A 123,789-nucleotide genomic window follows, 5' to 3' on the forward strand; every position below is an offset into this window, starting at 1 on the left:
TGAACTCATCTGCAGCAGAGGTAACTCTGGGTCTTCCTGTGACGTCCTCATGAGAGCCAGTTCCATCAAAACGCTGGATGTCTTTTGCAACTGCACTTGAAACTTTCAAAGTTCTTGACATTTTCCGAATTGACTGACCTTCATGTCTTAAAGTAATGATGGACTGTTGACTCTCTTTGCTTATTTGAGTTGTTCTTGCCATAATATGGACTTGGTCTTTTACCAAATAGGGCCTTCTTCTGTATACCACCCTTACCTTGTCACAACACAACTGATTGGCTCAAACGCATTAAGGAAAGAAATTCCCCAAATGAACTTTTAACAAGGCACACCTGCATACAATAGTAAATAGTAATTATGATAGTAATCATAATACATCTCAATGTTACAAAATAAACTAAATGCATAATGATATCCCTTGGCCGAGACGTTCTAATCACTGAAGTCATGAACCAGACAATGACCTGCCCTCTAGTCAATAAGAAAACAAAGAAGGCAGCATGTTTAAAGGGGGAAGCATGTTTCACGATTGCCATCCATGTTACAGAGAGGCACAGATGGTGAAACATATATATCTGCCAGGCTATAGTTGTTAATACCCAACAGTATTTACAGTACCGCCATACTTTGACCATTTCCATCATGTGGAGGTGTTATACTCTTTTCCATCAATAGGTGTCAGCAGTGAGTCACCCACACAGGGGCAGAGGAGAGGCTGATCAATCACATTTGTTTTGTGGGTGGCTGAGCTGAACTGAATAGCACAGTAGCACAGCAGCCACCTGCTCAGACTGCAGCCCTGGCTTAGGAAGTGGCTGCAGTGTGTTGCCCCCCTGCAAGATGAGATCACCTGAGTCCCACAGGTCCCAGCACTGCAGAGAGGCCTGTCCCACACAGAGGGAGCTACGCTAGGGTCAAGGGCAGGGCCCTGCCACTGCACTCCCCAACCTACTTCCTGAATGCGGAGCCCCCTTCCACCACCCCCCACACTACCCCTGCATAACCTCTGCGCAGCCACAGTTCCTCTTGCTATCGTCCTCTGGATGACGCAATACACAGATAATGTCAAAGTCCTGTTCAGAATATTTATAGGAAAGAGCTACAAAGAGTCATTGAGGCATTACATGGCAAACAACACTACTGACACCTGAATGAAGAAACATCAAGTTCTAGTAAAGAAATACCAGGAAAAACTCGTATTTGTAATAAAGGAATTAAGCGTTGAAGATGAAAATAGTACCTTGATCGCCTACTTTTATCCGGCACAGTATAATCTGGTACTGAACTGAAGGCTGCAGTGTTTGAACAGGGAATACTACTCAGACTGCAGCAGACACCTGGAGCCACGCCAGAAAGAGGGCGAGGGGGGAGAGAGAAAGTGAGAACGAGAGATCAAGAGAACGAGAGAGCTGAGCGCCAAGATCAACAGCAGGAATTCAGATGGACAGTTTCTAAGTGGTGTTGTCCTTCTGATCACCTCAAATAAGAAGGCCAGCAGGTGACTTGAGCTACAAAGACACTCACAGATCAAGAAAAGTCCAGAGTAGACAGAATTAGAAGGATTCAAAGGATTCAACACTGAGCATGTACTGTGTGACCATATCCATTTCATCAGAGCATGATTGAAATAGCTTGGGAAAACCAGCAATGCTAAATCCTCTTATCAGATTTGAAAGCATTAATCATATTTGGCTCATGATTATGTAATTGTGAATGCAACAAGTCATTGCTCTGTAACATGTAGCTATTTAGGCCTGTGTTGGTCGGTTGGTTTCTGCCATAAGCCTGTTGTGTTGAACCTTAGTTACATGGATAATGCTGTTATCACACATCCATAAAACCATAAAGAGCTGCATCTCTGAAGTAACCATTCATACTCACTGGGAGTATACTTCTCCTCCACATCACCTTTGACCAGTGGAGGCCTTCTGGCACGATCACCAATTGCAATTAGGAACTCTCCAAGGAGACGTCTCTCTTAGACACAGCCAAATTGCCTTCAGTCATAAAAAATGCATGCATTTTACATTCATACAACACACATGCACACTCACACACACACCACAAATTATAATACCTATTCACACCCATATTACGCACACTACAACTATTCCCCATCATGAAAGGTGACCCTCCCTCCTGGCATGGAGCCAACAGGTGCATTACAAAGCCCTCATACATGAGTGATGACAACGTCTTCTAGTTACACAGGTAAACATGCTCTCATATCTGTCACCTGCTTTTACCTCTGGAACTCCTCACATGCCACTTGTGCCAGTGAAACTGTACAGCTTGTGTAGAAGAACAATACCAACTCGTATCTAGGCACGATGTCACAGCGGCGCTAATGAAGATGGAGTGGAGGACACAGTACCAGAGTCCCTGACGACGGCCCTGCCTCCCCTACACATGACCCTTGGCCTGATGGTGTGAGACCAAGAGCAGCTATCTGAAGGAGTGTGTCCTGGGATGGGTTGCCTGTTGCAGATAAGGTCTGACTCTCGCACCAAACATTCATACCATGCAGAGGAGAGGTAACATGACATAAATGTGGAGATTACTAGGCTAGCGCATAGGGATACATGTGCACGTGTGCACACAAAAGGAGTAAACTAGTCCATGTAAATGTAATGAAACCAAAAACATAAACCCATACATATTCTGTATTCTGTGTACACACATCCCCTCACAAACCCCTCACAACTTACATTACAGAGATTACTTTCACGTTTTTATAGACATGAACCAGGGTTATTTATTTGACCCTAACCAAGTCCCCCAGGGACCCAGGGAGAATGAGAGGGCATGTCATCAACCATCCAGCTCATTCTGCAAATGTATGGGAAGCATCATAATAGATCGATATGTAATGGTGTGCCCATATTGTGGCCGTTTTATGACATATCAAATATCTTTAATCTACAATGACATAATTGCAGGATTATGAATGAAACTATACATTATCAGAATCAGAAAACCCTTTCAGTCACACCAAGTGTATTTAAATACAGGGACACGCGAAGTTGGTTCTTACATAAACATTGTAAAACACGGGGCACGCTTCACATATGGTGCTTTTTGACATGGAAACACACACACACACACAGATCCCAGTTTATCTGGTCCCTGTGACAAATTTAGGCATTTGTGCCATCTCCTTCAGACTAACATAATCTGCACTGGGAGTAAAATCCTGTTGCAGAAAAACAGATTTCACTGAATAGACTCCATTGTGTTCCATATTAGGTCGAGAAAAACCTGGGAGGTGACATTGGAACTGCTTACAAAGATCACAGTTCATCTCTGAACAGAACAGAATGTAGTGAATATAGTGAAACCATATTTTCTGATGCTTCTGATTTCATTTACAGTATGTCACCAACACAAAGTGTCTGACAGAACAATATTAGAAACAACAGGCAGCATTCGCATGATCTCATGATCTCATGCTCTCTGCGGGAAGAGGACATTTCACTAGACCGTTGACCGTCAGTCAAAGAGACCGAGCGAGGTGACTTGGGCTAGAGAGATAGAGATGCTGTTACATCTTCACTGGTTCTTCAAATCCTCCTCAGCCTAAGTTTCCATCCTCCCCTTGCCCTGTGGTTCAAGTGGGACAGGGACAGAGACAGGGACAGGGACAGGGACAGAGACAGGTAGCAAGTAGGAGAAAGGAGAGCAGCCAAACATAAGAAATCAGGCTATCAGATACGACCATCCTCACTACCAACTCAATTAGACCTGAGAATCTAGTAAGCTGCATAAGTGACATAAGCGGTCGCTTAGGGACCCAGATCGCCAGGGGGCCTCAATTTACTAGTCAGTGTCTCAACTTACTGTTGAGAGTTAGAATAGTAGAATACACAATGTGCAAGTTCGAAATTTGGTTGTGCATCAGTCATTTTTCTCTTGTTATGTCAATCACTGACAGTCACTTAATAAGCCATGTCAGCTAACAATAATCATGGCCGAATACCGACTAGGCACGCAGGGCACATGCCCAGGTGTCCTGACCACTACGGGTCTCCCATTGATTTTGTTAGTCACTCTCACTCAGATACTGTATCATGGCATAAGTCATGGCAAAATGTGCAGAGGGCCAACCAAATCTCACTTAGGGCCCCCAAAATGCTAAAGCTGGCCCTGCTCATGATATTAACCCCCAATGAGCAAGTGAGGTGAGATAAGGGAGTTAAAGGCAAAAAAAGGCCATGGTGGCGAAGTAAATACAATATAGCAAGTAAAACACTGGAATGGTTGATTTGCAGTGGAAGAATGTGCAAAGTAGAGATAGAAATAATGGGGTGCAAAGGAGCAAAATAAATAAATACAGTTGGCATAAAATAACATCGAAAAAAAAAATATATATATATATATTTTTTTTTTTAAGTAATAGAGCTTGGTGTGGCATATGTGCCTCAACATGGAGATTGAAGAGCATAGAAATATAAGACAATGTGTTGAAGGCTGGCACTCCCTTTTTTATAAAACCGTCCCCACCAGGAAAAGTGGACCATGGAGTCTGTGCTATGTATACTTTGAGCTCTCTGAAACGGAATGCATGTCATTTCCATCTGCTATGTATGATATTCCATCTACGAAATTATTCCTACACAGGTACAATTATGTGCTTATTGCAAATGCGATGTATGTGTGGACTACAATGCAGCGGCAATGCAAGACCAAGGGAGTGACGCATTGCAGGTACAAACACACCAATCAGAGATCGCTATTTCATCCATCTACGTCTTGTGCCGCGCAAGACATATCACTGACTAGCAGAAAGTATACATGCGCAGCTGGCCAGTCCATCTTCTAAAGCCACTTTTTACGTTTATATATGGCATATAAATTCATGTCGGTGAAATATTAACAGAGTTTAGGTAATTTTACAAATAATTTTACAATTAATCTCAATAAATGTGTGTTTGTGCTAATTTAGTAAATGAGGAGAAAGGAGGTTGGCGGAGGGATCGCAAATGGGGGAGGAGTTAAAGTACAACGGTTAAAGGCGCGTCAAACTGTCTGCTAGTGCATTCCGTGAGGTTGTAACTTTAAGCTGCGTCTATATCTCCTTGCTAAGCGTCGTAAAAAACCTGCTGCTACTATATCGCAATGGTAAGTAAACCGAATTCATTTTTTTCCCTCGCTATATGTTTCAGTAGTTGTCGTCCTTCAGTTTTTTTTTCTCGACAAAAGTACTTCGTTACTTGGGCTTGACAGCCATGCTGTCTGAATAGGCGAACCTGCGTGCTGGCGCAGAAATTTTGCTGGCCGTCTTCGTGAGTTGGATACTTCAGCATTATTTAATATCTTGCAGGAAGTTAGTATAATGACTTAGCTAGCCAGTGACTGTAAAATGTTTGCAACTTGTTACATTAGTTAATGTCTTATTAGAAAGCGGCTGACGCTGACTAACGTAAAAAAAAAAGCATGACGTTACTGTACGTAGCCGAAGTTAGCTGAGATTACCGCCAATTTGCGGTTGGCTAGGAACATTCAATAGCTAGCTTGCTAACTACTTGAAGTTAGAATAGGTCACGTTAGCCGGATAGCTACATGGCTTAACGTTACTGTTCTGTCTTGGCTAGTATCTAGCCATCAAATTTGTAATCTCTAGTTTAAAGAGCATTATCGAATTTGCTTCCGGTACTTGCTGTCGTGTAACGTTAGTTGACGTTATGTATTTGTGTTGGCTAATTTGACTCGCTAACGTTAAAGCTAAAACTGCTGGGTAGGTTCACTAGCTACTGTAGTTAGCTAACTCTACTGTAGATGGTCAGTTGATGATGGATTCAGAGAGTTAACGTTAAAGTTAATGCAAGCCAGTTGCCATCACCACTAGTCGGTTACTTAACATATGTTAAGTGGTGACTCATCTGTTATAATTATTATAACATCTATTCCCCCCAGGCTGATCAGCTGACAGAGGAGCAGATTGCCGGTAAGACAGCATTGCACTCGTCTGTCCTCTACCCTGGAACGTGGCCCACTGTGGATCCCCCCACCTACTCGGCATTGGATTTATATTTTTGCCTTTTAAGGCTTGCATCGGGACAAGCTGGTCATAAAACGATAATGAATGGGCAGGCTTTCTAGCCTTGGGTCTAAAGGACTCCCTCATGGGAAGCAACACAACACGCTTTTTATGATTTCCATGTCATAAATGATCAAATCTTAAAGGGATCATCTGGTCCCACCTCTTTCTCAACTGCTGGTTGCAGCCTTTGACCTGGGTGTGTCCTCTCCTTGTTGGATGACATTCTGCTAGCTAGTTCATGGCAGGAAAGCTGGCAAGCACAGTGAGACTAAGTTCAATCGGAATCTTGAGTCTGTAACATGACCCAGTGTATGCAAAACCTTTTTCTACAGAAAAAAAACTAACTCGTGGAGAAGTACACGTGGTCCCCCCAGGACAGTGCTCAAGTCAACTTGTGTTAACTGACATCTTTTCATATTTTCTTTCATTAGTCTGCTGTTAGTTCGAACATGTTTTGCATGTCAGCAGTCAAGTTTTCAAGATGTAAGATTTTCAAAAAGCAGTGTCACTTGCCACGTGTTTTGCATCATGATGTAGAAAGTGACTTTGCTTCTGGAGAACTTGACTAATGACACTCCCAACATGTTTATGTAAGCTTTTAATGTGTAAAGTCTAGTTCAGGTGGGGGTTGCTGACAACATGCATCTCATTTGGTGTGTGTGTGGTTTGAATATTGTAATTGTAGGGAAGTATCCTCTGTTTTGTACAGAGGATTTCAAACTTTATGCTAGAAAAGAACTAGACTGGCCTAGATGGCTGGCCCATGTTTTCAACTTAATCTACTGCATGACATTTCGTGGTTGCCATCTTTCTAGATGAGGTTTTACTGGGTCGCCTGCGCACTGGACAGACCACAATATCTTGTGAACATGCTCTGGAAAATCTTGGGTTGTGGACTCTGTCTCCGGGATGTTTTATTTGATGCAATGGGAGTTTTGTCCATGAAGGTGCTGAGTGTCTTATTCAGAATTTAAGTGTGATTTCTCTATGGGAATTGTCTTTCTGGGCTGGACTTTTGTTAAACTGCAATACTGACGCTGTCCTCTGGGAATTTGAGAAGGGTGGGTGGTGGGCGGGCATCTGTTAGTGCTTTGGTAAAGTGGAGGCAATTGATGTGTTGTCATGGTTATTTTTGTTTCACCCCTGTGAGGGTTTCCTGGCACTGGCAGGTCTATTTATTACACAGTACTCCTGCAACAAAGGAAGTTCCTACTTATAGCGAAGGATCCTCAACTGCAGGCCTAATTGTGGTTCACTATGCTGACAAGCTGTTGCAAGCCATGACTAATTGCAGACTTTGCACAGCAAGACCGCTGGCTATCACAATAGACTGCTTGTCATTCATTCTGTGCCAAGTGGGAAACTCTTTCTAGAGCTCTGACTTGTTCCCAGATGTCTTGAAATAACAATTTTATAGCAGGATAGTTTAGGGTGGGGTATATTGCTAGAGAATTTCACAGGCAATAGTTATTTCATTGTGCAACTTTCTTTTTTTGTTGTACTAGCCTTTGTGGGTTTCCTGTATCTGAGGAGTTACTTCCCCTGTTGGCAGTTCAAGAGGAAGGCCTCAGTTTCTGTTTATCTCTCTGCAGAGTTCAAAGAGGCTTTCTCGCTCTTTGACAAGGATGGCGATGGCACCATCACCACCAAAGAGCTGGGCACTGTCATGCGTTCTCTGGGCCAAAACCCCACAGAGGCTGAGCTGCAGGACATGATCAACGAGGTGGATGCTGATGGTGAGAAGCCAGCTCTTTCACGACTTCCTGTTGAGACTAGATGTGTTCAGTCACTGAAGAGATGTCCTAAACATGTGTCGTCTCCCTCCCAGGTAATGGAACGATAGACTTTCCAGAGTTCCTGACCATGATGGCGAGGAAGATGAAGGACACAGACAGTGAGGAGGAGATCAGAGAAGCATTCCGGGTCTTCGACAAGGTAACACACATCTGCATTCATCCTGACAAGGTGTTTGGGTGTGGGGCAGTGCTCTAACGTACGTGTGCTCTGCTCTAGGATGGGAACGGTTACATCAGTGCTGCTGAGCTGCGCCACGTGATGACAAACCTTGGGGAGAAGCTGACTGATGAAGAAGTTGATGAGATGATTAGAGAAGCAGACATTGATGGTGATGGCCAGGTCAACTATGAAGGTTGGTACAAAATATTATTTAACATTTTTTCAATTTAGATTTTCTTTGTTCTTGGATGGTGTCAAACTAACGTTGACCTTTTTATCATTTGCAGAGTTCGTACAAATGATGACAGCGAAGTGAAGGCCTTGTACAGATATTTCTTATATAAATAACTTGCCTTTTTTTCTTTGTAATTTATCTGTAAAATCTTAATAGCCCTCCCTGCTGTCCAAAGGAACTGCATGTAAACTGCATAGGCTCTGAGTCCCCATGTCCCTTTCTTTTGCTGTCATCGTGTTTTGGAGTGACGGCACGGTTGTAATAAGGAATGCCTGTCGCAGCCCCAGGGATTGGCCAGGGCTTAACTGTCACGTCTGCTCAGCTCCAGATGCGTGGTGACGGTGGAGACCTGTCAGCTGGTTGTCACTTGGCAACACTGTTGGAATGGAAACAGTGTAGAGGAGTCAACACTGCATGGACTACGGACAAAGTATATGAAATCTCTCAGCATTGCACTACTGCAAAAAATGACTGGTGTATCTTCTAGATACTCGTACAAACTCTTTTTGTATCTGCTGTTCTATACCAGAAAACAACTTTGTTTTAATCTTACTATGCTTTTTAATGTTTTACTCACTATTCTTTTATGGCCTTTGGCCGTGCTTCAACTAATTCATTCCAAGTTGTATATTTTTGTTTTCCAATAAAATTTACAATTTACCCAGATTTGAAAATGTTGTTTTGTCAGCTGTAATAGTTTAAGTTAAATTTGTCTATGACAGATTCTCCTTTTGCAAAGAAGCCAACATGAAAGCTGTTTACTAATGTACCCATGTAAGGTCCCTGAGCAGTGAAAATGAGCATCAGCCAATGCCTTGTAGCATTCAGCTCTAATTCAGATTGTCCTTTAAATAAAAGGACAATAGGATCAAAAGCTTCTTTTTAATAGTACTCCTTTAGATTAACACTAATGTCCAGACCCTTTGCTAAATAGATGCATCGTGTGATGTTGGCTCAGTACCAGGCAGACGCTGACTTCCTCATCTTATTTGGCACGAGTGCCTGAATAATGCTTCAGGTCAAAACGCCATGGCAATAAAATTAACTGCAAGTTATTTTTAGGTTAAACAATGAGTTTGTTTACAGATATGCTAAGTGTTTATTTTAATGATAAAGCTCATTGTGGAGCTCACCCATGCCACACTGCATAGTGACATGCTAGCTACTAGTCAATCTGGAAGTACTGTTCATGGCATGGAAAAGCAGCTCTTGGATCTAGAAAGGCAGCATGGGAATAGGATTGCAATAACATTTAGTGTTATGGCCAACGTAACATTGACGCCTGAGTTACTCATCAGTTCTGTTTCACCTTGAGGCTAGTATGCAGCACAAGCTTTGGCATTATCACAGCTATTTCCTCAGTGTCAAGTAACTACCACTATGCACAGTTACAATTTGGGGGGGGGGGATTAGGGGCTGAGGTACGAATATGATTAAACTTTTGTCTCGTGACATTTGATTTTGGGATTCGAGATTAATCATTAGATTGTGTGGGTCCCTTTTTTAGCATGTCTCTTCGGCTGCGTGTACACAGCCAAAATCAGATATTTTGCCCAGTTATTGAAAAAAAAAACACTGATTAGTCAAAATACCAATTAGTGGAAAAAGATCAGAATTGTGCTGCCTGTGTAAACACAGCCTCAGTGTCACATGACATGAGACTCGTTTAAACATGAATTCCTGTCTCCTTTGAATCATATGTCCAATGTTTCCTAACAATGAGGCAGAAGTACAATATTCTGCTCCCACAGAAATCTTAGCAGGCTGTCTAGATGATCTTTAGCTCTGGTTTATACTTACACTGCATCACTCAGCTGTATGTGATCTGAGAAGGGAGTTTGGACTAGGCCACTAGAAACAGGTGCTTATAATAAAGGGGTCTTACACGAGTTACTCAACAGGGCCATAACCCTCTGAGAAGACGTGTCTAATAACTATTAACTTGATTTATTAAGGGTTTTCATACATGTGTCTATGTGACCGCCCACATTTGTTGGGTAGAAGTGTGTTACGCATCTAGTAATAGCTATATAATAGAGATTCTCATTCTCAAGGATACTCATTCACACTTATTTAAAGATCCCGATGAGACCCCAACTAACCTACCAAAAAGTAGCCTATAAAGATGACTGTCGCACTAAAATGCCACTGGAAAACCAGTTATGACACATTTGGGACACATTATTAACTGGCCGTGCAGTAGGCCTGTGTGACATCACAAAGGATTCAATGTCATAGTGACTATGGCAATTTTGATTTGTGTCATAATCAACATCCTAAACTTCAACCTGGGTCACACAGTGTCAGCTTGTCTGATAGAGGGAGAAGCTGTAACGGGATCTCTGTTGGACAAACAGCAGACGGTGAAGTGCGTACACACAGCAGGGGGAAAACACAAAGTTGGTGACATATCCCGCAATGATGCATCAGGCAGGGCAGATGAGAGGGTAAGCTTAAGACTATTCAGTGTTATTTCCATCTTTGTATAGATACTGCATTGGGTAATAAAAAAAATGGTTTGTTGAGAGCTGAAATATGCTGTGAAGTGAGATCATCTTTGCCCTCAGGAGGAGTTGGTAGTCATAGGATATTATGGCTGTTGATACACTGAAGTTAGATTCAGTCTCTTGGCAAATAAATACATGAGCTAAAATGCAGTCATTAAAATGCTAAAATGCAGAAATGAATAAAGTCTGTATTATTTAGTCACATAGACTTCAAAATACAGTCCACAAACAAGCCGTTCTTCTGTTTGGCCTTTCTTCCATCTACAGGGCAATGAGAAAGGAGAGGTGTGACAGAGGCGGCTGGTGGATGGGTACCTTGAAAGTAGGTGTTTTTAGTGAGGGGAAAACAACTAGCAGTTTGTTTCAGTAACACATCTTCACACCGTCATTTCAGAAAATGTCCTTAATACTGTATATGTACAGTAATAGTGGAATGATAGTGTTTCATACTATTTTTTTCCCCCTAAACATTATTGGGGCCCACACAAAATTGCATTCTAATGGTGCAGCCTTCTAATTGGTCAACAAGACTCTTGTTGTCAAATTGACAAATTGACTGGGGCCAGCAAATCTCTTGTTGTCAATTCAACAACAGGCAAAACAAGATATTTGCTGGCCCCAGTCAATTTGACAACAAGAGACGGTTTGTTGTTGAATTGTTACAAGTAGTACCTTTAAGATATGACATAAAACTCTATCCAGTGCAGTTAAAGGTGATGCTGTCCAAAAATGCCTTTTCAATCTCTGTTTCCTGTATATGCGGGAGTTATAACATTTCTTTCTACAATTTTATAACATTTGTATATCTCCTTTTCCTTTCATCGCCATTCCCCCAGGAAATGTGGTCACTGGGAGTGACCACATCCGGGACTTCATTGAGGAGGCTGGCATGAACCCGGTCCGTAGGACATATGGCTTTAAGGGTACTAGGTCGAGTCGCCCAGATGTAGATGCATAAGGGGGACCTGCTGCTACTGGGAGCCTAAAGCTTCACTGAATCCACCCAGGAGGCCCTCCAACGTCAGGCCTCCTACTCCTTTAAGAACTGCCCCCGGCCAAACAAAAAGGGAGGGGCCTGGGGGCAGAGGAGAAAGGGAGGTGAGGAGAAGTAATTTATCTTCTAATAACACCGTTTTATTTGAAATTATAACCTGAGAGTTTGTCCAGGAAATTGACCTTTCACCATGCCACTGCAATGTGACCGAGAAACCAGTGCCCAAGATACCCTGCAAGTAAACACTTGCATAATCCATCATTCAAATGTTGACACTCAAATCTGAGTCACTGCAAGCAGACTGCCTCTGATTCATCTCCTTGATATTTGAATCATCCCTAGATATCTTTTTCCTGTGATCTTTCATCTCTTCAAAACATGTACAAACAACGACCTGACCTTTCCATTTCAGTGCCACACAACAGGTCTGGCCCACTGAGGTATAATAAGAACTAGAGACTGCCTCCAAGATGGCCAACCTTTGTTTTTCAACGTAATCTACTCACGTTTGCATGCGCCATTTTGTGGTTGCTGCCGTTTTTCTTACTGGGATTACTACATCTGCGCACTAGTGCCCAGTGCGCCCTGGACAGACAAAAGTATTGCGTGAACATGACCCGGGAACTCTGCAGAGCACCTGGACAGCTAAACAAGCCTACCATCACTTCCCCTGGCTAGCTGGGGTCATGACCTCAGAGCATGAATATAAATTGTTAATATCTTCGGCTGTCAGTGATGGAAGATTTTTTTTCATTTGAATAATTCAATGGGTGATCTTGTGCACAAAGGTGATGGAATAAAGTATTTTATTAGGAATGTTCAAATTTGAGTTATCTATGGGGCCATCAATGTGAATAGTCGTTCTCAGCCTGGGTGTAGTTTAACAGCAGTACCGAAGCAATACTATATGTGCAGTCAAAAGCGTGCTTCCAGACCGTAACTGTAGCCCCTTAGTCTCTATCTATGCCAGTGGAAGCTGATGGGAGGAGCTATCGGAGGACGGGCTCATTGTAATGGTTTGAATGGAATACGAGGAAGAGTCAAACATGTGGTTTCCATGTGTGATGTGTTTGATAGCGTTCCATTTATTCCATTTGAGCCATTACAATGAACCCTTCCTCCTATAGCTCCTCCCACCAGCCTCCACTGATCTATACCCTCTTCTCTACAGCACCTCATCTCCTCTCTCACCACTCCTCTCCTTGCAGACACGTGATGTTTCGTTCAGCAGTGCAGAGTGCCAACGATCTGCCTGTGAATATCTAGTCTCCACTGGCTATGACTAAGGCCCTTACATTGCCAACAAAGACTGCAGGCTCACGTGTTTCAGCCGGTTTGGTTATGACACCCATCACAGAGTCTGTTCTCCGACCGCTTTTGATTCATACTACGGCACTGTGTTGATTGATGATTCAAGTTCGGTTGCACTGTGTGTGCTGCAGCAAGTGCATCCGTACTTGATAGATATTTGAGCAGTGTTGGCAGCTGTCTCGTGTTGACAGAGAAGGAAATGTGTAAAGAAATCTCAAGGGTGTCATGACTATGTAGTAGGGAGCTTTTTTGCACTGTTAGTGGTGTGTCAGGGCTAGTCCAAGTTTACTGTCAAAGGTTAAAGAGCTCAACAAATCCCGTGGCGATTGTATTTGTGGCCACAGCCATTCAGACAGCTGCCTAGTTGATGAATTGAAGCAGGTTCGCCATATATCAGTGGGTCAAGGGTCACAGAGTCGTAATGTTTTACACTGAGAATAGTCAGCCAGAGAGTCCCTATCAAACTCGTTCAAATAGGCAACAGAGGAGTTCTCTTGGATTCCTCTTTGCAGGCTAAGAATGTGAAATAGATTTTCAGAACAAACCATTTTGGAGCCTTTATTTCCATGACATTTTCACGACATTAGGCGGCAGGGTAGCCTAGTGGTTAGAGCGTTGGACTAGTAACCGGAAGGTTGCAAGTTCAAATCCCTGAGCAAATCCCTGAGCTGTCGTTCTGCCCCTGAAGAGGCAGATAACCCACTGTTCCTAGGCTGTCATTGAAAATAAGAATTTGTTCTTAACTGACTTACCTATTTAAGTAAAATTTAAATAGCCCAGCTGGGATTATCATTATCAAATCATTATTGTTTGGCCATGGCCTCTGAAGTTTTGTGGTTGAGGATAATAGCTTGGAGGGTCCGCACTACGTACACGTGGTGTATCCATGGAAATAGAGGTGGTTGAGGACCTTCGCTGCAGCACACCCGTGATTAACGAAAGGTCAAAGGTTCAGCAGACATTTGCGGCATGGGCCAGCTATCTGTGCCAATGCCGGGAGAATGTGGCACTCGCTCTAGCAGCAGCGAAAAGTAGGCCAGGCGCCTTACACAGAGGCAGATCATCAGGACAGATCATCAGGACAGCTCGTCACGGGAAGGCGAGAGTGCTTCGGTCCCCCGTGTCCTTTCTAAAATCTCCTGTGAAATACACCTGTATTAACACCTCCACCGCGGATCAACTCCCCTGCGAGCTGATGGGCAGGTGGTGGATATCAAGTGAATTTGCCCAGCGTGAATCAAATGGTACGCAATGATAGCTAAAGCTTGCTAGTCTGAGCCTCCCAGCTCAGGGACAGAGGAAGGCTCCTCCTAGAAGCTCCTTTTCTTTTCTTCTCTCGTTCCTTGTGCTGTGAATCCCCCTATCAGGAGGGCTAGGGATGGATGGATTACCAGCTCAGCTTGGTCAGAGACATACAAATGTCCAGTAACGGGAAGGGTAGGAGAGGCTGTGTGCTATTTTCTGCTTATGGTCAACAGTATGTGTCGGCAGCAGGGGAAAAGGATAGCTGGAAGCCATTGAAATAAATGTTTTGAACCTCATGTAATTAATATACGGTATATGCAGTGGTTCAAGTATAAATACTCATACATTTGAAACTGCCTCAATGATCCAACTTCACCGTGTTTTGGCACTGAATGCTTATATAAACCTGATTCGTGCCAGTAAATAATCTTCAAGACAACCATTCAACTTTGGTCCCTCTGAGCAGGTTTATTTGCCTTTGTGTGTGAGTTAGCCTACTATAAGTAATGAATCAAATGATTCCTGTTTGTGTTCAGAGAGAGGGCCCTTGGTCCTGCACACGCACGCACACACACACACACACACGCACACGCCATTGGTTAATTGAGCCCCTTGTAAAAATCTAAACAGAAACTGTCATTTTTGCAGCTGGTATGTTGTGAAATATATTCTCTCCCACAGTCATGATCAGTGAAGATCTAGCTAGCTATGTTCTAGTGAGTGTGTGTCTTGTTCGACAGAGGACCGCAGGACCAGGGACCTATGAGCCTTCCTGGCAGATGGGTCACCACATACCATTATCAAATACTTTTTAGACATACTAACCAGGGAAACCAAAGGATATTCATCTGCATTGCAATGCTGGTTAACTAAGGGCTGGATTCATGGCCAACCCAAGAACGAATCAGCTGGATGGGCGTTTGATTTCCATATTTCTTTCACGGGACCTGCTACATTTTTAAAATGGGTTTTATAGTAAAGACATTCATTTAATTGTAAAATGTCATTGTAAAAATGTATTACCTGTATTACCTTTTAACGTGACATGAATACAACCAGTCATGGTGTTTTCATCTGACCGTCAAACAAATCACTTAAAAAAGTAGGCTACCTTCATACGTTTGTCTAAAATAATTCCAGCATCCGAACAGTGCACTGTCCACCCACCAACTTTCATTCACTAAAGCTTAACGTGTGCGAAGTTCGGAAGCCGATGTCTACACCCCTTCTTTGGTGATTGGTCTACAGTAGTACTCTTAGGGGGAATGGGAACATTAAGCGTTTGTTGTCACTCGACGAGAGACGACTAGTTTCATGCACATTTTTTTCACTTGAGAAATACTGCACCAAAGATGTTAGTTAGATTAGCACGACTAAGACCTCGTCAAAAACGAGAAAATTAATGACAGATTTTGAGGAAGTGTTTCTGGCTTTTGGTGTTGCTACGGTGGCTCAAGAGGGAAAAAACAGTAGTATTGCCACTTTTTTTCACATGTTTCAAGTAAATGTCTTTAGAGAGTATGCAAGCACAGACGCTCGCTTTGCCTAGCCGAGTTCTGCTCGGAGCAAACCAAACCTATGTATGTGGTCACCTTTAGCAAGTGGCCGAGACGATTTCACCCGAGAAAACTTCTGAGCATGCGAAACAGCGCCCCTCTGTCATAGTATATGTAGCCCATCTATCTGATGCTGTCTTGACAAAAAAAAAAAAGAGTATTATATGCGATATGCTTTTTGGCCAGACAGCATTAGGATACATGAGCTACACATACGGAGGGTTTCGCTCGCTCAGATGCTTTATCTGAGATGTATGTGTCTTTCTGTCTGTACTCGTCTCGGTTAAATAAATTATCAATATTTAAATATTTTATTTGAACGGGCAAGGTAGGCCCGCCCATAATTCCGGCCCCTGCTGGATTCAATCCGTAGCGCCGAAGAACTGAGTACGTCAGCTCAATCGAAAATCTCCTTCAAATTTCAACTGCTCTACAACGTTGATCTTCAGCGCTACGGATTGAATCCAGCCCTAAGTCCTTCTGCATACCCCACTCGCTCTCTCTCTCACTCTCTCTCTGCTGGCTGCCTGTCCTGCAGGCTGTTTTGCTTCCACAGTATCTGCTCTGCTATGCACTCGTGAGTGAGGGGGGGGGGAACGCAGTTCAGTCATCCATCACCTGCACATACAGTAGCTTAGTGCGGCTTGCTGCACATTCAACATTAGAAGAGCAGCCAGTGTCACACACTAAAAAGGCTATTCTTACTGTCCATGAGCAAAACAAACACACGGGATAATGTGGACACAGGTTACACTGGCATAGACCTTGATAGGAATCAGACCTGTGGAGAGTAGGCCAAGTGGTTGTGGGGGTTTATACAACAGATCGTTTTTCGGTCCTGGACGCTGATTGGCTGAAACCACATTTTCATTATAGTCTTGATTGTGGGAATAAGCAGAGAGAAAATGCTCTCCTCTCTGTGGAGCTATGAGAGAAAAAGGGCATCATTTGAGACGTCACTCTGTGCGTCTCACTAGTTCCATTTCCTTGTATTGATATCAGTTCACAATGTCTGTATTCTCACAAAAATCGCAAACATATCCCTAACGTCATTATCTCAGCACATCAGTTTAAACCTCCCAACACCTCACTTACTTGTCTTCAACTAGTGACACATACAAGTGGCTCAAGTGGTTGAAGAGCAGGGCTCTTATTTCCGTTTTCGTTATTTAGGGGACCAAGGAGCACACTTCGAGGCTGACAGAAAGACATGCCTATTAACATGGGCCACAAGCCTGGTACCGTAAGTACTATGTGGTATCTGAGAATTTGCGGTGGGTGCATCATTGCGCTAGGCTGTGGTCAGGGGACACTATAGCCACTTGTAACCTAGTGGTTAGAGAAGTGGGCAAGCAACCCGGAGGGTTGCCGGTTTAGATGGAGAAAATCTGGTGCAGAGTGAGCCGGCAACCGGAGGGTTCGCGGTGTTATCCCAGATACCTTCGCCTGCTGTTGTGCCCTTGAGCAAGACACCTGACTCCCTACAATTCCCCCAGGGACGCTGCATTGTTGCTGTCCAATTGCTTCCAGTCACTTGGGGTGTGGGGTATGAGCATAAAGACACATTCTTCTCTGTCGCTTCTCTGTCAATAAAGTAGGCTAGATCTTATCTTATAATCCTTCATGGTCAGTGGTCACCATAACAACACTCTGGTCTGTAACGTATGGCACCATAGTGACAATTTAGCACAGCCCTTCTCTCACGTCCTGCATCGATGAAAGACATGGGCTAGGCTGACCCTCTCTCCCTCTCGCTCCTTGTCTCTTTCTATCTAGCCCCCAGTTACACCTGGTTCTAACATGCGCCCCTGATCTTGTCCACATTCTGATTGTGCCTGCAGTTTCAAGCATCTGAGTTGTCTGGATTCCAAAACTGAGTTGTTGATCAATAGTATTCTTGTAAAGTTAACCTCCAATCAGATATCAGACATACATGATGTAACCTCTGCTTCTCAGAAGTGAGACAATGAGGGTTGGAGAGATAAGAATGCTGACTTCCAGGGCCTCCCGAGTGGCGCAGCGATCTAGGGTTCGATCCCAGGCTGTGTCTCGGTGGTTTGGCGGGTCATGTTTCGAAGCCCGTCGGGGAGTTGCAGCAAAGAGACAAGATCGTAATATCACGAAATGAAACAACTTCCTAAGACAACGCGGAGAAACTTCTTGCATACAGTTGATAAGAAGAGTCCGTTTGGGGGCTGGGCTGCCCTACAATGGCGTTAAAATGTGTCTCCTATCTGTCCACTGTGTCTGCATTGTGTCCAGAATTACTAGTCCCTCCCTGTATGCACATTATTAGACAGATATTCTTTTAAAATAGTATTTAATTCTTTATTTTAAACATTGATGCCACATGTCAATGGTTTCACACGTTAATGATTTTAGAAGGCTACGATGATTTAAATGATTTCACTGTCCAGATAAAATCGAAATCAAATCAAACTTTATTTGCCACGTGCGCCAAATACAACAAGTGTAGACCTTACCGTGAAATACTTAACTTATGAGCCCGTAACCATCAGTGCAGTTTAAGAAGAGTTTCAAAAATATTTACCATATAAACTAAAGTAAAAAATAATAAAATGTAACACAATAACGAGGCTATATACTTCGGGTACTGGTACCGAGGCAGTGTGCGGGGGTACAGATTTGAGGTCATTTGTACATGTAGGTAGGGGTGAAGTGACTATGCATAGATAATAAACAGTAGCACCAGTGCACAAAACAACTGTCTACACTTGTAAGACATCCAGACACAATGGGTTCCTGACCACCTCTTGAAGTGATCAGGAAGATCTGATCACAGTCAGATCACAATGTGTTTTTTGATTGTCTACACCTGTCTAAAAATGTGGGCACAATCAGAATGGGGACAAGATCAGGACAAAGGATGTATGCTCGAACCAGGTATAAATGGGGCTAGTGAAAAAAGGATAACATCTGATTGACCCAGGTTATACCTTCTCTCCAAAATAGCAAAATAAATTAAATCTTGGAAAAGGTACATTTTATTGCAAGAAAATGTGGTTCTATTGTTTACTAATTACTTGACATTTTGTGATCTCGAAAAGCTAAGGGAAAGAGATAAGCTTGTTAAATTGATCACATTCTAAACTCCATGTAATATCCTCTTCAGGGTGGTGACAGATGGGTCAGCTGCAGCCCAGGTTTATTGTGGGATGAAATCACTCACTTTCATTAGAAATGATCTGGTGTAAACAAGGCCATCTAGGCAGAACAGGCAACTCAAACATTACCTATTGCATTTGTGGGACCTTTTGATTTCCGGAATAGCTCAAATAATTCAGGAGAATATTGGGAGGGACCAAGCCATGATAGTGGATGTTTTAAAAGTCCTCTTATCCTTATAATTGGCAGCTTTGAACAGGAAGTGGACCGGCATCAAACCGAGTGGGTCAACATTTTTTGACTATTTGTGTTTTCCAATATTTGCTGTAAGGACTTTTGTCCTGAATTGGCTTATACCAGATCTGGAGAGACAACAACAAGTATCATTTGTCACTCCAATCCACCTCACTATCAAGGTTGATGAACCCATAGCGCCAAACGAGCAACAACAAACTGTGTTTATTGACAATGCATTGAACCAAGATGGCTGCCCGACCTAAACTTGCTTTTTTTTAGGGTGAAAGAGGTTGAGGAGTCAAGGGTCAGGGCTGTACAGCAGATCTCCTATGTGGAGTAAATGTTGCTGCAAATGTTTTTACGTCAATCAAGTGATCTGGATACACTCATTGTGAAGAAGGTGGATTTTGTAGCATTTATAGCCAGTTATTAATTGTGCTGCACAAGTGTCCAAGAAGCTGGACATCACTGTGTCTGCAGACAAAACGTTTTGGGGGCTCTAAGACGGTAGAAGCACTTCAAGGACTACGTCACCAGAAAATGTCCCACCCTCATAGGATCCTTCTGAGCCTGTGTAGGAACCTGATTAGAATTTTTGATTTGAACAGAAAATAAAGTTGATTTTGCTTAGTTGAACTCTACTTTAACTTTGGAGTGCTGTTCACTTATGTCCTCTCCGGCAGGGTCATATACACTCCCATCGACCCGACACCATTGTGTTGACAGCTGGCTAAACAATTCAGAAGGCAGCATGACACAAAGGCGGGCGACCAGGTATCTTTTTACCATGTCATTAACAGCTGTGATAGGCTGACATTACAGCTCTATTAAATGACCTATAAAAGTTTAATAAGCTTGAATAGGCTGTTTTTAGTGAAACAAGGGGTCATTGTTTATCCTGTAATGGGGCTGGCATGATGTTTGGCACATGGACGAGGACCGTGGCTGTTTAAGGGCGATCAGGTGAGTCGGACTGGTGAAATACAAACTGGGGGAAAGGTTGGTGATAGCTCTGCTGCTGTAACTCATTTACGCTAACTGGCTAACCTCAAACATTATCAAGAAGAATTAGTTACAATTGGAAATCTGCCTCTTCAATGGCGGCCGCCTTTTATGTGTCAACATCGTTATAGAATGCATTGTTAGGTCGCCGGTTCCTTTGCTGATCATTAAAGGGATATAACTATGTAGGTTTATATGAAAAACCACACCAATGACCTGCCATAATTGCCCTCCTGGCCTAAAGTTATCCCTGTGTACTGAAATTCAGGTGGCCACACAGAACCTATTGTTAGCGTCCACTCTATTATCTTCCCTCTGCCCTACAATAACCCCCTGGAGTTTGGCAGTCTCGTAGGGTTGCTACCTTTTTGTCCGGAACACCACCTCACATACAGTACTGTACAGGGCTAATCATAGAAATAGAATGACTAGAACTGGCAATTTGTTCCATGAACGGTGGACCTGCAGCCACATTGAGTGTGCCCTTGAGGGTACAGTCAAATTGCAGTTCAGGGGTTCTTTACCTGTTCTAGTAATTCCATTTCTATGGGGTCAAAACTCTTGGCAAGCTTTATATGAAACGATTGTAGTTTTCTAAAATGTTGGTATCACAAGCGGTATAACGTTTTGTTACCTTGGTGTTACCGTGGTAGCGCTATACCGTGCAACAGTACTTTGGGCACTATTATGTTTTCCCCTGCAGTCAGTCCAGTTGTTTCCCACTCAGCGACAACAACCAGATCCATCACACTGTGTGTATGTGGAATCAGATCTAAGGCTGGTATTAGCAAAACGTTACTGGAGGGTGCATTAAGTTACAACCTACAGCATACACAACATCTCTGAACAGAGCCCTCTGTGTGGTGAAATCACAAAGCAGTTACGGAGTACTTCTAGTTTGAGTATAAATTGAGGCTTAGCCACCTGTGAAGCACCAATGCAAATGCCTGATCATATTGGACTGGAGAACGCAGAATAGCTTACTATACAGGGACATACTGGCCGTGTGTACAGTGCCTTCAGAAAGTATTCATACACCTTGACTTATTCCACATTTTGTTGTGTTACAGCCTGAATTCAAAACTGATTAAATATATGTTTTTCTCACCCATCTACACACAGTACCCCATAATGACAATGTGAAAATATATTTTTTGAAATGTTAGCAAATGTATTGAAAATTAAATACAGAAATATATGATTTACAAAGTGATTCACACTCCTGAGTCAATAGTTTGTAGAAGCACCTGGTGGAAAGCAGACTGAACAGGTTTACCTCTAGGATTTTGACTGGGCTTAACTCCATTTTGTTTATTTTTTACCCTGAAAAACTCACCAGTCCTTAAAGATTACAAGCATACCCATAACATAACGCAGCCACCACTATGCTTGAAAATATGGAGAGTGGTACTCAGTAAGGTGTTGTATTAGATTTGCCCCAAACATAACACTTTGGATTCAAGACAAAAAGTTAATTGATTTGTATTACTTTAGTGCCTTGTTGCAAACAGGACGCATGTTTTGGAATATTTTTATTCTGTACAGTATTGTGTAGTAACTATAATGTTGTTGATCCATTCTCAGTTTTCTCCTATCACAGCCATTTAACTCTGTAATTGTTTCATTAGTCATCATATGCCTCATGGTGAAATCCCTGAGCGGTTTCCTCCCTCTCCGGCAACTGAGTTGGGAAGGTCGCCTGTATCTTTGTAGTGACTGGGTGTATTCATACACCATCCAAAGTGTAATTAATAACTTCACCATGCTCAAAGGGATATTCAATGTCTACTTTTTAATTATTACCCATCTACCAATAGGTGCCCTTCTTTGAAAGTCTTTTGAAAACCTTTTTGTGGTTGAGTCTGTCAATGAAATGCGATGCTCGACTGAGGGACCTTACAAATAATTGTATGTGTGGCGTTCAGAGATGCAGTATTCATTCAAAAATCACGTTAAACACTATTATTGCACACAGAGTGAGTCCATGCAACTTATTATGTGATTTGTTATGCACATTTTTACTCCTGAACATACAGTGCCTTCGGAAAGTATTCAGACCTTTTGACTTTTTCCACATGTTGATATGTTACAGCCCTAACCTAAAATCGAATAAATAAATACAAATCCTCAGCAATCTACACACAATGCCCCCTAACGACAAAGCGAAAACAGGTTTTTGGAATTTAAAAAAATGTATTCAAAATATGAAACAGAAATACCTCATTTACATAAGTATTCAGACCCTTTGCTATGAGACTCTAAATTGAGCTCAGGTGCATCCTGCTTCCATTGGTCATCCTTGAGATGTTTCTACAACTTGATTGGAGTCCAACTGTGGTAAATTAAATTGATTGGAAATGATTTGGAAAGGCACACACCTGTCTATATAAAGGTCCCACAGTTGACAGTGCATGTCAGAGCAAAAATCAAGCCATGAGGTGGAAGAAATTGTCCGTAAGAGCTCCGAGACAGGATTGTGTCGAGGAACAGATCTGGGGAAGGGTACCAAAACATTTCTGCAGCATTGAAGGTCCCCAAGAACACAGTGGCCTCCATCATTCTTAAATGGAAGATGTTTGGAACCACACCAAGACTCCTAGAACTGGCCGCCCGGCCAAACTGAGCAATCAGGGGAGAAGGGCCTTGGTCAGGGAAGTGACTAAGAACACAATGGCTACTCTGACAGAGCTCTAGAGTTCCTCTGTGGAGATGGGAAAATCTTCCAGAAGGACAACCGTCTCTGCAGCACTCCACCAATCTGGCCTTTATGGTAGAGTGGCCAGACGGAAACCACTCCTCAGTAAAAGGCGCATGACAGCACACTTGGAGTTTGCCAAAAGGCACCTAAAGAATCTCAGACCATGAGAAACAAGATTCTCTGGTCTGATGAAACCAAGATCAAACTCTTTGGCCTGAATGCCAAGCGTGACCTGATACCACAAACCTGGTACCAGCCTCAGACAGGGGCGAATGTTCACCTTCCAACAGGACAAAGACCTTAAGCACACAGCCAAGACAAGGCAGGAGTCCCTGAATGTCCTTAAGTGGCCTAGCCATAGCCCAGACTTGAACCTGATCGAACGTCTCTGGAGAGATCTGAAAATAGCTGTGCAGCAACGCTCCCCATCCAACCTGACAGCGCTTGAGAGGATCTGCAGAGAAGAATGGACAAAACTCCCCAAATACAGGTGTGCCAAGCTTGTAGCGTCATACCCAAGAAGACTCAAGGCTGTAATCGCTGCCAAAGGTGCTTCAACAAAGTGCTTATTCAAGGTTCTGAATACCTAAGTAAATGTGATATCTGTTTTAATACATTTGCAAAAATGTCTAAAAACCTGTTTTTCTTTGTCATTATGGGGTATTGTGTGTAGATTGGTGAGGGGATTTTTATTTTAGAATAAGGCTGTAACCTAACAAAATGTAGAAAAGTAAAGGGGTCTGAATACCTTCTGAAGGCACTGTATTTAGGCTTGCCATAACAAAGGGCTTGAATACTTATTGACTCTAGTCATTTCAGCTTTTCATTTTTTAAATTAATTTGTAAAATTTCAAAAAACAATTACACTTTCACATTATGGGCTATTGTGTCTAGGTCAGTGACCATTTAATCCATCCAGGCTGTAACACAACAACATGTGGAAAAAGTGAATGCTCTCTGAAGGCACTGTAAACTGTTTTTGATGTCACGTAGGCTAATTATTCAGTTTGGACTGGCTGGGTGATGAGCAGAACTGCCCTGAGCCCTTCATCAGCTGATGTCATCCTGAGAGGCTTTGCGGCAGGCTGGCCCATTCATTAATCTGTCTTCTTTTAACAGCCTTGTCCTGACTGAGCTACATTATAGATCACTTCACATCCGCACGGATTAGGACAGGGCTTTTTATACTTCTCCTTGGGGTCCGCCAGCCATTCCATCTATTTGATCTATTCAAGCTAACACATGACTCAACTTGTCAACTAATTATCAAGCCCTTGACTGGTGAATCAGGTGAACTAGTTCAAGGCTACAACAACATAGTGAGATGTCTGCTGGTCCCAGAGGAGAGATTCGAAAACCCCTGGATTAGGCCATTCATCTTCCATACACCAGCCCGGCGCAGGTGTCACACACGGGCTAATGAGGGGATGGACAGGGGGAGTGAGTGGTGGAGGGTAATGGAAGTGGTAGAGACAGGGATTGGAAGAAAATAGTGACAGTGGGTGACCTATCATCAACATAAAATACAGACATGCATGTGGCTTTTGATCATGTGTAGTAGGCCTATGTGAAACAGAAAGACTGATACGTTTTAGTCATAACTCTATCATGGGGTGTGAAAGGGTTAATAAATTGTGCATGCAGAGAGGGGACTGGGATGCTTCTTCTTGAAACAGAAATCAATGTAGAACACAGAGCCATTGATTACAGCAGCCTATGTTGCCAAACAGACTAGATATCTCTCCGCTTCCCCCGTTACTCAAACACGGGATGGCTGCTAGGCAACCAGGCCACATCACATAAGGTGGAGAAAGAGGAGAGAGAGAGGGAGGGATAGGGAGTGAGAGATAGAGAGAGACACAGCAATGGCGAGGGAGAGCAGAGAGAAAGGAGAGAGAGGATACAGAGAGAGAAAGAGGATAGAGGAGAGAGGAGGTAGTGAGAGAGCAGAGAAAGAGAGGGGGTTGTGAGTTTCATGGCAGTAACTGCGCTGGCAGTATTACATAAGATAGCAGCTCGAGTCCCACTGCCCATATTAATGTGGTTAGGCACTGGGAAGTGATGAAGATTAGTCACAAGTGACAAGACAGATGAAGATGCACAATCCCACAGTGATTTAAGTCATTGTTTATGAGGACAAAGATGGACAAATGCATTTAAAACAACACACACACACACACAATGAATCATAATATTAATAATACAGAAATATACAATACAAACAACCAGTGATTTGAACATAATGGATTATGTCAGTTACATACACAGGCTGAAGGCTCTCAGTCAATGAGAATAAAATGGAATGATACTATAGGAATGATCCCTGAGAGTGGATGTATACGGTCTGTATAACAGTGTAGTGGATGATTACGGTCTGTATAACATAGTTGTGGGTGTATATGGTCTGTATAACAATGTAGTGGATGATTACGGTCTGTATAACAGTGTAGTGGATGATTACGGTCTGTATAACAGTGTAGTGGATGTATATGGTCTGTATAACAGTGTAGTGGATGATTACGGTCTGTATAACAGTGTAGTGGATGTATACGGTCTGTATAACAGTGTAGTGGATGATTACGGTCTGTATAACAGTGTTGTGGGTGTATATGGTCTGTATAACAGTGTAGTGGATGATTACGGTCTGTATAACAGTGTAGTGGGATGTATACGGTCTGTATAACAGTGTAGTGGATGATTACGGTCTGTATAACAGTGTAGTGGATGATTACAGTCTGTATAACAGTGTAGTGGATGATTAGGGTCTGTATAACAGTGTAGTGGATGTATACGTTCTGTATAACAGTGTAGTGGATGATTACAGTCTGTATAACAGTGTAGTGGGTGTATACGGTCTGTATAACAGTGTAGTGGGTGTATACGGTCTGTATAACAGTGTAGTGGGTGTATGCGGTCTGTGTAACAGTGTCACCATACACTTGACTTGTCCATGAGTGCATGTGAGCGATTATTATGAGTGCATAGACATAGATAAAGATGAAGAGAGTAGATAAAAGGGAGAGGGGGAAGGGAGGAGAGATAGAGAGCAAAAAGAGTGAAAAAGGGCAAGAGAAGATATATTGCACCAATTTACACGTGTAAATGATCGTGTGTGTGTGTGTGTGTGTGTGTATATATATGTATGTGAGTGTGTAATACAGTAGTACCCTCTGTCTGCTCCTCACAGCTCGCGGGGTATGATGGTGAAGGGCCTGATGGGACAGGAGGACTCCAGCTCCAGGGCTGTGAGGAAGCAGTCTGGAGCCTGGCTGCTGCCCTGTGACTGCAGGGCCTCCCCCAGGCCGCTCCATGCCTCGTGGGACGTGCTCTGGGCCTGCACCGCATCCCGCAGCACCTTCTCCCCCAGACCCACACGCCCACACCGCACCAACAACTGGCCCTGAGGAAGGCAGGAAACAGGAGGAGGTGCAGTGATGAAAGGTGAGTTTGAATGGGGGATAAGTGTAACGGATGTGAAACGGCTAGCTAGTTAGCGGTGGTGCGCGCTAAATAGCGTTTCAATCGGTGACGTCACTTGCTCTGAGACCTTGAAGTAGTGGGTCCCCTTGCTCTGCGATGGGTAACGATGCTTCGTGGGTGACTGTTGTTGATGTGTGCAGAGGGTCCCTTGTTCGCGCCCGGGTATGGGCGAGGGGACGGTCTAAATTTATATTGTTACATAAGTAATTGAGAGATTACAGAGAGAGACAGAGATTTACAGATGTAAGATCTTATTTTGATATTTTGTTGCATGAAATGGGAACTTGTGGTGTAGTCAAGATTTTAAAAAGTTTCTAAAATGTGTAATTTCCACTTTAAAAATATCAGACTTGATTTGATCTTATGAAAAATGTATCAACCCCTACTAAAAATGTCCATTAATTATAATCCACATAATAATAATAATTCACATTTCCTGTTGCTGCAGGATTATTTTCCTGCTGTAGCAAACTGATTTAAATTAAGATCCTACATCTGTAACTTTGGATATAGCTTTGGCTATATCTAAACCATAGATGTGTTTGAATACCATACTAACATACGACATACTTAATGAGTATATACAGTGCCTTGCGAAAGTATTCGGCCCCCTTGAACTTTGCAACCTTTTGCCACATTTCAGGCTTCAAACATAAAGATATAAAACTGTATTTTTTTGTGAAGAATCAACAACAAGTGGGACACAATCATGAAGTGGAACGACATTTATTGGATATTTCAAACTTTTTTAACAAATCAAAAACTGAAAAATTGGGCGTGCAAAATTATTCAGCCCCCTTAAGTTAATACTTTGTAGCGCCACCTTTTGCTGCGATTACAGCTGTAAGTCGTATGCTGTATGTCTCTATCAGTTTTGCACATCGAGAGACTGACATTTTTTCCCATTCCTCCTTGCAAAACAGCTCGAGCTCAGTGAGGTTGGATGGAGAGCATTTGTGAACAGCAGTTTTCAGTTCTTTCCACAGATTCTCGATTGGATTCAGGTCTGGACTTTGACTTGGCCATTCTAACACCTGGATATGTTTATTTTTGAACCATTCCATTGTAGATTTTGCTTTATGTTTTGGATCATTGTCTTGTTGGAAGACAAATCTCCGTCCCAGTCTCAGGTCTTTTGCAGACTCCATCAGGGTTTCTTCCAGAATGGTCCTGTATTTGGCTCCATCCATCTTCCCATCAATTTTAACCATCTTCCCTGTCCCTGCTGAAGAAAAGCAGGCCCAAACCATGATGCTGCCACCACCATGTTTGACAGTGGGGATGGTGTGTTCAGGGTGATGAGCTGTGTTGCTTTTACGCCAAACATAACGTTTTGCATTGTTGCCAAAAAGTTCAATTTTGGTTTCATCTGACCAGAGCACCTTCTTCCACATGTTTGGTGTGTCTCCCAGGTGGCTTGTGGCAAACTTTAAACGACACTTTTTATGGATATCTTTAAGAAATGGCTTTCTTCTTGCCACTCTTCCATAAAGGCCAGTTTGTGCAATATACGACTGATTGTTGTCCTATGGACAGAGTCTCCCACCTCAGCTGTAGATCTCTGCAGTTCATCCAGAGTGATCATGGGCCTCTTGGCTGCATCTCTGATCAGTCTTCTCCTTGTATGAGCTGAACGTTTAGAGGTAGATTTGCAGTGGTCTGATACTCCTTCCATTTCAATATTATCGCTTGCACAGTGCTCCTTGGGATGTTTAAAGCTTGGGAAATCTTTTTGTATCCAAATCCGGCTTTAAACTTCTTCACAACAGTATCTCGGACCTGCCTGGTGTGTTCCTTGTTCTTCATGATGCTCTCTGCACTTTTAACGGACCTCTGAGACTATCACAGTGCAGGTGCATTTATACGGAGACTTGATTACACACAGGTGGATTGTATTTATCATCATTAGTCATTTAGGTCAACACTGGATCATTCAGAGATCCTCACTGAACTTCTGGAGAGAGTTTGCTGCACTGAAAGTAAAGGGGCTGAATAATTTTGCACGCCCAATTTTTCAGTTTTTGATTTGTTAAAAAAGTTTGAAATATCCAATAAATGTCGTTCCACTTCATGATTGTGTCCCACTTGTTGTTGATTCTTCCCAAAAAAATACAGTTTTATATCTTTATGTTTGAAGCCTGAAATGTGGCAAAAGGTCGCAAAGTTCAAGGGGGCCGAATACTTTCGCAAGGCACTGTACTACATACTGTAACGACCCTGGGTTTATAAGCCGGAAATCGACCTTCCCGGATGAGCATGCTTTTGCGGTACAGTCGATAGCGCGCCGAACTTCGGGCTAGAGGGTTCGAGACCTGCTCCCTGCCTGTTTCATTACAATACTATTAGGTCATTTTAGTACTGTAAATGGAACAGTATCCTTTCAGTTGAACCGGAAGTCAATGCTGTTGCTATGCAACCTCTTGCTAGCTAGTTAGCGTAACAAATTACTAGTTAGAAACCAAGATGAAACTTCAACCAGGAAATGGGCAGAATTTTTGAGGCTCTGTTTTCCATTGTCTCCTTATATGGCTGTGAATGCGCCGGGAATGAGCCTTCCCTTTCTATCATTTCTACAAGGTGACTGCAGCATTGTGACGTATTTGTAGGCATATCATTGGAAGATTGGCCATAAGAGACTACATTTACCAGGGGTCCGCCCGGTGTCCTTTGTCTAAATTGGTGCGTAATCTACAAGCTGCACGCAGTCATCCAGTGATTGAGAGGAGAGAGGAGGCTTTCAACGAACGATATATCATGAAGAGATATGTGAAAAACACCTTGAGGATTGATTCTAAACAACGTTTACCATGTTTCAGTCGATATTATGGAGTTAATTTGGAAAAAAGTTCTGCGTTTTGATGACAGATTTTTTTTGGGTAGCCAAACGTGACGCACCAAACGGAGCGATTTCTCCTAAACAAATAATCTTTCAGGAAAAACTGAGCATTTGCTATCTAACTGAGAGTCTCCTCATTGAAAACATCTGAAGTTCTTCAAAGGTAAATGATTTTATTTGAATGATTTTCAGTTTTTTGTGAAAATGTTGCCTGCTGATGCTAACGCTAAATGCTACGCTAGCTGCGCTAGCTGTTACACAAATGCTTGTTTTGCTATGGTTGAGAAGCTTATTTTGAAAATCTGAGATGACAGTGTTGTTAACAAAAGGCTAAGCTTGAGAGCTAGCATATTCATTTCATTTCATTTGCGATTTTCATGAATAGTTAACGTTGTGTTATGCTAATGAGCTGCGGGGATAATTACACTCCTGGATACAGGTTTTTTTCGTAGCTAAACGTGACGCACCAAACGGAGCGATTTCTCCTAAACAAATAATCTTTCAAGAAAAACTGAGCATTTGCTATCTAACTGAGAGTTTCCTCATTGAAAACATCTGAAGTTCTTCAAAGGTAAATGATTTTATTTGAATGATTTTCAGTTTTTTGTGAAAATGTTGCCTGCTGATGCTAACGCTAAATGCTACGCTAGCTGCGCTAGCTGTTACACAAATGCTTGTTTTGCTATGGTTGAGAAGCATATTTTCAAAATCTGAGATGACAGTGTTGTTAACAAAAGCTAAGCTTGAGAGCTAGCATATTAATTTCATTTCATTCGCCATTTTCATGAATAGTTAACCTCTCTGAACTACTGATACCGGATCCGGTAGCGTAACTACACCCTCAGGCTCATTGCCATAACGCAACGTTAACGATTTCTCAAAATCGCAAATGAAATGAAATAAATATGCCTGCTCTCAAGCTTAGCCTTTTCTTAACAACACTGTCATCTCAGATTTTCAAAATATGCTTTTGAACCATAGAAAATCAATCATTTGTGTAAGAGTGATAATGGCTGCCGTAGCATTTAGCGTAGCATTTAGCACATAACATTTTCACAAAAACCAGCAAAGTAATCAAATAAAATAATTTACCTTTGAAGAACTTCAGATGTTTCAATGAGGAGACTCTCAGTTACATAGCAGATGTCCAGTTTTTCCTGAAAGATTCTTTGTGTAGGACAAATCGCTCCGTTTTGTTACTACACATTTGGCTACCGAAACGAACCGAAAATTCAGTCACCAAAACGTCGAACTTTTTTCCGAATTAACTCCATAATATCGACCGAAACATGGCAAACGTTGTTTGAATCAATCCCCAAGGTGTTTTTTCACATATCTCTTCATTGATATGCCGTTCGTGGAAGCATGGTTTTTCTCTGAATTCCATGGAAAAATACCAGCACCTGAGTTTTGCGCATCAATTTCCACGCAGGACACCGTGCGGGACACTTGGAAAATGTAGTCTCTTATGGTCAATCTTCCAATGATATGCCTGCAAATACGTCACAATGCTCCAGACCCCTTGGGGAAACGATAGAAAGGGCAGGCTCATTCCTGTCCCATTCACAGCCATATAAGGAGATGATGCAAATCGGTGCCTCAGAAATCCTGTTCATTTCCTGGTTGCAGAAACATCTTGGTTTCGCCTGTAGCATGAGTTCTGGGGCACTCACAGTGAAAATCTTTGCAGTTCTGGAAACGTCAGAGTGTCTTCTTTCCAAAGCTACCAATTCCATGCATAGTCGAGCATCTTTTTGTGACGATATATTGCGCTTAAAACGGGAACGTCTTTTTATCCATAAATTAAAAGAGCGCCCCCTATATCCAAGAAGTTAAGCGTTCTGACCTTACAACGGCAGTCAAGCACTTAAGATAACGTTGGCTAGCTACTTCCAGACACAAATGAGAGTGACCACTGACCATTTTACTCGCCCAAGCAGAGCTGGTTAGGCAGTTTTCATCTTATCCACACAAACTGTTTTAATTACGCTTTTTTGCCGACGTTAACTGACACCAGCCATATTCAACCTATGTTGAACGCTCGTAAATTAATTATTCTGCGCTCTGGTACACTCAGACGAGAGTGCTCTGAAATCGGAGTAGATAGCCAGAGCGAATTTACGAAAGCACCCGAATGTCATTGAGAATGCACATGACTATACCATTTAGCTAAGAATGACGGGAATAACCAAGTCAATAAACATTGGGTAGTTAGTTAGCTAGCCTATAGTTAATATACTGGCACGTTTGCTGTATAAGTAGCCAACTAACGTTAGGTAGCTAGCTAACATACCGGTACATACTGCTGTAATGATATGCTATGTGGTTCGTAAGGACATCGTAGCTAACAAATTGTCAGCCAACATAACGTGTAAGGTAACTTAATTGAAAAGTAATTACTTTATTACATTGCTCAAAATTTTGTTAACATTTGTCATAATTAGTTAAAGCAATGAATCAAATTTGAAAACGATGTGAAGCCACGCCCATTTCCCGAAGAATTGCATTATGGGCCCTAAAGTACGGAAATAGTGTCCTCTGCGTGTATACTTCATATTTTGGCGAATTTAATACGACATCCGGGAACTTTTGGCATACTAACTATATCCATACTATGACCAATAAGCATACTATATACTCAATTGACGTCACAAATAGTATGGTTAGTGTGGGTAGTATGAGTATTTGAAAACAGCTCATGAGAACCCTATGACACTAGACATAGCGTGTCAGAGGGGCACTAAGGGCACATTTGGGTCTTAATGGGACACACAGAAAAACAGGGGAGGGGAAGCCATCTCCAGCTGCCTAAGAGGATGAGATGTTGCTAGTTATAGCTCCTGTTTGTCCCAACTCTTCCTTTGCACAGGCATGTCAGGTGATTGCAGCCAGAGGCATTTCCAGAAAGGATGGGATGTTTGTGTGATGAGGATGACTGCTCCCTATGTGTTACTTTGTGTTGGTGTGTGTGTTTGTGGCTGTGTGAGAGGGCAGTAGTGGTAAGCCCAGTGTGACATGTCTCTTTAAAACTTCCAGCAGCGTAACAGGGTATCACGCAACCGACCAAAGGCATGAACACACACACACAGCCTCCAGTGCAGGGCTTGCCTGAGGTCAAACAGGCGAGTCTTGTTATGCAGGCTCTGCTCACAAGCCCCAGATTAATTGGGCTGAAACTCAGAGAGCTGTCTAGGGGCTCTGACGCAACCTCCAATGAGGATGCTCTGCTCCCTCTGTCTCTCAGTCTCCGAGTTCCTCTCTGCTGCAACTCCAGACTCTCTCACTCCTTTTCCTACAGTTGTTACTGTATACTCTCTATGCTACTGACCAAAACTGAAGAAAAGACGGAAGGAGATCTTAGGTGGGGTGCAGAGACAAAGTGGAAGATACAGTATCACACAGTGGGTGTATAGCCATTGTTAAGGCACTGGCGTCCTCATCAACTCACACTGCCAGCGGGTCTTTGATCTATTCGTTGCCATTCCACTGCCCTACTGTCACCAGGATTTACACACTGGGACTTATGGGAAATAACCACCCAAGAGTCGGTTCTGAAGTTTCAATTCTTCCATTCTTTGAAGTTTCTGGCGCACACACACACAGTGAGGCTTCACCACTGTGTTTCCGCTCCTCTGGGTTTACATGATGATGCCAAGTCTAATCCTCTTAGGTCAATGGTTCAAGGAAATAAACACCCTATACTGCGCCGTAAACAAGGCAGAGGAAAACAAACCCTGTGTTTAGAGAGAGGAGGGGAGAGAGCAGTAGAGAGAGAGCGAAACAGAGAAAGATCGAGAAAGACGGAGAGAGGAAGAGAGCGAGAGACAGCAGTAGAGAAATTGAAGGACAACCAGACAGAGTGAGAGAGTAAAAGACAGGCAGAGAGGGCCCTGTGCCAGTAGTATGTATCTGAGGCTCATCCCCTTGATGCCCTGGTGGCCCGGGCCGTGACCCAGCGTGGCGCCCCACACCTGAACCCACTAATCCTATCAGAGATGTGGTGGCGATGTAATCCCTGCCTGCCTGGTTGAGCTGGCGGAGCTGGGCTGAGAGTGAGCTACGATTACTTGGGCCTTGGCCTTGCAATGTCCTATCCCCAAAAAGCCCTATTGCTGGGAGCCTTAGTTATCCCTCGTAGCCCTGTCTCTATCACCGCTCTTTATCTCCCCTCCCTGTCTCTCCGCTTGCCCGCTTGACCCTAGTCTTGCCAGATTCAGGGTGCTCCGGAAAAGGACTAACCTGCTCGTGACCTGACTTGACTCATACACCCAGGGGAGCCAACCGATATGAGACACCTTATGTCAACACTACACAAGCTGAACCAGCTAATCCCATCACTAAAGTACACGCCCATTCAGCTAACGAGAGAAAGATGGGGGAGGGGTGGGAGAAAGCGAAAGAATGAAAGAAAGAGAAAAACAAAACAAAGAAAGAGAACGAGAGGGAGGGAGAATGCAGAGAGAGAGGGAAAAAGAGACGAAGAAAAAGAGGTGAACACATGCACAATGGCGAACAGGCACAAGCCAGCTCCCCTCCTCCTATCTTTCTCTCTAGCTGGTTATCAGAGGTATTGCTCAATAGAATATATTTCCCTGGTTGCTAGGCAATCCCATAAAGCGCCCGAGAAGGAGCGAAGTGTTATAAATAATGTATTTGCATTATCAAATGAGCGGCCAGCCACCCCCATCCAGAGAGAAGAGAGACCGAGAGAAAGAGAGAGTGGGTGGGGTGGGGTGGGGGGGGGGGGCATTGGATCACTGAAACGCAATTCATTCTATGAGATGAAGTGATTGCCCTTGACCGTATATCTGTATGCGTCTGTGTGTGTGTCTGCATCCGTCTGTGAATATATATGTGTGTCTGTGTGAGTAGAAGAAAGGAGAAAGAGACAGAGAGGAAGAGAGCTGGTTCAGTGAGAAGAGGCCTATGTGTAGCTAACTGACACAGAGCGAAGCAGCAAGCAAAACAGAGGAGAGAGGATGCAGAGGTGCTGGAATGTGGAGGACATTGAGAGCTGTGGTGAGAATCATTTAAACAGCAGAGTCAGGAAGAAGGCAGGGCAGGGAAGATCAGCTCCACTGGCTTCCCAACCCAAGCATCACTATCCATCCTAAAATACACCCAACCAACTGGCCCTGGGGATGAGTCACACTACCTACACTGGCTTTCATAAAGTATCACACAGTTGAAGTCGGAAGTTTACACACACTTAGGTTGGAGTCATTAAAACTAGTTTTTCAACCACTCCACAAATTTCTTGTTATAGTTTTGGCTTGTCGGTTAGGACATCTACTTTGTGCATGACACAAGTGATTTTTCCAACAATTGTTTACACAGATTATTTCACTGTATCACAATTCACACTAAGTTGACTGTGTCTTTAAACAGACCTCCACAAGTCTGGTTCAACATTGGGAGCAATTTCCAAATGCCTGAAGGTACCACGTTCATCTGTACAAACAATAGTACGCAAGTATAAACACCATGGGACCACACAGCCGTCATACCGCTCTGGAAGGAGACGCGTCTCCTAGAGATGAACGTACTTTGGTGTGAAAAGTGCAAATCAATCCCAAAACAACAGCAAAGGACCTTGTGAAGATGCTAGAGGAAACAGGTACAAACGTATCTATAGGCTTGCAAGTCGAAGAACAACATCCCAACCATGAAGCACAGGGTTGGAAGCATCATGTTGTGGGGGTGCTTTGCTGCAGGAGGGACTGGTGCACTTCACAAAATAGATGGCTTGATGAGGAAGGAAAATTATGTGGATATATTGAAGTAACATCTCAAGACATCAGTCATGAAGTTAAAGCTTAGTCGCAAACGGGTCTTCCAAATGGACAATGACCCCAAGCATACTTCCGAAACTTGTGGGCTGAACTGAAAAAGCATGTACGAGCAAAGAGGCCTACAAACCTGACTCAGTTACACCAGCTCTGTCAGGAGGAATGGGCCAAAATTCACCCAACTTATTGTGGGAAGCTTGTGGAAGGCTACCCGAAACGTTTGACCCAAATTAAACAATTTAAAGGCAATGCTACCAAATACTAATTGAGTGTATGTAAACTTCTGACCCACTGGGTATGTGATGAAAGAAATAAAAGCTGAAATAAATAATTCTTCTTAAATTATTCTGACATTTCATATTCTTAAAATAAAGTGGTGATCCTAACTGACCTAAGACAGGGAATTTTTACTTGGATTAAATGTCAGGAATTGTGAAAAACTGAGTTTAAATGTATTTGGCTAAGGTGTATGTAAACTTCCGAGTTCAACTGTACATACTTTACACATCAGTCAGTCACATACACTTTACACATCAGTCACACCCATACACACAGACACATACTTTACACGTCAGTCACACACCCACACCAACACACACACCTCATGTTCCTGTGGCTGGTGGTGTGAGAACAGAGTATAGGACTGACAAACAGAATAAAGACCTAGTGAGTCAAATACTACTGTATAGGCCGAGTGAGTCAAATACTACTGTATTGGCCGAGTGAGTCAAATACTACTGTATAGGCCGAGTGAGTCAAATACTACTGTATAGGCCGAGTGAGTCAAATACTACTGTATAGGCCGAGTGAGTCAAATACTACTGTATAGGCCGAGTGAGTCAAATACTACTGTATAGGCCGAGTGAGTCAAATACTACTGTATAGGCCGAGTGAGTCAAATACTACTATATAGGCCGAGTGAATCAAATACTACTGTATAGGCCGAGTGAATCAAATACTACTGTATAGGCCGAGTGAATCAAATACTACTGTATAGGCCGAGTGAATCAAATACTACTGTATAGGCCGAGTGAATCAAATACTACTGTATCGGCCGAGTGAATCAAATACTACTGTATCGGCCGAGTGAATCAAATACTACTGTATCGGCCGAGTGAATCAAATACTACTGTATCGGCCGAGTGAATCAAATACTACTGTATAGGCAGAGTGAATCAAATACTACTGTATAGGCCGAGTGAATCAAATACTACTGTATAGGCCGAGTGAATCAAATAATAGCATTGTCTGGATAAGTCTCTCCCTTGGTGTATCCGGTGGTTATGTTGAATATAGACAACATCATCACGGTATAACACTGTTTTATTGGGGAGTTGGGGGAGGATATTTTGGGGTAACGCCCAGAAAGATGGAGGGAATGAGCTGTTGCTAGGCAGCGAGCGGAAAGGCGAGCAAGTCTGGAGAACATCCGCTAACGGTGTTGAGCTAGCTGCATTTCTAATTACCGTAGCTCGTTAAACCAAGTTATTATTAGCTTGCTTGTAAACAAAGCTCATAAAACGAGAACAGGACCATGTCCAAATGGCCGCCACGGTTAAGGGATAGGAGGTTAGGATGAACACCAAAACCCTTTTAACAGCAAACTAGTACATACAGAGAGTTGAATTGAATGGGCATTGTGGGGAACCTACCACACCCACACACATTTAAAAAGGTCCCATCTTAACTGGAGATACTGTCTCTCAGAGGAGAAACTGCAGTATTGGTTCTGAATTGTAATACTTGGATTGGAGCAGGCAGGATTGGCCATACTCCACATAACATGCTGTTCTGCTTACACATACGCACAGAAAAACACATGCAGGCGCACACTCGGACACATACACAGTAACACGCACTCACAGTGATACAGACACAGATCTGTCATAGGAGACAGTGGGCCAGTGCCAGCTGGCTGTGTTTCAGGTCCTCACCCCAGGGATTGGTACTCCCACTGGCCAAATATGGAAGCCAAGAGCACCCTCTCTCACCCCACACATAATACACCCTCTCTCACCCCCCCCCCCCCCCCCCCCCCCCCCCCACACACACAAACACACGCACACGAGCGAGAGAAAGGTACTGGCCTTATGTGGTCACACTGCGGCCACTGTTTAAGCCAGAGAAGCATTTACGGCTACACAACCAATGTATGGTCACTATGGAGACAGCATGTAGGGTAATGGGAGAGTTGGATCCAGGAGATGAGGGGGGAGAGGGAGATCTGGGGGAGAGGGAGATCTGGGACTCTTTATGATTGGACCATTTCTTGCAGAGTGCTGTGGCTCACAGGAAATATTTTCAAGATGGTTATCTGTTATTACTGAGGATAATAGGCCTGTTGATGTGCCCCAGGTCTTTGTGTGTGGTGACTCTTACCAGGACTGTGTGTGTGCATGTGTGCGTCTCACCAAAACTGTGTTACACGTACTGTATGTGTGTGTCTCTCTTTCTCACCAGGTGCAGCAGTATGCGGTGTCCGTTGGGGTGAATGGCCAGGGCTTCATCGTACAAACCCTTGGCCTCGTCCTGGTTCCCTTTGAGCTCGGCCAGCCGGCCCCTTAGCAGCAGCACGGAGTGGGAGTTGGGGAAGAGCACAGCTGCCTCCTGCACACAGAACTGGGCCTCCTTCACACGCCCCTCTGCCATGAACAACTCTCCTATGGGAGAGAGATGGCGGGAGGCGAGAGAGAGACAGAGAGAGAGGGGGGGGGGGGGGGGGGTCGATCATCAGTTGAGGCAGCTGACAACACTATGTGCTGATAAAGCCAGGCTAACACGTCACATCACCAACTGCACGGCCACCGTCGTTCGACATGAATAATTATTGTTTCATTTCTCTTTGTTTTACCAGGTATGTTGTTTCAGGACTCATTCTCATTCACAAGGTTGACTTGGGGAATATGTCGCAACAGAGGAAAGGACACATACTGTACCAACATGACATTGGACACATACCCACATAATGGACTGAAAGAAGATTCAGTCATAGGCACAGAGATAGACGCATATTTACCCTGACAGACACACAAACAAGACCAGAATGCAGTGCCTGGGAAGTAATGAGGCTCATGCCTAAATAAGGGCATTGCATGCTGCTGCTGTGGCTCAAGACAAACCCCAGGCTGCCCTCAGCACAGACACGCCCGCAAGCACAACACTGGCCAATTACAGGCTGGATAGTGAGCCGTCCACAGGCCCCTCCCTCAGGCCACCACTGACCAATGGAGGGCAGGACATTGGGATAGAGCTGTCTCTGGGGGAGAGTGGACACCAGAGTGATGACAGCTTAACCATTAGAAACTCTTGAGGGGAGGCTTGCCTAAAACACATTCACTTAGCCCGTGTGTGTGTGTGCGCGTGGTACGTACGTGCGTGCGCCAACACCGTATATGCCTTTATGCGGTAGCCAAGTAAAGTGTGTGAATGTTTGTTTATCTGTTTTTCAAAGTGGGCACAGATGGGAGCTATTTGCGCACGCTATAATGCCCTCAAATAACGCTACTCAGAAAATTTAAAATCACTATTCCGGATCCCATTTTCTATAAACAATTGTTCATATTCCTCACCTGGGCTTGACACCATAATGAGGAACATGAATAATATTAACGAATCCACCTACAATAGTCCCTTCTCTGTGCCTACATGTGAGTGTGTGTGAGATCATGCATAGTGGCTGTGTGTGTGTGTGTTTCGGTGCCTATGAGTGTGTGTGTGTTTCGGTGCCTATGAGTGTGTGTGTGTGTGTGTGTATGTGTGTGTGTGTGTGTGTGTGTGTGTGTGTGTGTGTGTGTGTGTGTGTGTGTGTGTGTGCGTGCAGAGCCAGGTCATGCTGGGTGGTTGTGTCCTGCCCTGAGGAGAAGTGCTGTGTGTGTTCGTGCTGCCTGCCTGTTGGGCCGATCAAGATGTGAGATTTGAGGCAGGAATTGATGATCCACATGACAGAGGAATGTGACTGGAGTTGGAGGGGAGAGACATGGGCATGACTGCCCAGCCACACATCCCTGCCTGGGCCTGCCTGTCTGGGAGAGGGGACCACACCCTGGGTCACACACAGGTACATTCACTACACTGGCTCGGTCTGTGCTGGGAGGGAGATATAACAGATGCCTCTAATGACTGACTGAGGTACAGTATATGTGTATCTACTGTACATGTGATGTAAAGTTCAGTGGGTTTTTCAGTGAAATTACTCTCAAGGGACAAATAGAAGACAAATGCTAGATGACGAAAACTACCTTTGCTTAAAATCCAACACAGGGAACATGACCCTAACTCATCCATCGGTACAGTGATGGCCTTTCTCTCTGCTCAGTTCACAATTATAGGGTAGGATGCACACCCCTGCCCTGTAGCTCCAGTGGAGTGCACTCTCTCTCGCTTCCTATAGCTGGCAGCAGTAGTGTACACTCCGGTGTTAGAGTCTACACTCCCTCCTGTAGCTAATTTCAGTGGGTAAGAAGCTTGTCCTAGCTGACTCCAGTGTACACTAGATAGTTATGTACACTCCCTCCCTCCTGTACCTGCTTGCAGCCAGATGCGCTCCAGGGTGGTCCAGATGTAGGTGGGGCCCTGTTTGTGGGCGGAGCTGATGGCTGACACCTCTGACATGGCATGCTCCAGGCGGGATAGAGCAATAGACGGACCGCTCTGAGAACCTGACCCAGGGACAGTTCATAGTCAGCACACATACAGCACTATACACTATCACACACACAGAGCTTGATCTAGGAACAGTTGATACTTAGTCAGTACACATACACACAGAGCCTAGGCCCCTATCCACAAAGCATCTCAGTCTACACTTGACACTTACATGCGACTTCTGCTATCAGAATATGAAGATCGCATTTGAAAAGGTACTTTGTGTTCTGATTGTGTTCAGATCTGTCTGACAACTTCAGGAGGTGGTCGGGGATGCATTGTGTGCGGATTTCTCCTCAGTCTGGACTCAATCAGGCTACTGAAAGCGCATATAGTGGTCAACGTCATCAGCACGCCTCCCACAAGTCTCCAGACAACGTGTGTCTTGGGACCGAGGAACCGTTTCATTATAACGTTGGAAGAACTATGTTCGTAGCGTGTTTGCCGGCCTCATAAACGCTAGCTAGCTAGCTGATATTTACAAAGGAAGAAAAAAAAGCAGAGGAAGACACAAAATAAAAAGTCGAGTTAGAGTCTGAAGAGTGAGGACAAAGGAAAGATGGCTGAAGTGGATGCTGAGTTTGAATCAAGCAGCGCATCTAGCAAACTTGGTGAAAACAAATGTTTTGAATGGACAACAGTAGTAGCGAAAACTGGAACAAAAAGGAAATAGTCTAAAATAGGAGTGGAGGACACGTGTATGAACGATAATGAATTGCTTGTAGTTGGGATGTGTTTATTTTTTAGTAAGGATGCAAAAGTGGGAAACCCGTTTGAGGTGTCGAAAATGGTGAAGTATGCGCTGGGAAAAGTGGAGTCTGTCAGAGTGACCAGGAGCCTCAAAAGAATCCGAACAACAGAAGTTTTGTGTTTTGAACTTCGGAGTAGAGCACCCGTCAAAGGAGTCATCTCAGGGGTGACGACACACGTTCAGGTTGAATACCTAAAGAGAATTCCTGGTGTGGATGGGGCCTGGTGTCTGACCCGCTGGGTGAATGGAGAAAAATAAGAAAGTCTGTCGGTCCTGTTGTTTTCTTATAAAGAGCAAATACCTCCGCATGTGAAGAAGCTTTGTTATGTAAGATACGCTGTAAGAGCTTTCGTCCGCAAGCCATTTCAGTGTAAGAATTGTAAAGGATCTGGCTACGTTTCAAGTGTGTGTAGACAGACAGAGTATATTGAAGAACAGTGTGGAGAAGGACGACAGAGTTGCAATTGTGCTGGGATCATGATCCCAACTTCCTGGAGTGCCTTTTAAGGGTGAAGGAGATTGAAGTGGCAAAAGTTAGAGCGGTCAATCGAATCTCCTACACGGAGACGATTAAGGTTGTTGTTGAGGATTATCAGAATATTTTTTGCCTATTCCACCATTTGTAGAATGCATACCGGCATTTGAATATATTGCGGGAAAAGGGAATCCGGGCACACTGTGGACATGATAGACACATTTAAATGTAGGACGGAAATCCATCAACAGAACTCTAATGATCAGAAATCTAAAGCTGCATGAACTGTCAAGTCTAGACACGACCTCAAAAAAAGTTCTTAGGGAACCTGTTAAAACCTGTTTTAAGGCAAAAACTACTCCCTGCTCAGAGTAGATTTGAGGATGATGTTAAGACACTGCCTCCACAATCTCTGAGCCAGGAGTAAAATCAACTCATAAAACTGTATCTCAGCTGGTTATCATGACTGTTTGAGGTAAAGGAAACATAGTAATTACCGTCATTAACGTTGTTGCAAATGATGGGGAATAACCAATCGCAATGAGACATCGCCAGCTGTGAACTCAATTGCATGTTTCAAAAAACAACCGTGAATGTGACTGTACATCACATATTTCAATGGTAAAATGTTTGATATAATTTTTGCCTGAAACTATTACTTTGACACTCATAAATAATATGTTGGCGTCCGGATGGATGGATAGATTTGGCTCATTCTGATGGCTGTTAAATGCGTAATTTTGACGATATTACTGTTATTTCAACACACTCCTCACTCCCGTTTAAAAATGCTCTATCTTTGGCACTTTGGCACAGTAGGCGTCAATGCCTATACGTTGGGCAATTGCAGGCATCTAGGGCTTATGTTAACTTTGACTGTGTTCGATGAAAATGATTGAAAGATCTAACGTTGTATGCAAATTTGTCAACATTATCGGCAAGTCACTTATTTTTATCTTATTATTGGCGCTTGGCTTTTGCGCTAAAGCGATTTAGAATTTTTTAAACGGGAGTGACGAGAGTGTTGATATAACGGTAATATTGTTCAAATTACGATTTTAAACAATCATCAGAATTGGTTAAAAAAATAAAAAATATGCATGCCAACATATTAGGCAATAATTAAGAGTAGGTAAAGTGATCGTGTCAGGCGAAAATTATATCAAATATTTTACCACTGCAACATTTTATGTGCAGTCACTGTGGTTGTCTGAAGCGTGACAGAGTTAGTTCACAGTTGGAGATGCCTCGTCGCGATTGGTTATTCCCCATAATTTGCAACAATGTCAACGCTAATGTGTGTCATTGCTATCTTTCCTTAAAACCACGACAGTCTGAGGTACCGCAAAGGAAAGATGGCGATTACGTTCATTGCCTTTGTAGTAATGATGGGGAATACAACCTCTCGCCAGCTGTCACTTCATACAACCACAGTGACTGTCGCCTACATCAAATGTTGCAATTATAAAACGTTTTGATATCATTTTCGCGTGACGCAGTCACTTTGCCTACCCTTAATTATTGGCTAATATCAAAGACAGTACAAAACTCTGTGCTAATATGTTGGTATGCATAACGTTTTTTTTTTTTTTACCAATTCTGAAAGTCGTTGAAAGCGGAATTTTGACAACATTGCCGTTATATCAAAACACTCGTCACACCCCGGTTCAACATATCGAAATCGCATTGGCACAGTAGTCAACAATCAAGTCACTTGACAATGATGTTGCATACAAAGTTGTATACAATGTTTGAAAGGCCTATAATTTTCATCGAACACAATCAAAGTGAACATAAACCCAAGATGCTTTCAATTGCCCAATTTATTGTCATGCCCCAATACAGGCATCTTTTTTTAAACAACGTGATGTTGGGCTCCAGAGGGATACATTGAAATCACGTTTGGTAATTACATAATCGATAGTTTATTTATTATCCTAGTGGTTAGAAGTATTTAGGCATGTCATGTGAAATAGCCCTCGTGAAATAACTGTCAATAGTGCAAGATTGAATATGGGTGTAGATTATTTATGGTTTGATCATATCAAAATGCACAGGAACCACTGACTCTATTATCAATAAATATTGCTGGTAACTCTTAACTGGTTAGGACATTGCATGTGGTGTCCAGAAATTCTGTCAACTATAGTGGACTCTTATGACTAAAGAGGCTTCATGCATAGCTTTTATTTTTACCCATAAGAGTAGGAGTAAAATGTCTCTATTCTCAGCACTTACAATTTTCTACTCAAAGAGCTTTGTGGATATGGCCCCAGGTTTTAACAAAATTCTTAGGTTATTTTTCTGAGATGCTTTGTGGATACGGACTCTGGTCCTTGAACAGTTCATTCTGAATCAATACACATACATGAAAACCCCTAGTTTACAAACAGCAGATCATATTTTGTAAAGATACACTATCCAAATACTGGTCGCTCTTGCTAAAATAGATTTGTGTATTATCTCAATGAGACAAATCTGTCTAAACAAAGGTTACATGGACATCAATACACCCAAGAGGCTGTGGACAGTACAAACCAGTCTCACTGTCCTGGAAGTCTGGCAGGGTGAGGTGGAGGCCACTGGGTTTGCGGTTGAGTGGAAGTGGCTCTGGTGGGTGGATACTGCTGCTGTCATCCCCCTCACTGCAACACCACATGGCAGCTAATCAATACCCAGCAGAATCCTTCCCAGCTCCCACTCAGCCATTATAGCCACGCACCCAGTGCAGTAGACAAACACACTCACGAGCACACACGTGCATGCACACACCCGCACATGAAACACAAACACATTATAGACACAAGAGACAGACACTGACATGTAACACACTCATTAACCACATAAACAGAGAGACAGGCAGGCAGGCAGGCGGACATATAGACACAGACACACACACCCATACACACACCTGGTGCGTGTGAAGTCATAGCGGCTCTGCCATAGCTGCAGCATGTCTTGGCAGGTCTGGAGTGCTACGCCCGGCCCATACAGAGCCTCCTCCAGCTTCACCTTAGTGAACAGCAAACTGAGTAACAAGGAGCACAGACAGCAACACATCAACACAGCATGCATCAATTAGTACACCATTAGCACTTTACACATCGATACACACATTGGTGTGCTGTACCATATACTCGACACATCAGGAACCCCCCCCCCCCCCCCCCCACACAACATTGGCTCAATGTTGACACAACATGTGTTTGCTAGGTCAGCACATACCGTTGGCACGTCAACCAGGACCTGATGCTACCATCATATAGGATAAGCATGTTTATCACTGTTTGTTCATAGAGCTTTGGTCCTCTGTTTTTCAACAGATAGGAACTGTGTGAGTCTGGAGGGTTACAATATGCTACAGTGGGAGGCTGACCTGGGAAAGGAAGAGAGAGGTACAGTATGTGAAGGGAAAAGACAGAAAGAGAGAGAGAGAAAGAGTGGGGGACCTTACTCATCCATGAGAGAGAAAGAAGCCCCAAAGCGGATGCCTGTCTGTCTGCCTGCTGTTTGTCTGTCTCTTCCTGTCTCCCTGCTCCCCCAACTGGAGCCTCTTCAAATTATTCCTCTCTCTGCTCACCTTTTACTGACAGAGAGCTTGGGTTGGGCACTATCCAGATTTTCTTACAGTCATACCATTTCTGTACCATACCAGGGTATACGGTATTACCGGAAGTGCACACAGGGGGCGCTATTGTTTGACTCGCAAAACAAGTTAGGCAACAGGGGTCTTGATTCAGGAAGGGATTGAATGTCTCTGCTGTAACCAAGAAGCTTGATCTTGACATCTAGCCACTTAGCTAGCAAGTTAGCAAACCAAATGCATAGCTGGAGCCCTGAGCTGGATATAATTGATTTGACACAGCTAAGATTTCTTATAGTTATACTTAACTCATAGTTAGTTTTAAGCAATGGCGTAGCACGCACCCCCGCAGCACCCGCGAGGCGGGGTTGCCCCCAACCCAAAATTATACCGTCAGTATTTGAAAATACCCCGGTATACAGTATATATCGCCCAAGCCTAAAGATAGCACTGGTGATCAATAGCACAGCCAGACGGCCCGGCAGCAGGGGAAAAACACCCGGTGAAATGTGGTTCGTTACCGGTTAACGGGTGGGTGGAAGGGCTGGGGTGATGGAGGGAGGGATGGAGGGGCGAGAGATATGCACGAAGTGTCATCTGACATGAGGATGAAAACTGTTGCTGACAGACGTGGTGTTACGGATACACCTGTCAGCGGGGCCAGTGGGTTTCCTATTAGCTACCGTGCAGAGCATTTAGTAGAGGAGTGGTGTGCCGTGTGTTAGTGGGCTTCCTACTGTGTGTGTGTGTGTGTGTGAGTGTGTGTGTGTATGTGTGTGTGTGCAAGCACACTCATCTTGTGACATGCCGCAAGATGAATGCAGAATCAATGCCTGGGATTAATCATTTTCTTTAGAACAAACTGCGAGACTACACTCTCTCTCTCTCTCTGTCCCTCTCGCCTCCCTTCCCCCCTCCCTTTCCACAGCCTCCACAGCTCTTTCGCTTTGTGCTAAAAATGCCTGTTTACTAGCTGATAACAATTTCAAACAGAGACAGAGATAAAAAAAAAAGACGGGAAATAGAGAGATAAAAAGACAGTAGCGTTTCCCAGCTGTTTACTTATAAAGCCACGCCGGCCATTTAAGAATGCAACAGGCTAGTACTGCATTTTCAGGTAAAATCTCAATAAAAACATGTCAAATATAAGGACAATGTCTACACATTTCAACTGTTTCATCCAATTACTGTCTGCTATTAAGATATTTACTGTGGCATGATATGGCTCGAAGAGATGTTTGTCTTTAGGGGGGGTGGGGGGGGGGGGTCTCCTGTGCTACCTATGGAGGTGGCGTACGAGACGTGAGAAATGAATCGAGATTTGCGTCTTTACACTACAGGAACGTGTGTGTACACGGGTATTTTTATCGTAGAGTAAATGCCTTCTATTTGGGAACCAAGAAAGACAGAAAGTGAGAGAGAAAGCACAAGGATTCAGTGTGTGCTACAACAAATTGACAGTCTGTGCTGCAGAAATCCGATGACTAGGGTCACATGCACATGCGTGCATACTGTACATGCATGTCATTGTGTACGTATGCTATTCAAACTAAATCCTCTTCAGCACAAATTCTTCACACATTCTTCTATTTAACAACAGATGTTGACTGCTCCCTCCGCCGATATGACCTCATGGTTACCGGGGCGATGGGCATTCCTGACGCAGGGAGGGCTGTGACGGGCTGAGCCTGACAAAAAGCTCTTAAATGGGTCAGTCAAATGTCTCTATGGAGAAGGGATGTGTCTGCATATGCATATGAGGGAGAGAAATCACTAGAATATAAGCTTTAAATGATACATATACAATACCAGTCAAAAGTTTGGACACACCTACTCATTCAAGGATTTTTCTTTATTTTTTACTATTATCTACATTGTAGAATAATTGTGAAGACATCTAAACTATGAAATAACACATAAGGAATTATGTTGTAACCAAAAAAGTGTTAAACAAATCAAAATATATTTATATTTTAGATTCTTCAAAGTAGCCACCCTGTGCCTTGATGATAGATTTGCACACTCTTGGTATTCTCTCAACCAGCTTCATGAGGACTGCTTTTCCAACAGTCTTGAAGGAGTTCCCACATATGCTGAGCACTTGTTGGCTGATTTTCCTTCAATATGCGGTCCAACTCATCCCAAACCATCTCAATTGGGTTGAGGTTTGTGTGATTGGCCAGGTCATCTGATGCAGCACTCCATCACTCTCCTTCTTGGTCAAATAGCCCTTACACAGCCTGGAGTTGTGTTTTGCGTAATTGTCCTGCTGAAAAAAAAATGATACTCCCACTAAGCGCAAACCAGATGGGATGGCGTATCGCTAGTGTCACCAGCAAAGCACCCCAACACCATCACACCTCCTCCATGCTTCATGGTAGGAACCACACGTGCGGAGATCATCCGTTCACCTACTCTGCATCTCACAAAGACAAGGCGGTTGGAACCAAAAATCACGAATTTGAACTCATCAGACCAAAGGACAGATATCCACTGGCCTAATGTACATTGCTCGTGTTTCTTAGCCCAAGCAAGTCTCTTCTTATTATTGGTGTCCTTTAGTAGGCATTTTGCCTTCCGGTAGGCCGTCATTGTAAATAAGAATTTGTTCTTAACTGACTTGCCTAGTTAAATAAAGGTTCAATTTAAAAAATACAAATAAATAGTTGTGATTTCTTTGCAGCAATTCGACCATGAAGGCCTGATTCACGCAGTCTCCTCTGAACAGTTGATTTTGAGATGTGTCTGATACTTTAACTCTGTGAAGCATTTCTTTGGGCTGCAATTTCTGAGGCTGGTAACTCTAATGAACTTATCCTCTGCAGCAAAGGTAACTCGGGGTCTTCCTTTTCTGTGGCGGTCCTCATGAGAGCCAGTTTCATCATAGTGCTTGATGGTTTTTGCGACTGCACTTGAAGAAACTTCAAAGTTCTTGACATTTTCCGGATTAACTGACCTTCATGTCTTAAAGCAATGATGTACTGTTGTTTATCTTTGCTTATTTGAGTTGTTCTTGCCATAATATGGACTTGGACTTTTACCAAATAGGGCATTCTTCTGTATACCACCCATACCTTGTCACAACACAACTGAATGGCTCAAAATTCCACAATTCAACTTTTAACAAGGCACACCTGTTAATTGAAATGCATTCCAGGTGACTACCTCATGAATCTGGTTGAGAGAATGCCAAGAGTGTGTAAAACTGTTATCAAGGCAAAGGGTGTGTATTTTGAAGAATCTCAAATATAAAACATATTTTGATTTGTTTAACACTTTTCTGGTTACTACATGATTTCATAGGTTTTATTTCATAGTTTTGATGTCTTCACTATTATTCTACAATGTAGAAAATAGTTTTTTTTATTTTTTATTTTAAACCCTGGAATGAGTAGGTGTGCCCAAACGTTTGACTGGTACTGTAGATATATATTACAAATACGATATAAATGCAACAATGTTTGATTGATCTCCTTATTTATCTGTCTCTATATCACATTAATTTACCGCTATCTATTTTCACTGTACCCCTCTCTTCTTGACACCATAGAGACCAACACTGACCCCAAATGGTCGTGCTGTGAAGAACATGTGTCTTAGATCATTATTGCAGACTCTAGGGTGAGGTAGCACTGCGAAATACTCAAAATAGCACGTGGCTTTCAAATATGCATACTCTTCTTATAGCAAGGCAACACTGTGGCATGGGCCAATTGCATGATCGACTAATAATGTGTGTCTGTGGTTTTTCATTACTGCATAATGTTGTCTGCTTCTCAGAGAGAGGGAGTACTGCAACTCCAACCTACATGGAAGAGTTGGGGTCAGTGCGGCAGTGTGAAAAGGGTAAGGGTGTGTGAGGGTAGACTCCTCAGCGCAGTGCGGATGCCCGGTCTGGCACATCTAAATAAGGCCTTCAGTGAGTGTGTGTGGCTCTGGTGAGGAGCTCAGACACCTTATCCCCATACAGAGGTCTGGGCCTGGGCCTCCAGAGCACCCGGCTGGGTGACCCACACCAGAGTTAGGCTCTCTCACCCCACACACACACACACACACACACAGTTCCATAATACAGGAGAGTGGCGACCTACTTGAAGTTCTCAGGGTGTTGGCTGAGCGCTAGTGTGAGGGTTTCGAGGGCATGTTGGTGGTGTTTCTGGGCACTAAGCAGAAGGGTCAGTAGGTGGAGGGAGTGCAGGTCGTCCCCACGCAGAGACAGAGCCACCTGCAGGGGATCCATGGCAGCTGCCACCTGCTCACACACATACCCACAGTGAATGGGGAGAGGAATAAACCGAAGGACAAGAGACGCAGAAGATCCAAGATGGAGAACCACTATGAGGAGCCGTAATGGTGTGTGTACTACAGTATATGTGTGTGTGGCAGTGCTGACTGACCTGGCGTACAAGAGCCAGCTGGAGAGACAGGTAGAGAGCAATCTTAGCATCATGGGGATCCAGTGCATGGGCTCTTCAGAGGAGAGAGATCACACTCAATGACAATGCAGAATAACACACAAACTGTAGTGTACGCTAACTATAAAAACAAACACACAGGTTAAGACCAACCTAGATTGACAGAGTGGCCTTGTGGTTAGATTGTCCACCCTGAGATTGGAAGGTTGGGAGTTTGATCCCCGGCTGAGTCACACAAAAGACTGTAAAAATGAGACCCGATGTGTCTCTGCTTGGCATTCAGCATTAAGGAGATAGATTCGGGGTAAGGCCCTGTGATAGACTAGCGTCCTGTCCAGGGGGTGTACTTGTACATCAAGCTGCCTCGCGCTACAGAAACAGGAGACAGGCTCCTGCTCCTATGAGCCGTTCTGAATTGCACAAGCCAAGCCTCGTGGCAAAGAATACTTACTTAGACTGACAGAGAGAGGTTGGTACGTACTTATGCAGATTTTGCAGTGCTCGTCTGTTGAACCCATCCCGATCAGCTTTCAGAGTGGCTGGAGAGAGATTAGGTACAGATGGACAAATCCATCAGTGGAAAACAAGGCATTTTGGGCGACATTTTCATGGTGGATTATAATGAGGTTTACGGTATTTATCGCACAGTTCTGAATCCTGAAAATATTAGTCGCCCTTTGTGAGTACCAACTCATATTCATTCCTACACAATTCACCTCTGAATGAAATACTGCACAGGCGACGGGGAAGGCCAATTAATGAAAGTGTTGATTATCAGGACAAGTGAGTTCCGTGGGTTCTCTCAATGGCGGATTCCCGGTGAATCGGGACAAGGGCCACCGTTTGTTAGAGGAAACCAATCCTGCCTCGTAGAGCAGCTCATAGTGGTGTCTCTTACCGTCAGAGGCCTGCAGACTGCAGCACAGCCCCACAGTCAGGTACGCACGGGACAGGAACTCTGCAGCCTCCTCTCCCATGGACACCACACTCTGAGACAGGGCCTCAGCCTCCTCCAGCTATCACACACAGATACACGCAAAGATAACAGTCCGATGTGGTATGGGTCTAGTCTGCTGAAGTACTTACTAACCTTGTGAGCTCAACTGTGAGATCAAGGGTTTAAAGGCATGTTCAGTTGGTTTCGGATTGTCTTTTTTAGTGAGCTTTTGTGAATGTATAGTATAGAGCGTTTGTATAGTCTGAAGGGCTGTATCGTGGGCAGTGTGAGGTTAGTTTAAGGACACTGTAGATTCAGGTGAAGAACAGCGCACTAGAGTCCCCCGTGTGGCTGAGCTGGGACGAGGTAAAACTGTGTCACTCAGTGTGAGGTATGGGGAGGGGTCGGTGAATTGCCTTTGACGTGGTGCCAGCAGAACAGCAGGACAGCTGCTTAGACTCTCCCTGACTGTCCCCCCTCCCCTTTACGCTCTCTTTCTATCTCTACCCTCCCTCATCATCCTCCTCCTCCTCATTCTCTATCCCTCTCTTTCTCAGAATACGGACACTATCAACAAAGTTCCATACAATAGAAAGAAAGAGAGCCATTATGTTATTATGGGATATATCCATTTGAATTGAGTTCCTTTTTGACAGTGTCCATTTTGATTTAAACAAAAGATATTTGCCAATGGAAATGGCTAAACATTTAGGAGATAAAGGTGCTCCTTTATTCAAGAGCATGTTGTGTCTCTACCGATGGCGGGCACAACACAAATGACCCAACTCAGATGATGTCAAATTAGGATCTGTTTGTAAGCTTTTAAATAATGTTAATCTCAATAGTTTGTTTATATTTTCCAGTGATTCATTTTTTGTTTGTTTGTTTGTTTGTTTAATACTAACATAAGATTATTCAAATATGCATTATTAAATGCTCCAGGGGTAATTCCGTCAGCATGTTTTTCTAGATTTAGAACATAAAACAACATGTAAAAAGCAAACATTATGCTTTAGGTCTGGCAAAGCAAATACTTCAAAAGTTTAAGCATACTGTTGTAGAACAGTGCTATAAAAACTTTCTCTGAATATTTACAAAAAAATCATTCTTAAGGGGGTTAGCCATCAGTGACGGAATTGACAAGCCACTGACAGAGTTGACAGCAGATACTCAAAACAGACATATTTTCGCCTTTAAAAATACAAGTTCAATACAAACATTTGTAAGATATGGAAAACGATTCATTTGAAAATCTCCAATAAAAACATAACTATTCTAATAGAACTTTTAGCAGGCAGTGTCTATCAGAGTTGTTGCCAGAGAACTTAATGTTCATTTCTCTACCATAAGCCGCCTTCAACATCGTTTTATAGAACTTGGTAGTACATCCAACTGGCCTCACAACAGCAGACCACGTGTAACCACGCCAACACAGGACCTCCACATCTGGCTTCTTCACCTGCGGGACCATCTGAGACCAGCCACCTGCACAGCTGATGAAACTGTGGGTTTGCACAACCAAGGAATTTCTGCACAAACGGTCAGAAACCGTCTCAGGAAGCTCATCTGCGTGCTCGTCATCCTCACCAGGGTCTTGACCGGACTGCAGTTTGGCATCGTAACCGACTTCAGTGGACAAAATGCTCACCTTCGATGGTCACTGGCACACTGGAGAAGTGTGCTCTTCAAATCAAATTGTATTGGTCACATACACCTGGTTAGCAGATGTTAATGCGAGTGTAGCGAAATGCTTGTGCTTCATGGATACATCTCAGTTTCAACTGTACTGGGCAGACAGCGTGTATGGCGTCGTGTGGGCGAGTGGTTTTCTGATGTCAATGTTGTGAACGGAGTACCCCATGGGGGCAGTGGGGTTATGGTACAACGAACACAATTGCATTTTTATCGATGGTAATTTGAATGCACAGAGATACCGTGACAAGATCCTGAGGCCCATTGTAGTGTCATTCATCCGCCGCCATCACCTCATGTTTCAGCATGATAATGCCCAGCCCCACGTTGCAAGGATCTGTACATTATTACTGGAAGCTGAAAATGTGCCAGACTTGTCACCCATTGAGCACGTTTGGGATGCTCTGGATCGACGTGTAAGACAGCTTGTTCCAGTTCCCGCCAATATCCAGCAACTTTGCACAGCCACTCTATTCCCAGTCATGTAATAGGGCCTAATTAGGGCCTAATTTATTTATTTCAATTGATTGATTTCCTTATATGAACTGTAACTCAGTAAAATATTTGAAATTGTTGCATGTTGCGTTTATATTTTTGTTCAGCGTAATAATATTGAAAAGAATTTGGAAAATTCTGAAAAAAAATATTTTCCCTTATTAAACTCCCTAAATGTAATTTTTACAATCAAATAATGCAACAAAAATCATATATATTTCAAAAATTTAAAATAACATTCCACAGTCGGACACAAATCCCTATTGGTCACTCCACTCCTACTAGGGGTCAAAACTAGGGGTCAAAGACCCTCGAATGACTCTAGTCCCAAAGTCCCAGACTCCCAGATAATACAGTGCAAATGTGTAGTTCCAAGGGTCAAGATGTGTGTAATGTGTTACTCTTTGGTCCCATAGTATCCTATTGTGATTGTAAGGCTGTAAGCTCCTTAGTCTCCCTAGCCACATCTGATCTCTAGCCCCTCTGTTGCCATGCCACCATGCGTCTCCTAATCCTACACTACCCCCCTCCTGGATCAACAACAGGCCCGGCATTGCTAGGCTGGTTATCACAGTGGTTGGGGCGGAGGTGGGCGTTCGTGTGGAGCGCGGTTATGTAATAATGGTTGCGGTGATACTGAATGGTGACCGACGGCCCGTATGGATGGTATGCATAGCATGTTGTGTAAAGGTATCGTGAAATAGAGAGAGACAGTGTGTGTCATTCACCCAGTGCAGTTGGCCGATGCAGACTTTGGCGGCCAACATGGGCAGTGAGGGGTCCTCGGGTCTCATCCTGGCACACTCCTTGAGCACAGACACGGCGCCCACACCCTGTAAAGCACAGGCACACACGCATGGTCACTGACACGTCGAGAAAAGTCGTCTCACACACACACACATGCTTACGCACACACTCCTACAGTGTAGACAGAGACAATCTAATCTACTGATATAACAGGAGCATAGATCACGCGCATATTTACTTTCCGTATAGAATAACACAGAAAGGGAGTCATATAGGTAATTTATCAATGCACTACACACACACACACACTCTCTCGCTCCCTAACACACACAGCTGGCCCTAAATAGAAGCAGATCCGACGACACTGAGCCCCCCCCCCCCCCATCCTTATAGGGAGCAGCCTATTTCCAGAGTTCTGCATTGATCTGCGGTGTCACCTCATCCTGCAGGCAGCCAGGCCGGGGAGGAGATCAATTTTCCTGTTTCACTCGCGGCGGTTCCAGATCTTTCTATCTGTCACACTCCTCATCTCTCGTCATCACTCAGTCCTTCTGGTTCACGCATTCTACTGACTAACGCACACACAACCTCACAGCAACATTTAGAGGATGAGTGATTACATATGCTTGCGAGCAGGTAGTAGTGCCAGATTAGAGTAGGATAGTGTGTGTGTGTGTGCGATGAGCTCACCTTCCCACACGCCATGAGTGACAAGCCCAACTGGTGCCAGAGGTGGAACTCATTAAATGAGAACTTCATGGCCCGCTCCAGACACTGGAGGACACACACACACACACACGCATTTGAGATATCAACCCACATTGTTGAAGGAGAGTGAGGTTGAGGGTTAGATGTTCATTTGACTAGGGGCCCACGCCATGACACCTATGAGAGGAACGACGTCAGTCAGGCAGACAGACATAACCAGCGACGTGTTGTTAGCAAGACTAGTGGTACCCTGCATGGGCCCCAACACGTGAGAGGGTTCACCTGTCTGGCCTAGTGAGGCTCACTCTCATTCGCCTGGAGAAAAAAACGCTGCCAACCTGAACGTAAAGAGAGAGAAGCCTGGGTAAGCTAGAGAGAAAGAGAGAGAGAGAGAGAGAATAAGGAGAGGAATAGAGAAAGAGGGTGAGAGACAGAGATTCTCTTAGAGAAAGAGCGAGAGAGTCCCTAAACCTGCTCGAAAGTGTACGACACAACAAGGGCATGAAACAGTTGACAGAGGCAAAGCTTTCCCTTCACACTGTGTAGCTAGTGAGGTTTCAGTACTTTGGCCTCCAGTGTTTTTTCGAGGCAGGCTTACCTCAGACAGCATGGCATACTGCCCCCTCCTGGCCATGCCGATGCTCAGCAGGTCGTAGACAGAGGTGGCGTCCTGCAGACTGGTCTCCCGCTCCTCCCTATGGTCGGGGGCTCGGCTGATGACTGCGTCTCCGCTGGCCTATAGGGGGCGGGGGGTGGGGGGGTCACATAGCTGTCTAGGATCCGATTCATACCAAGGCTGTTGCGGCAGAAGGCATATGAAGTGGCTTAATCTGCTGGTGTCCTTTCCTTCACCTGTATAGACAGGACTAGCGAAAGCCAGCCTAACTCCTGTCAATACGTTTTGAGATCAACGTAGAATCTACGTACTGCACATTGTAGATGAAGGGAAGGGCACAAGAATATCCACAGGAATGTCCAATCAACACATGTCAAGGTAAACATAGCAATGTCAGTAGTAGATATAGACTCAGGGGGGAAAAAGAGAGGGAGGGAGAGAGAGAGATACTGTACTTCGAAGTGATGGGTGGGAGGAATGGGAAAAGTGCCAGAGAAAAAGGAGAGGGACCAAGGAAGTTGGCTCTCTCAGGTATCTCTCATGTGCAGGCACATACACATGTACCAAATGTGTACACACGTACGTATGTGCACGCACACATTTGTGAGAGAGAGACAGACAGACAGACAGACCGAGAGAGAGGGAGGGCTGTCTCACCGTAGACTCTGTGATGAGCAGCAGGAGCACGGCCTCCTCAACCACGTCCTGGGGACAGAAGACGCTGCAGGGAAACACAGGAAACGGGAGCAGGAAGTGACACATCACGCAACTGCCCCGCGCCGTGGCTAGATCGCAGGGAGCGTCCTGTTTCTACTTCACCTGCTCTGGTGATATAACACAACACTCCGACCAACCCGACAGTACCACAGTACACCACTCTCTCAGGTGTCTCTCACGCGCACGTGCACGCGTATAGTACACTCGTACACGTTTGTGCATGTGCTCATCTTAACTGCCCTCTGGCTGAGCCCATGATGTACCAACTAAAGATACAATTGCAAGATACTGTCAGGGCACTTCTAAACAGGTAACCCATGACAACAAATCTGCAATTGATTTCCCTGAGTGCATTCTCACTCGTGCATGTTGTCTGGGGTGTAGGGTTTGATATCGTCTTGAGGATAGCGCAGACCCATAAGATCCTATCGTAGAGATGGCAGAACGGCCAAAGGTAGGTCCCCGACAAAGCCTTCGAAGTTCGACAATTTGCATGGGAGACGTAGCCGAATAGAAATGGTCTCGGTGCGACATCTTGGAGCCTTGGGAGGGAAAAAAGGCAATGGAAGTGTGAACGCAATGTACAGTACGTGTGCTTCTATAGGAGAGGTGGCTGAAGTATACCGTTGATCCCCCGAGCACTATAGTAGCATGGATAAATGCCTTAGCCGCAGAGCTCCTAGCCAATATGAGGTCAGAACGTGGCGAGAACAAGTTATGTTCCATGTGTGGGTTTTGTATGAATGGAACAGTGGACGCCTCGGCCTCTAGGGAGGCCTGTCTTTGACCTTATTGATGCTCTGGGGCTATTTAAGCTCAACGGTTCAGTAGGAGTACACACAACCACACTGTAGGGGAATGTGAGCTAATCTCTCAAGCCAGTGCTAATGTTGAATGGGGATTGAGTAATACCAGTGGATTAATGGGACTACACATGTATAGAAAAGAAAAGAGAGGGGAGAGAAAGGGAGGGAGAGAGAGAGAGAGAGAGAGAGAGAGAGAGAGAGAGAGAGAGAGAGAGAGAGAGAGAGAGAGAGAGAGAGAGAGAGAGAGAGAGAGAGAGAGAGAGAGAGAGAGAGAGAGAGAGAGAGAGAGAGAGAGAGAGAGAGAGAGAGAGAGAGAGAGAGAGAGAGAGAGAGAGAGAGAGAGAGAGAGAGAGAGAGAGAGAGAGAGAGAGAGAGAGAGAGAGAGAGAGAGAGAGAGAGAGAGAGAGAGAGAGAGAGAGAGAGAGAGAGAGAGAGAGAGAGAGAGAGAGAGAGAGAGAGAGAGAGAGAGAGAGAGAGAGAGAGTGGAAGGAAGGATAGAAGTAGGAGGTATCGACCTGTCAGTACTGTAGCGTTGGGGTGGTTTGGGAGAGGGGTACATGGCATCCTTCGGGCCGGCGTTCCCTTCTCTCTGCAGCCAGGCGGAGGGTGGGAGAGACATGGGCGCCCAGTAGCTGTCCTCACTCACCGAGCTCAGCAACACCTCAGCCAGCTTCCGCGCTGCAGCCTATGAGACACGTTTAACGTACCGTAACGCCACAGAACACGACTAGGATTTAACTAGAGCCAGGACCGTTTTCCTGACTTAGTCAAGTCGCGTCGTCGTAAACATAAAATACATATTCTCACCTTCCTGAAGCTCTGGGAGCCTCGAGACTCCACCACCCTGAGGACCCTGCGCAGCTGGTGGGCTCCCTGGGCCAGGTGCCTGACAGACAGACAGACAGACGCGTCAATGAAACAAGTCAAACAGCTGAGCTGACAGCGTCAAAGGCCTCGCAAAGTGAGAATGATGTCGAACGGGGATTGAGACATGTCAGCGGATTGACGCCCTTTTTTTCTCTCTGAAGAAAATGGCGGCGACAGATAGGGCAGCCGTGCTCCTAGCTCCTAGGCAACTTTGCAGTACGTTAACAGAATATGCAGACAATTAGACCAACACAGATAACATAACATGAAAAGAAACAGGTGAGTATGACACAGTCCCAACAGAGCGAGGTGAGAGTGATGGACTAAACACGTGGGTATTATACGGGTAAGGATGAGAGGAGAGTGAGATATCATATGGGTAGATCTAAGACAGCATTCAGAGCGGTTACACCTAAGTAATAATGAGTGGAGCTCAATCCTGCCACTATAAGCAATAACTCTGTCCTATCTGAGGTGCAATACTGACACCTACTGGTCAAAAACAAAAGTGCCACTCGCTGTTGCTGAAATCACAATGCACTGTTCCAGAGCAGAAGAGGGGAAGCCTCCACCATCTTTGACTGCTCTACTGGGCCATTGACTCACCCCCTATGCAGCAGGCACAGGTATGCACTCTGTAGAGCCGCCTGCTGGAAGAAGCCCAGGTCAATGTCCAGTGGTAGAGGGACCAAACCGGTCTTAGCTGCTTTAGAACTAGGGTTGACCACCATCTGCTAACACAACAGTAAAAACTTCCGTTAGTAAACACATACACCAAGTAGTTTTGTGCTGCTTTTCATCAGGAAATAACATGTATTATCTGCAATGGGGGTAGAAACACCCAACAAAAACACACACACACCTTGTCGAGTTCTTGCAGGTAAACGAGAGAGGTGTCACAGGCCCTCAGGTAGCAGGAAAGACATTCCTCCTCTCTCTCAGACAGACGGACACGGGAGGCAGCTGACACTGCCTGGTGGTCCAGGGACAGACCTGAGAGATAGGGAGAGAGGGAGAGATAGAGAGAGAGCGAAAGAGAGTCAGACAGAAAGAGAGAGACAGTGAGAGAGACAGAGAGAGAGAGAGAAAGACAGAGAAAAATAAAGAAATTACGTTTTTTTAGTTAGGTGATGCATTTGACACTGAAAACAAATAATACTGTTGCTGGTAGGAAGACGCCAGTTTGTTTAGTATGGATAATGTGACATTTCGAGACAGTCAGTAGATGGCTGGAGGGGGAATGTGGTTATTGGCATAAATAAATGGAGTGAGAGGAGACCTCCAGGACTGCAGGGCGGTAGGGAAGACAAGACCAGACGCCAGCCTTAATCAAATAAGGAGCAGCTGCCAATAGACAATATCTCATCTAACAAATATTCCTATCGCATAACATTCCATAAACAATATCATGGAAACTTTGTAAAGATGCTGAGAAACTATGCAATGTCAAACCCTTTACATAGTTGAGTGATTCCCATCAGGTCTTCTCTCTCTTAAGCATTCTTTATTTTGAACATATTGGCTTGACTCTAGTATTATTCTACTAACATTACTCATAGTCCATTATGGTTTATTAAAAATGGTAGACCTCAACAAGGCTATTTCATGAATTCTTCCCTTCAATTTAAGCAGCAGACACTGTGATGACGTCAATGTGTCAATGGCCAGGAAGCAATGACTCTTTGAATGTAATGAATCTCATGATGATGAGTGATGCTTATCAAACACAATTACCCAGACATGGACCAGCAGTGTGCTGTGACAATGGACAATGCCCTCTGTTTAACTGTGTGCGTGCGTGTTGCGTGTGCAAGTGGAAACCATCCTCACCACAAATTCTGATGACAGATACTCACCACCCTAGGACAAAATCTGATTAGTTCCAGTCCAACTATATATAAAGGGTTCCCTAGAGCAGTGTTTCCCAACTCCGGTCCTCAAGTACCCACAACCATACACATTGTTGTTGTATACCCATACAAACACCTCATTCAACTCATCTTACAGTATTTCGCAAATTCGGTCCTCAGGACCCCAAGGGGTGCAAGTTCTGGATTTTGCCCTAACACTGCACAGCTGATTCTAATAATTAAAGATGAACGATTACTTCAGTAGTGCTAGGGGAAAAAACTAACAGTTCACCCCTTGGAGTCGCGAAGACTGAGTTGCGGAAACACTGCCAAAGGCTTGATGATTAGTTGACAAGTTGAATCCGGTGTGCTTGTCTGGGGCTACAAAAAAAAAATGGTATACTGTTGGGGGTACCCGAGGACTGGAGATGGTAAACACTGCTCTAGAGACAGCTTTATTGAATTACTTAGACTAAATTCTGAATAGGCTCCCATTATATTTGTAACCACTGCTGAAACCAGGAACTGATTTGGGTTGTGGAGCAAACAGACACAAAAACACACAAATAACATGAACTATCCTGTTGCCTAGTCACTTTACCCCTAACTATATGTGTTGTAAATATTTATCTCAATTTCCTCGTATACCTCCACATTGACTCAGTACTGGTACCCCATGTACAGTGGGGCAAAAAAGTATTTAGTCAGCCACCAATTGTGCAAGTTATCCCACTTAAAAAGATGAGAGAGGCCTGTAATTTTCATCATAGGTACACTTCAACTATGACAGACAAAATGAGAAAAAAAAAATCCAGAAAATCACATTGTAGGATTTTTAATGAATTTATTTGCAAATTATGGTGGAAAATAAGCATTTGGTCAATAACAAAAGTTTATCTCAATACTTTGTTATATACCCTTTGTTGGCAATGACAGAGGTCAAAGTTTTCTGTAAGTCTTCACAAGGTTTTCACACTGTTTCTGGTATTTTGGCCCATTCCTCCATGCAGATCTCCTCTAGAGCAGTGATGTTTTGGGGCTGTTTCTGGGCAACACGGACTTTCAACTCCCTCCAAAGATTTTCTATGGGGTTGAAATCTGGAGACTGGCTAGGCCACTTTAGGACCTTGAAATGCTTCTTACGAAGCCACTCCTTCGATGCCTGGGCGGTGTGTTTGGGATCATTGTCGTGCTGAAAGACCCAGCCACGTTTCATCTTCAATGCCCTTGCTGATGGAAGGGGGTTTTCACTCAAAATCTCACGATACATGGCCCCATTCATTCTTTCCTTTACACGGATCAGTCGTCCTGGTCCCTTTGCAGAAAAACAGCCCCAAAGCATGATGTTTCCATCCTCATGCTTCACAGTAGGTATGGTGTTCTTTGGATACAACTCAGCATTCTTTGTCCTCCAAACACGACGAGTTGAGTTTTTACCAAAAAGTTCTATTTTGGTTTCATCTGACCATATGACATTCTCCCAATCTTTTTCTGGATCATCCAAATGCTCTCTAGCAAACTTCAGGCGGGCCTGGACATGTACTGGCATAAGCAGGGGGACACGTCTGGCACTGCAGGATTTGAGTCCCTTGCGGCGTAGTGTGTTACTGATGGTAGGCTTTGTTACTTTGGTCCCAGCTCTCTGCAGGTCATTCACTAGGTCCCCCTGTGTGGTTCTGGGATTTTTGCTCCTCGTTCTTGTTATCATTTTGACCCCACGGGGTGAGATCTTGCGTGGAGCCCCAGATCGAGGGAGATTATCAGTGGTCTTGTATGTCTTCCATTTCCTAATAATTGCTCCCACAGTTGATTTCTTCAAACCAAGCTGCTTATCTATTGCAGATTCAGTCTTCCCAGCCTGGTGCAGGTCTACAATTTGGTTTCTGGTGTCCTTTGACAGCTCTTTGGTCTTGGCCATAGTGGAGTTTGGAGTGTGACTGTTTGAGGTTGTGGACAGGTGTCTTTGATACTGATAACAAGTTCAAACAGGTGCCATTAATACAGGTAAGGAGTGGAGGACAGAGGAGCCTCTTAAAGAAGAAGTTACAGGTCTGTGAGAGCCAGAAATCTTGCTTGTTTGTAGGTGACCAAATGCTTATTTTCCACCATAATTTGCAAATAAATTCATAAAAAATCCTACAATGTGATTTTCTGGATTTTTTTTCTCATTTTGTCTGTCATAGTTGAAGTGTACCTATGATGAAAATTACAGGCCTCTCTCATCTTTTTAAGTGGGAGAACTTGCACAATTGGTGGCTGACTAAATACTTTTTTGCCCCACTGTATATAGCCAAGTTATTGTTACTCATTATGTATTTATTCCAAGGCAGTTAACCCACTGTTCCCCGGGCGCCGAAAACGTGGATGACGATTACGGCAGCCCCCCGCACCTCTCTGATTCAGAGGGGATGGGTTAAATGGGGAAGACACATTTCAGTTGAATGCATTCAGTTGTACAACTGACTAGGTGTTCAGCTTTCCCTTTTCTTTCTTTCACAGCCTAAACGAGAAAACTCACAAGACGGATTGTCGGACTGTACAGTAGGGGGCTGTTCGTTTGCCGACGGTGCATTCTGTAATAGGGACCACCGCTGCTGGGCGACCGATGTCCATCATTTTCAACATGTAGAATTGGTTTGCAAATTACAGCCGGCACTCTGCTCAGAAGTGCTAAGTTTCTCTCGGCAGGCAGAAACTCGACAATCCTACCGGTCTGGTCGTGTCTTTAGAGTAAAGACTGAACTGATCTACATTCAAATAAACATACCTGGGGTATGGAGACACTGATCGACATTCATATAAACATACCAGGGGTATGGAGACACTGATCGACATTCATATAAACATACCTGGGGTATGGAGACACTGATCGACATTCATATAAACATACCAGGGGTATGGAGACACTGATCGACATTCATATAAACATATCTGGGGTATGGAGACACTGATCGACATTCATATAAACATACCTGGGGTGTATGGAGAGACTGATCTATATTCATATAAACATACCTGGGGTGAATGGAGAGACTGATCTATATTCATATAAACATACCTGGGGTGTATGGAGATACTGATCTATATTCATATAAACATACCTGGGGTATGGAGACACTGATCCAAATGAACATAAACATAACTGGGGTATGGAGATACTGATCAATATTCATATGAACATATCTGGGGTATGGAGACACTGATCTAAATTCATACAAACATACCTGGGGTATGGAGATACTGATCAATATTCATATGAACATATCTGGGGTATGGAGACACTGATCTAAATTCATACAAACATACCTGGGGTATGGAGATACTGATCAATATTCATATAAACGTACATGGGGTGTATGGAGAGACTGATCTTTACTCACATAAATATATACCTACGGTATGGAGATACTGATCTACATTCATATAAACATACCTGGGGTATGGAGACACTGATCTAAATTCATATAAACATACATGGGGTGTATGGAGAGACTGATATATATTCATTTAAACATACCTTGTGTATGGAAACACTGATCAATATTCATATGAACATACCTGGGGTATGGAGATACTGATCAATATTCATATAAACGTACATGGGGTGTATGGAGAGACTGATCTTTACTCACATAAATATATACCTACGGTATGGAGAGACGGATATATATTCATAAAAACATACCTGGGGTATGGAGACACTGATCTAAATTCATATAAACATACATGGGGGGTATGGAGACACTGATCTAAATTCATATAAACATACATGGGGGGTATGGAGACACTGATCTAAATTCATATAAACATACATGGGGGGTATGGAGACACTGATCTAAATTCATATAAACATATATGGGGGGTATGGAGACATTGATCTAAATTCATTTAAACATACATGGGGGGTATGGAGACACTGATCTAAATTCATATAAACATATATGGGGGGTATGGAGACATTGATCTAAATTCATTTAAACATACATGGGGGGTATGGAGACACTGATCTATATTCATTAAAACATACCTGGGGTATGGAGATACTGATCGATATTCATATAAACATAACTGGGATGTATGGAGACACTGATCGATATTCATATAAACATAACTGGGGTGTATGGAGATACTGATCTACATTCATATAAACATACCTGGGGTGTATGGAGATACTGATCTACATTCATATAAACATACCTGGGGTGTATGGAGATACTGATCTACATTCATATAAACATACCTGGGGTGTATGGAGATACTGATCTACATTCATATAAACATACCTGGGGTGAATGGAGATACTGATCTACATTCATATAAAAATACCTGGGGTGTATGGAGATACTGATCTACATTCATATAAACATACCTGGGGTGAATGGAGATACTGATCTCTCCAACCAAGCAGACGTTTCCCAGTCGCATTTCATTCTAATAATTGTATTCATACAGCCTAGAACGGGCCACTTCTAAACCCATACAAGGTTATAGTCATCACAGGCCTATAATAACTCCTGCCATGGGAGATTAGGAACTAGATCATTAGGTACATTTATGCACAGTGCTGTTCAACTTGAGTGTTTTTCAGGGAAACGTGCCAGTCTACAGGCTTTGGTTTTCTCTTTGTCTAGTTCATCGGAGAGGAAGTAATGCCAGTATGCAAATCATATCTGAGTTCCATGTAATCATAACACTGTACAGATGGAGACTAAAACCAGAGCATACCTGATAGAAATCATCATTTGTAGCTCTGGGCTCGTATTCAAATAGCGTCTCAGAGTTCGAGTGTTGATCTAGGATCAGTTTCGATGTTTGGATTATAATGAATAGATGCTTGATGAAAACGGGCCCTGGTCATTTGTTTACTTTGTGCATTGAATATCCATTTAGCATAAGTCATAACCAAGTAAAATTCTCAGGTCTCAGAATGTTTAGTCTGTCTACTAAACAAATACCAGACAGATCAAACATCATGTGTTTTCCATATTCCATATCACCCAGTATCTGCCTATGAAAGGATTGGTACCTTTGATGACAAAGGCCTCTGCGAGCAGACGCAGGTGGTAGAGGGGCTGCTCATCCCCCGTCAGCTCGTCTATACCCACCCTTGCACACATGCCCTGTGCGTCATGGTAACAGCCCTGGACATAGTGTATTTTGGCCATCAGGAGAAGAGCCTCGTTCAGGTGCCTGGGCTGTGTGGGGACAGACAGACAGACACAGAGAGACACGACACAAGGGCTGTGAGTTTTTGACACAACAATGACAAACAGGTAAGTAAACCAAGGGAAGGCAGCCTGAACCATCATTTTATTGTTAAGACTGTTACTAGAGACTAAGTGAAGAGCGATAGAGAAAACAGGTAAATGTGAAAATAATAGATTCATTGGAAACTTGGTGAGATAAGTTAACGAGATAGAAAGCTGAGTACAATCGGAGGAAGTGAGGTGTAGAAAGAGGTGACACAAAGGGGAGATGCTCAGACTGACCACCAGCCGTCCCCTGCTCAGGATGGAGTTGAGGTAGCCCTTGGACCGGGAGAGTTTGGGCTGGTTGATGTCCGTCAAAGGAGTGGCGTTGCGTAAAAGACTCAGGTTGTCCTGTAGACACTCCTCCAGAAGGGCCTCGGCCAATAACAGCGTCCCGTAGTCATCTGGAGAAGGGCAGAGGGAATTGGGACAGAATTCAGAGTAGTGGAAGGTTAAGTGGACTGAGTGCAGAAGTTGGAAGTTCAAGGTCAGGGGTGAGCAACTTTGGAAGCCAAAATAAACCCAGTCCATCATAGCATCATTTCCCAAAAGCCCCAGAGAGAAGCGAGAAAAAACACCAGTGGTGTCTAAAACTATAGTCACTGAATGGCAATAAAAGTCACTTGTAAACACATTCTGGATTAAGGCTTCCTGTTTGGTCCAGGTCTCACTTCTCTCACTCCTCTCCCGTCTCTGGTGGTGTGTTCTGACGCCAAGTCTGTGGCTGGTGTTTATGTTCTGGCATCTCTGACATACTGTAGCCAGTCGTGTTTATGAGACTGTCCCAGTCAAGGTTAATCACTGAAAGGGAGGATCGGGGCTGCAGAAATGTATAATGTGACATGCAGTATGGTGTCTAAACACATAAAACAAATCATTCGGCTCTATAAAACATTAACGACAGTATAACAGCAATGTGTTACAAATCAGTTTCACTGGGAGCGTTAATGTGGTGCATAACTTGTATGAATTATTCAGGAGAGGAACAAATCCTCTACATAGCATCTGGATAAAGTGACATTATTTTCAACACACTGTTGTAAACCTCCAAACTTCCTGGTCAGAGACTGATTATGATGTCACCATTGTCTTGAATTGCAACAACTAGGGACAGTTTCAAGACAGAGGGAAAACTGTCACTGTCAAGGCAGACAGGAGGCCAGCTAGGGATGACTTGAATTCTACACACTTTAGTCTAGAATAACACATTAAGAGTTCTGTACACTTGCAAGCATGTTGAAAACAGTTTCAGGTGGGCAGTGGGCACTCCATTCAGCCAATAATATATTTGGTTATTGACACAATAACAGTGGCAAGCAGCAAGGTCATGAGCCATGTCACCTTACCCCATGTTTATTTTAGCCAGGTGAGGTAATTAGCTACATTAGCCTACCTACTGAGTGTTTGAGTGGTGTGTTTGAATATATAGGCTCACATACATTTGAAAATAATAAAAATGACAAAGAATTACACTGATAGTGACAACCAGTTAATACATGTTCATTACAACATGTTCTGTGTTTTGAACATTGTCCATTGACAAGTGTATGGTATTGATGTAGACAACGAACAGCTTCAGATACGCCCAAACTGCAGTAAAGTTGTTCATGGTTTGCAGAGTAGGGGAATGACATTGAGCTTACTTGCAGAATACCAAGTCCAACACATGCGGAACTATTGCCATCCCTGCCCGGACATGTGACAAAAAATCCAACAGGTAGTCAGTCAGTCACCAGCACTCACCGTCTTCGTGAAATCGTGCGGCCACAAGTTGCTCTACGATAGGGGGTATCTTGTCCCACTGGCACTCGGCTCTGTAGCGGTCGATCTCCGCTTCCAGACGGTATTGCGAGAAGGAGACCCTGCTGGTTGCCATGCCCGCTCTAGATCCCGATCTGTCTCGGTGACCGTACTCCCCTGATACCCGGGGAGTAACTGCGGACTGATAAACAGAACACGAAAAAAGTGTCATGTAATCTATGAGCATGTGCTGCTGCCCTACCTTCCTTCATACACATTATTGGTGGACATGTCAAAATAATATTTGACCACAATGTATTCTTAAATAGCACACACAAACAAAATGAGTTTTAAACAAACTCAAGATACTATTGTACAGGTGATTCAGTTTGAGGATGAGATAGGATGATGTGTGTATACCCATTGTGTGATTTTTTTTATTTTTAACTTTCGTAGACTCAGATTTGTTTATATTTCATAATAACTATCTATTCAATGAATTAGCTTATTATATAGCCAGTCGATATATATAACTCATTGGACTCGACTCTACCCTTATATGCTTGTATTTATTTAGCATACAATAGGCCAACACAGCGCAAAGATTTTAGGAAACAATAATGCTTGTCGAAGTATATATTTTTTTTCTTATTTTCTTTAGCCTATTTACGCTACAAACCATTTGCTATCATATATGCCACTGTAAAGCGTTTGTATTGAAGTGCATTTTGTCCTTGATAACCCGTCCTAGATTTTCCTTCAAAAGCTTTCCCTAACTAGATCAATTAGCCTACTGGGATTTACGCTAATAGCCTACCAGAGTTCAGAGTGTTTAGATAAAACAGTAACATTCAAACTGTGGATCTGAGACACACTGGTGGCAAATTATTATTCATGATTTTACCGCAGTATATGTCAAATCCCTCAATAAATCCCAAGTAGGCTACTGTATTTAAAATGTCAGTTATCAACTATTTTAATTGACCGACTTCAGGATTTGGGACTATAGGTAGCTAAATTTACATCGGCCATATGGTCTGCTCAGACAATTCAGCACTGCACGGTAACGCGTGACTGACGGAATACGCTTCGATCACACCGACTATTTTTTTGCGTTTTGGTACCAGAAGTACATTCATTTCCAATGGAACGCTACGTTTGCTTTGAAGCATTGCGTTGCAGAGCCAGTTGCAGTGCGTTCTGAGTGGTACATACATTGGATTTATCGAATATATGCATCAAATTGTATCCGTAGACGGCTTGACAGAAATTATAGCAGAAGGTGAATTTTTGTTGCACACATATCCAGATGATGCTGCGTGCTATTTTTGCCCAATGACACTGTAGGTGTGATCGAGGCGTACACCTGTTGCAAATCCATTGGCAAGAATGTAACACTTTACATGTTATACAAACTGATTACAAAAATGTATACATTTAATTAGCGCATGCCTTATTTGTGAGTAAGGGGCGGGACGAACACATTCAGCAGTCCAATGGTGGTCGTACAGTAAAGTTCATTGAATGTTACAACATACAATATTTGTGAATTAAAAAAAATATTACAAAAATATATATCTATACACTATATGGGAATTATTATTTTATCGACCATCTGTCAAGAATATAATACATTATTTCATATACCTTGACCTGGTGGCAGAACACATTTTAGCAACCATAGTTTCACAGGATGGCTGCTAAATCGTCTTTCACAACAGCATTACAAAACGACAGTTCGAGGCACTTGACTAGCTAACACAGCAAACTAGTGCTTAGGTCAAGTGCATTACCTACGAATACAAGCTATCACAGGACAGTTTTCTATATCTAATCCAACCTCAAATCTTCGGAAAATAAATTTGGCGGCTTCATTTTCCCTATGAAAGGTTGACATTTGCTTGTCAGATGTGTTTACTTCTCAAATTCAACCAAACAACCACATTCATGTTCGTGTTTTGGACACTGACAGGTGTCTGGTTGGACTATTGCACGCCTTCAAATCTCTGACGCAAAATGCCGATATCCAATCAGAATTTAGCTGTCGTGTCCATGGGTTGAAAGGTGACTACGGCTCACAGCAATGCCCAAAAAGGGTGAAGATAGTTAAAATACAAATAGCTAAAGTGAACGGTTCCACGTCTGTTTTTCAGCTGGTGAGTATGCATTTTGATAATTAATATCGCTGAAGATCCAGTTCATTATGGAGGGCTTGTTATCACCGTATTGATTATCTTGCTAAACTAACGGAAGGTCTTGAAAACCTAATAGATTTGTCTAAAGGTGCACTCTGCTAGTATAATTAACGGTAGCCAGCAATGTCTGTGTCTACAACATCACTAGTTAGTTTGCATCCCGAACTGTACATATAATAACATATCACTGAAAACAATTAGGCCTATTGCCTGCAAATAATGCAATTCCATTTTATTAATCTTCTCATTCTTCTATCTATGTGTTTCCAAAAATGTTCATATGGGTTCATAGATGGAGCTCTCTTTCTCTCTCAGCTAGCTGCTCTTTCTGGATGTCTGTAGTTACTGTACAGCCCAGAATGGTGTTAAGAGTAAGTGGCAGGAGGAGCGTTGTGTGGGGCTGGCTACTCCTGGTCTCCTGCTTTCTGCTGTCTGTCTGTTCACATGAGCAGGCAGCCCAAGAACACCCACCGGAGATTCACCATCCAAACATGCACCTGGACAAGAACATGGTCCATGACAGAGAGTGAGTACTGGATCGTGTTCATTTGGGTACACTGATCCAAAATGCTTTGCAACAGAACAAAAGCAAACATTTCTTATTGGATAGAAAGTACCTTCCTTTTTCTCTCTGTTTCGGAGCATTTTCTTCCATTCTGTGTCTAAAGAACAGGCCACATAATTGTGAATGGGTAGAAAAATGTGCAATACTATTGCCTGCCAAAACAACATTAGGAGCCAAATTCTGTTTACAAAACAGTAGGAACACCTGCTCTTTCCATTCTATGATTGCTCACGTATCAATGTCACTTGTTAAATCCACTTCAATCAGTGTAGATGAAGGGGAGGAGACCGGTTAACACTAAACAGTTTACATTGTGGGTCAAGAATGGTCCACCACCCAAAGGACATCCAGCGGCAAGTAGCCTGGTGGGTAGGAGCATTGGGCCAGTAACCGAAAGGTTGCTGGATCGAATCCCCGAGCTGACGAGGTAAAAAAACTGTCATTCTGCCCTTAAGCAAGGCAGTTAACTGGGCACAAACAATGTCGAATAAGGCAGCCCCCTGCACCTCTTTGACTCAGTGGGGTTGGGTTAAGTATGGAAGATGCATTCAGTTGTACAACCCTTTCCCAACTTGACACAACTAAGCATCCAGTGTCCCTGTGGAACACTTTTGACACTTTATACTCCATGCCCTGACCAATTGAGGCTATTCTGAGAGCAAAAGGGTGCGCAACTCTATATTAGGAAGGTGTTCCTAATATTTTGTTCACTCTGTGTGTATGTGTGTGTGTGTGTGTGTGTGTATATATATATATATATATATATTTATTTATTTATTTATTTATTTATTTATTTATTTATTTACACTGAACAAAAATATAACCCCACCGCCACAATGGTGCACTCTGTTCACAATGTTGACATCATCAAACCGTTCGCCCACACAACGCCATTACACGTGGTCTGCGGTTGTGAGGCCGGTTGGAAGTACTGCCAAAATCTCTAAAACAACTTTGGAGGTGGCTTATGCTAGAGAAATGAACATTAAATTATCTGGCAAAAGCTCTAGTGGACATTCCTGCAGTCACGAAGCCAATTTCATGCCCCCTCAAAACATGAGACATCTGTACATTTTGTTGTGACAAAACTGCACATTTTTAGAGTGGCTTTTTATTGTCCCCAGCACAAGTTGCATCTGTGTAATGATCATGCCGTTTAATCAGCTTCCACTAGTCAGGTGGATGGATTATCTTGGCAAAGGATAAATACTCACTAACAGGGATGTAAACAAATTTGTGCACAACATTTTTGAGAAATATGTTTTTTGTGTGCGTATGGAACATTTCTGGGATCTTTTATTTCAGCTCATGAAACATGGGACCAACACTTTACAAGTTGCGTTTATTATATATGTATATATATATACAAATGTTTTTGGACACCCCTTCCAATTAGTGGGTTCGGCTTTTTCAGTCACACCCGTTCCTGACAGGCGTATAAAATCGAACACACAGCCATGAAATCTCAGTTGACAAACATTGGCAGTAGAATGGCCTGTACTGAAGAGCTCAGTGACTTTCAACGTGACACCTTCATAGAATGCCACCTTTCCAACAAGTTTGTCAAATTTCTGCCCTGCTAGAGCTGCCCCCGTCAACTGTAAGTGCTGTTATTCTGAAGTAAAAATGTCGAGGAGCAACAGCGGCGAAGTGGTAGGCCACACAAGCTCACAGAACAAGCTCACAGAACAAGCTCACAGAACGAGATCACAGAGTGCTGAAGCGCGTAGCACGTAAAATTTATCTATCCTCGGTTGCAAAACTCGACCAAGTTCCAAACTGCCTCTGGAAGCAACGTCCGCACAATAACTGTTCATTGGAAGCTTCATGAAATGGGTTTCCATGGCCGAGCAGCTGCACACAAGCTTAAGATCACAATGCCAAGCATACAATGACATTTTTTTACGATTCTGTGCTTCCAACTTTGTGGCAACAGTTTGGTGTTTCCTGTTTCAGCATGACAATGTCCCTGTGCACAAAGCAAGGTCCATACAGAAACGGTTTGTCGAGATCAGTGTGGAAGAACTTGACTGGCCCCCACAGAGCCCTTACCTCAACCTCATCGAACACTTTTGGGATGAAGTGGAACACCGACTGCGAGCCAGGCCTAATCGCCCAACATCCAGTGCCCGACTTCACTAATGCTCTTGTGGCCGAATGGAAGCAAATCCCCGCAGCAAGGTTCCAACATCTAGTGGAAAGCCTTTCTAGAAAAGTGGAGGCTGTTACAGCAGCAACGGGTGGACCAACTTCATATTAATGCCCATGATTTTGGAATGCGATGTTTGACGAGCAGGTGTCCACATACTTGGTGTATATTGTCCAAACATCTCACTACGGCACCAAAACCCTGAGCTCAAACAGTCTCTCAGCCTAAGTCTCCCAGACGCTTGAATTAAAGCTTTACCTTGGCTGACAGTATATGCTTGGTTAATGCACTGACCAGTGTCTCTTCTATGCCCTGTCGGTGTATAGACACATCATGGAGCATCTGGAAGGTGTGATTGACAAGCCTGAGTCAGATATGTTGCCACAGGAGCTGCAGTTGCACTACTTTAAGATGCATGACTATGATGGCAACAACTTACTGGATGGGCTGGAGTTGGCCACAGCCATCACTCATGTACACAAAGAGGTATGTGTAATTGCAAATGATATCAACAGCCAATGATGCCACATACTGTAATGCATTTTATTCACCTATGTACACACACTCATGTACAGTATATGCGTTTTCCACCTTTCTGCAGGAAAGAGGAGAGGAAAGCCAGCCTATGAAAGAGGAAGACCTCATAAGCCTTATAGATGACGTTCTAAGGGACGATGACAAAAACAACGATGGGTACATAGACTACGCCGAGTTTGCCAAGTCCCTGGAGTAGAGGAGAGACGCTGCCTAACTGCTGAGACCTAACTGCTGAGACCTATCTCTCAGTGCACTGCACATAACCACGCCACTTTCCATCTCAAAGCAAAATCTCTTGTTTATTTACCTGAGCCAGTGTACATGTCTCATGCTCTCTGTGGTGCTATTACTATCCTTTATCCATCCAGACAGCATACCAGGGGTGGACAAACTTTTTGGCTCGAGGTCCACATCGGGAGTTTGAAATTCAACGGAGGGCTGCACAGATTTGTTTTGGAACTGATTTTCTGGTTAGCAAAAGGGCAGTAATTTAGAAGTTATAATGGCCCTATATATTTTCATCTAATTTTAACCCAAAATACCCCCCCTTGAAATCACCCCTGAGATAGATACAGCTGAACTCGGAAGTTTACATACACCTTAGCCAAATACATTTAAACTCAGTTTTTCACAATTCCTGACATTTAATCCTAGTAGAAATGATCTGTTTTAGGTCAGTTATGGTCACCACTTTATTTTAAGAATGTGAAATGTCAGAATAATAGGAGAGAACTATTTATTTCAGCTTTTATTTCTTTCATCACATACCCAGTGGGTCAGAAGTTTACATACACTCAATTAGTATTTGGTAGCATTGCCTTTTAATTGTTTAACTTGGGTCAAACGTGTCAGGTAGCCTTCCACAAGCTTCTCACAATAAGTTGGGTGCATTTTGGCCCATTCCTCCTGACAAAGCTGGTGAAACAATCTTTGTTTCCATGTGCAGTTGCAAACTGTAGTCTGGCTTTTCTATGGCGGTTTTGGAGCAGTAGGTTCTTCCTTGCTGAGCGGCCTTTCAGGTTTTGTCGATATAGGACTCGTTTTACTGTGGATATAAATACTTTTGTACTTGTTTCCTCCAGCATCTTCACAAGGTCCTTTGCTACTGTTCTGGGATTGATTTGCACTTTTCGCACCAAAGTACTTTCATCTCTGAGACAGAACGCTTCTCCTTCCTGAGATGTATGGTGGCTGCGTGGTCCCATGGTGTTTATACTTGCGTACTATTGTTTGTACAGATGAACGTGGTACCTTCAGGCGTTTGGAAATTACTCCCAAGGATGAAGCATACTTGTGGTCTACAATTTTGTTTTTGAGGTCTTGGCTGATTTCTTTTGATTTTCCCATATGTCAAGCAAAGAGGCACTGAGTTTGACGGTTGGCCTTGAAATGTATCCACAGGTACACCTCCAATTGACTCAAATGATGACAATTAGCCTATCAGAAGCTTCTAAAGCCATGACATCATTTTCTGGAATTTTCCAAGCTGTTTAAAGGCACAGTCAACTTAGTGTATGTAAACTTCTGGCCCACTGGAATTGTGATACAGTGAAATAATCTGTCTGTAAACAATTATTGGGAAAATTACTTGTGTCATGCACAAAGTAGATGTCCTAACCGACTTGCCAAAACTATAGTTTGTTAACAAGAAATTTGCGGAGTCGTAGAAAAACAAGGTTAATTGACTCCAACCTAAGTGTATGTAAACTTCCAACTTCAACTGTATATATATATATATATATATTATTATTACAGAAACTGCCAAGTTTGTCTGCTGTATGCTCACAACTAAATGAGTTCAGTCATGTTGGAATTTTAATATTTACCTAAGTGATGCCTTGCTGTAAGATTATGGACCAAAATATTTAAGTTAGGCCATTAACGACAACTGCCTGTGGTCCTTAACTTTAAGTGTGGCCTTTACTATTACTCATAGTGGGAATTATACGGCTCAGAAGCAGCCTAATGTACCACAGAATAAATATGATAGTGTGGGACTGGCAAAGCAGGTTTGGAGGATTTGTCTGATCACAGAAACACGCTATGAACAGTGTTGCGTACAGTTGGAACAAAACGGAAGACAGTGTTTTGAAACAGAGGAAGTAATACCTCGGCTAGTCCTATAAGTATGCTCATTCTTGTTTTCAAAACACTTTCTCCCACGTTACAGGCCTGGTTCTGGTCAAACACAGGCAATAACAAATTAGTACTTTTTCTGCTGATCACTACCTGCATCCCTAACGTGGTCTGTTACCCACCTACCTGAATGCTCAACCCCGCTTCCAGTTTACAGCAGGGCTGATACTCGAGATTAGCAGAATCTGAATGTAATACCGGAGCTGTGTTGTGCTGCGCATTGTGATTTCTTTGTCACTGGATTCAGTTGACTTGCAGCACTGTGAGATCTCTGGGTGATGCCATTACTCAAGGGACAACTTAATTTGACAGATGTGCTGTAAGTAGAATGCATGGTTGTGTTGCTATAAATGTTAGCTGCCTATTGAAGTGACAATGTTATGCGTAGGTACACCTCACTTGATTTTTTTTTTCTCCCCCTCATGAGATGCATTGCTTTCAAACAGCTACAGCTCATTAGAAGGTTACCCGGTCTTGTGTTATAAGGCCCAGATCTATATTGAACCCATAACATTTCTAATACTGAAAAAGTATTTGTTACAAAAGAGTTCTATTTTTGTCATTCGGTGTTGGTTGTTCAGTAAACTCAGTTTTATTTGAATAAAAATGTGTAATTGAACGCTATAAAATGTTAAGATTAGACAGATGCAACGGTGTTGTCTGTGTAATATACTTTTAATAAACAAATATGGAAGTATTCTCTGTAGTTATGTTTCAGTGGCATTCACACTGGCCTTTTGGAGCATGTTAGCGCAGTTCACTCTGAGGTAAAGGTTATGTTTGAATGGGATCTTAGCACTTGTACATTTGTAACATATTGTACTAATTTGAATTTGATAACATATCAAACAAATTGCAGAAAAACAAATAATTTTACATCATATGAAATGGATGACATTGTGCACAATTTCTGGGGACCAGTTTTGAATCATGAGCGCTACTTTCAAAACCACTGGCTGAAATTATACAAAAACTTTTCTAGCATCACTTTTAACATAAACAAACAAATCACTCCCAATACACACTTTATTTACTGTGAGAATACAAAATAGAGTGTTAGGAGAAAGATGCTGCTATTTAGATGACCTACAAATGTCTCTCTGTTAGGCAACCTTGAACTTTCAACCTGCTAGTTACAGAACATGTGACGTGCAATGGAAGGTATTCAAGGGGTGAAAGAGTGAAGTCATTCTCACTATTCTCTACATTCTTCATGTTCCTTAGTTCCTATCACTGCACAGATACAACAAATATGTATTGTGCAATGAATAACTGTTAATTCTTCTAAAACCACAGCCTATCTACCTCCGGATGTAGAAGTTGCCCTTTTGTTAGTTCCAGTGAGAGGCAGGATCTAGAGCAGTCATGGAGGTCAGGGAGAACACAGGCGTGGCCAGGTTGCTGGGTGGGGCTCCAATGTTCCGTAGCGGGCTGTACCACTCCTCAAGCTGGGGGGGGGGAGGGGGGCGTGGCTGTAGTGGGTCTGTAGGACAGTGACACTGGCTGGTTGAGCCTGTGTGGTGGGGGTGGGAGTAACCACCTGGGGGCAGCATAGACGGGGACCGGGGGATATGGTGAGTCAGGGAGTGAGGGTAGTACTGGCAGGTTTATCCCTGTGGACTGAACACACATGCAGCCCAACAGTGCACCGTGCCCTGTCATCATGCCCATTGGCCTAAGACCTTTTGAGACCCACACTCCTGCCTGCGGTATTTGACACGCCGATTTTGGAACCATACCTGTCAGATACAATAAGAAATAAGACTTAATTAGGTTGAATTTGAGATTTGACAATTTTATAGGATAATTGATAATAGGTTAAGTATGTCACAGTCTTTTGTAAATTAAAACCTTTTGTAAAATTAAAACTGTTTGAGTTAGTAATTGCAAGCATTATCAACCCCCCCCCCCCCCCCACAGGATAAATATTGCTTTCAAATGTCTTTTTACTGTTTTCTTTATTTACTTACCTACACACACACAAACCTTTTTTTGCACCATTGGTTAGAGCCTGTAAGTAAGCATTTCACTGTAAACCTGTTGTATTCGGCTCACGTGACAAATAAACTTTGATTTAATACAATCCACGTGGACTGATAAATAGGCTTAGGCCCAATGACCTGTATGAGTGCTTCATTGAGTTTGGTGAGCCGTGCTAGTTCCTCACGGCAGTAGATGTCGGGGTAGTGGTTCTGTCCAAACACCATCCAGCTGGTCCAGCTGCTTGTGACTGAAGGTGGTGCAATAGCGCCTGCGCACTGGGGATGGGTAGGCTCTCCCATGCCTGCTGAGGCCTAGGGCCATACTGTCAAATGGGCCTTTTCTGACTGGGCTGCCCACATCTGTGGTCGGGATGAGGATAGGTTGAATGCGTGAGGACTTTGAATGGATGCTGCAAAGGCAATCCGTCTGACTTGAATTAAACTGTAAGTTCGGGCTGAGCTTCTTTATTATACTCTCTAGTTCTGGTTTCATGACGTAGGCTGGCCAGGCCTATAGGCCTACTTGTGTTTCACGTTCACCATATAGGAAGTCGGCAACATTTGTAAGGACACATTTCACTGAGGACTGCTTCAAAAAAAGAGGGATTACATGACCTTATCTTTCCCATCAACCTCGGGCAACCTAATAGCCACAAGGCTTTGCTGACCAAATCCAATCTCGTGAGAAAGAGATACCAGAGATGTGGGGATTTGACCAAGATTAAGTTAACAAAAGATAACAGTGACTAATTTGGTTGTCAAATTGGTTGACATAGTTGACTGGCTGTTCACGTTACACTGGATGGTGAACAGACAGAATTAACAGGGAACTGGCCAAAATATATAGTATATATATAGTATTTTATAGTATTTTATTTGTAACATTTTTGTTGGTATTCTTTCTCAATCTTTTTCATGAAAGTCCAGAAATATAATGGAATTGAATATAAAGTACCTACATTGTTTATTAACTAATACTACAGCATAAATTCATACTATTAACATGTAATTCAGGCAGATATTAATGAAAGGCCTACGACGATTTATAGTTTGTTATTAATATTATAATATCATCATACAACTTTGACTGATGCAATACAATTTTGACCGCAATTTTTTTTGCTAGAGCTGACAGCGGTAATATCAGAACTACACTCCTGCTTACTCCCGACACCATCCGCGGGTGACTTTCCCAGGGCCATCTTCACCGGTGTGGTCTGTGATGCTACAGTCAGGAACGTGTCGCGGTAGGGGATTTTGCTATAGGACCGTTAAGGTACCCCCGACGAGAGTGATACAAGTCGTCTCACTCAAGTTCTTATGTCACCTGGCTAACAGGTGACTCACAGGCCCGCCGGACTGGCCTGGTTATGTATCCTGCCCTTTTATTCGGAGATTAGCTTTATGTGGTGCCGTTAGGCTTGTTTCGGGATCTTAGATAATATCAATCAGGATTAGAGTACCTCCTGCTTTACTTTCTCTTTCCCTTTGTATGCTCCTATATCTAGACTTACGCAAGCTATACCTTAGTTACGATTTACAGTCTATGTCCGTCGACTAATACTACTTGAGTATTAATATAGAGGATACCTGTTACAATAAAATGATTATTCTGTCCAAACCATCATATTGTCTTTAGTGTAGAAACTATTCTTGTTCCCCTAGATTGGGAGTGTCAGAGGTGTTCTCTCCCCTAGAGTTTTGGGTCTAGCTTCTACTTTTTATTCAATGTTTGCAGTTCACACAGTTGTACCCGTTATTACAGTTTCTTTTTGGTCCTTAATCAATCACATCAACAATCATCAAAGCACTTACTACTATGAATGCCTTATATATGTATTACAACAAGCAGTTAATTACCTTAGCGTAGGTTGACCTGGTTGGTTCCCAATGAGTATGTTCTTCCACTCACAATTTCTCCAGAGGCTTATCCAATCACTCAGTATCTGATTCTCCTACGAGAAGTTTGTACTATGATTCGCTGAATCTTGTTAAAAGGCTGTGTCGAGATCAAGACCCTTCGTATCTCCACTGATGCTGTGTATCTACTCCAGTTACGGGATGGATTATGTAGGCAATCGGAGTGTACCGGGTAATGGTCTCTGTTCGTCTCTTTACAAGATCCAGAAATCAAAAGTTACAATTGTTCTAGAGTATGAAAGTCAGATATTACCTTATAGGTTGATGATAGTTGGAAGTATCACCAGCTGTCTGTCAGTGATAAGTCAAGTAGCACTATCATGCCCTCTTAAGGAAGGCATCTTCCTTATATACACTCTCTCTTCAGGACCAAGTCAACCCATGCTCTGAGGCACATTCTGATCATGCAGACTAGCTATTCCTGTAAAGGGTCAGTGTGACATGTCGCTGGCACATCACACCTACACATCTTTAGATGCGGCCAGCTGTCACTGTGAAAATGTCACTGTGAAACTATCACCAGTGACAGTGTCTATGCATCCCAAATCTGGCATCAGGTGAACCCATTCACATTCTACTGTTGGTTTAGCTTTTTCTTGTTTTGTCGATGACTCGCCTTCTTCCTCATTTGGGTGCGGTACTTGAACGTACGGTACCTCATCGAACCAGTTATTTTTGCTCCCACTTAAGAGGCGGAGCCGGTGGTGAAGGTGTGTGCGGGCCCAGCAAAGGAGGTGTCCTCAGAGCCCTTTTTTTTGCGCTACCACATCAAGCGCTTGGATACATTGAGCGAGCTACCTTTAGCTTTTCCCACCGTGTCTAGCTGTCATCACATGCCATTCCCACCCACCTCTACATTTACCTGGCTTTACTGAAGTATCTTTCCGGTTACGTAAGGTCACAGAAGGGCTACAGAATTGACTCAACACAGATGGAAAGGGGCTAATTGCTCACTGAATCACAATAATTCAAGCATTAAGCTCGTCTATGGAATTGAAGCCATTGAAAACTGTTCATGGAAAATGTCTATCCTGTATCTTCATTTATCATTGCAGTTGTGCCTATGTCCACTAAGAGGTGACAACCTACAGCATCTGTCCATGAGAGTGTGCTGGGGAGACTGTGCTCTTTACAGAGTAGTCCCTCCCCAGCACACTATCATGTCCTCTTTCGTCTTGATTTACAGTTTGTTTTAATCGCTTTGGAACTATTTTCAAAGTATGTGGTGAATTTTCGTACAAAGCTACAAACTGGTAACACTTGTAACAGTCTTACATTCAAAACCATTCATTGTGCATTCATTTTGTTTGTAGACATCTTTCGTCACACCACCGTTGATCCAAAATATAAGTTTACTGTGAAATATAATGAGTACATTGATTTAATCACCAAAACTCAACATAAAATAACTAAATTGAGAAGATATCATTAACAACCAGTTAATCTATTCTTTGCTGGTCTCTGGGGAGATAAATCTAGCTTGCTAAATCGGCCATTGGCTAGGCCATCAGAAGCTAGATCAGAAGCTAGATAAAGGCATCTGCCATTCAACTGAATTAAGGCAACAATTTGGAGTGAAAGTGGAATCAACCAATCACATTTTGACTTCATGGGTGGGATAAAAAAAACATGAGCTGGCACACACCCAGAGAAAATTATTGTATGTAGAGATACTGACTTAGGTGATTAAACTATAAGCTATAAAAATAAAAACTCACACACTCACACGCAGCCGTTTGCAACAGCAGCAGATGTTATCCAAGAGGATGTTATTGCTAATTTGTTAGCATCTCCCTTTTCAAGAATAACTTTCAACAAGAAGTTATTACGTTTCAAATGATCGTCATCTGGTGAGTGGAACTGTGTTTTTTATTGCAGTGTGCTTGCTGTTAGCTACCTCTTTGAAAATAACTTGTGTGTGAAACATTGTGGCATTTAAAGTGCAACTGACAGCATTTAAGCAACATGAAATCTTATTGAAATCTGTTCATTTACACCCCCAGGAAGAATTTGACACTTGAAAAAAAAAAAAATCTGGACAAGTGATCACTTAGATATGGTCATTTTCACATTTTCATAAATTCTTAGTGTACGTAATTCTCAAACATTTGTGAAGATTCTATAGCAATATTGAGTGGGAAAGTGGCCATGCGTTTGGGAAATTAATAGACACTGCAGTAAATAAAACATCTGTCTTGTCCAGGACCGGAGTCTACACAGACCAGTGCGCTATACAAACAAGCCATTTGCCACACAGGCCTGCCATCATTCACTTTGAACTGGACTGTGTGTTTACAGGCAGTTGCAACAGCGCAACTTTAGATAAAAGTCACATACACATGGTTAGCAGATGTTAATGCGAGTGTAGCGAAATGCTTGTGCTTCTAGTTCCGACAATGCAGTAATAACCAACAAGTAATCTAACTAACAATTCCAAAACTACTGTCTTATACACACAAGTGTAAGGGGATAAAGAATATGTACATAAAGATATATGAATGAGTGATGGTACAGAGCGGCATAGGCAAGATACAGTAGATGGTATCGAGTACAGTATATACATATGAGATGAGTATGTAAACAAAGTGGCATAGTTAAAGTGGCTAGTGATACATGTATTACATAAAGATGCAGTAGATGATATAGAGTACAGTATATACGTATACATATGAGATGAATAATGTAGGGTATGTAAACATTATATTAGGTAGCATTGTTTAAAGTGGCTAGTGATATATTTGACATAATTTCCCATCAATTCCCATTATTAAAGTGGCTGGAGTTGAGTCAGTGTGTTGGCAGCAGCCACTCAATGTTAGTGGTGGCTGTTTAACAGTCTGATGGCCTTGAGATAGAATGCATTCGCCAAAAGCTACAAAATACACCTGAATGGATCTCTGCAAATATGAAAACACCATGGGAGTGTTGAGAACTTGACAGTCCTTTTGATCAAATAACCATGAAAATGTAGGCTCGCTCTACCTCAGTTATGCGCATCAACAACAACAAGATCAACAACTAATGCTAGCCAGAGCAAGATGAGCTAAGATCTAACAAAGGAAAATTAGATAAATCCCCTCAAACCTTTTCAGCTAGTTGTCCGTCAAAATTGCAATGATAAACGATGGAGAATTGTAGCTCCTCGTCCTTCTACAGTTTGCCTGCCAATGCATGCCTGTCCCAACCAAGCATCCAAGCTAGCTAGCTAGCTACTTCCAGACACAAATGAGAGAACACCTCACTCTGACCATTTTACTCGCCATAGCAGAGCTGGTTGGGCTGTTTACATGTTATCTACCACTTTATAACTATTTCTTTTTTTAGAGTGCTCTGAAATCAGAGTAGATAGCCAGAGTGAATTTGGGAACACAATAGATATGCTAACTGGCAAACAGTCGTTCAAGTTCTTGCTAGCGAACCAAATGACACCTGCATCTCTAGCTGAGTATAGCCACCGCAAAACAATATGTAGGGAAAAAGTCAGTCACTCAACCACTCCTCCAATGGCATGACATTCTCCTAGCAGCTAGCTAGCTATCTAGCTAACATTAGGCTCTGTGTTTTTAGCTTGCTACATTAATAGATATGCTAGCCTATTAGCCACGTTATGACTGACTTGTGATTATTGCCTTTGCTAGTTTGATTGCATTGAAATTTCCAGCCTTAGTTACATTTGTCTGTTTTTGTCCAGAATATTGAGTCATTGAAATAGAAATAGCACACCCTGAATGGAGGCTGCAAACAATGTACCAGGCTAGCCATGACTATAACCTGATAGCAATATTTTTTGGTCTACTGTGATGAAATGTTTATCATGTGAAGAGATTTTATGACATTTTATGAAGCGTGAGGAAAATTCCCATCTGACCAAAAGAGGCCCACCCAGACTAGACCCATACTGTGAGTTGCCTAGGAGGATACTCATCTGCAAACAATTGAGGGAAATGGCAACTGATTTCAGTGAGTCAATTTAAATTCATTTATATAAAAATAATAGTAATAATATAACCAATAAAACTAAAAATGGAGGAGGGTACTGGTAGTCCTAAGTCAAGTAATAGCATGAAGTGAATGTGGATGTGAGAGTGTGAAAGAGGTGCGTGTCTGAATGGTTTTTCAAACTATAACGTTATCTACGGTTATTATATACACTGCTCAAAAAAATAAAGGGAACACTTAAACAACACAATGTAACTCCAAGTCAATCACACTTCTGTGAAATCAAACTGTCCACTTAGGAAGCAACACTGATTGACAATACATTTCACATGCTGTTGTGCAAATGGAATAGACAATAGGTGGAAATTATAGGCAATTAGCAAGACACCCCCAATAAAGGAGTGGTTCTGCAGGTGATAACCACAGACCACTTCTCAGTTCCTATGCTTCCTGGCTGATGTTTTGGTCACTTTTGAATGCTGGCGGTGCTTTCACTCTAGTGGTAGCATGAGACAGAGTCTACAACCCACACAAGTGGCTCAGGTAGTGAAGCTCATCCAGGATGGCACATTAATGAGAGCTGTGGCAAGAAGGTTTGCTGTGTCTGTCAGCGTAGTGTCCAGAGCATGGAGGCGCTGCCAGGTGACAGGCCAGTACATCAGGAGACGTGGAGGAGGCCGTAGGAGGGCAACAACCCAGCAGCAGGACCGCTACCTCCGCCTTTGTGCAAGGAGGAGCAGGAGGAGCACTGCCAGAGCCCTGCAAAATGACCTCCAGCAGGCCACAAATGTGCATGTGTCTGCTCAAACGGTCAGAAACAGACTCCATGAGGGTGGTATGAGGGCCCGACGTCCACAGGTGGGGGTTGTGCTTACAGCCCAACACCGTGCAGGACGTTTGGCATTTGCCAGAGAACACCAAGATTGGCAAATTCGCCACTGGCACCCTGTGCTCTTCACAGATGAAAGCAGGTTCACACTGAGCACATGTGACAGACGTGACAGTCTGGAGACGCCGTGGAGAATGTTCTGCTGCCTGCAACATTCTCCAGCATGACCGGTATGGCGGTGGGTCAGTCATGGTGTGGGGTGGGGTGGCATTTCTTTGGGGGGCTTGTTGGGGAATAATCAGAATTTGTTGGTAACATAGGTAAGATGTTTTATATTCATCATATGTTTGTAAGTTACTTCTCATCAGAATGTGTTTGTATAATACTATGGCGGGGTTGCAGTATCTGTTCTATGTCAAGACTAAGTTGCTTGGGCCGGAGAGAGGTCAAGCGTGTATCTCTTGGCTCCACAATGTCTGTGTGCCAGTCAGTGTGTCTCTGTGATCTTGTCAAGATAGGATGGATTTGATATATGCCTGTTGATATGGAGGATTGGTTTATGGTTCTGAGTTTGAGAAAATAACATAGTTTAGGAGACAAAGCTGAACGATAAATTATGCCTATGCTGTCTGACTATGTGTGTCTTTTGCTATTAAAGGATCTCAGCTGCAATGTGTAAGGGACTCTCAGAGAATTCATTGATAGACACTGAATTGATCTGAGAGTCACAGGGTTGTGATAGAGCTCATATAATTAAAGATGGACTTTGTGATAACTAACTCTGACTTGTGTGTGGTTTGCTCTCATGATTTGGTAAATAGAGGAAATTTCCACGACAGGCTGCACAGCCCTCCATGTGCTCGCCAGAGGTAACCTGACTGCCATTAAGTACCGAGATGAGATCCTCAGACCCCTTGTGAGGACATATGCTGGTGCGGTTGGAATGCAAGACAATGCTAGACCTCATGTGGCTGGAGTGTGTCAGCAGTTCCTGCAAGAGGAAGGCATTGATGCTATGGACTGGCCCACCCGTTCCCCAGACCTGAATCCAATTGAGCACATCTGGGACATCATGTCTCGTTCCATCCACCAACGCCACGTTGCACCACAGACTGTCCAGGAGTTGGCGGATGCTTTAGTCCAGGTATGGGAGGAGATCCCTCAGGAGACCATCCGCCACCTCATCAGAAGCATGCCCAGGCGTTGTAGGGTGGTCATAAAGGCACGTGGAGGCCACACACTACTGAGCCTCATTTTGACTTGTTTTAAGGACATTACATCAAAGTTGGATCAGCCTGTAGTGTGGTTTTCCACTTTAATTTTGAGTGTGACTCCAAATCCAGACCTCCATGGGTTCATAAATTTGATTTCCATTGATCATTTTTGAAAAAAGTATTTAATAAGAATATTTCATTCATTCAGATCTAGGATGTGTTATTTTAGTGTTCCCTTAATTTTTTTGAGCAGTGTATGTATAGGAAGTAGCGGCAAGCTAGTCTTAGGGCAGGAGGCGTCACTACAGACCCTGGTTTGATTCCAGGCTGTATAACAACCAGCCGTGATTGGGAGTCTCATAGGGAGGTGCACAATTGGCCCAGCGTCGTCCGGGTTAGGCAGGGGTAGGCCGTCATTGTAAATAACAATTTGTTCTTAACTGAATTTTGACTAGTTTATGTTCCACGGACAGTTTGTACAGAACTGTATGCCAATGCAACAGGTCAACATGACAATGATTACAAGAGAGGAGCTCTCATCAAGGCCCATCAAGGGTTGTAATAATAATTGTATTTGTTATTTTGATTTAACAGGCAGTGTTGTTTTTCTGGACACATGAATCATGATGTGAGGGGGAATTACCAGTTCCCTTGGGCCCTTTGGAAAATATCCAAATAGATTTTCTTCACATGCCTGGCAGTAAAAGGAAAAAAATATATGTTGGTGGTTTCAACTGTGTGTCTTAAACAATTGTATTAAGAATATTGGTAGAAGTAACAATTTGTCATTCAGTGAATCATTTGTCATTTGTCATACAGTAAATCATTTCTCTGGATTCCCTGAATCAGAATGGCCTAAACTAAACTGTTGTTCTGATCTGTCCTCTCTTGAGGTTATGGCGAAGGTGGCCACAGATGGTATCTATTTGGCCAAGAACAGTGTGAACCTCACCCCGTCTAACCGGCTGAAGTAATGGCGACAATGGCTTCACTATGGTCCTTCACCACTTCTTCCGTGAGACCTGAGTCTGAGCCAGCAGCCTGTACACAGCATCCAGTCGAAGCTAGTGGAGTGAGCAAGGACAGAGTTCCCGTCCAAACTTATCTCATGCTGCTGGTTTACTGGTAGGAAAAGGCACAAGACATAATGAACTGTAAAGGACAGTGGCGGGGCACAGGCGAGAGACATTATCAAGGCCCATCCACTTTGAATACGTACTATTGGTAGGACGAACTGAAACGCCAGAAGAATGAGTGCTTGGAGGGAGAGGGTCAACCGTGTCTGGAATTGATTTAGGCTTTTCCAAAATTGTTTATTTGGGGGTATCAGGTTGATTGTGGAGATCTGCACACTGTGAAATGTATAATATTTTAGACTAGAAATGTATTGATATAGCGATCTGTCATTAACAAAAGCCATTGCCAGAATCCATGAATGAAATTGTGTAATAAAGCATATGTGTAACTATGAAGCGAAGGTCTTAAGCCATGGTTTTACAAGAAGGGTTGAGGATTGTACAACCCATAATGAAGGGTTTGAAATTATGAAGTGTCTGGTTTTATGTGTTGATTTCCCTTATGTTAATAGAAGTATAAACCTTAATTTAAGATTAACTCTGAGTGTCCCTGTGTAGAATTTCCACGACACTACCAAGAAATGTATTGGTGAATTATATTAATTATGCATTGAACTGCATCCATATATTCTGCCAACAATGCCTTATTGTACGTGATAGAATGTTGAGTCAAATGGAACATATTTTTAAAACCTCTTATAAAGTTGGGTTTGGGGATGTTATATATATATATATATATATATATATATATATATATATATATATACATTTTTTTTTTTTACCCCTTTTTCTCCCCAATTTCATGGTATCCAATTGTTTAGGTAGCTACTATCTTGTCTCATCGCTACAACTCCCGTAGGGGCTCGGGAGAGACGAAGGTTGAAAGTCATGCATCCTCCGATACACAACCCAACCAAGCCGCACTGCTTCTTAACACAGCGCGCATCCAACCCGGAAGCCAGCCTGGCAACCTTGGTTAGTGTGCACTGTGCCCGGCCCGGCACAGGATTCGCTGGTGCGCGATGAGACAAGGATATCCCTACCGGCCAAGCCCTCCCTAACCCGGACGACGCTAGGCCAATTGTGCGCAACCCCACGGAACTCCCGGTCGCGGCCGGTTGCGACAGAGCCTGGGCGCGAACCCAGGGTCTCTGGTGACACAGCTGGCACTGCAATACAGCGCCCTTAACCACTGCGCCACCTCAAATTGTGTGCACTTTTTTTTTCTTTTACATCCCTGTTAGTGAGCATTTCTCCTTTGCCAAGATAATCCATCCATCATGATTAAACAGCATGCTCATTACACAGGTGCACCTTGTGCTGGGGACAATAAAATGCCACTCTAAAATGTGCAGTTTCGTCACACAACAGTGCCACAGATGTCTCAAATTGAGGGATTGTGCAATTGGCATGCTTACTGCAGGAATGCCTATCAGAGCTGTTGGCAGAATTTGGCAGTTCGTTCAACCAACCTCACAACCGCAGACCATGTGTAACCACGCCAGCCCAGGACCTCCACATCTGGCTTTTTCACCTGCAGGAACATCTGAGACCAGCCACCTGGACAGCTGAGGAAACTGTGGGTTTGCACAACCAAAGAATTTCTGCACGCTGTCAGAAACCGTCTCAGGAAAGATCATCTGTGTTCTCGTCGTCCTTACCAGGGTCTTGATCTGGCTGTAGTTCATAACCGACTTCAGTGGACAAATGTTCACCTTCGATGGCCACTGGCACACTGGAGAAGTGTGCTCTTCCAGGATGACTCATGGTTTCAACCGTACTGGACAGATGGCCGACGGAGTGTATGGCGTGGTGTGGACGAGCGGTTTGCTGATGTCAATGTTGTAAACAGAGTGCCCCATGGTGGAGGTGGGGTTATGGTGTGGAGAGGCATAAGCTACGGACCACCAACACAGTTGCATTTTATCAATGGCAATTTGAATGCAGAGATGTCGTGCCATTCATCCGCCCTCATCATCTCATGTTTCAGCATGATAATGTATGGCACAATGTCGCAAGGATCTGGACACAATTCCTGGAAGCTGAAACTGTCCCAGTTCTTCCATGTCATGCATACTCACCAGACGTCACCCACTGAGCATGTTTGGGATGCTCTGGATCGGCGTGTACGACGCTGTGTTCCAGTTCCCGCCAATATCCATCAACTTCGCACAGCCATTGTAGAGGAGTGGGACAACATTCCACACAGTGTTGCCAAATTAGCGACTTTGTCGCTATATTTAGCGAGTATTCAGAACCCTCTAGCGACAAATTTTCAAAAAAGCGACTAGTGACAAATCTAGCGACTATTTCCGGTGTTATTGGAGACATTTGCAGACTCTGACGTGAAAGCACGTATCGTTCTTACTCTTCTCAACGAGCAATCCATCCCAGCTGCAGCCAGAGCAGGAGATGCTCACCCCTCCTCGTCCAGACTGCAAATGAATCACGCATGCGGGAAGCCGCCGCTGGCTGATCCCGTCCTGATTTACATGATTTTTTTTTCTCCTAATCCTGAATTAGGGCCAGACTAGTTACCATAATTTTCTCACATTGCCATTGACAGTTTTTTTCTATTGTCTCTTTTTGGTCCATTTAGATTGTATACAAAACATTTTTTTTAAATGTTTTACTGTGACTTGTTGAAGGCTCCTAAGTGGAGCCTTCAAGGTTAAAAACCAAACCAAATTAAGAAAACTAAACTAAAAAATTAAATCTAAAATAAATTCTAAAACTAAGTAACTCCGCCAGAGTGTATCTTTTGGGTCACTTTTGCCGGTCCCAAGCCCGGATAAAGGAGGAGGGATGGAATTGTGACATAAAAAAAAACAAGAATCGACAGAAGAAAGTTCATTTGTAGTTCTAAACATATTTAGGGTGTTTTTTACTCACTTTTTGTCTCTCCCATGACATTATTCCTCTCTCCTACAGCATCCATCACAATGACATGCACATGGCAAATTAGGCGATGACGTCATTTAGCGACTTTTAGGACAGCTATTAGCTACTTTCCTTACTGAGGAGTTGGCAACACTGATTCCACAGGCCACAATCCACAGCCTGATCTACACTATGCGAAGGTGATGTGTCACGCTGCACAAGACAAATGGTGGACACACCAGATACTGACTGGTTTTCTGATCCTTTTTCTAAAAGGTATCTGTGACCAACAGATGCAAATCTGTATTCCCAGTCATGTGAAATCCACAGATTAGGGCCTAATTAATTAATTTCAATTGAACTAAAATCTTTAAATTGTTTGCATGTTGCGTTTATATTTTTGTTCAGTGTATGTTTCCAAATGCATACTGCCTCCAGCTCATTGCAAAGTGTTGTGTGACGGGCTGATGAAGCCTGCCATTCCGTTGCCTATGGATTTGAATAGCGAATGGGAAGTGTGCTTAAATTACCTGATAATAAATGAAACTAGTAGCTCTTTTTCATCTTTAAGCAAAAACAGACGATTGTATTCAGAATTGTTACACAATGATTGGGCTTATAAAAACGCTGTCTGACAGATTTTCCGCTCAAAGGCTGTATATGTTGTGAGGGTCTGTGTTATACACTATAGCCCTTACCATATCATATGTGATGGAATATTATTTGCTGTTGGCTTGTGTGGGTATATGTGTTATGCAACATAGTTGACTTGAGACATTGTTAACAGTTTCAGGGCCATGGGCCTTTCTAGTGATGGAAAAATACAGAATAACATGAAGACAGGAACTGTGCAATGAGTTGTGACATTTGGCCAATGTCAATTTTATTTATGGGCTTTTCTATTTTTGTAAGGGCTAAAAGGCTATCCGAACGCTTTCCCGCCTGCTGTCAGTCCATCCATCCATCTGTCTGTCTATATAGCATTAAGAATAGTATAGCGGCAGTGGATGGAAAGTTTCTCAGTATTGGCATGATGACTGGGAGTCCTTCACCTAACCAGGCTGGGTGATGTAGAGTCCCCAGAGAGACAAACATGCCAAAGCCCTGCTGGATCTATCTGGACTCCTACCGCTAGAGAAGGACTCAGTGGATAAAGTAAACACGCTGTAGGTAACATAAAAGAGGGGGAATTCGAGAAAGGAGAGGGGAGAGACTGGTGGAGATTGTTATTTTACATACAGTATGTTTTCCCCATGTTGGGCATGGATTTTAATCACGTTCCGGCACTTCCACTGTTGGGCAAAGGAGCAAAAGCATTAGTGAATAGAAAAGTAGGTGTGTGGTGTCTTTCTGTCTGAAACAGATATCGTCAAAACAACTTTTATGGGTAATCCCAATATTGCTGTAACTCTGTTTTCTGTCTTTGCAATGCCTATTTAACGTTTGTGAGGTGGTTGTGCTAAATAGTCACAACATTGACTATGGACCCAGATACCACTGGGACGATAGCTCTGGGCCAAATCCACAAGACCTCTACCTGCTGGAGTGAAACATGCGTACAAAAAAATGGCATACAAAATGGAGCTCGACATTAAATTACTTCACCAGTGGATAGAGCAGTGGGCCAGCGATGTACATGCATTGGACAGACAAGTGTAGTGTAGGGTGTGACATGCTACTGAAATTTTGCGGGTGAGGAGAACGCTGGGCATGAGGCGCTAGGCATCGTATGACATGCGTTATCTGAATTAGTCCCACAGAATTCTACCTATGGAAGAACGGCTTCTATGCAGGAACTTTTGAATGTCTTTGAACTTCAGAGAGTTGGCTTAACTAATGTTGGACCGGAGCTATCCCTTTATCATGACTCTGTTCCATTACATTACACAAATTTGCCACCTACAGTTTGAGAGCTAGACCGGAGCTAGCTAACAAGTTTGTGTGTGCAGAGTAGCACCAGATTTAAAAATAAATCACGTTTTACCTTTTTGTAGTTAATATATCCAGTGTGAAACGTGATAACTATAGTATCCTTAACTACCATTGAAAAAGTGAATCCACTGTTTTCTAATGAAAAATCTCTCCCTATGTCACGCCCTGGTCTTAGTATTTTGTGTTTTCTATATTTATTTGGTCAGGCCAGGGTGTGACATGGGTTTATTTTGTGTTGTGTTTATGTATGGGTTTTTTTCGTAGGTTTTGGGATTGTGGCTTAGTGGGGTGTTCTAGCAAAGTCTATGGTTGCCTGAGGCGGTTCTCAATCAGAGGCAGGTGATTCTCGGTGTCTCTGATTGGGAACCATATTTCGGCAGCCATATTCTTTGAGTGTTTCGTGGGTGATTGTTCCTGTCTTTTTGTTAGTTGTCACCAGATAGGCTCAGTCACTTTGGTTTTTCTTTTTTCATTGTTTTGGAAGAGAAGAGCGCCATTCTCCTTGCGGAGATGGTGCTAAATACATCAACACGGTCGGTCCCTGGGATTGGGCTGTCCAACACGATTCGGTTTGCTTGGAAGGAAAAGGAGTTGGAGCCTTTAGGACGGGAAACTTTTGGAAGGATAATATTGATGGGGATTCTAAAGCTGACGGTGAAGGACGTGTTTTGTTTCCAAGGCAACTCGTTGGAGGGAGCATACGACGTGGCACTATATACAGAGGAGAAACACGATAATATCCTAAGAAGGGCAAGAGCAGTGGGAGGTGAGAGGCCGATGAGCCACTATGAAATAACAAGCCTGGCGAAGAACAACTTTAGGGTTGTAACTGTCAACATTTACAACCCATACGTTAAGGACGAAGAGGTGAGGGCCTTTCTGGGGAGATACATGGATAACGTCTCCTCAGCAAGGCACCTCAAAGACTCCCTTGGGTTTTGGAATGGGAGGAGAGGCTTCCAGGCCCTCCTCAGGGAGGACCCAAAGGGACATGGTGGCTACCTCCATCCTCCTGCTATGTTCTCCCTAGGGGCTGACAGGGGGACGTTGTTTTATGCACGTCAGCCCCCATTTTGCAGGCGCTGTATGGCCTACGGCCACATTTTCGCCTCGTGCAGCACAAGAAAATGCAGATTTTGTGGATCTGAGGAACACGAGGCGAGGGATTGTGACAAGCCTAAGGCGTGCCACGGGTGTGGATCGTCAGCACACCTGTGGCGGGGGTGCCCGGCTCGTCTGAGGTCATATGCGTCTGCGGCTGGGGGGGGGGAGCAGGAGCGGGGGATGGGGGAAGAAGAGGAGGGGAAGGAAGCACGCCTCATGACCAGAGTACAGGTCCAGAGGGGAAGGCCGCAAGGAAGGAGGAGGAGCAAGAAGAGGCGGATGGAAGAGAGAAGGAAACGGAAGGCACGGGAGTGGGAGAACCAGGAAAAGCGGCAGAAGAAGGCAACCGAGTGGAGGAGCATGAGAGAAGAAAGCGAGGGAGGAGTTGTGGAGAAGGAGACAGTGGAAGAGCAAGTGGAGTGGGGGGAAAGTGCCCTGGTGGAAGAGATGAGGGGTATGGTGGAGGAGCTGGCGGGGGGGGGGGGGGGGGGGTATCTCTCCACTGCCGCCATCACCAAAGAAGAGAATGAAGAGGAGGGTGTGATTGGCCGACAGTGAGAGGGAGGGGATGGTCAAGAGAGTGATGGGGGTGGGAGAAACCTCTGGGTTGCTGCTGGTTTCCCCAGGCCCTCAACTTCTGTTGGGTGGGGACACACCTAACAAGACTCAGGACTGGGTACAGGAGGAGGTGGGGAGTTTTTTGTTTGGGGACTCAGCCTCCCCGATTTTTTTTCCAAACCAGCTGCAGCACTGGGGAGGGGGAGGAGTGTGGGGGTAGACCCAGGGTGCAGGGCAGCCCGGAGCCAAACACTATTCCTGCATCCTGGGTTGGTGAGATGGAGGAAGAGGGGGGGATGTCGGGAGTACGGATGGTGTTTTCACCGGTAGATATGGAGCAGGGGAGCATCGGGTGAGTCTCCTGTTTTTGTTTTTTTCTGCCTGGGTTTAGAATTTGAGTGTATTACATGTTTTTATTTTATTCTTTCATGGGGTCTAATTTTACTTTTGTTACTTTAAATGTAAGGGGTTTAAGGGATTTTGTTAAGAGGAGGGCGGTTTTTAGTTATTTGGAAGGTGTGGGGTTTGATTTTTGTTTTTTACAGGAGGTTCACCTGAGGAATGGAGGGGATGTTAGTAGGTTTAAGAGGGAGTGGGACAAGGGGGAGTCGGTTTGGGGTATTGGGGGGGTGCACTCATCGGGGGTAGGGATTTTGTGTGGGCACAGGGAGGTAAAAGTGGAGGATTCTTTTGTGGTAATGCAGGGGAGGGTTATAGGGGTGGATGTCACGATAAGGGATTGTCAATTTAGATTAGTGGTGGTGTATGGGCCACAGGTGGTGGCAGACAGGAGGGAGATGGTGGACTGTCTGACGCCCCTGTGTGTCACAAATAGGAAATTAGTGATAGGGGGGGATTTTAATACAGATTTAGGAATAGGGGGGGATAGCAGTGCAGGCGCCATTACCGGGCTAATGGCTTGCCATGGTCTGGTAGATGGTGGTCTGCACACTACTCCGAAAATGGCCGGTCCTACATGGCGCAACTCCAGGGGGGTTGAGCGGAGGCTCGACTATATTTTTGTACCCAGGTCTTTGGGTAAGTTGTCTGGGCGGCTGTTGCCTGTTTTCTTTTCGGATCACGACGGGGTGCTCCTGCAGGTGGGGTCGCCAGTCTGCCTCTTTGGTAGGGGGTACTGGAAGTTAGATCGGGATGTGCTGGAGGAGCAGGCTTTTGTTGACGGGTTTTATGGTTTCTTTTGGAGGCTTGAAGGCCTCCGGTCCATGTGCGAGGGGGTGTTAGAGTGGTGGGAATTAGTTAAGGTGAGGATTAGGGCTTTTATAATAGGGTATTGCAAGAGGAAAAAAAGGGAGGAGAGGAGGGAGGTGGATCGTATCCAAAGGTTAATTGAACTCGAGTACGAGGCAGGCAACCTCGGCGGGTCGTTTGACTGGGAGAGATCCGTTACCCTAAAGGCGCAGCTCAGGGAGATGCAGGAGCGGAAGGCTCAAGCTTTCCTGGAGCGTGCGCATAGTGGCTTTCTAGAACACAATGAGACTTGTTCCGCTATGTTCTTTAAGTCGGTTAGGGCCAGACAGAGTAGGAAGGTAATGCATGGCGTTAGGGAAGAAAATGGTAGTATAGTTAGAGAACCAGAGGATATGGTCAGGGTGACAACTGATCATTTCCAAGGTTTATTTAAGGAAAGGGAAATAGATGTAGAGCAGGGAAATGTGTTTTTAGAACACTTGTCCAGGCGGTTGCCGGAGGATATTAGAGAAGTGATGGAGGCGCAGATTTCACTAGAAGAGGTTGAGAGCGCGCTTAGGAGGATGGGAAAAGGGAAGGTGCCTGGGATGGATGGGCTGCCAGCTGAGTTTTATCTCAAGTTTTGGGGTATACTTGGACCAGTGGTCCTCGAAGTCTTGAAGGCCATCCTTGAGACGGGGGTCCCGGGGGGATCAATGGCTGTTGGTGTGCTGTCACTTTTATATTTATAGGGGGAAGTAACAGACCTTGGCAACTGGCGGCCGTTGACCATGCTGTGTGTAGATTACAAGCTACTTGCAAAGGTTTTAGCAGACCGGTTGCGCACAGCCCTTCCCTACGTCGTCCATGAGGATCAGACGTGCGGGGTAGAGGGCCGCTCTATTAGATGGAACCTACAGTTAATCAGGGACTCCATCGCTTGGGTTGAAGATAGAGGACTGCCTTTAATGGTAGCAGCGCTAGATCAGGCGAAAGCCTTTGATCGCGTGAATAGATCCTTTTTATTCAGAGTGTTAGGTCGATTAGGATTTGGAGAGAAGTTCATAGGATGGATTCGTACATTATATGTCGGAGCGGGGTGCCGAGTTAGTGTAAATAGTCACTTGGGTGACGTTTTTGACCTCTCGTCTGGGGTCAGGCAGGGGTGCCCACTCTCGGCTCTCCTCTTCGTTCTGTACATGGAGCCTCTGGGGGCTGCCATTAGGGCAGACACAGGGGTGGAAGGCTTGTTGATCCCTGGAAGTGGTGGGCTGCGTGTTAAGATGACGCAGTACGCCGACGACACTTCCTTGCTGCTGTGCAAGGACTCGTGCCTGACAAGGTCCCTTGCCATCTTTAGGGATTTCACCCGAGCGTCGGGAGCGGTTCTGAACCATGCAAAGTCTTCCGTCAAGTTTTTCGGAAGATGGTGCGGTAGAACGGATGTGCCCGGGGGGTTATCTCTCTGTGAGGGGGCCCTGAGGATTCTCGGGGTCCATTTTGAGATCTCCGGCTCAGCGACGCTAAACTGGAACATGCGTATCGCAGTGGTACAGAGGAAGCTAGCAATGTGGAAGGCTAGGTATTTGTCTTTTATGGGCAAAGTCCTGGTCCTAAAGGTGGATGTGTTGCCGTCTCTTTTGTATTTGGCATACATCTACCCATTGCCGGCTTGTCTGAGGAGGCCTCTAGTGAGGCTTGTGTTTCAGTTCATGTGGAGTGGCAGGTGCGAGTGGGTCGCCAGGGCACGCATGATCTGTCCCATCGGGGAGGGAGGTAGGGGGGTACCACATTTCCCCCTCAAGCTGGATGCAATTTTTGTTTCTTTCTTGTTAACGGAGCTTGCTCATCCAGTGATACACCCGTCGGGTTACCTCCTGCGGGTGTTCTTCTCGTATCAGGCGAGAAGTGTAATGGTGTGGTCTAACACGGGTCCTCGGGCGGAACAGCTGCCGTGGCACTTTGGTCATGCGGCCAAGTGGCTGTGTGCGCACCCTGAGGTTGAAGTTGCCTGAGTAGGTTTAGATCACAGGCACCTGTACGAGGAGGTCAGAAAGGCAGGGAGTCCGGCGCCTGTAGTGGGCATCTCGGAAGTGGTCTGGGAGGGAGTGCAGGCGCGGGGTCTGGACAACAGGCTCAAGGACCTGAATTGGTTGAGCCTCCATAAGTGTTTGCCGGTACGTTCCATCATGTACCGGTATAGTTTGGTGCAATCCCCCACCTGTCCAAGATCCTCTTGTGGCAGGGAGGAGACTGTGCGCCATGTCTTTTGGGACTGTGCCTTTGCCAGAGTAGTATGGGCTAGGGCACGGGTGTTGTTAGGTTTGGTAAGGGGGGATTTTGTATTGACGTGGGCCAGGTTAGAGAGAGGTGTAGGGAGAGCGAGAGGGCCGGATAGGGACAGGTTTCTGCTCTGGCTTCTCATGAGTCTCTTTAAACGGGGGCTGTGGGAAGCCAGGCAGAACATGGTGAAGACAGGGAGAGATTGGGGGGTGGAAGGGATAGTGAGGAGGGTGGAAGGAGATTTGAGGGGGAGGATGAAGAGGGAGGAGAGGAAGTGGGGGCAGCATGCTGCTCGGGAGAGGTGGAAGGGGGGTTTAGGGCTGGGTGTCATTTAGATTTGTAAGGGGATAGATTAGGGACGAGGAGATAGGAGAGTGCCGGAGCCCGCCTGGGATTCGCTGGAGCAGTGCGAAGAGGGCTATAGGAGAATGGAGTTGAAGAGAAAAGCATGGCGGCGCAGAAGGAAGCCCGAGAGTCAGCCCCAAAAGAGTCAGGATTCAAACCTGAGCCAACTCCCCCTGTTTATCGTGAGGAGCAGCGATCACAGGACTTCTGGACGTGGGAGGAGATATTGGATGGAAAAGGACCCTGCACACAGCCTGGAGAATATCGCCGCCCCAAAGAAGAACTGGAGGCGAAGAAAGCGGAAGGCGCTGGTATGAAGAGGCAGCACGGCGACGCGGATGGAAGCCCGAGAGTCAGCCCCAAAAATGTATTGGGGGGGGGGGGCTCAGGGAGAGTGTGGCAGAGTCAGGGTTCAGACCTGAGCCAACTCCCCCTGTTTATCGTGAGGAGCCAAGAAGGAGACCAGAACCAGAGCCGGTGTTGGAGGTGAGTGAAGCAGAGACTGTGAAGGAGTTAATGGGGAAAGTGGAGGAGAGAGTTATGAGGGAGTTGCTAGGTTGGTGCTTTAGGTACGATATTCGCCCGACGGAGCGTGTCGGGGATTTGATGGCACCTGGGTCAGCGCTCCATACTCGTCCTGAGGTGCGTGTTAGTCGGCTGGTGAAGATTGTGCCAGCCTCCTGTGTACCTACCTAGCCTTACACGTCCTGTGCCAGCCCTGCTCTCAGGCTCTCCAGTACACTTTCACGGTCCGGCCCATCCTGTGCCACCTTCACACACCAGTCCTCCGGTGGCAGCTCCCCGCACCAGGCTTCCTGTGCGTGTCCTCGGCCCAGTACCACCAGTGCCAGCACCACGCACCAGGCCTTCAGTGCGCCTCGCCTGTTCAGCGCTGACAGAGCCTTTCTCCTCTCTAGCGCTGTCGGAGTCTCCCGCCTGTTTAGCGCTGTCGGAGTCTCCCGCCTGTTTAGCGCTACCAGAGCCTTCCTCCTCTCTAGCGCTGCCAGAGCCTTCCTCCTCTCCAGCGCTGCCGGAGTCTCCCGCCTGTCTAGCGCTATCAGAGCCTTCCTCCTCTCCAGCGCTGCCGGAGTCTCCCGCCTGTTTAGCGCTGCCAGAGCCTTCCTTCTCTCCAGCGCTGCCTGAGTCTCCTGCCTGTTCAACGCAGCCAGAGCTGCTAATCTGCATGGAAAAGCCAGAGCTGCCAGTCTGCATGGAGCAGCCAGAGCTGCCAGTCTGCATGGAGCACCCAGAGCTGCCAGTCTGCATGGAGCAGCCAGAGCAGCTAGAGCCGCCAGTCAGCCAGGATCTTCCAGATCCGCCAGTCAGCCAGGATCCGCCAGTCAGCCAGGATCCACCATTCAGCCAGGATCCGCCAGTCAGCCAGGATCCGCCAGTCAGCCATGATCTTCCAGATCCGCCAGTCAGCCAGGATCTGCAAGAACCACCAGCTAGCCAGGATCCGCCACTCAGCCAGGATCTGCCAGAACCACCAGCTAGCCAGGATCCGCCAGTCAGCCAGGATCTGCCAGAACCACCAGCTAGCCAGGATCTGCCAGAGCGTATTACCTGCCTGAGTTTCCTCTCAGTACTGGGCTTCCTCTCAGTACTGGGCTTCCTCTCGGTACTAGGCATCCTCTCAGTGCTGAGCTTCCCCTCAGTCCCGAGCTACCCCTCAGTGCCGAGCTACCCCTCAGTGCTGAGCTTCCCCTCAGTGCCGAGCTTCCCCTCAGTCCCGAGCTACCCCTCAGTCCCGAGCTACCCCTCAGTCCCGAGCTACCCCTCAGTCCCGAGCTTCCCCTCAGTCCTGAGCTTCCCCTCAGTCCCGAGCTTCTACCTCAGTCACGAGCTGCCCCTCAGTCCAGTGGGGTCATTGGTGAGGGTTATTAGGCTATGATTTGTCTAGGGGTTTTGTATGTTTATGGGGCTGTCTCCTTTCTAGGTATATTGTATGTCTATGGTTGCCTAGATTGGTTCTCAATTAGAGGCAGCTGTCTATCGTTGTCTCTGATTGTGAACCATATTTAGGCAGCCATATTCTGTGGGTACTTTGTGGATGATTGTTTCAGTGTCTGTGTTTGTTTCACCACACGGTACTGTTTTGGTTTGTCACATTTCGTTTATTGTTTTGTACTGTTTCGGGTTTTTCATTCAAATCTACTATGGACACTTACCACGCTGCATTTTGGTCCGATCCCTGCTACACCTCCTCTTCAGACGAAAATTTGTACTTAACCGACTTGCTTAGTTAAATTAAATAAATATGTTTGTGCTTTTCTTATAACTAATTCATGTGTTCTATTCATGAGCTGTTCTAATAACCAATTTCTGTGTTCATGCAAGTGACTGATTTAACGAATCCTCACTTATCAGTTGCTGCAATTTGGCAGTACGCCCAGACCTTTTTTTTTGAGAATGAAATATATCTGTTTCAAGGTCTCAGCTTAGAGAGAAGAAGCCTCTTGAGGTATTGGTATGTCACATGTTATCCCTACCATATAGTTAGGGCAGCTAACTGTAGCTAAATAAACACTATATCACTGAATATGGTGATATGCAAAACAAGTAAATACCAGGATGGCCAACTTTTGAAAAAAGCATGGAGTGAGATTTTGGGGTGGACCGGTCACGTGTATTCAGAATGCTTTGAACATTAAATGAACACTCAACATTGGATGACTTTGTTACTTTGAGATTCTGGTGGGATGAAAATTAAAGTAATTAAAAGTGGAGACAGACAAATATGAGAAAGTGGGAAGGTCAGTGTGAATGCTCTGCACAGGAAATACTAATATTAATGGTTGATGGCAGTGAGTAACCAAACCATAGATTGCAGTCTCCTAGACTGATTTCAAGGTAAGGACACAAACATTTTGTAATTTTGGTGAACACAGAAAATCCTGCTGACTCTCCAGGGAGGTTGGTCACCCCTGATCTATGTTTCCCAAGTGCTGGTTGTTTGAAAATGGTGTTTGAAAAGCCCTTTGTTAAGAATGAGAATTGTTCAACTGATCAGACTAAATAAAGGAAATTGATAATAACATCTCCTGAAGACAAAAATATTTTTAGTAACAAATCAGGTCACCCTAACAAACTTCCCTGCTAAACAGACATGGGTCTGTCTGCTGCCTTTTTGTTGTCACAGCCTAAATGCCAATTACGAAATGAGGGAACTAAATAGATTTTAGTACATGCTGTCACAAGGCTGCATTCTGCGATAGGGACGGGAGTAACAGCAACCTCATTTTGTAGACAATATTGTACTGTGCTGTGCTGCTCTTTTTTACAGTTTTATAAACTCAGCGGAGAATGTTCTCTCGCTCCATACAGCTCCACTCTAATCTTGAGGTGCATTTCTTTAAAACGTGCATCCGAATCCATTGATCCCTTACATACTATAACTACACCAATCATATGATTCAATGTTGCCGCGGTTCACAGTGCTGTGGCCAGACAGGCCAACGATAAAAGTTCCACATGTGATGTTAAATTGCAGTCGCAGATGCTCCGATTTCAAAAGATTTGGAACACAGTTGAAAAGTTAACGCAATATACAATGGACTTAAAAAAATTAAAGTTGTATTTTTCAATACATGAGATATAAGAGGTAAGGCGTGTGCACGTGAGAAGAGGGTCAAATACGTGTCTCACGACCAATACATGAGAGTTGGCAGCTCTGAAAAACACCCATGCATTGTAGAAGCAACAACAGTGCATTTTATTCACTATATTGTATACAGTGGTAATTGTACAAACAAATTATAGAAGAGGCCTGTGTGTTAAATGTAGCAAAAACCCAGGGACAGCTAATAACAACTAGCTAGCTATGTTATTGGTTAGCATGCTACCGTTGGATACACATATATAAAAAGTTACCTTCTAAAATACATATCATTAGCATGGTGCATATGTCTTCATCGATTGTAAAAAAAAATATAATAATTTAAAAAAATAATTTAAGAGCCAAAACGTTGAATGAAAATACATTTAATCCTAGATGTCATCTTGTCTCATTGATTTCGCTAGCATTCGTTAGTTTGGCTACACTCATATGAAGGGAAAAACTTGTCTCACTTGTTTTTTCAAAACACTTAAATTATACATCAAAATGACAAGAACTCATCACAGTTTAGATAAACATGTTATCTCTAGATTCAAACAACGAAACCATTATTATAAATTATGAAAACAGGATGAAGAAGGAGACAAAGACAATTTACATTTTTTCCTCTGGGCTTCCTTCCCGTTTCTCTTCTTCTAACATATGAGGCGTTCGCCTGCAGCTAACGGTTTGAATGTCTCCCAGTAGTGGTAGCGTTGGACTAGTAACCAAAAGGTTGCGAGATCGAATCCCCGAGCTGACAAGGTGAAAATCTGTCGTTCTGCCCCTGAACAAGGCAGTTAACCCACTGTTCCAAGGCCGTCATTGAAAACAAGAATTTGTTCTGACTTGCCTAGTTAAATAAAGGTAAAATAAATAAATAAATATTATTTATTATATATTATCCATGAAGGACTACAATAATAATGGCGTGACAACCATCTTTGATTCCAAAATATGGACTTTTAAAGAAATTTATCACAGGACATTTTTGTTGTTATTGTTGTAATAATATAAGCCAGATAGGCCTACCACGTACATAACCATATGTCAGTCATAAAAGAGGGTGTGTTGCCCTGCTCCTGCATTCGTCCCAGTCATCAGCGACAGAGCATTGGGCTAGGCATGTTTGATATCAATGTGTGTAATTGTACAGCCTCCAGTATTTATGCTGAAATAGTTTATGTGTCGTGGGACTAGGGGGCTGTTACAGTGGGGGCAAAAAAGTATTTAGTCAGCCACCAATTGTGCAAGTTCTCCCACTTAAAAAGATGAGAGAGGCCTGTGATTTTCATCATAGGTACACATCAACTATGACAGACAAAATGAGAAAAAAAATCCAGAAAATCACATTGTAGGATTTTTAATGAATTTATTTGCAAATTATGGTGGAAAATAAGTATTTTTTCAATAACAAAAGTTTATCTCAATACTTTGTTATATACCCTTTGTTGGCAATGACAGAGGTCAAACGTTTTCTGTAAGTCTTCACAAGGTTTTCACACACTGTTGCTGGTATTTTGTCCCATTCCTCCATGCAGATCTCCTCTAGAGCAGTGATGTTTTGGGGCTGTTGCTGGGCAACACAGACTTTCAACTCCCTCCAAAGATCTTCTATGGGGTTGAGATCTGGAGACTGGCTAGGCCACTCCAGGACCTTGAAATGCTTCTTACGAAGCCACTCCTTTGTTGCCCGGGCGGTGTGTTTGGGATCATTGTCATGCTGAAAGACCCAGCCATGTTTCATTTTCAATGCCCTTGCTGATGGAATGAGGTTTTCACTCAAAATCTCACGATACATGGCCCCATTCATTCTTTCCTTTACACGGATCAGTTGTCCTGGTCCCTTTGCAGAAAAACAGCCCCAAAGCATGATGTTTCCACCCCTATGCTTCACAGTAGGTATGGTGTTCTTTGGATGCAACTCAGCATTCTTTGTCCTCCAAACATGATGAGTTGAGTTTTTACCAAAAAAGTTATATTTTGGTTTCATCTGACCATATGACATTCTCCCAATCTTCTTCTGGATCATCCAAATGCTCTCTAGCAAACTTCAGACGGGCCTGGACATGTACTGGCTTAAGCAGGGGGACACATCTGGCACTGCAGGATTTGAGTCCCTGGCGGCGTAGTGTGTTACTGATGGTAGGCTTCGTTACTTTGGTCCCAGCTCTCTGCAGTTCATTCACTAGGTCCCCCCGTGTGGTTCTGGGATTTTTGCTCACCGTTCTTGTGATCATTTTGACCCCACGGGGTGAGATCTTGCGTGGAGCCCCAGATCGAGGGAGATTATCAGTGGTCCTGTATGTCTTCCATTTCATAATAATTGCTCCCACAGTTGATTTCTTCAAACCAAGCTGCTTACCTATTGCAGATTCAGTCTTCCCAGCCTGGTGCAGGTCTACAATTTTGAAGCTCTTTGGTCTTGGCAATAGTGGAGTTTGGAGTGTGACTGTTTTAGGTTGTGGACAGGTGTCTTTGATACTGATAACAAGTTCGAACAGGTGCCATTAATTCAGGTAACGAGTGGAGGACAGAAGAGCCTCTTAAAGAAGAAGTTACAGGTCTGTGAGAGCCAGAAATCTTGTTTGTTTGTAGGTGACAAAATACTTATTTTCCACCATAGTCTGTCATAGTTGAAGTGCACCTATGATGAACATTACAGGCCTCTCTCATCTTTTTAAGTGGGAGAACTTGCACAATTGGTGGCTGACTAAATACTTTTTCCCCCCACTGTATATCTGGAGTATTTCTCATGTCTTATCTGGTGTCCGCGTGAATTTAAGTATACTCCCTCTAATTCTCTTTCTGCTTCCCCAGTCCACCTGACCATGCTGCTGCTCCAGTTTGAACTTTTCTGCCTGCGGCTATGGAACCCTGACATGTTCACTGGATGTGCTACCTTGTCCCGGAACTGCTGTTTTGGACTCTCTCTCTACCGCACCTGCTGTTTCTAACTCTGAATGATCGGCTATGAAAATCCAACTGACATTTACTCCTGAGGTGCTGACCTGTTGCATCCTTTACAACCACTGTGATTATTATTATCTGACCCTGCTGGTGATCTATGAACATTTGAACATCTTGGCCATGTTCTGTTATAATCTCCAACCGGCACAGCCACAAGAGGTTCCTCTCTAGGTTTCTTCGTAGGTTCCTGCCTTTCTAGGGTGTTTTCCCTAGCCACTGTGCTTCTACATCTGCATTGCTTGCTGTTTTGGGTTTTAGGCTGGGTTTCTGTACAGCACTCTGTGACATCGGCTGATGTGAAAAGGGCTTTATAAATACATTTGATTGATTGATAATAAAATTACCAATTTTAGGAAATGTTATATAACATACTATTTACACGTATAATGGAATGGTTTGCCTTGGTCGGATTTATGGGCTTTGACCCTCTTATGTAGGTGTCGTAACCAGCCATAAAATACTGCAATATGTCACAACACGTCTAAATATGTCATGACAATGTTATGACAGGTTATGCCAGCTGTAAAGACATTTATGACATGCTAATGACCGTGCCATATCATGTTATGACGCTAGGTGTCAGTGTTACCAATTCAACTAACAGGGCTGTCTGAGTGGGTGAATATAGGTTGTAATCTCATTGATCAACATCTCAACCAAATATTACTCAATTATCCATTTTGCAAATACGTAATGTGCCCAGTGGGATAGGCCTACACATGCTGGTGCACATGCTGAAACAAATATACACTGGTCCAGTTGTTCAAACAACAGACACACACACATGTATACACAACCAGGCTGTTCTGTGGTTGCAGTTCTGTTCAGTATGGACTCACAGAGGAAATTCTTCCCTCCCAGTTTCCCTGGACTGAACTGGGAGTGACCTGGCAGGCAGAATTGCAGCCCCGATGGAAGGAATGTGACCCAACTCCCCCCTATCCTGCCTGTATGTGTGTGTGTATGTGTCTCTGTGTGTGTGTTTATGAGGAAGAAGAGCTAGGAAGTAAGGAAGAGAGAGAACACTCCACTACAGTGTTATGCAAATGCATGTTTTAACAGTCACTCATGTGCTGTTTTGAACATTCATTCAATAGTTTATAAAGCCCTCTTTATCTTTTCTCTCCCATGGTGTCAATGGGGACTCAAAGTCTGCTGGGGCTCTCTGGTGGGTCACAGGTCACATAGTCACTTTGTTGAGGGGGCATTCTTAACCCAGATCCCCAGGGGTGGTTTACTTTACACAAACTAGGCCTAACCAGCAGACACCATGGTTATGAACTCCAACAAATAGTGCTCTTTCTGCCAAGTTTGCATGAACATTTGATATACTGTGTGGCAGTGTGATACGCATTGCCCAGTGAAAATGACCCCCCCAGTGCAGAACATATTGCTATTAATGGGCTGTCTGGTGTACTGGTGTATTACTCCCACATAACTTTCATTTGGGGGCAGTCGGGGGCCATGTGGACAGACAGGTAGACATGCAGGCAGGCAGACATGCAGACCTACACTATGGCCTGGTCCAGAAAGATCCCATGTCCCCTACCGCCTAGGCACTTAAATGATTGGTATATGCAATATGGAAACAATTACAACTAGCCTATCAAAAGCCAGGTAAGGTGAACCTACCACCACATTGCTTTTCATATCCAATCCTTCCAGAGCTACGCAAGTGCGTAAGGGTGTAGGGGCTAAGGGTTGTTTCTGGCTGGGGCCGGTGTCTCCCTCAGTGAGGGGTATCAGAGGGCTTTCAGTGACTTGGAGGAATGCAGGTGGCCCTGGGAGCCAATAAACCGGGCTGCAGGAAAGAGGACACCGCCTGGGGGAGTCTGGACATGAGAGACATCCAGACAACAGCCCTGTAACCCTGTCCTGCTAACAGCTGAGCCTCAAAACCCCAGCACCGCCACACGCCACTCTCGCCTTTAATTTTCGTCCCTTTTTTGAATTCGCCCTCTTTTTCTAATTTCACCCCATTTTTCACTATTATTATCCATCTTGTTCTCATTGTGTGAAGAGAGGACATTTCGGGGAAGAGAAAATAACATGGAAAGAGTTTGAGTATTCTGAACAAAACTATAAATGCAACAACTTCAAAGATGTTACTGAGTTATATAAGGAAATCAGTCAATTGAAATAAATTCATTAGGCCCTGATCTATGGAATTCAACTGTGCCTGGGCAGATGGCAGACGGCGTATGGCGTCGTGTGGGCGAGCGGTTTGCTGATGTCAACGTTGTGAACAGAGTGCCCCATGGTGGCAGTGGGGTTATGGTATGGGCAGGCAGAAGCTACGGACAACGAACACAATTACATTTCATCGATGGCAATTTGAATTTACAGAGATACCATGACGAGATCCTGAGGACCATATTCGTGCCATTCATACGCCGTCATCAGACTTTTTTTTCTCACCTAGTTGGCTTGGGGATTCAAACCAACAATCTTTTGGTTACTGGCACAATGCTCCAGCCCCATCACCTCATGTTTCAGCATGGTAATGCACGGCCCATGTTGCAAGGATCTGTATACAATTCCTGGAAGCTGAAAATGTCCCAGTTCTTCCATGGCCTGCATACTCATCAGACATGTCACCCATTGAGCATGTTTGGGATGCTCTGGACCGACGTGTACAACAGCATGTTCCAGTTGCCACCAATATCCAGCAACTTTGCACAGCCTTTGAAGAGGAGTGGGACAGCATTCCACAGGCCAAAATCAACAGCCTGATCAACTCTATGCGAAGGAGATGTGTCATGCTGAATGAGGCAAATGGTGGTCACACCAAATACTGACTGGTTTTCTGATCCATGCCCCTACTTTTTTAAAGGTATCTGTGACGAACAGATGCATATCTGTATTCCCAGTCATGTGAAATCCATAGATTATGGCCTAATTATTTCAAGTGACTGATTTCCTTATAAACTTTAACTCAGTAAAATCTTTGAATTTGTTGCATGTTGTGTTTATATTTTTTTCAGTGTATGAGAGAGGGAGTGATTCAGGAAATAGATTTTGGTTTGGGAAACTCAGCAAGAGAGCTTTACCATATGCTAAATGAAAACAGGATTAGAAAAAAAACTGAGAAACGGTTCTTGTGGGGACAGCAGTGGCAGGGTAACCATTGGTCAACGGGGAGAGTATCACTATTTCCTTCCTCTTTTTTTTTTTGAATTTCTCCAGTCTCCCTTCATCAACCACCCTTCATCTCCTTCTCTCCCTCTCCTATGAGAGCAGTTGGCTGGCATGCTCACAGCTCTTTCCTCACTTTTTAATGGGATCTTCCCAATCAAGTTTTTATTGCAGGAAATTTTAGCACACCACATTGCGTGAGCCGGAGGAGCACGCCATTCTTAGCTCCATGCTGTCAAGTGCCAGGGTGCCTTCGCTTGCCAGGAGAGAAGGGGGTGGAGGAGGAGAGGAGGCAGTGGTGTCAGATTGGTGCCAACATTACAGTTCTGGAGGATTTTTCTTTCTTTCTCAACAATACTGAAGTCAGAGAGAACGCTTGCTGAACCATTGAGCTAAACAAAACAAACATTGCCAGTCACAATAACACAGATGGAAGACGGATAGCATTTTCTTTGTTAGATTCTTGGTAATCTCTCGTGGACAGACACATGTAACATAACTGGTATCAAATACTGGGATGCCGTGACTAACAAGGAACTTGTTCCTGTGTGCAGATTTTTCGTCCCACCCAGACCTTAATCGAGCATCTGACGCAATTACATGAGATTTTAGTTCTGGGTTAGCTGACAACGACACAAAATCTATTTGCACGCTTCAATGGGGCAGAATTCGCTGTATTGTTGTGATTCTGGATGGCCAGACAGCTAGCAACAATGACAAGAAGCTACCTCGTATCTTGTTGTCTCTGCTCTTTTCACCAACCTTCCAGACAGGCTTATCTCTGAAATAAGGTCTGTGGTTTGATTGCAATAATTTGCTGTACTCGCAACCTCCCCAGTACTGTTTCAGAGGTAACCCAAACGAAGCCGACTTAAGATGAAAGTCAGCGAGTGAAGTCGGGGGAGGTGCATCTGCAACAGTCGAAAGTCGGACACTGTTTCAGGGGTCCCCAATTACATTCAGCCGTGGACCAATTTTTCCTTGAACGGGTGGTCATGGGGGCTGCCCGGAACATAGTTATAAATCATTTGTACACTGCAAATTGACCTCATGAATCCCAAACAGATATTGTATTTGACAAAAATAATCATTTCAAACCTTGATAACATTGGGATATGATCACGTGCCTCGCTCTTTATGAATTGGAATACTTGGAACAGATTTCCTAAATAAAAATTTAACTGATTTTCTGGTGATTTTAGTCTTATGGCAACGAAAACTACATAAAAAAAATGAAAACTTAAAAATCACCCGGCCCGCGGGCCGCCTACTTCCAATTGCAAGGTTCAGATCAACATAGCTGCTATTGTTTATAGATGTCTTTCTTTAAAAATGTCCAAATAAACTTTTCTATACCCACATATTACGCACTCACAAAATGAAAATAATTGGTTAGAGAGAGTTCTCAAATATCACTTTCATTTATATCCCCATGGCTATAAAATCAGTTGTTTCCTGTTTTAGTCACGTCTTTGGCCAGAGTCGCATGGGTAAAAAAAAAAAACACAATGCAGGTGATGGCTGCTTGGTGCAGTTGGTGAGAAGCAAATGCAAGTGACTTGAAGGCAACTATCAAAAACGGCATGACCTTTGATCACATGATTTTGGTCAAATTCATGTAGTCGCAAGTCGGATGATTTTTATAACCATAATGCAACATACTGAAAGGCGGTGACCATCAACTTCACAAAAGTAAACCGCTTGAGCGCGCCCCTATTCTCTCTTGACAACAAGCATTATTTTTTTAGCTTCTGCGCAGACTTCTGTCATTTCCTGTTGGCGGTTCAGACCCTGCACACTTGGTTCAGCCCACAAGTATCACAAAGCCTCTGAGCTGAGGCTTTGACGCTAATACCATTCTCGAAACCAAACATGTCCTCTGGGCCCGGAGAATATCATCTCTGATCCTTCACTACCAAAAAAAATCATATTTTCACCAGGAAAATAGCAGCAAGACACCACCTATCCATTCCATTCGCAATGATCCTGCATCGGTTCGCCTGGTGTAGCCATGTCTGACTTGAGTGAGAAGAAGCACAAGGAATGTGTCTCTTCTTTCTGTCTCTTACAATTTTCTATCTCTTCTTTCACAGTTCCAGGAACCGAGAGATCTGTACAGACAGAACATGCATCAGAGGTCTAGAGTGACAAAGAAAGTCTGGGGGGGGGGGGGGCAGTAATTCCTCAACTTCTGGCTCTACTCCTAGAATTCCATTTCCCTCAGCACGGCTGCATGTAAAGCATATAAGCCCAACTCCCTGTGCGATAAATGATTGGGCAACATGAACATTGCAGTCCTAAATAACAACATCACAGCACATTTATTAGCGCTTTATAACAGCTTATTTAGTACTTCACAAAAAAAGCATAGAGCCTAATAAGATTATGTCGACAAGCCAAATTGACATGAGGCATGAGTCATGACGTCCTTGTGGATGTTTAAGTGGTTAGGGTTAGGGCGTGTTCTGCTTTGCATATGTGTTTACGTCCTTATTTACTGGTGGACCCCTTCAGGGGTTACATATCATACTCAAACCAACACATTTGACAGAAGTAACCTTAAACTCCCATGAAAACTGTTGAAATAGTGGCCAGTCCTGTAGTGACAGCAGTGTAAGTCACATGACTCCCCTGGGAGGTTGGTTGGGGAGAGGAGAGATGCTGTGGTCAGGCACTGACCCCCCTCACTGTTCTGGGCTAGAGAACAGAGGATGGAAAGGCTCATGGCCACTCTGTGGTTTCCCTCTCTGATTCATCCTTCAGGCAGTGGGAAAGGAAACCACAGGGAGACTTTCTCTCCTTAGTCTCATTCAGACACTACCTGCCATCCCTGTCTGCCTGTAGTGAATGCAGGAAACCACCGCTCCTGGCTTCATCTTATGCTTCCCATTCATATTTTGAGTTTGTAGACTGACGTTTGTGTTGTTTAAGTGTTCACACAGCCAATCATCCACAAATCTGGGCATCTCCACCACACTGCCCCACCACAGGGCTCTCACTACTCCACCACATAGACCACGTGGTAGCTCCAGCTCAGGGCCTACACACTACTTCATCGCAGAGCCCTTGCTTTCTCTGGAAAGAGAGATTCAATAGAATGCTGGCATGTTTAAATCTACAGCACAAGAGAGCGAGTGAGGAGGAAGGAATTTGTCAGAAGTCCATAAGCACACGAACGAGATCCTGATTATAAGCATTATAAGTGAGTAGAACTTCCTGGAGCCTTCAAGACACAGGGAAGCTGGGGGTGAGAGTAAGCAGAGCTCCTGGGTTTAGAGTTTACAGGAAGGCCAGCCAAGCAACAATGATACAGTAGGCTACACTTGGAGAGAGGCAGAGAAAGAGAGTGAGAGGACAAACAATTCAAAAGAGAGCAAGACAGACAGTTGGATAAATAAAGTTTGTAGTGGGAAAATGTGTTCGCATTTTATACGCATATCATACACTGCTCAAAAAAATAAAGGGAACACTTAAACAACACAATGTAACTCCAAGTCAATCACACTTCTGTGAAATCAAACTGTCCACTTAGGATGCAACACTGATTGACAATACATTTCACATGCTGTTGTGCAGATGGAATAGACAACAGGTGGAAATTATAGGCAATTAGCAAGACACCTCCAATAAAGGAGTGGTTCTGCAGGTGGTGACCACAGACCACTTCTCAGTTCCTAAGCTTCCTGGCTGATGTTTTGGTCACTTTTGAATGCTGGCAGTGCTTTCACTCGTGGTAGCATGAGACAGAGTCTACAACCCACACAAGTGGCTCAGGTAGTGAAGCTCATCCAGGATGGAACATCAATGCGAGCTGTGGCAAGAAGGTTTGCTGTGTCTGTCAGCGTAGTGTCCAGAGCATGGAGGCGCTACCAGGAGACAGGTCAGTACATCAGGAGACGTGGAGGAGGCCGTAGGAGGGCAACAACCCAGCAGCAGGACCGCTACCTCCGCCTTTGTGCAAGGAGGAGCAGGAGGAGCACTGCCAGAGCCCTGCAAAATTACCTCCAGCAGGCCACAAATGTGCATGTGTCTGCTCAAACGGTCAGAAACAGGCTCCATGAGGGTGGTATGAGGGCCCGACGTCCACAGGTGGGGGTTGTGCTTACAGCCCAACACCGTGCAGGACGTTTGGCATTTGCCAGAGAACACCAAGATTGGCAAATTTGCCACTGGCGCCCTGTGCTCTTCACAGATGAAAGCAGGTTCACACTGAGCACATGTGACAGACGTGACAGTCTGGAGACGCCATGGAGAACGTTCTGCTGCCTGCAACATCCTCCAGCATGACCCGTTTGGTGGTGGGTCAGTCATGGTGTGGGGTGGCATTTCTTTGGGGGGCCGCACAGCCCTCCATGTGCTCGCCAGAGGTAGCCTGACTGCCATTAGGTACCGAGATGAGATCCTCAGACCCCTTGTGAGACCATATGCTGGTGCGGTTGGCCCTGGGTTCCTCCTAATGCAAGACAATGCTAGACCTCATGTGGCTGGAGTGTGTCAGCAGTTCCTGCAAGAGGAAGGCATTGATACTATGGACTGGCCCGCCCGTTCCCCAGACCTGAATCCAATTGAGCACATCTGGGACATCATGTCTTGCTCCATCCATCAACGCTACGTTGCACCACAGACTGTCCAGGAGTTGGCGGATGCTTTAGTCCAGGTCTGGGAGGAGATCCCTCAGGAGACCATCCTCCACCGCATCAGGAGCATGCCCAGGCGTTGTAGGGAGGTCATACAGGCACGTGGAGGCCACACACACTACTGAGCCTCATTTTGACTTGTTTTAAGGACATTACATCAAAGTTGGATCAGCCTGTAGTGTGGTTTTCCACTTTAATTTTGAGTGTGACTCCAAATCCAGACCTCCATGGGTTGATAAATTTGATTTCCATTGATAATTTTTGTGTGATTTTGTTGTCAGCACATTCAACTATGTAAAGAAAAAAGTATTTAATAAGAATATTTCATTCCTTCAGATCTAGGATGTGTTATTTTAGTGTTCCCTTTATTTTTTTGAGCAGTGTATATGCTGTGTATGTGACAGTGGGTTAGTGGGCAGCAATCACTTAAGGAAATATATGGAGGTACAGTAGAGAGAGAGAGGAATAGTGGAAGGACATGCCGGAGAACATTTTCCAGTGTATCTGTCAGGGGGGAAAAAGAGATCAGTCCAGATGCTCACTGTTAACGTGTGTTCCGGCTTTTCTTCAGAAGACAGGGTAGGTTTAGGGGTGGGGTGTTGATGATGAAGATAGAACGGGGAGATATGAGAGAGAGAGGTGAGGAAGGAGCTAGCTGGGTGCTCCCTCGTTGACTTGGGCATGGTGAGTGAGGGGGAGAAAATCAGATGTTGGCTCCCAAATGTTGGACAGATGGGAACTTTTTAATGGGGTGGGTGTGGGGAGGTTCGGGGATCACTAAGCCGCAATACATGACCAAAAGCGTGTGGACACCTGCTTGTCGAACATCTCATTCCAAAATCATGGGCATTAATATGGAGTTGGTCCCCCCCTTGCTGCTATAACAGCCTCCCCTCCTCTGGGAAGGCTTTCCACTAGATGTTGGAACATTGCTATGGGGACTTGCTTCCATTAAGCCACAAGAGCATTAGTGAGGTCAGACATTGATGTTGGGCGACTAGGCCTGGCTCGCAGTCGGCATTCAAATTCATCCCAAAGGTGTTGAGGTCAGGGCTCTCTTCATGCCAGTCAAGTTCTTCCACACCAATCTCGACAAACCATTTCTGTGTGGATCTCGCTTTGTGCATGGGAGCATTGTCATGCTGAAACAGGAAAGGTCCTTCCCAAAACAGTTGCCACAAAGTTAAAAGCACAGAATCGTCTAGAATGTCATTGTATGCTGCAGTGTTAAGATTTCCCTTCACTGGAACTAAGGGGCCTAGCCCGAACCATGAAAAACAGCCCCAGACCATTATTCCTCCTCCACCAAACGTTACAGTTGGCACTACTCATTGGCGCAGGTAGTGTTCTCCTGGTATCTGCCAAACCCAGATTTGTCCGTTTGACTGCCAGATGGTGAAACGTGATTCATCACTCCAGAGAACGCATTTTCACTGAACCAGAGTCCAATGGCGGCAAGCTTTACACCACTCCAGGCAATGCTTGGCATGGCGCATGGTGATCTTCCATGCTGGGCCATGGAAACCTACAGTTGAAGTCGGAAGTTTAAATACACTTAGGTTGGAGTCATTAAAACTCATTTTTCAACCACTCACAAATTTCTTGTTACCAAACTATAGTTTCGGCAAGTTTCTTAGGACATCTTCTTTGTGCATGACACAAGTCATTTTTCCAACATTTGTTTACAGACTTCACTGTATCACAGACTTGATACAGACTGTATCACAGACAGAAGTTTACATCCACTAAGTTGACTGTGCCTTTAAACAGATTGGAAAATTCCAGAAAATGATGTCATGGCTTTAGAAGCTTCTGATAGGCTAATTGACATCATTTCAGTCAATTAGAGGTGTACCTGTGGATGTATTTCAAGGCCTACCTTCAAACTCAGTGCCTCTTTGCTTGGCATCATGGGAAAATCAAAAGAAAGCCAAGACAAGTCAAGTTCATCCTTGGGAGAAATTTCCAAACGCCTGAAGGTACCACATTCATCTATACAAACAACAGTACGCAAGTATGAACACCATGGGACTACACAGCCGTCATACTGTTCAGGAAGGCGACGCGCTCTGTCTCCTAGAGATGAACGTACTTTGGTGCGAAAAGTGTAAATCAATCCCAGAACAACAGCAAAGGACCTTGTGAAGATGCTGGAGGAAACAGGTACAAAAGTGTCTATATCCACAGTAAAACAAGTCCTATATCGACATAACCTGAAAGGCCGCTCAGCAAGGAAGAAGCCACTGCTCCAAAACCGCCATAAAAAGCCAGACTACGGTTTGCAACTGCACATGGGGACAAAGATCATAGTTTTTGGAGAAATGTCCTCTGGTCTGATGAAACAAAAATAGAACTGTTTGGCCATAATGACCATCGTTATGTTTGGAGGAAAAAGGGGGAGGCTTGCAAGTCAAAGAACATCATCCTAACTGTGAAGCACAGGGGTGGCAGCATCATGTTGTGGGGGTGCTTTTCTGCAGGAAGTACTGGTGCACTTCACAAAATAGATGGCTTCAAGAGGCAGGAAAAGTGTGTGGATATATTGAAGCAACATCTCAAGACATCAGTCGGGAAGTTCAAGCTTAGTCGCAAATGTGTCTTCCAAATGGACAATGACCCAAGCATACATCCAAAGTTGTGGTGAAATGGCTTAAGGACAACAAAGTCAAGGTATTGGAGGGGCCATCACAAAGCCCTGACCTCAATCCTATAGAACATTTGTGGGCAGAACTGAAAAAGTGTGTGCGAGCAAGGAGGCCTTACAAACCGGTCTCAGTTACACCAGCTCTGTCAGGAGGAATGGGCCAAAATTCACCCAACTTATTGTAGGAAGCTAGTGGAAGGCTACCTGAAACGTTTGACCCAAGTTAAACAATTAAAAGGCAATGCTACCAAATACTAATTGATTGTATGTAAACTTCTGACCCACTGAGAATGTGATGAAAGAAATAAAAGCTGAAATAAAATCATTCTCTCTACTATTATTCTGACATTTCACATTCTTAAAATAAAGTGGTGATCCTAACTGATCTAAGACAGGCAATTTTTTACTAGGATTAAATGTCAGGAATTGTGAAAAACTGAGTTTAAATGTATTTGGCTAAGATGTATGGAAACTTCCGACTTCAACTGTATTTTATGAAGCTCCCGACACACGGTTCTTGTGCTGACTGCTTCCAGAGGCAGTTTGGAACTCGGTAGTGAGTGTTTCAACCGAGGACAGACCATTTTTACATGCTTCAGCACTCTACGGTACCGTTCTGTGAGCTTGGGTAGCTTACCACTTCCCGGCTGAGTCGTTGCTCCTAGACTTTTCCTCTTCACAATAACAGCACTTACAGTTGACCAGGTTGCTTTAGCAGGGCAGAAATTTGACAAACTGACCTGTTGGAAAGGTGGCATCTTATGACAATGAAAGTCACTGAGCTCTTCATTAAAGCCATTGTTCTGCCAAATGTTTGTCTATAGAGATTGCATGGCTGTGTGCTCGATTTTATACACCTGTCAGCAAAGGGTGTGGCTGAAATAGCTGAAACCGCTAATTTGAAAGGGCGTCCACATACTTTTGTATATATAGTGTAAGTTATTAAATACAGTAGCTTGACTTACTAAATCATGGTTAAAAAATGAAGAGCATTAGGATTCAATTAGCGGAAAATCAAGACACTAGTCTAGGACCCAAAGAAAGACAAAGTTGTTGAATAACTTTTGCCACTAACAGTTTTTGAAATTAAATTTGGATGGATAGGCTACTTTCCCTGTAGTCCCTGCACTGTCTTCTTTCTCTAGATGACAGTGTGATTCGATAGGCCAGTTGTTCTTGGCTCAGGCCGGGGCTTCAGTTTGGCTTAGAGAGGAGAGGCGCAGCTTCTGGGCCGGCCCTCTCAGCACAGCCACTGGGAGGAGGTGATCTCTGAAGAGGGTGTAAAATGTTGTCTGCGGAGATACAGTATTTCTGGTATGAAATGGATGGCAGTGTGTGTGTGTGTGTGTGTGTGTGTGTGTGTGTGTGTGTGTGTGTGTGTGTGTGTGTGTGTGTGTGTGTGTGTGTGTGTGTGTCCGGATGAGGTGAGCGGGAGGTCAGCTCACTTCGCCGCCACAGATTTGGCGGCAGTCCAATGCTGGAGATGCAGCAGCAGCTCTCTCCCTTCTCCCTACCGTTCTCTCCTTCCTAGTACTGTCAGTCCTGGTTGCATGCAGATGACATGCGAGAGCCGTTTGGTGTGTATCTGTGTTGAGCGCTGGACTTAGCACTCTGGCAGGGAGAAACGTTTAGCTTTGAGCTTGAGAAGGGAAGGAAATTGAAAACGTAAGTGGTTCGGGAGCGAGTGAGGAGTCGGAGCAATGTAAGGGTGATTCATTATTAAGGTTAATTGGCATTAATGGAAGCATAAGTTCATCTCTCAGAAGCAGAGACCTCAGCGCCATTCTATAAAGTTGATAGGAATGTGTTCTCAAAGACGCTAGACTGGCTAGAGTACCAAAAATATAGGATAGAGATAGTCACACCAGGGCACATAGTTTTTAGGTCACGAAAGGCCAGGGAGAGCAATTTAGAGACATACAGCTAGTCATATTAGCCTGGGTACCAGGTAACAGTCCACTCCCTGTATTCCATGTCATTTCCAAACAATGTTGTGACACAAGCTTCTAATCTAACCGAGCTACACAATTGTTTGGCAATGTCAAAGAGTATAAGGAGTCAAATGTTAGGTAAACATACTGGCACCTAGGCTATAGTCATATAAACTGAGTATACCTTTACAGATGAGTCCTCTATCCATCTCTATGGAACTGCCTCAACTCCTATCTGACTACCGTCTCCATCACTGTCCATGTTATTATCATTATTATCAGTCCGGGCCAGTGTATCACCGGGGCCAAGCTTCCTGCCATCCAGGACCTCTATACCAGACGGTGTCAGAGGAAGGCCCTACAAATTGTCAAAGACTTCAGCCACCCTAGTCATAGAGTGTTCTCTCTGCCTCCGCACGGCAAGCGGTACCGGAGCGCCAAGTCTAGGTCCAAGAGGCTTCTACTAAACAGCTTCTACGCCCAAGCCATAAGACTCCTGAACAGCCAATCAAATGGCTACCCAGACTATTTGCATAGTCTGCTACTCTCTGTTATTATCTATGCATAGTCACTTTAATAACTCTACCTACATGTACATACAGTGCCTTGCGAAAGTATTCGGCCCCCTTGAACTTTGCGACCTTTTGCCACATTTCAGGCTTCAAACATAAAGATATAAAACTGTATTTTTTTGTGAAGAATCAACAACAAGTGGGACACAATCATGAAGTGGAACGACATTTATTGGATATTTCAAACTTTTTTAACAAATCAAAAACAGAAAAATTGGGCGTGCAAAATTATTCAGCCCCCTTAAGTTAATACTTTGTAGCGCCACCTTTTGCTGCGATTACAGCTGTAAGTCGCTTGGGGTATGTCTCTATCAGTTTTGCACATCGAGAGACCGAATTTTTTTCCCATTCCTCCTTGCAAAACAGCTCGAGCTCAGTGAGGTTGGATGGAGAGCATTTGTGAACAGCAGTTTTCAGCTCTTTCCACAGATTCTCGATTGGATTCAGGTCTGGACTTTGACTTGGCCATTCTAACACCTGGATATGTTTATTTTTTAACCATTCCATTGTAGATTTTGCTTTATGTTTTGGATCATTGTCTTGTTGGAAGACAAATCTCCGTCCCAGTCTCAGGTCTTTTGCAGACTCCATCAGGTTTTCTTCCAGAATGGTCCTGTATTTGGCTCCATCCATCTTCCCATCAATTTTAACCATCTTCCCTGTCCCTGCTGAAGAAAAGCAGGCCCAAACCATGATGCTGCCACCACCATGTTTGACAGTGGGGATGGTGTGTTCAGAGTGATGAGCTGTGTTGCTTTTACGCCAAACATAACGTTTTGCATTGTTGCCAAAAAGTTCAATGTTGGTTTCATCTGACCAGAGCACCTTCTTCCACATGTTTGGTGTGTCTCCCAGGTGGCTTGTGGCAAACTTTAAACAACACTTTTTATGGATATCTTTAAGAAATGGCTTTCTTCTTGCCACTCTTCCATAAAGGCCAGATTTGTGCAATATACGACTGATTGTTGTCCTATGGACAGAGTCTCCCACCTCAGCTGTTCATCCAGAGTGATCATGGGCCTCTTGGCTGCATCTCTGATCAGTCTTCTCCTTGTATGAGCTGAAAGTTTAGAGGGACGGCCAGGTCTTGGTAGATTTGCAGTGGTCTGATACTCCTTCCATTTCAATATTATCGCTTGCACAGTGCTCCTTGGGATGTTTAAAGCTTGGGAAATCTTTTTGTATCCAAATCCGGCTTTAAACCTCTTCACAACAGTATCTCGGACCTGCCTGGTGTGTTCCTTGTTCTTCATGATGCTCTCTGCGCTTTTAACGGACCTCTGAGACTATCACAGTGCAGGTGCATTTATACGGAGACTTGATTACACACAGGTGGATTGTATTTATCATCATTAGTCATTTAGGTCAACATTGGATCATTCAGAGATCCTCACTGAACTTCTGGAGAGAGTTTGCTGCACTGAAAGTAAAGGGGCTGAATAATTTTGCACGCCCAATTTTTCAGTTTTTGATTTGTTAAAAAAGTTTGAAATATCCAATAAATGTCGTTCCACTTCATGATTGTGTCCCACTTGTTGTTGATTCTTCACAGAAAAATACAGTTTTATATCTTTATGTTTGAAGCCTGAAATGTGGCAAAAGGTCGCAAAGTTCAAGGGGGCCGAATACTTTCGCAAGGCACTGTATGTACATATTACCTCAATTGGCTTGACACTGGCGCCCCCGCAGATTTACTCTGTACCGGTACCCCTGTATGTAGCCCCTATTGTTATTAACTGCTGCTCTTTAATTATTTGGTATTCTTCCCTCTTACTTTTTTTTGTAGGTATTTTCTTAAAACTGCATTGTTGGTTAAGGGCTTGTAAGTAAACATTTCACTGTAAGGTTTACACCTATTGTATTCCACGCATGTGACAAATCAAATTAGATTTGATTTGATTTAACTTAATGAGGTTGGAGAACACATGGCAAGGGATCTGAGACCATTCCTCCACACAATCTCTCCAGATCCACACAATCTCTCCAGATCCTTCAGACTCCGAGGTCCATGCTTGTGGACTCTCCTCTTCAGCTCATCCCACAGGTTTTCTATGGGGTTCAGGTCAGGGGACTTGGATGGCCATGGCAAAAACCTGGATTCTGTGGTCAGTGAATCATTTTTGTGTTGATTTTGAGGTGTGCTTTGGATCTTTGGTGCTTTTGCTTTGGTGTGCTGGAAGATCCAACCACGGCCCAGTTTAAGCTTCCTAGCAGAGGCATTCAGGTTTTGACTCAATATCTGCTGGTAATTGATGGAGTCCATGATACCATGTATCCTAACAAGTTGTCCAGGGCCTTTGACATCAAAGATCCACCGCCATACTTCACAAAGGGGATGAGGTACTTTTCTGCATGGCTACAAAAGCAACATTTTGGTCTCATCTGACCATTGAACCCGGTCCCATTGAAAGTTCCAATAACGTTTTGGCAAACTAGGCACTTGAGTTTGTTGTTTAATGACACTAAAGGCTTTTTTATGGCAACCCTCCCAAACAACTTGTGGTTGTGTGATCGTAGTTTTGGAGACTTTCTGACCCCAAGTCCCAACTAACGTCTGCAATTCTCCAGCTGTGATCCTTGGAGATTTTTTGGTCACAAACCATCCTCCTCACTGTGCGTGGGGTCAATATAGACACACATCCTCTTCCAGGCCGATTGTTAACATCTCCAGTTGCTTTAAACTTCTTAATTATTGCCCTGATAGTGGAAATGGGCATTTTCCACCGTTGAGCTATTTTCTTATAGCCATTTCCTGATTTGTGCAGCTCAACAACCTTTGGTCGCACATCATTACTGTATTCTCGGGTCTTTCCCATAGTGATGAATGACTATGAGAACTTGGCCTGTGTGTCACCTCATATTATTACCCCAGTGAAACAGGAAGTCATGGCTTACCACTTAAGTGTTTCCTAATCACTCAGGTGAACTTAAAAACGTAAAATATGAATGGGAATTTAGTTCAATTAGATTTTATTCATAAGAATTTCTACGGGTGCCAATAATTGTGCCACACATGTTTCTGAGAAAAATATTGTATTTTTTCCAATCATTTTACTTCAGTTAAAGGTTCGATTTTGTGATTATTTTTGAATGAAAGACCAAGAGGATAAACATTAAAAAATGTTTTGCTCAAGGGTGCCAATATTAGTGGAGGCCACTGTATATCCAGGTCGCAGTTGTAAAAGACAACTTGTTCTCAACTAGCCTACCTGGTTAAATAAAGGTGAAATAAAATACAAACAAAATATGCATCTAAGTAGTAGAAAATAAGCACCAAATAATGTCAGTGTACATACATTTTGTTTCACAATTGGGTTACCAAAGTCATGAAGTGGGTTACCTTCTGTATTTGTACAAATGATGAGCCGCTGACAGGTGAATGTTGCTGGCCGGTGAATGTTGCTGGCCGGATACTTGCCAACATGTGGCTGACTGTTCCATTCATAGGAACGCTCACAGCAAGGGCATGTCTGCATGGTGCTGATGAGGGCCCCCTTGCTGGTCTTCTCTATGCTGCATGTTCGGCTGCTCGGGAACAACTCTCAACGATGACGCAGCTCTCGAACAACTGCAGCAGGCAATCTTATGAGGTGGTACTGAATGGGAGGGTCTGTGACAGGGTGATATAATAGACAGCCAAGTGGTAAATTGCATTTTGTTCTAAAGAAAGGAGAAAGCTTTTTGCTATTGCACTTCACAACCAAAATTACTACTAGTTGTATCTGCTTGGCAGGGGAATTAGCCTACTAGTTTATCAAGCCGGGGAGTTCGGAATACAACTTTTCACATAACGCACATTACCTGTTGTTGTTGATGAAGCCGTCTGTGTCATCAGGGCTGTAACTCGAGTCACTATCAGAGGCCTCACGATGGCGAGTCCTTTTCACAGAAGTCTGGCAACAACAGAGGTGTCACTAGGGTACTTTAGTCACATGGCACACCTTTATTCGGAGCTCCTGCCTGACAAGTTGTGAAAATAGCAAGTGAACAGTGAACAAAATGATTTTTGGAGATCCCTTAACCTAACCTAAACCTTAAAGTTAACGAATTCTAGGTAGGTGGCTAACATCTAGGTTTAGCAAATTTGTAAACATATAACACGAATTGTAATTCGTAACATATCATACCAAATGGGTGATGGACATACCATATGAACCATATGAAATGTAACATATACTACATGGAGTGTCTCGGACTTACATACAGAATAATACGAAATTCTCAGAGACCAGGTTGGGTGACACCGTTACACTATTCAACCAACTGACATGTTTTGCTGTGGCCATGGGTTGGGTTTGTTGCTGCTAGTTAGCACACTGGTGTAGTCAGACATGAGATAGCTAATGCCAGCCTAAGTGCATGCAATATTTATTTGTGCCCTGAACCAGTACCTGGGCTTAAGGATGCCCTCTGATGCCAAGGATCCTTCAATTCAAAGTACTCTCAGTACTCGTCAAAATATGGAGTTTCGGGCCTCCCGGGTGGCGCAGTGGTCTAGGGCGCTGTGCAACCAGAGACTCTGGGTTCGAGCCCAGGCTCTGTCGCAGCCGGCCGCGACCGGGAGGTCCGTGGGGAGACGCACAATTGGCCTAGCGTCGTCCGGGTTAGGGAGGGTTTGGCCGGTAGGGATGTCCTTGTCTCATCGCGCACTTGCTACTCCTGTGGCAGGCCGGGCGCAGTGCACGCGAACCAGGTCGCCAGGTGCATAGTGTTTCCTCTGACACATTGGTGCGGCTGGCTTCCGGGTTGGATGGGCGCTGTGTTAAGAAGCAGTGCGGCTTGGTTGGGTTATGTTTCGGAGGATGCATGACTTTCAACCGTATGGGAGTTGTAGCGATGAGACAAGATAATAACTACTAACAATTGGATACCACAAAATTGGGGAGAAAATGGGGTAAAATAAAAATACAATTTAAAAAATGTGAGTTTTGCAGCAACTATTGTCATTACTGCCATTACGCACTACCTCATTCCAGTAGTGTCTTGGTCCAGCTCAGGATTCCACAACTTATTGGAAATCCCCAGAGCGCCTTGGGGTATTTGTGGCTGAAGACTGAAGCTTTAAGGGCCTGAGGCAGGTTTACAAGTGAACTTGATGTTGGCATTGGTATTGTTATAAAAGCAGAGCTTGAGTTTCAGCAGCACATTTGATGGGGACCTGCCTGCAGCAATGTGCTGCTCAGAATCACTGATCTAGAATTCACCTTACATGCCAAATAACCACTCATTACATGATCAAGATAAGCAAATCTGTACAGCACCTCGCACAGGGCAATAACATCAAACATGTGGTTGGAGAAGGATTGCGAGAGCTTTGTGCATGTTCAGGTATTATGTAGAGGTCTGTTGCAACAAGTCTTCTGCAACAAGTTCAAGCTTTTAAGTCACACCCTGCAAGCCTACAGAATGCTTCCCATACTTGCTTGCTCACCCTCTCTCCCTCTGGACGAGCTTCAATTATTTATAGGTCGGGTAGATAACTGGAAACCGATAACCCACATGCTATTTATACTTTATTTCAAGGAACAAATACTCAACGTTCGGGCCGTGCTTGCGTCTCCAGCCAGCTACTGGTAGGCCCTGGTGGGTAGGATCAGGCTAGCCCTGGGTGGGTCGGACCAGAAAAGAGCAGCAGCTAGTGCCGGGTGAAGGAAGAGGTGGGAGCAGGGATTGAATATAGAGAAGGGGGCGATACATGCAGTGCTCTCCGGCTAAACAGAGTAGGCTGGCTCCAATAGACTCCGCAAACCAAATCCTGCATGACCTCATTTAAGTTAAGGTAATGTTCAATTAGTTGTCTAATTGTGAATTATCCCTTTAAGGTAGATTGAATGGTGAGAGGTAAGAAAATGCAGCACAGTGAGAACGAGATAAAAAGAACGAGAGACCAGAGCCCAATATGGATTACACTTAACAGTTTTATTTGGAATATTAAGACAATGAAGCATAAGCCAAGCACCAAGAGTGACAGCTACAAGTGTGGCATCATATGGTTCTTTAAAAATGAACAGGTTATACTGGAAAGAAACAACTGTCTGAATGGTGAAGCAGATACACAGAACAACAAAGACTGAAATGTGAACAAGATTACGTAATATACACTCTCAAAATCCTTCCTGACAGCAGTTAAAAAAAGAAAAAGAGAAAATGGAACGGCGATATTCGTCTGACCCAAGTTTGGTAAGCCTGTGGTGGTAGCCCCAGATTTCAGAGGACTCTTGTGATTGGTCAGAATGAATAAGGCAGTCTGAGAACACAATGGTGCTTTAGAATGACAACCATTAGTCACCATCGCCATGGCACCCACATCCACACAGCAACCAATGTGCACATACAGCATTAAAGTGACAGAGGATTGCAACCATTGTTACAGTACACTCCATTGCATAATAGGAAGAATGAAAAAGAATAAACTTTAGTCATACATCTTTTTTTCTTTTTTTAACCATTTGCATATTGCATTTTTTTACCCAGCTTTCCTAAAAAAAATAGGGGGTAAGATGAGACTAAAACTGCATTTTTCCTCTAAGAGCTGAAAGGTTGAGCCGTACCAGGGACATCCAGTACTAGATCCAAGCCAGGGGTCATGACGTGGTCAAACAGGGACAGCTGGTGATATGACCTGCCTGTCTCAGATATATAACAAGACCCAGTGGTTTCTTTCCACAAACATTTTATAGTGCAGCTAATAGTGTCTTTCTACCACTGATATAGTTTTTCAAAATAGTAAATTCACGCCATCTTTTTTGAATGATATATATATATATATATTTATTTTTTTACATACAGAATATACATGTAAACACCTTTCTTTGTTTTCCCATTTCTGGGGCCACAGACGACAGGTGGTGCTGGCAAAATGTGGTCCTTCTTTAGACATCCCTGGTATTAGGCAAGTGTGTATTTCAATGTGTGTGTGTGTACATGAAAATTAGTGCATGTGTTCCAGACATTTTATGCACCACAGGTAAAAAAAAAAATATCTTCAATTTATTCTTAATTATCCAAGGGTGTTTCTTCTACAGGCCATATGGCAAACGCGCTAGTAGTGTAACGGTCACAGATATTTCCCATGGGGAAAACGGGGGTGGAGAATAGATCCTGGAACTAGCCTGACAGCGGGCCTGCCTGAGAATAAGTGGGGAAAGAACCATTGTTCATAGGTGTTCACCCCTCACAGCAGACTCCGCATCCTCTCCACCGGAACCCTCTATGTGGCTCTGTCCACACACACACACACGTGAGAGTCTGCAGGTCAACAGAACAGAAATATGCAAGTCCTCCAACATTGCTTATAATGTATGAACACAAATGAAATACTCCAGGACCACCATCTTCTCCCGGCACACCCACATTCACACAACTTCACCACGAACGAATAAACACAAAAACGCACACACAATTAGTTCCATTACTTCAACAAATCCGTAAACCCCCCCCCCCCCCCCCCCCATTAGCACAGCAGGATACTGGGCATTCAAATGGTAGGTTGTGTGACTGAGGCGCTACTCTTTTAATGCCAACTTTAGACTGGCTCCCAAACAGGGCTGGGGGCTGCAGTAGCATGTGAAAGGGAAGCAGACTGCAAAAGGCCCCAAGTCCCCTCCACATTATCCCAGCAGCATTAGCAGGGTGATGTTGAGGATGTGGTCTGAGAAAGAGAGGCGGGGGGGGGGGCTGTCTCCCTGACGAAGAGTCACACAGCACCCATTAGGAAACAATGGCCCTTTTAGCACCCGGTACATTTAGATCCCGGCGAGATAAATTTAGCGCCCACGGGTGCCAGTAGGCCGTAGCATGGTAGGTGGTAAAGAGTAGGTGTGTGCGAGCGCATGTGGGCAGGACAGTGAGTTAACAGCCCATACAATACAGCGGGGTGATCGAGAGACGATGTGGACATAGAACATAAAAGTGCACATGCAAGTGACTTATATGCCAACGTGTTTCTTTCAAACAGTCCCCCACAGCCCATAAGTAATGGTCATAGATCTTACAAATGGACCATAATAACATGCAATCTTCAAGCTTTCTGAAAAAGTGCGGGGGGAAATGTTGCTGACTCACTGCAGTAAGTTGTCCGATTTTTTTTAGGAGACCAGGTTTAGGAGACGAGAGCGGGTAGGGATGGACACTGCTCAAAAAAATAAAGGGAACACTTAAACAACACAATGTAACTCCAAGTCAATCACACTTCTGTGAAATCAAACTGTCCACTTAGGAAGCAACACTGATTGACAATAAATTTCACATGCTGTTGTGCAAATGGAAGAGACAACAGGTGGAAATTATAGGCAATTAGCAAGACACCCCCAATAAAGGAGTGGTTCTGCAGGTGGTGACCACAGACCACTTCTCAGTTCCTATACTTCCTGGCTGATGTTTTGGTCACTTTTGAATGCTGGCGGTGCTTTCACTCTGGTGGTAGCATGAGACGGAGTCTACAACCCACACAAGTGGCTCAGGTAGTGCAGCTCATCCAGGATGGCACATCAATGCGAGCTGTGGCAAGAAGGTTTACTGTGCCTGTCAGCGTAGTGTCCAGAGCATGGAGGCGCTACCAGGAGACAGGCCAGTACATCAGGAGACGTGGAGGAGGCCGTAGGAGGGCAACAACCCAGCAGCAGGACCGCTACCTCCGCCTTTGTGCAAGGAGGAGCAAGAGGAGCACTGCCAGAGCCCTGCAAAATGACCTCCAGCAGGCCACAAATGTGCATGTGTCTGCTCAAACTGTCAGAAACAGACTCCATGAGGGTGGTATGAGGGCCCAAAGTCCACAGGTGGGGGTTGTGCTTACAGCCCAACACCGTGCAGGACACGTTTGGCATTTGCCAGAGAACACCAAGATTGTCACGTGTGACAGACGTGACAGTCTGATGCCGTGGAGAACGTTCTGCTGCCTGCAACATCCTCCAGCATGACCGGTTTGGCGGTGGGTCAGTCATGGTGTGGGGTGGCATTTCTTTGGGGGGCCGCACAGCCCTCCATGTGCTCGCCAGAGGTAGCCTGACTGCCATTAGGTACCGAGATGAGATTCTCAGACCCCTTGTGAGACCATATGCTGGTGCGGTTGGCCCTGGGTTGCAAGACAATGCTAGACCTCATGTGGCTGGAGTGTGTCAGCAGTTCCTGCAAGAGGAAGGCATTGATGCTATGGACTGGTCCGCCCGTTCCCCAGACCTGAATCCAATTGAGCACATCTGGGACATCATGTCTCGCTCCATCCACCATGCAGTGTTGCACCACAGACTGTCTAGGAGTTGGCCTCATCAGGAGCATGCCCAGGCGTTGTAGGGAGGTCATACAGGCACGTGGAGGCCACATACACTACTGAGCCTCATTTTGACTTGTTTTAAGGACATTACATCAAATTGGATCAGCCTGTAGTGTGGTTTTCCACTTTAATTTTGAGTGTGACTCAAAATCCAGACCTCCATGGGTTGATGAATTTGATTTCCATTGATAATTTGTGTGATTTTGTTGTCAGCACATTCAACTATGTAAAGAAAAAAGTATTCATTCAGATCTAGGATGCGTTTCTTTTGTGTTCCATTTATTTTTTTGAGCAGTATATATATATATATATATTAGATATAGTGGGGCAAAAAAGTATTTAGTCAGCCACCAATTGTGCAAGTTCTCCCACTTAAAAAGATGAGGCCTGTAATTTTCATCATAGGTACACTTCAACTATGAAAGACAAAATAAGAAAAAAATCCAGAAAATCACATTGTAGGATTTTTAATGAATTTGTTTTCAAATTATGGTGGAAAATAAGTATTTGGTCACCTACAAACTAGCAAGATTTCTGGCTCTCACAGACCTTATTTAAGAGGCTCTTCTGTCCTCCACTCGTTACCTGTATTAATGGCACCTGTTTGAACTTGTTATCAGTATAAAAGACACCTGTCCACAACCTAAAACAGTTACACTCCAAACTCCACTATGGCCAAGACCAAAGAGCTGTCAAAGGACACCAGAAACAAAATTGTAGACCTGCACCAGGCTGGGAAGACTGAATCTGCAATAGGTAAGCAGCTTGGTTTGAAGAAATCAACTGTGGGAGCAATTATTAGGAAATGGAAGACATACTGATAATCTCCCTCGATCTGGGGCTCCACGCAAGATCTCACCCCGTGGGGTCAAAATGATCACAAGAACGGTGAGCA

General features: G+C 44.0%; 3 protein-coding genes, 1 long non-coding RNA gene and 1 pseudogene across 8 annotated transcripts; 3 read left to right on the top strand and 2 right to left on the bottom strand.

Annotated features, from left to right (window-relative positions):
- Positions 1-4,984: 4,984 nt before the first annotated feature.
- LOC109899635 (calmodulin) lies at positions 4,985-8,897 on the top strand. The gene is made up of 6 exons (XM_020495048.2): positions 4,985-5,118; positions 5,914-5,944; positions 7,633-7,776; positions 7,869-7,975; positions 8,054-8,189; positions 8,284-8,897. Exons 1-6 carry the CDS (start codon positions 5,116-5,118, stop codon positions 8,310-8,312), a joined length of 450 nt encoding a protein of 149 aa, XP_020350637.1. The 5' UTR covers positions 4,985-5,115; the 3' UTR covers positions 8,313-8,897.
- A 1,668-nt stretch (positions 8,898-10,565) lies between these two features.
- Positions 10,566-12,552, top strand: LOC109899076 (uncharacterized). Its single transcript, XR_002256425.2, has 3 exons — positions 10,566-10,678; positions 11,006-11,060; positions 11,575-12,552. It is a non-coding gene; the product is annotated as an uncharacterized LOC109899076 (long non-coding RNA).
- Positions 12,553-25,018: 12,466 nt separating this feature from the next.
- Positions 25,019-67,271, bottom strand: LOC109899634 (tetratricopeptide repeat protein 7A). 3 transcript variants are annotated; one of them, XM_031835837.1, is made up of 21 exons: positions 66,952-67,271; positions 65,308-65,506; positions 63,805-63,968; positions 63,342-63,510; positions 57,328-57,458; positions 57,072-57,199; positions 56,406-56,484; positions 56,114-56,283; positions 54,733-54,796; positions 54,058-54,195; positions 53,442-53,525; positions 52,733-52,837; positions 49,779-49,896; positions 49,362-49,419; positions 48,863-48,935; positions 48,557-48,717; positions 43,794-43,910; positions 43,421-43,527; positions 39,536-39,670; positions 37,470-37,672; positions 25,019-26,307 (listed from the first exon to the last, which is right to left on the bottom strand). In XM_031835837.1, exons 2-21 carry the CDS (start codon positions 65,438-65,440, stop codon positions 26,089-26,091), a joined length of 2,556 nt encoding a protein of 851 aa, XP_031691697.1. In that variant the 5' UTR covers positions 65,441-65,506; positions 66,952-67,271; the 3' UTR covers positions 25,019-26,088. The 3 variants fall into 3 exon arrangements, with proteins under 3 accessions (XP_031691697.1, XP_020350636.2, XP_031691698.1); XM_020495047.2 differs by having other exon boundaries at positions 57,072-57,196; positions 66,952-67,259; XM_031835838.1 differs by lacking the exon at positions 53,442-53,525 and having other exon boundaries at positions 66,952-67,259.
- A 58-nt stretch (positions 67,272-67,329) lies between these two features.
- Positions 67,330-71,157, top strand: LOC109899075 (multiple coagulation factor deficiency protein 2 homolog). 3 transcript variants are annotated; one of them, XM_020494125.2, is made up of 4 exons: positions 67,330-67,460; positions 67,815-68,025; positions 70,540-70,699; positions 70,815-71,157. In XM_020494125.2, exons 2-4 carry the CDS (start codon positions 67,832-67,834, stop codon positions 70,944-70,946), a joined length of 486 nt encoding a protein of 161 aa, XP_020349714.1. In that variant the 5' UTR covers positions 67,330-67,460; positions 67,815-67,831; the 3' UTR covers positions 70,947-71,157. The 3 variants fall into 3 exon arrangements, with proteins under 3 accessions (XP_020349714.1, XP_020349715.1, XP_020349716.1); XM_020494126.2 differs by having other exon boundaries at positions 67,344-67,460; positions 67,792-68,025; XM_020494127.2 differs by having other exon boundaries at positions 67,395-67,460; positions 67,819-68,025.
- An 831-nt stretch (positions 71,158-71,988) lies between these two features.
- LOC109899074 (homeobox protein prophet of Pit-1-like) lies at positions 71,989-76,070 on the bottom strand (annotated as a pseudogene).
- Positions 76,071-123,789: the final 47,719 nt, after the last annotated feature.

Source organism: Oncorhynchus kisutch, linkage group LG11 (genome assembly GCF_002021735.2).
Source record: "Oncorhynchus kisutch isolate 150728-3 linkage group LG11, Okis_V2, whole genome shotgun sequence".
In the NCBI taxonomy this organism is placed as follows: Eukaryota; Metazoa; Chordata; class Actinopteri; order Salmoniformes; family Salmonidae; genus Oncorhynchus; species Oncorhynchus kisutch.

Bases quoted from the DNA above. Each gene is read 5' to 3' on its own strand.
- LOC109899635 (XM_020495048.2), top strand. The intron at 5,945-7,632 runs GTAAGACAGCAT...ATCTCTCTGCAG, and splicing joins GACAGAGGAGCAGATTGCCG to AGTTCAAAGAGGCTTTCTCG. The intron at 8,190-8,283 runs GTTGGTACAAAA...TATCATTTGCAG, and splicing joins TGGCCAGGTCAACTATGAAG to AGTTCGTACAAATGATGACA.
- LOC109899634 (XM_031835837.1), bottom strand. From the start codon at position 65,440: ATGGCAACCAGCAGGGTCTCCTTCTCGCAATACCGTCTGGAAGCGGAG. The intron at 54,797-56,113 runs GTCGATACCTCC...GTTTCCCTGCAG, and splicing joins CAACGCTACAGTACTGACAG to CGTCTTCTGTCCCCAGGACG. The intron at 48,718-48,862 runs GTCAGTCAGCAC...GTGTGTGAGCAG, and splicing joins AGCTGGCTCTTGTACGCCAG to GTGGCAGCTGCCATGGATCC.
- LOC109899075 (XM_020494125.2), top strand. From the start codon at position 67,832: ATGTCTGTAGTTACTGTACAGCCCAGAATGGTGTTAAGAGTAAGTGGC. The intron at 68,026-70,539 runs GTGAGTACTGGA...GTCGGTGTATAG, and splicing joins AACATGGTCCATGACAGAGA to ACACATCATGGAGCATCTGG. The intron at 70,700-70,814 runs GTATGTGTAATT...ACCTTTCTGCAG, and splicing joins TCACTCATGTACACAAAGAG to GAAAGAGGAGAGGAAAGCCA.